At 40.8% G+C, this 121,896-nt stretch overlaps 1 protein-coding gene across 1 annotated transcript; it reads left to right on the top strand.

The window, feature by feature from the left end:
• Positions 1-58,542: 58,542 nt before the first annotated feature.
• Positions 58,543-120,531, top strand: LOC136361954 (PHD finger protein 21B-like). Its single transcript, XM_066320235.1, has 14 exons — positions 58,543-58,554; positions 59,826-60,041; positions 60,301-60,480; positions 82,811-82,903; positions 96,146-96,496; positions 98,782-98,904; positions 103,374-103,425; positions 107,561-107,637; positions 110,418-110,472; positions 113,648-113,670; positions 114,967-115,125; positions 115,815-115,890; positions 116,987-117,090; positions 119,305-120,531. Exons 1-14 carry the CDS (start codon positions 58,543-58,545, stop codon positions 119,527-119,529), a joined length of 1,746 nt encoding a protein of 581 aa, XP_066176332.1. The 3' UTR covers positions 119,530-120,531.
• The last annotated feature ends 1,365 nt before the right edge of the window (positions 120,532-121,896 follow it).

Raw genomic sequence — 121,896 nt, forward strand, 5'->3', positions numbered from 1 at the left:
CTTGGGGTGCCTTCCAGCTGAGGACATTCTATATTACATGATTCTAAGTGGTCCAGTCCAGGATCATCTGTGCCGGAAGTAGCACATTAGTGAGATCCATGCTTTGCTACTCAGCTGGCTGAGACAGCAGAGTTTGCAGAGCTGGGGCAGCTCCAGACAGCAGTGCTGCTCAAAAAAGCATTGCCCAGCAAGAGTTAGGCTTCTCCTAAAGGCTTCCCCTAAAGGCTTCCTTCATCTGGCTTGTGATTCATACTGGTGCTGAAATCCAAGGACTGATGTTCAGCTAGGTTTTGAAAATATTTCTCAGTTCCCGTTGGTATCAGGAGTTGAAATGGATGCCAGGATGCTGACTGGAGAGGAAAGCAGTGGTGTCACTAGAGATACCAAGAGCTATAACTTTCCTTGGGAGGTCAAGAAAAGTTGAGATCACCCAGGAAATTTTATGTAGAATTACTGCTGTTTTCCAGAGACCACAACTCCCAGTATCCCTTGAAGATTTATATCTCTTTGTCTGCTGCTGCCTTTGTATCCAGCTTTTGGTAATTTTTGACATCTGTGTGTGGTCAGCCCGATGACAGTAGTTTGTGATTATTATAGCACCCTTCTCAGCTGCAATAGCCACAAGAGGTTTTCAGTGGTGTATTGTGCAAGTGCAAAAGGAAGTACAGCTTTTGAAGTAGTTGCTGCTTTGAGAAGAAGGCAGGGAGAGAGATGTAAATTGTACCAGCAGGTTAGGCTTAGAGCCATTGGATGGTGGGTGTTTGTGGAGAGGTGATGAAAAATCAGTCAGTGGCTAAAATTCCTGTGGAAGGGCTTCATCATCTCTGCTAAGTAGCCTGTGTTTTCTTACTAAGGAGGGCCTTGGGACAATGGACTGCCTGGTGCTGAGTTTGTGCAGTGTCTCAGTTGAGGTCTCCTAGATACAGTGTGTGGGGCCACGTCCAGGCTCAGGCACAGTTCCCCAGCCCCTCCTTGTCCTGGCGGGACCAAGGTGCTACAGTGGTGGCACAGGGATGCTCATTAGGACAACATCCTTCATAGTATGCTTTAAGTGTTGGTCAGCCCTGAAGTGGCCAGGTAGTTGAACTAGGTGACTGTGAAAGGTTCCTTTCAACAACAACAAAATCTGTAATAAATATTCTATTCTATAGGTGTTGTAGAATAACCCCTTATTCTGTGGGACGCAGAGTAAGAGAAGATGCTGATTTCACATACATCATTACTAGAGGGGTCATGCTCGAATTCTGTGAGCAAAGCTCATGTTAATTTTTTGCTTAAGCATGAAGACAAAGGTGTATTGTATGTATGCATGTGAAAGGTGGGGCTCTCCAGTGATTCAAAGAATACCACAAGCAAAACACTGTAGAGCCAAACACTGTGTCCAACTTCCATTTTCTCGTCAGTAAGTGTGGGCAAATGTCTCTGGCCTCCATGTCCCCATCTGCTGCTGAGGATAGCGGAGCTCTGCTTTCATATGGTAGTGTGCAAATGCTTTGAGATGCTTGCATAGGAAAGGCTTCCATCCAAGTTGTTACAGCATGCTCCACTTTCCCAATAAACATGGGAGATGCCCAGTTTATCACAAGTTTTTGTGGGCACACCTTTTCCGTTGGTAGTCAATTCCATCTCTTATACAAAAGAAGAGAAATAAAGGATGAAGAACATGTTACGACTGGGAATCTATTGATTGAAAGGGGAGCTAGGTCAGAGCACTTATGCTTTTATTAATGATCCTGACAGTTCAGTATGAATGGAGAATGGCTTGTAATTAGGTTTGCAACTGTTATTGATTGTTGTCATTTTCAGTATCGATTATCTTACTGCTTGGGAAAAAAAAAAGTCCAGAGGCTCCTCAGGAATGCTGAGCAGAGCCCCTGGCCTGCCTTTCTGCTTCTACAGGGAAGAGAGAGCTGCTTCTTGTGATGAAATGGAGCCCTGTCAGCTATGTGGGTTGGGCTTTTAGTTCAGTGTTGCTGGCTGTGCTCTCCACCTCCTGCATGGCATCTGAGTTCATTGGCTGTCATTCCAGAGAAGATACACCCATTTCTTTTCTGAACTGCTTCCCAATATAAATTTCTGAGAGACATGGGGCTAAATCCCTATGTCTTAGATGGAGTGCCAAGATTAATGGTTGTTGTTTGTCAGCTGATAACCACTGAAAAGAAAACATATTTGTCACCCCTACAATCAATGCTGTATAAAGCCATGCATATAATGACTTGGAACAAATGAGAGTATCATGATATGAGCTAACAGAACTGAGATACAAAATACACAAATCTCCCTTGAAAAGTCTCTGTGATTTCAACAGCCGGCTGTACGGATCACTCAATGTATCTGTAAGATCAAGGTTGTTTACAAACAGATTGGGGAGCAAAGGAAAGGCGTGTTTTAAAAACAGCAGCAAAGTCCGAGTCACTCTTCAGTTGTGGTGACATGGCTGGTAAAGAAATGTTGTGGGTGGCAGTTTCAGAGAAGAAAACCCGTGTGATTTGTGTTTGCTGAGGTCATTGCACCTCCATCAGCACCCTGGGAAAGAAAAGCTGCTGGGAGCAGTGGCTTTGGAAGTTTAGAGGGCATTCCAGTGACTGGGCAGTATTGTTCCTTTGTCTCCTGCATTCAGAACAAAACAATAAGATTTCTGGAGAAGAAAAAAAATTCCTCAAATGCCTGGGATTTTTTTCAGAGCCTTTTGCAACAAGGGCATTTTGCTGAAGTGTGCTGAGTACTGAATTTTTGCCTAATGGAAGCTTCCTTGAATCCAAGAAGATAAAGTGTGTCCAGTAAATAACAAGAGGGACAAAAGCAAGCTATTTTTTCCCCTTCGTCAACTTCGGCTAGATCTGAAAGGTTTTGGTTTTTCCACCATTTCTGTTTTGATTAGTATGGAGCATCTCATTCCACAGCGGATTTTTTTTTTTTTTTTAAGAACAAAGACCCCCTCTGACCTGGATTTGGATGCATCTGTGACAGCTGACTTCACTGGCTGCCAGCTGAGCATAGTGCATTTAATTGATGAAATAATAATGATGTACCGTGCCTGAACTTGCTTTGACGACCACTTGAAGCAGAAGCCAGAGTAAATCAGGCCAGCGCTGCAGCATCCCAGTGGTCATGGTCCATCCACTGACTTGGTGCATGGAAGAGACCAACTTCCCAATCACATCCCCACAGGCTTGCTTCATTCCCATCTAACACTCTCCTCTCCTTCCTTTAATTAATAGCCAAATTAAAAGAATCTCAAACTCTTCTTTAAAGGGCAATATTTTTATGCATCCTCTTAACTGCCCAGAGCATTAGGATTATTAAAACAGAGTTTTTGTTTTCTGAACTGTCTCAGTGGAGTGACAGGCTAGGGTAGAACTGCTAAATAGATTCCCTGGCAGAGCAATCTATCTGCCCTGGCAGTTCTTTAGTCTGATTACTGGGGCATGTTCCCTCCGGGAGCCCAAACCTGCATGTCCTGAAATTCCAAACTGCATTTTCTTTGGTAACAGAGGCTTCAGCCCTGCAATTTTTACATGGGGAAAATCTCAGCAAGCTTTGTATCAAGACTCAGCCCTTTTTGTTTACATTCATAAATATTAGTGGAACATACCAGTGGTTGGGTTTTGTAGTGGTTTGATGAGGGGAATAGATTTGGAAGGAGTTTTGTATGGCTTAATTAATATTACACATTGGTTTAATGTTGTGAAAGGGGACTGCCTCTAAAGTGCCCCTAGGTGTCCTTTCCCTTGAAAACCGGGGTTTTGTTTTCAGGACCAGCGTGGAAAGAATAAGGATGTGGAAGAAGAAATGGTTTTCAGAGGCCTTTGTTAGAATTTCAGGCTGTTTGTCTTTTGTTTTCTATTCCTTCTTCCCCCCACACCCCTTCTTGCTTTGACATGATAAAATATATCAATTAACTGCAGCAAAGAGATCAAAGCAGTTCTTACTTTGCAAAGAGGAATATTTCTGCTCAAATAGTGTCTTTTAGAGCTGATAATCTCTTTATAAAAGTACTACAATGTATTTTTTTTCTTGTCTTTTAAGAAAATTCCTAACCTCAACTACTGGTGATCATTAAATGAGCAAATTAAGTTCAAGAAAGAGAGTTTTGGGGGTTTTTTTCAACACACGACACTTGGTAAATGGCGTGGAGTAAGACAACTATGTGCATGTATCACTAATAGTTACCATTAATGTTGGGTGTGCAGTTTATTCCAAGCAGACTGGTAGAAGAAGGACTTAAGCAGATGTACTGGAGACCTTTATACTTTATCATGGTGGTCACCTGCTGCAGGAGTTTTTGTAAACTGTAAGGAATCTTGCAGGCATTGTGAGGTGTAGTGTTCCAGGAGCTGATGATCACTTAGAAGCCCATTTGATTTGCTTGAGACTGTTTTGGGATCAATAACCTTGACTTTACAAATTCCGTTCCACAGAATATTATTTTCCCTTACTCATCCCATATGAAAGTATCCCATCCCTCTTAAATGTCAAGGAAATACAGCCATGAGGTTGAGAGATGAGGACTTTGCCGTGAGCTTCAGTTATGCAGTGTTTTGCTGTTAACTGATTTTACCTCCCACCCTAACCAGGGTTTGTGCTTGCACACCTGCAGCTGGAATGCCTTAAATCTCCTGTTCACAATTGCTAATGGAAAATTCTGTTTAAGCAGCAGAGTGTGGGGTGGGAACCAGGACTCTTGGATTCTTCCTGCAGCCTTGTGTGCTTTTCACTGTGGTCATTATCTGATTCGTGGAGAAGGCATTCTCTTAATCTTCAGCCAGAAGTCACATATGGCTTTGACTGCATCATTCTGTTTATTGGCGTTTTTAAAGAAGGATCCCAAGTGCTGAAAGTACTAATTTATATTTCTGAGAGATCAAAGATATGAGAAGGAAAGGGTTCCCTAGAACAGTGTGTCACAGTAGTTAGTATTTTCTGCATTTTCTGCCTCTCAAAACTGAGGTGTGCTGCTCCACCCAGTAGATGTCTTGGTTAAGGCACTCAGGTGGTCGCATCAGCAATTTGGAAGTTGTGACTTGTCTGTGTCACAAATGTGGTAAGCTGTTGGTGTGTTGGCTGTGATGCAGGGGCAAATAAAAGTCCAGCTATGCTCTTGTGAATAACTGTAATAAGTGAATAACTTCTGGGCTTTCAAGGCCTCAAAATCACCTGTCAAAGGTCAGTGCAGATCTTCAGGAGCTCTTCAGAGCCATCAGCAATTATAAATACATACTGGCATGATTTAATGAGCTTTAGCAATTAGGAGTTGGCTTTGTCTTTTTTTTTTTTTTGCAGTTTGCCACACACCCTATGTGACCTCTTCACTGCTTAAGCACTGTTTTCTTTGGACCATAACAGAATGATTCTGGTTTCAATTTTATTAAATTGGGAGTGGCCCTGTTGACAACAGTCATTTTACCCATGCAAACCAAATGTTAGGGAAGAAAATTTGGGTTAGCAATCTCAGAATTCCTTCTTGAGCTAAGTCCTCAAAAATGAGCATGAGTGAGATGTAGGTAGGTGTGGGAATGGGCGGAGCCCCGGCTGCTCTGCCCTGGAGGGAGCTAAGCTGAGGAGTCAAGGAAGAATTTCGCAACTTCACCCAAAGCCCCTAAGACAAAGACAAACCTCCTAGCTACGGCGACCTGTCCGGAGACCCACAAGCCCCCTCGGAATTTTATGTAAATCTGTTACAATTGATTGGTTCTGTACCCTTTTCCTCCCACCCTGGTGTCCCATAAAAACCCCTGGGTTTCCTTTAGTCGGCAGAAGTTCTTCGTCCCTAGATCCCTTTCACTGGTACCATTACAATAAAGTACCACCTGCGGAAATTCTATACGAGACCTCTCTCTGTCTCACTTCGGCCGGCTAAAAGAGAGGCAAACTCACAAGGGCATGAGCTAAGAGCGCTGAGCTGAAATCACTGAGCTGAAAAATCACTGCTCTGCCCGATGCTGAGAAGCCCCTCTGCCAGCTGAGGAGCGCCCTGACCCCCCAAAGAGCTGTTTCTAGCGAGACTTCCTTTGGGGTGGCTGTGGCTCTCTGGGTCCCAAGCGGCGGACCCCATCCACCAGCTGAGATAGGTAGGTATTCCTCATATCATTTGAAAGTGATTGAATGTTTAGAGTCAAGGCTTTTTCTTATATCATGATCTTTTGGAACTGAAGTGTCACTAACTGCCAGGATTGGCATGTCTTCATATGGCTTTAGTGCTGTGTTCCAGTGTCCAGCAGCATTATGACAGGATGTCAGTAACTGGAGATTGATTTGTCAGTGCTTGAACTGAGTGAAATAGAAGCAAATGGTAGGAAGAGTGAGTATTATTGACTCAAAATTGATTTTTTATCGGCCTTGCTATCTTAGACAGTGTATTAGGATGAATGAGGCATTCCCCATAACCACACAGCTTTCAGTTAACAGTATTTGTTTTGCAACTGTAATCTTATATTACAAAGAAATACCTGTGTTCCTCCATTACTTTTAGTTTCATACACATCCTGTAAAAATGGCAGCAGCATCCTAATAGGGACTGAGTCCCATCTGGCATCAAGTCTTGCCCTTCACACAGACTCCCCAGCCTGGTCAGTCTGCCTGCTAGGATGTCCCTTATCACAGCATCTTGCTTATTTATTATTCTCCACTCAGCATTGTGGTTCTCTGAGAGCACAGAATGAAGTCAGAGGATTTTGAGATGCTGCCTCAAGACTGGCTGATTTTCTGTCAAGCTGAGGAATTGAGACAAAAATGTAGGTCAGTTTGACACTCCACTTTTCCCTGGCTTTCAGGCTGTGGTGCAAGTTCAAGCAGCCTTCAGGCCACTGTCCCAGCTGGAAACTGAAAAAGGCACAGACTCTGCCTTCCTGAGTGTATGTATGAGCTGGAACTGTGATGAAGTGCATTTTTCTAAACACAAAATAAGTTAATATTTGGTGGAGATATCACAGGATCACTAACGTTTCCCATGTTTTCAGCTCTGAGAAATCTGTTTTTAAATCAGCTGAAATAGAACTTTCAGGCTTGGAAAAGGAGAGAGTTTGGAAGGGAAAGGCTGGCAGAGTTTTGACAATGGCCTTAGCATGGAGTTGAGCTTTAGCTCTTTCGAAAAAGGATTGGATGGTTGAATAGGTGATAGGGGAGCAGAGGTAATAAGATGGTGCAGGAACGAGCAAGGTATAAACACTCCTCACTGGAGAGGATACTCAGTGCTCAAGGAGGCTCGTGTCTCACCTTCTGATGGTATGAAATTATCTGTCTGGAATGGAGGACCAAAACTAGAAAGCCAGTTTTTGAATTTTCTGTTTAGTCTTCATGCTATATTGTTGAGTAATGGAGAATCAGGGAAAGCAACAAAATGTCTTTAAATCCCTTCTATGGTACCTGAAGTGATTCTTCTCTGCTTTCCTTCGTATTAAGCAAAGGTATGCCTCTCCAATGACTGAACAGGTTCTAAAAATGTACAACCTGTCTTAGAATGCCAGAATGATGACAAAAGTACAGAGAAGCAGATAGGAAAACTTACGTCAGATCGAAGTAACACAGGAGAGAGAAGGGCTTCGGGGTGGGGGGAGGGAAGAAAAGGAAAGCACCTACTAAAATTGTACCTTAAATGTGAAGAAATGATGCTTGTATTTGTGAAGTGACAAGGGATCCATATCCACAAGTTACAATAATGCACTTTTTAAATTGATTTTTTGTGGCAGACCAGCTGAATAAAATTGCGAAGCTGTGCTTCAGTTGTGTAGTAAGTGGTGCATGTGGTGTGAAAGACAAGCTGCAGTGTGATAACAGACTATCTCCTCCATGCACAAAGAGTTCTGTATTCTGATAAACTCAACAGCAGGTGTTGGTAAATATTGGTCCAAGCTACTTGATCATTAGAATTTAATGTGTTGGTTGATCATATTGAGTTTAGTCAGTCTTACTACCGAATTTCTTAGTTTACTTTTGGAGACACTCCTGTGGAATTACAATCCTGTGTTTTATTGGCATGAGTTACTGGGGATTGCAGAATTACTGGGGATTCTGATGGGATATAAGGGCATGAGTGAGAAGTTAGTGTTGGTGAGAATAGAACTAGCTTTTGCTTCTCTCTGGACTTTCAGGGTCAGTTCCAGAAGTGAGCATCTCTAATCTGAGTTTTTGGCAGGACTAGGAACAGAAAAAATTCTGCCGTGATTCATTGATCACCCCAAAGTCATTTGGAGAAATTTTGGCTTGTGTTTGTCATGAGGATGGCTCCCCCATGACTCCCCTCATTCCCCACCCCATTCTGTGGCAGAGCTGCCCGGCTACAAAGGGGCAGCATGACCTCAGGATCAGCTGCTGGAATGAATGAGCAGTGGTGCTGCTGGGGTTCTTGTTGGGCACACCCACAGCACTGCCTTTCATTTTCCAGATATTTGCCCCTTGGTTTTTCCTACTGTAGTTTACAGACATTAACAAGACCTTCTGGTTTGTTTTTTTTTTGTTTTGTTTTAGGTTTTGTTTGTTTGTTTGATTGGTTAGGGGTTTTTTTCTTTTTAGTTTTGTTTTCATTGTAAGGTCTCTAGTTCTTGAAGTGAATTGGTGGAAAACTCACATTTACTTTGGACATGGCTGTATGTGCAGCAAGTGTCCTGTCCTGGGCTGATGGGAACTCAGACATCCTGTTATTGCAATTCCAAGACTTGCCTGGTGAGATACTCCAAGTCGTCCCATTATGTTTTGGATGATATGGTTTAGTAATTTATGGGTTACAGTGGCAGTGATGGGTTGATCACTGGGGACTGGATCCGGGGACTGGATTATCTTAAACATCCCTTCCAACCTTGATGATTCTATGATTCTTTGTTGACAAACAGGGATTAGATTGAGATGAAACCAGTATTTTACTGCTTGTGGTTTAACCCAAGTGTCATACTCAGACCAAAGCCCTTATTTAAAATGCTGGGACTCTGAGGCTTTTATTGCTGGCAGGCATCATGGTTTTATGACAGATCTTACAGTGGTGAATACTTTTCAGATTAAGGCTCAGCTTTTGTCAGCAAACATTACACTTTCATTTTAAACAAAGAGAAGTTTTTAGCTCGTCTAATGGTGGGGAGAAGCTCAAAAATTCAATTCCTTTACAGAAGCCATCCTCTAAGTATTTTGCACACATTTTACAGTTTTCAAGTTTGTTTCTGTTCCTGTGTGTTTGGGAAGGGGCTTGGTCTTGCATTTCTGAATGTTTGGAGCTGCCAGTGTTGCTTTTTATATACCACTGTAAGACTGTAATGTGAGGTTTTCAGGCTTTTAACTCTCAACTAAATCAAAGAGAGGACCAGCACCTTTCAAAATTTGATCTCTGTCTTCATACCAGCTTGTGCTTTCAGAGCCCATGTGATGATTCCTTTGAAAGCAGTGTAAGGGGTAAGATTCTTTTGAAGGGAAAGAAAAGTTTCTCAAATCCCTGAAAGACAATCATCTATATTGTCTATTCTGAAGGCTTCCCTGGAGTGGAAGTAAGTTAGTGAGAAGACATGAACTGAGAACTTTTTATTTTCAAATTACAGTCACAGCCATAGCAGTTTACTGCATCCAGCTTCCTATTTTTGCCTGTGATGTTTGGAGAAACAAACTCATTTTAAGATGTAATTTTCAGAGTACTCTTTGTAGTATCTGCAGTGACTCTGGCTCTGGAAATGCTAGGAAATAATGGAAAGTCAAGGTTAGGCATTCTTTCTGGTGCCAGTTAGGTGGGAACTTTGTCAGCGTTCGTCATGTCCTTGACAAGCTGGTAGTTTTTATTCTAGTGATGGTAAATTGAAACATTATTGAGGGTGAAATTTTTCAATCCTCACTTTCTACTGGTGCTGACTTCTTAAACGCAAAACTATTCATAAGAGTTTGAGAGGGGAGTATCCCATAACAGGTACAGGGGAAAGGCGTTAGAGCAGGGCAGGGGAACAGAGAAACTTCACTCAACCTCCCACAATTTGTGGCTCAGGAGTTTCATGAGCCAGAGGTGGCCTTTTTTTAATGTCTGTACTAGTCCTTAGCACTGCCTTTATTTCAAATTCAAATAATCATTTGCCCACTTGGACTTGAAATAATTTTGGAGCCATATTTACATTGAAGGCCAGGGATAACTCAGAATATATTTCTAAGTGTGAATCACCACAAGTAGCATATGGAGTTCTGCTCAGAAACATGAACCTGTATCTGCTGCCTTCATTATAGTATTACACTTGAGGGGAGAAAGTGAGATGAAGAAATTAAACCCCACAGCCAATTAATGAAACAAAAGGAGTGGACTGTGGATTTACATCCAGATTTTCCAAGGCACTGAATACTCACACTGAAGAGGATGGTTGGATTTTCTAAGCAGCTCAGTGCCCACTCCTGTAGCCTTTTTCAAAATCTGCCTTAGACTCTCAGTGAGGAGTTTCTGAAGGCTTAGCCTGTAGGTTTGTAGGCTGAGGAGCCCTGACAGATACTCAGGAGTCATTTCTTGTGCTCCTTGGCCTCTTCCAGTGAGCCCCATGTTGTGGTGATGAGGATGGGTGGCAGAGTGGGGCAGAGCAGGGGGAGGGAGAAGGCAAATGAAGTAAAGCCTATGTGGATTGACCCACACAGGGCATGGGACCTCTCCCTGGGGGAGGGGGTTACTGCTGCTGCTCTCCCAGCCCCCATGCTTTTCCCAACCAAAGGCACGCTGTTCCTGCTTGGAGACCTGTGCTCTCATCATAGTGGGACTTTTCTTGTTATCTGTCGCTGGAATCTTGGAAGAGCTGGCTGACGCGTTTCAGCTCACCATCCTCAAAGCACACTTTTGCCCAGCTATTTTCACATGTCCTGCACTTCTGTGCAATGTTCATGGGCTTGCTGAGGGATTTTCCAACCGTTTGCAAAGCATGGGTGCCTCTTGGAGGAGTTTGGGGTGACAGAACAGCCAGAGATGCAGTGAATGTCAACATGCACACAGCCCGTGGGCCAGCACCAGGTCAGGTTGGAAATGCAGGCATGGGAAATGTAGAGCAAACCCTTGCTAGATCAGCACTTGACCTACAGATCGCTGGAGTAGCACTTCTATCCAGCCATACAGGTGTGGTGCACATCCTCCTGCCTCTTCCCATGGCCGTGAGCAGATGGATGGAGGAGTGGGGGTTTCCTGAGTCACCCGAGGTGCTCAGGGAGTGGGGCTGGTGCATTGTGATTTACTGCTGCCATAGATCAGCAGCAAATCACTAGCACCAAAGGGGAAGCTGAGATTTGATTCTCTTCCAGCACTGATGCTGAGGAGTATCCACAGTGCTTGGGGCAAAGATCCAGTCTGGCTCTTCATTGTTAGAGCTGGGGTTTCCACATGGATCATTAACACACGCATAAATGCTAACAACAAACCCAGGATTTATAGGGACTCGCATTCAAAGTGCAGGTAAATAAAAATTGATCTCTTAACAGAAAGAAGGCTCTTCAGCTATGGGCACAATCTTATTTTCAAATGGCTACAAATATGAAATTACTCATCTCATTAATTGACTGTTCAGCTTTATGAGGATAAGCATATGGCTACAAAATCTCTTTCTCCCTTATTCTGCAGTACTGCCTGCCCCCTCCCCCCTTTGTGTTTAGACCTGGAAATTCAATGCACCATAAAAACTATTAGAATTCTCTGGTGTTGTGAAGCATAAAATCTTTGTAGTATCAAGCTTGTTATTCCACTATGTCAGTTTAATACAGATTAGAAATACTTTTGGTCTGGTTCAAAAATTTGAGGAGAGAAATTTCTAAATGAAGACCAGAAAAGTTTTTTGTTTGGCACAAATGCCTATGACAGGACCAATGGATTGAAGGGATTGTGGGATGGAAAATAGAGACAACATTTCAGACATATTTTTTTGTTAAGTGTGCCTGTTTTTCAACCAGATCTTTACACATTAATAGATCAGCTAAGTATGATAACTGTGTGCCCTGCAATGACATACACAACACATGGATTTCCAAATGAGTATACGCAAACACATGATTAAAAAAGCAGATTGTTACCCAGATTAATCCAAAAGCAGATTTTTCACTAAACCACTTACAGGAAACAAAAGTGCATTTCATGAAACTTCCTGTATCCACTGTGTAGTTGCGCATGTTGTACTGTTGTCTTGGGGCTGAGCTGCTTCTGGCTGTGCAGGCGGGCAGAGGGGACACTTTTTTGTCTGCTTGCATCTGTGTTTGGAATCTGTGGCTGCAGTCAGTGGGGAGCAATGAGGGGAGCAGAGCACAACCCTAAGCAGGGCAATGAAGGAACAACTGTGCTGCATTTTTCTGCAGGCAGAAATTCCAGCAAGGTAAAGGGTGGAAGAAGCCATCCAGAGGCGTGACCCTACAAAACTGCCTTGGTTCCAAACCACACATGAGCTTCTGTAGCTTTTCATGGGGAGAAGGGCTGAAGTCTTTGTGCTCACCTGCTGATGCTCTGTTCTGACTTTCAGTGGATGCTCACTTGCCTCCCCTTTTCCTGCAAATATTTACTCACCTCCTGGGTGACACCTGGGGAGTCACTTCAATGCCAGTCTTTATACTCCTCTGAGCTGTGTGGTGATTAAGGCAGACTTGGACCCCCAGTTCCCTCTCAGCGTGAGAGGGGATGAGGGAAAGTTGAATACTCAGCCTAGTGATGCCTTTTCTTCTTGATTTCTGACCTTTAAGCGAAAGCTGAGCTGTCCATGGCAGGACAGTAATGAGGTCTCTTGTATTTCAGTAACTGCTGGTATATGGAGAAGCCCCATTTTTCAGGAGGAAGAGGTTTCAATGTGAAGTCTATCTCATCAGGGATTTGAAGTGCACATTTTTGTTCACCTCAAACAGTGATAACAAAAAGCAAAAGATTGTAGAATGATCATTAAAAGGGAGCAATAGCATTCCTGCTTGTTTTCTCCTCTAGAAACAGGGTAAAAATTATCTGTCTTCAGCTGATGAACTCTTGTGTGGTAAAAAAAAAAAGCAGAAATGAATGTCACCAAAATGTTTCTGGTTGGCTCCCCTCTACCTGTGTATGTATTTTATGTAAGTAAGCCAGTGAAGTCAGAGGAGTGGGAATTAACCTTCATTGCCCTGGACTGTCACTGGTATATCAGATTCTCCCAAATCCAAATATTCTGCACCACTAGCTAGCTATTGGGTGCTCCTAGAAGAATAGAGGTGTCTCAATTACCTTACTGGTTCTCTGGAAACTCACTCAGACCTCTCATGCCTCTTCACTGATAGCGAGCATGCAGGAAGGCAGGGAAAAGGAACTGGCCCCTGATGTTCAAAATCTGCACTCTGAGAGTGACATATGACTTGAAGCTGCATGGACATTTTGCCTAGTGATGGGACCCCATATCTTCTGAGGAGTCATAAACACTGATAAATACCAATATTTCTGTCGCTAAATGATATTGTAACTGGAGCTAAATCGCCACCTGCAATGAGTAAATGAAATATTGACTATTTCATTGACTGTTAGATTTAATTCGAAGCAATCATGCAGGAGGTATAATGGCACAGAAGATGAGTGACTATTTAATCTTGTCATCCCTGTTAAGTGTTGAATAATGAGAAAAATATCCACTTGACAGAATAAGGGAGTTGACTTCATCTTAGGTTTCTGTGTCAGGACTTCTACTTCATAAATTTGTAACAAAGCAGTTTGGAACAGCTGTTCTTGCAAGCTTGCCTCCCTGGTAACATGGCAGGATTTGGGTTCTTCAGTAGTCTGTCTACATGACATCCAACCTGACTCTTTAGCAGAAATATTTGTATGAGCTAGCCAAGGGAATTGGTGCTTTTTCAGGAGCCCATGCTCTGCCACAGGACAGCTGTGGCCAGAGGCCAGGTGGAGCTCCCATTAACCATATTGTCTTCTCAATTTTAGCTTAGAAAGTAATAGACCCTGTTGATTTTCCCTGGGATAGCAGGGAAACCTGTTCAGCGGCTCAGATATACACAGAATCTCTTCTTTTCTTCCTTACTTTGGCAGCCCCATTAAAACCCTCACCTCCTTAGCAAAAGTCTTTGTTGTTTCTTGGGAATTGGTCTCTTGTTTAAAAGGAAAAAGCTTAGTTCACATGGAGTTCTGAGCCTTTCATCTTCCAGTGAAATCAGTCACATTTTAGGTGCTCAGCACTATTTAGCATGCAAACAAGTCATGTTCACAATCATTTCCCAGCTTTCGTTCTTTCAGAATTGTTGGATTTCTAAGGGACAGCAAAGGGCATTCTTTTACAAAGAATGCACTTGGTCTTACGCCATGTTTAAAGCCCAGAGATCAGATAAAGTGTTTTTTTAATTTGTTCTGGGGTTTATTTTGATTTTGGCTTTTTTTTTTTAATTGAACTTATTTTTTAAAATCTTATCATCCTTCTATTTGAATGGGTATTTTTGGAGTGCAGAACAGACAAAGGTTCTTGTTTGCACAGTGCTGACATTCTTCTCCCTTGCATTCACATTTCTTCATGAGCTGGATTGTCCCTCAGCACTGCATTCAAACTAGCAGCTCTCTGTTGGTGAATGCCATCATTACTTTGTGTGATGAAGTCTGCTCAAAAGACGGTCAAATTGAAAAAGCATCTGTCATGTACAGGCAAGCACAGAAGGCATTGTTTAAAGGCAAACAGAACCATTTTATGCCTTCTGGGTTTTGAACTTGGCTGCAGTATTTAATTGTTTTCTCCTGCAAGTAAGACTTGCAGTTCTAGGTGGTCAACTCCTGATGTCTCTTTGCAGGCTTCTGTAGCAGTCCAATCTTCAGCTACACAGAAAAGATTGGGACTAATTTAATACAACAAGTGAGGTTCCTGTGCTAAACAACCTATGATCTGGCCTTGAATGTAATTACAGGCAGTCTGCATTGCTATACACCATCCAGAGGGTTTTAAGGCTAAGCCATTAGGTTCACAGTATTTTTGCTATGTGCTCTCAATCCATGAGAAATGACAGTGAAAGTAAAAGGCAGCTGGCTCTTGAGTGGACAGTGACACTGATATTCCTTGGAGTCAACTTGGTTGCCACTAGCCCCAGTTCCTACCTTTATTTCTGGTTTGTTTTTTGCAAAGGAATAGCTGCAGACTGATCTTTCACCTTCTATTTATATAGCCAACAAAGTGACCTGACATGAATAGTTCTCTACTTTGCTCTTTTGAGGGTAGGATCACCTGTGGGTGAGAGAGGTGACAACAAATTTTGTGTTGGTGTTTGCAGTCTGACTGCATCTGCTCACATGTGCCATCCCAACCTCTGTAAGAGACAAGGAGGTTCCTCCAGCCCCACTCCAGCACAGAAGGCTGATTTGTAAAGTTTACTGGTGTCAGACAACGAGGTGCCCACTGGCACCAACATGTCCTCAAGTGGCTGAACCTGCTGGACTAGGCACAAATAGGTTGCTGCAATCAAAGCAGCTATCTTGATCTCATGCTCATGGTGTCCTGCACATGGTGTCTCCCTAACAGGGAGTTCTTCCTTGCAGACACCCAAAGCTGTTTCACACAAGGCTCAGGCCAGGCAGGTCTGGTGCTGTGTTGGCACATTTGTCCAGAGGTCGTGTCTGCATCTGAGCTGCCAATTTTCCTCTTTCCAGTGGCACCAAGTCTGGCCTTCAGGATGGCTTTGGGAAGTGTTTTATAGCTGTGGCCCCATACTCTAGGGATAGCCCTTCATGTGCCACCCTGGCAGCAATTGTGCCTGGTTTAGACAATGTTAAGGACCTCAAATTCAGGCCCTCCACATTCTGTCTAGCTTGAAATTTACACTTTAGGTGGTGGAGAAAGTGACAGTTCACCTGTGCTGGGCACTGGTGAAGCCACACTGCAAATGCTGTGTTCAGGAGCTGGAGAATGTCCAGAGAAGGGAATGGACCTGGGGAAGGGTCTGGAGCACCAGGAGAAGCTAAGGGAGTTGAGGGGCACTCAGCCTAGAGAAAAGAGGTTCGGGGGGACCTTCTGGCTCTCCACAATTCCCTGCCAGGTGGGTTCAGCCAGGTGGGGGTCAGGCTCTGCTCACGGGGAACAAGGGACAGGATGAGAGGAAATGGCCCCAAGCTGTGCCAGGGGAGGTTCAGGTTGGACATCAGGAGGAATTTCTTCGTGAAAAAGCTTGGGCATTGTCAGGGGCTGCCCAGCGAGGTGGTGGAGTCCCCATCCTGGGAGGTGTCCAAGGAATGGCTGGGCATGGCACCAGGCCAGTGCTCTGGTCTGGGTGACAAGGTGGGGATCAGTCAAAGCCTGGACTTGGTGATCTTGGAGGTATTTTCCAACACATATAATTCTGTGATTATGTGATTTTGTGACATGCTGCTAGTTAAAACTGTGAAATATTTAACATTATCTCCTTGTGTCAATTAAACTAATATGTTCATCGTGGAGATACCATGCTGTAAAGTTTGCATGTTCCATTGAGTGCACTGAAATATCCAATGTGGGAATCTCATCCCAGTCTATGCCAAATGAAGTCTGTACTTCTGCTTTCCCTGGCTTTGCTCACTCAGGTGGGTTGTGAAATAAGGAATGTGAATCTGAGATCTTCAAATAACTGTCATGCATGTGATGTGCTTTCTGTAAAGCAGCTCCTGACAAATGTTTAATAAGCCTAGAGAGAAAAAAAAGTTTTAAAAGCCCCAGTAGATAATTTGCTAATTAAATTAATTATGTTTGCAAAGATAGGCATTAGAAATGACAGTTCCAATTGAAATGGAACTTAGTGACGACTGCAGGAATTAAAATAGAAAGACAGAAAGCTCACAAGTGTAGCATATAAATAATTACTTCATGCATCTATGAAAAGATGGATCCCCCTACCCCATATTTAGCAGCTCTAAGTGAACCTTACTCAAACTTTTGAGTTTGACCACAATGTCACAATTCAGATTTTTTCCCACATGATAATCCAGCTTCTGTAGAGAAAATGGTAGCTTGAAAATTGAGTAGCTAAAAAATAGTATGCTAATCATACCTGTGGTAATCTAGAATATGCCTTCCTTGTCTAGGACGGGTAATACCTATGAAACAATGTAAAGCAATTTCAAAAGCAGCCATTCTGAGACTTAGTGATGTCAGGGAATGAAAAGATTTACTGTTAAAACACTTCAGCTACTGCCTGACAAGGAGCAAAGTGTGACCCTGTCAAATCTCTGTTGGCAGTGTGAGTAAGGAGTGTACAGGCCCTGATTTGGAGCAGCAAATTGAAAAGCTTTGAAAGTGTAGATTTCTGCACATTGGTACAAGAGGTTTATTTTTATTGGTCTATTTGTGATCTTGGATTAAAAAAAATCCCCATTTAATGAAAGCAGGGTTGATTTGATTCATGGTCCCTCAGTTAAGTTAACCTGATGATATTTGTTTCATATGTCTTTAATACAGGCCTCAAGGTCCACCACTCAGGTTCAATTTAACATAGAATTTGAGGACTGGAAGTGGACTGACAGTGAATCAGGTTGTGTGCTGGCCTTCTGCATGTGCTGAATTTCACTCCTACCTTATTTATCTGAAGTGCCTTTCAAATCCTTGAGAATTTGTTTGAATACAAACTGAGAAGGCAAACATAGACTGAGGACTTCAGGCGGCAAGTTGAGTGGAAGATATACTCAATGACTGAGTAAAGATTTCAGAATTTTGTCTTGCCCAGAAAAGGGCTTCTGTATGGAAAAAGTATTGACAAACAAAATTACCCATCAGTAAGACTGGTCTTCTCTGGATTACATTGCACCAAATTGTTCAGCAATTCCCAGAGGGAAGATCCACTCCATTTGAGAAACATTCCCTCCAGAAAACGTTCAGGGGTTTTAATTGCCTTAAATGAAATTCACTGTGGCCGCATTATGTTTTAAGATAGCTGATAAATTAATAAATGAGATCAACTAAAAGGAAATGAAAGTGAATATGGAAAAAAGCCCACTAAAAACATGAACTTACTGTACAATTAGAACACAATGAAATACATTTACTATCTTAATTTGCATAAAGTAAGACTGCTGAGTTTTGTCATTAGTCTGAAATACATGGATTGTGGTGAAATATATAGAAGGTGATGACAAACAGTTCAGTCCTTGGGTGCAGCTAGTTTCAAATGGCTGAGAAGCAGGAGAATTTCTGGCAGGATGAGAGAACCTCAGTTCAGAGTGCGTCAGTAGCCCAATGAGCCAAAACTCTGGGTCCTGCTCTTCAGTGAGCAAATTCTCTCTCTTTCAGCCCTGACTGCAGGATAAGGTGAATACACTCTGAACATTGCCTTAGAGACTGAACATCTTCCTAAAAATCACTTTGCTTGATGGTGCTTCCCATACTTTATTGTCTACTGTGAGGAGACCTAAACATTTTGGGTCTTCAGCAGATAAAATCTTTTTTTCAAGCTGAAACACAGTTCAGAAGTATGATTTCCAGAGCAGCTGTGGGTTGCTGGTGCAACCAGTGAACCATGGTTTTGGACCAGTTGCTTGCGAGTTAGAGATAGAGCCCAATCAGAAGTTATTTAGCAGATATAGGAATTCTTTAGTGGGACTGATGTTTGCTCAGATGGTAGAAGGTGAGAATAAGCAATCCCTGCTGACCACGAAATCTTTGAACTTCAGACCCTTTTCTGTCTTGTGACTTCTTAGAAGTATGACTTCGTAGGAGATGAGATTTTCTGTTTCAGTAGGATGGACAGCTGCATGTTTGAGAGGAGCTCTGGAGTGGTACAAGTATTGATCTGCTGGAAGGCAGCAAGGCTCTGCAGGGGGATCTGGGCAGGCTGGATGGATGGGCTGAGGCCAGTGGTCTGAGGTTCAACAAGGCCAAGTGTCAGGTCCTGCCCTTGGGTCACACCAACCCCCTGCAGGTCCAGGCTGGAGGATGAGCAGCTGGAAATCTGGGAAAGGCCTTGGAGGTACTGGTGACAGCATCTGGATGTGAGCCCAGGTGTGCTCAGGTGGATGAGAGGCCAATGGCACCTGGACTGTCCCAGCCATGGTGTGGGCACAGGACCGGGGTAGGGACTGTCCCCCTGTGCTGGGCACTGGTGAGTCCACACCTTGCCCAGTTCTCTCATCACAAGAAGGACCAAAGGGGCTGGAGCATGTCCAGAGAAAGGCAGTGGTTCTGGGGAAGGGTGTAGAGAGCAAATAATGTAAGAACCAGCTTGAAGAGGCTCAGCCTGGAGAAAAGGAGGCTCAGGGGGGACCTTCTGGCTCTCCACAACTCCCTGACAGGAGGGTGCAGCCAGGTGGGAGTCAGGCTCTGCTCCCGGGGAACCAGGGACAGGATGAGAAGAAATGGCCTCAAGCTGTGCCAGAGGAGGCTTAGATTGGATATTAGGAGAAATTTCTTCAGGGAAAGACTTGTCAAGCATTGAACAGGTTGCCCAGGACAGTGGTGGGGCCACCATCCCAGTAGGTACAAATAACTGTGGATGTGGCATTCGGGAACATGGCTTAGTGGTGAAGATAGCAGTGTTTGGTAAACAGTTGGACTCAATGATCTGAGATGTCTTTTCCAACATAATCAATTCTATGATTCTGAGTGGCAGCTGAGACCAGACAGCATTGCACTAAATATACAAAACAATCTGTGAGAAGAGAAGCAGAACCTATAGCCAGCTTTTGAAAAAGCTGAGGGTACATAGCCAACAAATGGAAGACTTCATATTGATAGTCTTCCTTTAAACAGCTCTTTTAGAAATCCTACCTTTATTGATGATAGAGAGTGAAGAGAAAACCATTTGTCTTTGGGGTAAAGGTAGAACTGGCTCTTGGTCCTTTCCAAATGTTTTAAAGCTGAGGTATAACAAGACACTCCTTAAAAATGATGCTTTGTGTGAAATGCTGAAAATGCCAAAGATTATCAAATTCCACAGCAAGCATCCTATTCAGGAAAAACACTGATATATTCCCAGGAGACCTATTCAAGAAGATGAATATTCAGACTCCTTTCAGACATTCCTGGCAGGAAGTAATAACTTTGGACCTACCAGGTTTTAAGATTTTAATTGTAACAATTGAAGCTGTTTTAAGGAAACATGCTTATCTGTAAATGGAAAAACATAAGGATAGAGTGGCTTTGTGGTCTTGGAGCTCTGCAATAAGTTAATAAATAAACCAGGACTCTAATTTAAAATTGTGAACCACATCCTGATTTGGTGTAAATTATGCAATTCTTTTTGAGTGAGTGGAATGACACTGATTAATATAATCTGAAGTCTTGTCTTCCTGTTTCTCAGAGGGAATAGATTTTTTAAAATTCTGTAACTATTCTTTGCATTTTGATAATTGACCAGATATGATCTCAGACAACAAATAAGTGTTTCTTCAAAATTGTGAATAGAACTGCTAGTGTCAAGAAAGTAAATATAAAACCAGTTCACCAGAGAGAGGAAGGAAAAATAGATAATTACAATATTTGATTGTGGTTGTTGCTGTCAGTCTTCTTTCCTTGATAGCAGATAGCTGGAATCAGACATTCTGAAATCATATGACTTTAGATTAATCTTTCTTTTATTATCTTCACACAAGGTATTTTTTTTTTTTTTTTGATGTGTATGACTGCTACAAACTTTTTTGTGTTGGGTTTGTTCTTTGATTGGGATTTTTTTTGTTTGGGTTTTTTTTTGCCATGGAGTTGTATTCTATCTGTGTAATAGTAGAATGGGAATGAAGTGACAGTTGGAGATCTCAAAACGGATGATTTTTGAAGGACAAAAGGTGTTTCCATAAATGTGAGCTCAGAGTGAGCAGAGAGGCTGAGTCCTGAGGCTCAGATCGAACTCTTAGTCATGGTTTGAGAGGTAGTTACTGGAATGTCAGGAGCATACAACTCTAAAATCATGTATACTGAATTGTTCTCATGATAAATGATGCGCCAGGATAGAAATGCAAATAAAGAGATACTTGAAGTACAGTTGCTTGTGGATTAGATATTCACGACTGGCTTCTCGGCTCTGTTACTCTGGAGTAAGATGATAGGACACACAATTCAAATCACCAGCATTGTGCAGGCATGGAGCTGGTGTGTTTGGGGTGGGAGCCAGTGCCCTGTGCTCTTGGGAGGGCTGCCAGCTGCTAAGGTAATCCACGTGCCATAAAACAGTGATCATTTTCAATCCTGTACCCATAAAATGCCTCAATTGTTCCCATTGACTTCAATAGCAGGAGTGTGCTCAGGATACAACAGCAAGAGGCTTGATCTGTGCCTCCACAGGCCTGGCTTAAGCTTGTTTTATGCTTCAAGGTCTGATCCTGCTCTCCCTGTCTGCATTCCCAGTGTCATTACTGCAGCAGCTGCTCTGTGGAAGGGCTGCAGGATGAGCCCCCATCTCCTTCATTCTCCAGCTGCTAATTTTTAAAATTCGCTGGAGGAAAAATAATGTGACTAATTCATTCTGCCTTTTTCCCCTTGCAGTTCTTTAAATGTAAGGTCAGATCTCTGATGAGAATTTCCATTGAGAATTACCCAAGGAAAATTCAGCCCAACAGTTTTTCTCCACTATACGATTCCTCTGAGATGAAACATTAAAAGCAATTAAAATGTTAAAAAAGTTAATAAAGATTACTCTGAAGTGGGAAAAGGAAAGCCATGCTCATTTATGGAAGTGTTCAGAAAGAATTGTTCCTATAGTATCTTCCATTGTGTCCATTAATATTAATGTCATTTAGAGTGGAATTTTGCACCAGTGCATTCTTGGAAAGTTGTTCACTGGGATTTTTTTGTCTTTTACTTCCCTTGATGCATTTTATCTTTCTTCAACCCAGAGGATGTATTCTCAAGCTGGACAGCTCTAGAAAGAATGAAGTGAAGAGGAAAGGGAAGCATAAAGGGGAAAAGGCAGACTGCTGGTTGTGTTGCTGCTGCAGCAGTGGTGGGTGGGAATTTGCTGCCTGGTTATTTCCTCACCAGAACAAGGGCAGGCTGATTCGTTAAGGGCATGCTTTCTTGACCCCCTCATCTTCCTCATGACTGCACATGCATACATATACCTGTAGTATGTACAGGGATTTTCTCCCTCCTTCCACTCTCTCTTTAAGGATGTCTGTAGGATGAGTCAGAGAAAGGAACAGTTGGAAGGTTCTACAGATGGTTTTAGGGAGGGGTCACCGAGGGGGCTGTGTATGTCTCTGCTCACAGAATGGCAGCCTGCAAAGAGATTCACCAAACACATTCTGGCAGATGGACTTCTGCTCCCAATTACCAAGGACAGATGCAACTCTACATGACAAATCCACCAGCATTTGTGGAACAGCATTGTGCTCATAATCAAACAGAAAAGTCTCCTAAATGCCTGTGTCCTCCTTGCCCTCATGAAGATAGAACTCTGAATTTCATCTATGTTGCCTGGAACTTTTTAAAAGACAAATGTGTTTGATGCAAAATTGATGCAAAATGTCAACTGTCCCATAGCAGGGGTTTTGACTGGGCTCTTTAAAGATGCATTTGAACATGGCTTTCCATCCGATTCAGAAGAGCTTATTCTGGAACACTACTGACTGAAATTCTTGCTGAACTTAAACTGTGAAACATCTTAGAGGTAATCAAGGACTGTCTGTGTATATTTTTACAGCCCTGGGTCTAAGTATGGTGCCAGGAAGTGATTTATGGCTTGAACAGGTAAGGCTTTGGGCTCTAAGGAATCTGAGTGTGCACTGCATGTGCAGTTATACCAAACTCATTTGTGTATCCACCAGGTTCTTCTAATAATTGAACTCAGCAAAAGCAGCCCTACCTGCTAATCACATCTTATACTTGCAGTAAAACTGTAGCAGACAGTACCTTAAAATGTGAAAACAGTAGTTCATTCACTTATTGCTAATGGTGGCACTTGTGTTGCAGTCTGTTGTGTATTTAGGATCCACTTGTTATTGTTTTCTTTTTCTTTTATTGAAAGTTGACATTTTCCTACTCATTCAGTAGCCATCAGGAAACTTTTCCAGACTACCTGGGAAGCTCAAGGCCGAGTTGGTTTAAGGAAATTCGCATTTATAGCCTCAAAGTACGAGTTTATTTTGCAAGGAGTAATACCTCTCTTTAATTCTATGTTTGGAAAGCCTTGGAGTAAGACTGAAATTTAGAGAAAGGGTATTTCTTAGATGAAGCAAAATACATATTCTGTGTATTAAATGCTGTGAAAAGAAATGTAAACCTAGTGTAATTCCCAAGTAACTTAAGCAATCATTGTGGCAGTCACAGAGAAGTTTCTGCAGCTTTGATGTTTCACATATGGTTTGCAGGCTGGTCTTCAAAGGAGCTAGAATTAAGCAGCATAAATAAACTGCATTGTCCTTTCTGATGAGGACAGTGCATTTTTGGGTAGGAATCTTTTTAATCCATTCAGCTGCCCTTCCTAGGACACGGTGCTCATAGAGAAGTGAGAGTTTCTCCAAGTTCTCTTGAAAGTTCTTCTTTTGCTTTTCACATCGTTTTGTGTCTTCCTTGTTCTCGGTGATAGCATATCTGTGTTGTACTTCCCTAAGTCTTTCAGATTGTTTCACTTGCTTTGAAGGCTGTTTGGACCAAGACTTGCCTTTGTGTGCTGGTGGGGGCCTATGTGTTCTCCTTGACCAGCCCCTCAAGAGCATGGAATTAATTCTTGTCCTCAGTCAAGTGCAAAAACAATAGTTGTAAAACCAGCAGCAGTGTTTTGTTATTCAGTTCAGTCACTGAAATGCTATGCCTATCTAGAAATAGTCTTGGCCATCACATGAGAATATGATGACAGAAATTAAATGGGGGCCTCCTCAGTGTGACAGTGCACTGAGTGTGTGTGTCCCATTCTGCTGAATTCCGCAGGCCAAATGTAATTTTTTGTTCATAGATCAAAATCCAGGTGGCCACCAATTTCTGTCTATTAGCACAAAGAGAGGAAAGCCAGAGAAGTAAATAACCATGGTACATACCATCGATATTAGAGTTCCTTTCATCCTCAATGTGCTTTGTGATCTTTAAGTAATTAATCAGATCCTTGAAAAGCAGCAAGAGAGCAAGACAGACAGCCACAAACCCTGCAGCTCCTGGGATTAGAGCTGGGAGGTGTGGGGGATGGAGGGAACATCCCCCTGAGGTCCTCTTGGGACCTGTCTTGCACTGGAAGGAATCTTGGAAAAGATACAGTGCTTGAGGGGAGGAAGAGGAGAGGCTGGTTGGAAAGGAGAGAGGGAATGTTGTGACTAATGGGAAGACCTGTTATCTCTAAGACTGTCGTAGAGCTTGTTGAGAAAGCCTTGCATTTTCTGAATATGGCAGTCAAAAAATGTTCCCTCAAGAGAAGTGAGAACCTTGAGCAAGGAACAAGATCCACTTCTCTCTCTGAACCCAGAGACACTGTGTGTGCTCACAGCTCCTGTCTACCTCCGTCCCCAGGACACAGAGCTGTAGTCTGATCTCTCCATGGAAAGACCCATCTGCCCAGACTATTCAGGTGATTTTTACACTTCAGTGGCCTCTGATCATCACTGTTCAGTAACTTGCTGTATATTGTGGAGAAAAAGATACAAAATCAGGTTTTCAGCAATCCCTTCCAGTTTCCTGGTAAGAAATTATTTGAAGGCCTGGGGACAGTGGAGCAGTGTTTCACAGAAATGTCTTCTTACTCATAGACGACATCGTGTTTGCATCCCAGTGACCAAAATAAAATAAAAGAAAAGGGCTTTCTAATCTGGCTATTTTCTGATCTCCTACAGATCAAAGAGCATTTTCCCTCTCTTGAAACTCAGGTCTTACTAAGGGGACTGCCTTCATGTCAGGAAACTTGAGTTCTGCCTTTTGTGTGGGAATTAGCCTTGGAAACTTTAGAATATCATTCAGTTTACACACATCTTCAACCACTACTCAGGTGCCTTTTGCTGGTTGTGGATGATTAGGATGGGAGGGGAGTCATCTCAATCTTTTATCACCACAGAATTTACCAATCTCTAGGTTTTATATTGAAAATAAAGAACTAATTTCTTAGCATGCCTATAGACAAAAGTAAACATTAAATTCTTCAGACACCTAAAAGCCTAAAATGAAAGAGAGGGAAAAAAAAGGTTGCAGATGGAAAGTGAAGGTTTTTGTTGCCATCCATGTTGCAATAGAGGTAAAAATTAGCAATAATCACAATATCCCCAAGATGTTTAAATATATTTACATTTTAACATTTTCACACTATGACTGTAATGCAACAATGACATTTCATCACTAATGGCATAACAGCTGCCTGGGGAAAACTATCATGTAAACAAAACACTGTTTGTTTGCTTTATTGTTGCATGTGTGCTGTTCATTAACAAATGAAAACTTTATTCAAACCAATTACTTCTTTACTTTCTGGGAGCAGTAATACTGACAATTAATGTTGCATTTTGCAGTTTGCACTTGTCTCTGCAGCCTGGCCTACACACAAATAGTACTGGTTGAAATAAATTGGCTTCTAAATCAAATTAATAAACTCATTGCAATCCTGTTGTGCAGACATTCTTTAAACTGAATGAAGCTAACAGGATATTAGCTATTCTTAAACCAGTCTATGTGTTCTCACTTGGAAGTTGCTCCAACTTAACTAAATTCAATTAGAAATCAGTTTAGTTAAATAGATGTCATTTCTCTGTGTGTAGACCAGGCTAACATTCGTCATAAACTACTGAAAGTATCTGTTGATCTAGTCAGCATGCATTGTCACATGTTCATGCTTGTTAGGATGAACCAGGATCAGAGGCAAGAATTCCAGGTGAGAAGTTTCTGTGAGGTAACTGATCAAAAGAGAATAAGCAGGGCATTGACAGGTGTAAATTAGTGTATCACTGGAGTTTTACGGATTTATTCAAGTTGAGGGCATTAGCAAAGGGCTGCTCTAAGTATACTTAAATGCTGATAATGTGGTTCTGTTCTCTGACAGCATGTCTGGCTTCATACAAATCAGGTCTCATAGCCTTACTTTACCATAGCTACAGGTGTGTCTATCCCATCTGAGGGTAAAAAGAACAAGTATAAGAGATCTATGTTTCTTGTGCTTGATTTTGAGTTGTTCGTGCTGGAGGGGAAATGAGTCCTTAGGTCTTCAGAAATTCAATGTTCAAATAAAATCTCATTTTACAAGCAGTCTGGCAGCAATGTTTTACATCATCAACCAGTGAAGAGCAGGGTCAGATATCTATTGTTGAATGTCATCACTCAAGAGTAGAAATTATACAGCAGGATGTAAAAGCCTCCTTTCCAAACCTTCATTTCATAGGAAAATGAATACTTTGCCATACAATTCATAGCATTCTCTGTGGGTTTTTTTTTTTTTTTATTAAAACAGTTATTGACCCTTATTTTATTTGATAGCAAGAAATGTGAATCTGCATGCCAATAGTCTGAAATAAGAAGCCAGTAGTACTTTCCTAATGAAAGTGATGCAATTAATGCAATTGAACGGCCACTTATTTCTGTCACTTAGGAAAACAGTTAACAAATAACTGTGGTTTTTAGTCATTTCATTATGGAGCACGTATTTAGTTATAGCACAAGTGGACCTGGCTGCAAAAATGTGATCAACATTTATGAGTCCAGTCATTCAGACCAAGGAAAGTTCTTAATGGCAGCCAGGAGTTTCTAATGTAAAAAAGAGTAGAGTGTTTGGAATAGTAGTTTCATTAGATCCATGTTTGCTAAGGCTCTTGTCTTTAAGAATGTGTACAGAATCCTGCCTATCATTGGTACCACAGCTGAACTTTACCTTACTTTCTATGTGTTAGGGCCTTGGTTTGTTGTGATACTTGAACAAGGCTTGGATACTATGGATAAAACCCCAGATTTTATAGCACAGCCTTGATTTCAGTGCAAATATGGACCTGATGGGCTTGCCAGAATGTTAAGAGTTAACTTCTAACATCTTACGGCCTTGCTAAAAGCACAACTCATCCTTTTTACATTAGAAACAAAACCCAAAGGAGGCACTTAGACTTTCCTGCAACATTATGCTCTCTTGCAGGAAAACTTGCAGATCCATAGATTCTGTTGTGAGTTTTTCTTGAAAAGCAGCTTGTCATCATATAAGAAAAGTAATGTGTTCTTTTAATGAAAAAGGTGGACAATTAATACATATATTCTCTTTCAGATCTTTTGTCTCTTAATTGGAACAGGGGTTTTTTTTTTCTCTGTTGGGAGGAAAGTCTTTTTAAGAAAGAACTAATTTACCATTAAATGCATTTAATGTCAAGTCTTAATAGAATGAGTACATCATCTAATACAATAATATCTTAGGCTAGTTAGAAAAATTGTTGGAACATGAAGTAAGCATTGATATAGTGAAATCCCAGCAGAGCACATCTAACATGAAAAGCTGACTAATAAATTTCCTAGTTTGGCTAATAATTTTTCAAAGGATTAATACTACAGCTAGTGTGTGGAGTCTTCCACTGTTAGCACCATGAATTATTGGAACTCTGAAAACACATTGTAAATAAGTTATAAATGTGAGTGTGTTCACAAGGATCTTTATGTTTCCTTTCATTACAATGAAAAATTTCATATAATTAAGAACCCGACTTCGACCGCCAAAGAGGAATAATGGTTAAAGGTGGATATGAAAAATGATGCTGAGTGTGTAAACATGGAAACATACTTTGAGATAAATCTTACTTCTAAATCTACCCTGTCAGCCACCATCTGAATTCATATTGCATGAAGAGGATATATCAAATGCTGCATCCATCTCCCTGGAAAGCAGAGAATATAATGTACAAGCAACCCCAAACCTCACTAGCTATTACAATTTCTTCTGAAGGCATGTAGTTCACAGTGTCTTAGGCAAGTGCATTATCTGTCAGGCTTTTTGAATGCCTCATAATAAAAGTGCCAGCTGCCAACAAGCCTCTCCTCCCCCTCCTCAGCACATGGCCTTTATTAGCTGCTAGCTCAGGTTTTATTAAATACTCCAATTTAACCAGCAGAAATTAACATGGCTAAGTTTTGAAAGTCTGACAGTGGGAATCAAAGAGGTCAGCATGTGCTGCTGTGTCTGTAGCTCCAAACATGAAGAATTGAATGTAGCCATGGAGCCTCTCAAAGACAGGACAACGTAGGTACACTTTTTAGGCGGCAAGGAGCAAGTAGGAAAAACAGCTTTAAAATCATGCAACATATTTTACTTTTTAAAATGGCTGTGCAGGTATTGTTTCAGTTGTCATTTTGAACATCTAAAGTGAAAGATCCTCCACTGGTATTGCTTTGCTTATAGCTATTATGGGCAGTAGATTTACATGATCTTATTTTGGCTGAAGAAAACACTCCTTTTGCAAGCTCATTTGTCTTTCCAGTGATGTTAATAGGAGCTGTGTTGTATGCATGTGAATGAGAATGGGACTGTTGTAATTCACACACTTGTATTTCCAACTAGAGTCCAAAATAATGTCTGATTGGGAGTAACAGTAGAAAAATCAGCTTTCACTCATTAGCCTTCCTAACTTAAGGCAGGGAAAGCACGCATATTTAAAGATCCTTTCAGATCTATATGTAAATAAATGTAAACTGTGTAGGAAAGAAGTTGGAGTGAATTTCAGTTTACTTCTCCTGATCCTTTGCCTTAGTTAAGATACATTGGCAGAATTTATCCCACCTGAGATTTATTAAAATTAAAGAATCACAGAATATCCTGAGCTGGCAGTGACCCATCAAAATCACTGAGTCCAGTTCCTGGCGCAGCTCAGGACACCCCGACAACCCCACCCTGTGCCTGAGAGCATTGTCCAAACTCTCCTGGAGCTCTGGCAGCCTTGGGGCGTGACCATTCCCTGGGAGCCTGGTCAGTGCCCTACACCCTCTGGCAAAAGAATCTTTCCTGATAATCCAGCCTAAACCTCCCCTGACCCTCTCCAGCCATTCATTTTACTTGAAGAGTTTTTTAATTCCCAAATCAGAGTCTTTGAGTGAAACAGTCTTGCAAGATTATCCTTAGTTCAATAATGCTTTCTGCTGGATATGAGTTTTCCAGATCCATTTTCTATAATGTATTTTATACAAATTATCTTCTCAGTAGTCTTGGCTGGAAGTAGTAGTTCTTGCCTCTGACACCAACTTTTTCTACTAGATAGGAAAACACGTGTATGTCTCCACAGTGCCAAATCCTGCTTGATCCCAGTAGTTCTCTGTGTCATCCACAGAAGTAACAATCATGGTAATATCTGGGTACTTTATACAGGAAGAGGTGTGATTGGGAATTCTTTGGGATTCTTTGGGATTCTAGGAAGAAATGAGCATCATTAGGACTCAGTTTATTACTGGTGCTTTATGGTAACCAGTGCTTCCACTTCTCCATGAAAAAGAATATAACTAGGTCAATGGCTTTCAGCATGACCTGAGGGGTCTGGGAGAGGTAACAAAAGGCTCAGAAGGTCTGAGGAAGTCATATTATTGCTGTGCTCAATTTTATAGTCCTGATAGTTACAGTTGCATGGAAAAATTTGAGGATGGTACAAACAGGAAAAGCTCTGTTGCTTTGAATTAAGGTTTTAAGAGCATGTAGTGATATTGCAAACACTGTTAGTTAAAAACGGGGCACTTAAAAAAAAGATGTTTCTTTTATACAAAGGGCAGCTTTACACCCCTCTGTAAATGATCAAAGAGATCTCCAAACCCTATTAAAAGACTGTTATGTTGCATTTCAAGCCTCTTTTCATTATCAAAGCAAATTCCATCAAATTTCAGTCCAAAGCTGAATTTTAGGAGCTTCCTGAGAGCCAGGAGGCTCAGTCTTCAGTGAGGTTTCTTAAGTATGAGAGAGGAATTCTCTGAGCCAGTCCAAGTGGCACCTGGGTAAGCGATAGACTTTGCAACAGACTTTACTACACAGAGCCCTGCTGCTTTACTGCCATGCTTTTTGCCTCCAGGCATGTCCCACTGGGTTTTTGTGTGCCTGGGTCCTTGGCACAGGCAGAACAAAGAGTGACATGAACTGGGAAAAGAGAGAAGGAAGAGGAGTGTATCAGGGGAAGACAATGCAGTGTAAATGTTGAACAGCAGTGTCCATGTGACCCCCTAGTAACAATTGGAGGACAAACCCCCAAAAATCCACCTGTCATAAGCAGGCAGCCAAACTGCCAGTGAAAATCAAGCTCATTTGGAAAATGATTTGTTAGTGTTATTTGGGAATAATGATTCAAAACTTCTGTGTACTTCTTCGTGTTCTTTGTGCTCCTTTTGTTTGCTTGAACTGGAATATGTTGTATTATACACCTGCGAAAATAAGTGTTATATCTTACAGACAGAGGAAAGAAATGGGAAGGGGGACAGGAAGGACACCACTAGATATTATTGTTATTATTATTATTACTATTATTACTTAGAAAATAAAAAAATATGGAATTTTATATATTCCCTGTTTATACCAAGAATTTTGAAGGGTAAATTTTCTCCCTCTGATATTTCTTTCCAGATGGGAATAATAAAGTGGTCTGGATCTTGAAGTAACAGTATTGTAATATTGAAGTCACAATATTGCTTTTAGAAAACAAGACCAATAAAACTGAGAAATCCAAGGTCAACCCAAAGAATACCTAAAGGTTTATTTAGTTACAGAGATGCTCAAATAAAGCGTGTCAAAACAGCCTTACCTTATCCCTCCCATTCAGTAATTGTATATTAACAAGGTTCATGAGGACAAATGAAATTTCCCAGACTGATATTTTCCCCTAGGTTTTTCTCCTTCACCAGAGGTCTGTTTTCTAGTCTTCTGAACTGAGCTTTCTTTCTTGGGCTGCAAGATAGGTGTTTTCCTGAAGGCAGCACCCCTGGTTAGTCCAGGATGACGCCCCCAGGCGTGGCTTGTGTAAAGCTGCTTTAGTGACTGTGTGGTTCCAGGGCTGGAAACCACTTCAGCAAGGACTGAGGCAGGGAGTACAAGAGAGAGGCATGTTTTTATTTAGTGTTCCCTGTCCCCAGAGGTGGCTGGGTCACCTTGAGTTCTACAGGTGGGGAGTAGAAGTGGCAGCATTGCTCCTAAGGCATCTGCAGCACAAAGCCACTGCAGAAGCTCTCAGTTCCAGTTCAAGCAGGCCTGTCATCAAAGGACCAGGCATTTCTCTCTTGTTGATAATGGAGGACTTGGCCAGTTCCTTTCCACAAGTTCTCTTCTTTCCTCTTTGAAGGATGATCTCATTGTTATGTGCCCTCTCAAGGCTGCCTTTGATCAGTGCTGTGTACAGTGAGATGCAGGAGTGTGCACTGAGTAGATGTTACACCTGCCACTCGCTGCATCCTTCTGACCTTAATAATGTTGGCACTCCAAATTCACAACCCAGCATTGACAAATTAAAACATTTTTCCCCTTGGCAGGCTGTGTTTTACTCATGTGAAATATAATTTTCTGCTGTTCCTCTTCCCTACTGTAGAGGTTTTTAGCTTTATAGATTTAAAAACTAGTCATGGTGTGTCTTTTTTCAGAGATATGTGGAGATGTAATGAAAGGAGCTTGCCAAGGTAAAAAAGGAGCAAAATTACCTGGCCTATTTGTTTTAGAAAGAATATTAACAATTCACTGAGACAAATTTAGCCATGGATTAACTATGTAATAATATTAAAATTCTCCCTGAAGTTAGACTCTATTGATTCGTGCCAGAATTATATTGCATTTCCCTTACTGCATTTTCATACCATAAGGCTTTACTGTTACAAATTCCAAAAGTATTTTATGCTTTCTGTTCCATATGACTTCATTGTCTGTTGGGTTTGGGAGCACCAAAAAGCTGGTGTGAGTGTCTCTTGAGTGATATGCAGACCTCTCCAAAGGCTGGCAAAGAGCAGGGAGCTCAAGGATGGGGAGAGTGTCTTACTTATTTTAGTGGCACTCTACTCTCTATTTCCTCTCTTCTCTTCTCTTCTCTTCCTCTTCTCTTCTCTTCTCTTCTCTTCTCTTCTCTTCTCTCTCTTCTCTTCTCTTCTCTTCTCTTCTCTTCTCTTCTCTTCTCTTCTCTTTCTCTTCTCTTCTCTTCTCTTCTCTTCTCTTCTCTTCTCTATCTCTCTCTTCTCTTCTCTTCTCTGCTCTTCTCTTGCTCTTCTCTGCTCTCCTTCTCTTCTCTTCTTCCTCTCTTCTCTCCTTCTTCTTCTCTTCTCTCTCTGCTCTTCTCTTCTCTTCTCTTCTCTTCTCTTCTCTTCTCTTCTCTTCTCTTCTCTTCTCTTCTCTTCTCTTCTCTTCTCTTTCTGTCTTTCTCTCTCTTTCTCTTTCTCTTTCTCTCTTTCTGTCTTCCAGCTCAGGTTCCTTGTTGAGTGATTTGAAAATCCCAGTATTTTCATAGAGCTGCCTATTTGAACCCCAAATTAGTTCTCAGGTGTCCCCCACTACTAGAAAGCCTTAAATTTAACTTGAAATATATTATCACCCTACTGAGACCTACTGTTATCCTCCAGTTTTGTTATTCTAGTTTATTAACATTTGAAGGCCTGACAAGAATGCAGTGAGGGAACAGAGGGCCTTTAATGTGATGACTCAGATGCAGACACAGCAGGCAGAGCTTCAGGAGATTAGAAATGGTAATACTTGTAATTAGAAATTCGGCAGCTGAGTAATGTTAGTTAGGAACTCGCAAGCAGAATTTAAGTACTCAGATTAATCTATATGTTGTGAAAAGAATTATGCCAAGCCAAGTGTTTCCCCATCAGGCTATGTGGGATCAGTCCCTTGGATGGATCCTCATTTTGAATTCTAGCAATGAGGACACGGAGTGTGAGGCATCAGTGAGCCAGGTGTAGGTGTGATACTAAATCCAGTGTGTGACTGCTCTCCTCCACAATTGTAAGGGACACAGAACTTACCAACTTTGAGTTTATGGGGGTGCATTTCCACAATCAGCCCATCTTTATAATCCATGATCAAAATGCTGCAGGATTGAAAAAGCACTGGGCTGGACAGAGGTAAGTTTTACAAATGAATACTCATTTTTTCCCAGCAGACTGGTAAATTCCATTACCATTACATAAGTATGTTTTAATTTTCTTCTGTACTGAGTGCATATATTTCCTATCTCCGTCTCCGAGAGAGTTGTGGGCATTGAACACCTTGTTTACTACATCTCTCGTAGGGAATTTGTCATTGTAAAAGGCAGTAAACATCAAATTTTTAAGGCTCACAAAAGCATTTATCTTTTAACTAGCTTTAGAAATAACGAATGCTTACAATTTTTTTTCCCCTGGTTCAGTTCTCCTTCTGCTCTTGGATGTTACTTAGCAAGTAAGGAATCCCCCTACCTTGGTGTGGCTTGCTCTCTGATGGCTTTTTTTCTTCACCTGTATCTGCAATTTCTCTGATTCTGGCAGCATGGCCTTCCTCCACAATATGCTCACACTACACGTACTTCTCAGGCTCATTTTCTGAACTCCAGCTTTTACACTGGCTTGCTTCCTTTCTGGGAAGACAAGACAGGAATAGACAACCCCTGAACCAACTCCTTCAGTCTGCAGATACTGTGCAGCCAAGCTGATTTTCTGAGTCCTGGGCCATACATCACCTACAGACAAACCACTTTGGGTGGAATCATCAAGATGTATTTCTTGCCTGCAGGTTGAAAGACACATAAAAAGTACTGTCAGCACCTACACCAAGGTGCTGTGTGGCAGAGCAATCCCATGACAGAGCTGAGAGTTCTCCATAGCCATCTCCTGCATCATCATGCACAGCAAATGATTCTGTGCATTTTTGCATTTAGAAATCAAGAGCTTCTTAAGTCACAGCAATTTAAAAAGGCTGCTGCACAAGATCACCTCAAAAAACAGCCTTTCTAGAACGTGGGAAATCAGGGGTACCAGTTCAGAAGCAGAACTGAGAAAGGTGGTGGATTTACTTTAATGAGCATTAAAAAGCATCAGTACACCTGTTGGGAATGTCTGGATATACTAGAATGGATTTGAGGCTGCCTCTCAGCTGGAGTGAGATGACTGCCCAAGGTCCCTGGGACCCAGCATTGTTGTGCTTCTATTTCTTTTTTTTTGCATAAAGAATGTGTTTTGCGCTGAAAACTGTACTGGAATAGATCCGGAATGCTGGGTTATATCCTTGTTTCACTTCCACTGTAGATCATTATATTTTTAATGCTATAATTTACATAATTAGAAATATTGATTCCATTACATATGAAGCAATTTAACTGTAAATGTGCCAAGAGGCCAAAAAGTAATCAATCTGTTGTTACCTTGCATGCATGAGTGAATTGTGATCCAGAGTCAGCAGGGTTTTTTTTTTTTCATTCTTTGGTTTGGATCAGTTGCCACTAATTTAGTATTGTCCCCAGCTCATGTACTTTTTTGATTACTTGGTGTCAAAGTGATGCTAAAAGGCATAAAATGAGGGTGTTAAAATAGTCTCTGATAGTGTCATTAAAGGAACACAGCACACTTAAATTGTGAAACAATTTCCAGTTCTAGTGCAGGTTTCTCCAGTGGGAGATCAGATAGTGAGATTTAAGTGTGAGTATAATCTGGGCCCTGGAGCGCAGAGCAAAGTGACATTCTGCATGAGAAAAATTAGAAGTTACATTAATTTTTGTCTAAGTAAGGCTGAAAAGAGAAGTCTTTATATTGCATCATTTGGAAACACACTGTCTCACTAGATGCATGTTTCTGAAACAATTAACTTGAATAATGCACACAGGAAATCTTGTTGGTCTCCAGAGTGAATGAACAGATTCAAGTCCAGAGCTTAAAAAAAATCCACAAGGAATCTTTTAATCAGTGTATCAATTACTGAGTTCTCTGTTTGTACCTCTAGCACAGTGGTGTGATTTTTTTTTCCCTAATAAAGCTTTAGGAAAGTTCCTCAATGACATTTTTATGTAGTATTTGAAAAGAGTGGAAGACTCACCCACTGCAGTTCTTGTCTCCCTGGAGAAAATGCCCAATTAATTCATTCAGGTAGAGGCAAAACTGGAGTGTTTCTTTCAGGAGAACTGAAACTGTAAAAGTAATCTTTAACTATGTTTTGCATTGTAAAAATTTTTTTTTTCCTGCTTAGCTACAATTATGCAGCTGATTTTCAGTTTACTACAGATTTTTAGTAAAACATGTTGTTCTTTCTAAAAATACAGACTTGGAGAAAAACAGAATGTTTGGTCCCACTTGGCTAGGGGTTGGCTTCATGCACAGCTCCTGCTACTTATGTAACTTCTGTGAGAGCTGTTTGAAACTGGTTATATTGTTGGATTCATGGCTCAACAAAGGTTTAGTGTGGACTCATAAATGAGCTCGTGCCTTTTCATGGGGTAAAGCTTAAAATAATGGATGAATGCTGAAAGAGGAAGGCAAAGGCTTGTGTGTGACTGCCCTGACACTGCAGCTGCTTTTGCAAAACTGTTGCACATGAACTTGGTATTTTTCTTGGCATGACATTTGGAGGCTACTTTCCTCCCTTTCTCTCCCCTTTCTGACTACATTTACATGAATGTATGGCCAAGGAGAGATTTAAAAGAGCAGAGGGACACTCTGTTATTCTTTAAAATCAATCCCTTTAGTTAGATACACCAGCAGTAGTATCCAAAGGAAGACCGGGAAGAATAATGACATACTGTATTTCCTATTTTTCTGCCTGTTGTTTTCCTGAATTGGAGTATTCTTATGATTCGAATGTGCGGTCCAGTTTCAAAACACTGTAGAAGATCTGAATTGGAAATAACACATACACTGGGCTCTTTAGAAAAGTGGTAGCTTGGCAGAGAGGGAAGTCAAGAGTTTGTTTATCCTCTACTTTTTTATGATCTTTTAGTGGAGACATACATAGAAATATGAAACTTTTCCTCCATGAGTCTCACTGTTTTATTCCACAGATCCAAATATTGTATTTCTAGAAGAATAAACTAAGGGAAAAAAGTTGTTTTTTGAAGACCAAGTTTTTGTTTGCTTTCAGTTTCCTTTCATATGAATGCTATTTAAAGTGCTTGAGTAAGAAATTAATACCAGAAAATCAGCCAAAGACAAGCTGAGGAAACATTTGTTGAGGAACTGGTGCAGTTATTTCCTAATTACTGAAATGATACTTAACATGTCAAGCTCCATTGTACAAATTGCTTGTAATATAGTAGAATAACAAGTACTTAAAATAATAAAAAAGCAATCCCTATCATAGTACACATCAGTGAAATGGTTAATTTATGGTTCATTTGTTTATACATACATACACCTAAGTATATCAAAATTTGTGTGGTCTTATATATGTGTGTGTAGTTATCTCCTTGATTTCATTTTCGATGTCTGTTACATCTTGTGTACACCTGTGTAAGTAAATGAGGACGTCAATTTAACTTGTCCCAGATAACTGGAGTGGTTACCAGTGTAGACAAATCTTTTGTATCCAGGAGAGATGTTATGAGAAACATGATGCAAACTTTTTTCAAACTTTCCCATGAATTTCTATTCTTTCACATTCTGGAGGCCCTTTTACCTCACAGGTATGTACTGATGTTTGATGCGACTACATCAGCTAAGCACAGCAGATGCTGCCAATTGTAGCACCGTGTGGCTACAGTGATCATCGTGTCCAGGGAGGTACAGCCACAGGCAGAGAAACAAATGAAACAAGTCTGTTTTGTTAAGCACGAGAGTCCATTTTATTTTTCCACCCCACCTCGGAGCTGGGGAGGGAGAAGAAGGTGAAGATAAAGGACACTTGTAGTTTAGTTTGGTCTTGCTGAATTTACTATTTTTCAGTTCCACTCTCTGTCCTCATTCAACGTATTTAGTAATGTGAGATGTTCCTCCTGATGTCTGGCCTTCCTTGCCAAGTTTTCAGAATAAGGACCACAGTTAGAAGTCATAGGATTAATCTCAGGAGATCCACAGTTCCTGTCCAGAGCAGAGACTAGATGATCAAAATTATCCACTCTGCTTTAATTTATTTTGTACTTGTCAGGTTTTTTTTTTTTTTTTTTTTTTTCCCCCTGAAAAGAGAACCTGTCATTTGAACCAAAACCACCTAGTGCTATTTATTAACTGATTTGGCACATGTCATAAAGCCTGGTCTTGTGCAGTGAGACTGACTATTCAGCACTGAAGCTGTTTTCTTTAGAACAGTGCTTGGAGGGTTCCCAACAGAAGCAGTGCAGCCACTTTCCCTGATTTTGTAGTTCCAGGAGCTGATACTGTTTTTGATAAGTGCAAAGCTGAGAAGGAAAATCTAGAACCCCAAATAATATTAAACCAGATATAGTGAGACTTTCACTCCTCCACCCTGATTCCAGCATCCAGATACCTTTTCAGATAAGATGTTGTGAGAGATCTGGTCTGATTCACTGCATTCCAGACCCCCAAATCTGATTTGATGTTCAGAATTTAACAGCTGGACTCAGGCTTCCCAGAGGTCTTTTCCAACCTTACTGATTCTATGATTCTGTGGCATAGGAGCACTTCGGTCCCAGCAATTGTCCCTGGTCACAGAAAAAGATTCCTTCAGTTCTGTCTCCTGAAAGGACAACACTGAATGCTAAAATTCACCAGTATACTCATATAATTCAAGATTATTGATTAATGTAGTCTAGAGCCTTTGAAATGGATATAGTGAGGAGAAAAGAGAGAGCTTGAAAATCATTACCAGTCTGCTGTAAGCAGTCATCATTAACTACTATTAAAACAAAACCAACAAAAAACCCCAAACAAAACAAAATACAGGAGACTTTAATGTGACTTGAAGCTGTCTGACAGGCAGTGCTCATATTTCTTATTGATTTGCATTTATGTGTGAAGTGTATTGTGAGGCAGCCCAGCGCTTTCAAATATTTCATTACAGACCAATCATTAAGACAGAAAGAGCTACATGGATGCCATCAAGGGCACTTACTAAACTTGTGTTTGGGTATGCTTGTGTTAGCAATGGGCTATAAATAAAATAAAATAAAATAAAATAAAATAAAATAAAATACAGGGTCAAACTAGATACTTTCCTGTGCAGTGTCTCCAAGTTCCCTGTTGTGGATGTTATTGTTTTCTTGGAGAGGAATTTTAAAAACTGTTGGGTATTATTTCTGAGCTCTGCTGCAGTTAGCAAAATCCTGTAAAGCATAAAATCTGGCAATATTATATGTCTGTAAACAAAAGGTCATTACTGCCTATATTTTCTTTTATTGTTACAGTTTTGTTCAAACAAACAAGCAAAACCCCCTCAAGTAAATAACTGTACCTCTGTGTTACTCTGAGCTGCTGGTGCAGTGCTATGTGGGTGTCTCATAGCAAAGAGGTGATTTAAACTGAGGGGTTTTTTTAATCACATAATGTAAGAATTTTATAACAGCACTAACACATTATTGTGTGTATTAAGCACTATAAGAAAACTTGGCCCCAGAGTCACTTAGGACTTTGGCATTTCAGATGCCATCAGTATGGATCCAGAACATGGTGTTCTTGGCATAAGCTGACAAACATTACCAAGATAGTCTCCAGAATCACGAGTAGTGGATGAGTATTGATCCTTAGGAGGTGCAAAATTGGCTTCAGTGTGCTTAATTCACCTGAATATTCACATTTATACCCAGTCTTTAACCCTTGTGCCGAGTTCTTCAAACATGGGTGTGGTAATGATGATTCAGAGGAATATGGATGTCTTGTCACTGCTGACAGTAATTGAAGTTCTGGCCTGGTTTGATACACAAATGTTAGAAGCTTGAAAAGCTTGTGAGTCACCAAGAATGAGTAAGGACTGAAATGTGAGCTTTGAACAGCAGCATAAGGTAAAATGGTGCTGGAAAATTTATTTTCATTGCCCAGTTTGAGTTTATAGGATATAAATGGAGCACCCCCAAACCTAGCAGGGACGTTGTATTTCCTACAATGCTTAACTTTCTTTTTAAAGTCCTAGCTGTAGGGATCAAGTGATTGCATAAATTCTCCATTTTAATTTGTACAAATAATTGAATTTCTAGTGATTATTTCTGGAAGTTTGACGACACCACTCCTACGCAATTATTAAAGGAGACACCCCCCCCCAACTTACTGCTTTTATAAAGTCTCATATTTTAAAGTTGTTTCTGTGATTAGTTGGGGATTCAGCATTTGAACACATTACTTTTTTCAATATTATGAATGTAAATGTTAAAAAAGTTTTTTGGGATTTATTGGTTTTTTAGATTTGGTTCATTTGCATTCAGTGAACTGTTCAGAAATATTTGAACAATGACATTACTGGTACTGTTCACAAAGAAGGTTGGACACTGGGCATGTTTGTTAAATCTTGTTATATTTTGAAAAACAATTTGATTTGGGCATCAGAACTGACACCAAAACTGATTGAAATGTGTACAGTGGGAGAGAAAGAGGGGACAAATTCTGTGGACCTTGAAAAGACAAGTAAATTTTGGTTCCCATCCCTCTGGAGAGCCCCAGCTTATTTAAAGGCTGAAGTGAGCTGTGGGACTGCTTAGCTTGTTTTTGACTTCAGAGAGCTGGAAGAAGCGTTGAAGGAGTAGGATTTCTCTGTGTAGCAGTGAGCCATATGGGGAGTTTGTGTAACATCTCCTTGAGGGGAAAAGAATGAAACACAGTTATGATTCTCTGCTTCTTCTTTGGAAAGTCCCTCATTATGGGACTTCTGCTCCTGGAAAAGACTTCATCCTCTGACATGCAGAACCAACCACCTTCGTAATAGCAGATACTCTGTTGCAACACACACACACACACAATGCATGGCTCAGTGCCAGGCTCTAATTTGTTTTTGTCATCTATCTCCTGACTAATGTGACAACCCACACAAGTATTTATTTCCAGAAGGAGGAATGTATAATGAGAGCTGTAGCTCTCCCAAGTTCTGAAAAGCTGTTTAATGAAAAGGAGGGGGAAAGAGCAGCCTCCCACCCTTCCTCCCAAATGACAGGTTTTTCAAAGCCTGAGCACCAAATTCAACAACTTTGAAGTTGGCCTTATACTTTTTTTTTTTTTTTTTTTCTGCCATTTTCTCTCTTCTGTAGCTTCAGAGAAGCTGGTATTTGTTCTTTGTTGGGCTGGGGGTATGTGGGGACTTAAAGTGAGATGTTGCCAGAATGTGAATGGCCGGGAGCTGGGAAGGCGAAAGACTGGATTGCATGCTGCATTGCACATGAATGACACATGCTCCTGCGCACTCAGCCCACTTTGGCTTCCTAAATCTGATTAAAACACAAAAATCCTGGAACAGCGAGGCACCTATCAGAAATTCTGGCCATGTCAGAGGCCCTTGCAAGCCTGGTTACAGCTGCAGGTGAAACTCTTGAGCAATTCAAGTCACAACAGACTGAAGCCTTTAAGGGAGAGGTGAGGAGATTTAACTCTTTGAAGGGCTGGCCAAAGGGAGCAGAGGATTTGCTGTTTCATGGAAGCCTCATCCCAGAGCAGGATACCTTCTCTGGAAGGTCAGCCTTTACCTGAAAATAAGTTATTAGTCTCTGATTAGTTGAATGCCACAGTGGTGTTCTATGAGATGTCAGACTAGGTGAACTGCACCATCCTTTGGAGCCTGGGGATGAATCTCAGTTCCCTTCAACTGTACTGGTGCTGCTCCTGGGTCTTTGCTTGGATGGCAGCTTATTTCATCTCAGCACAGGTCTGTCAGTGCACTGCTGAACCATCACATCTGCAGATTGTGATGTTACAGGTACCTGGTTGAAATGCTTATGTTCTTTCCATTAATTTCCAGTTCATTGTCACCTTAGTAGGTTTGAAAGCAGAACCAGTGATAAAAGAGTTTGCAAAGGTATTTAACCAAAGGTAATTGCATCTTACTGGAAGTTTAACATAGTGCCATAGGTGACCTTCCCTCTGACTCAGGTCTTTATTAGAAATAACAGTTCTTTGAATATAGATTAAGTGTAACTGAAATAGGTTTTATTTACACACCATTAGTTAACATAGCAGGCTAATTTTTATGTGAGGTGATTGTCTCCTAGGAAAATCTCCTGACCTGAATCAAGAAAATTTGGCTTCAGTGCACAAAATCTTGAAGGTAAAATATAAATTTCTGGTGGATTCTCTGGCCCTGCTCATTTTTGGCCTAGTATTGAGCTGGGATCGATAGAGCAAGCACTGAATTTCCTAGGAACACAAAAAGCTAATTTGGCCCAAGACATAATTTGAGGCTGTCAAAAGTGTTCCCTCATACTACCCCAAGCTTAGTGCCCCCTGTGGATATGGAGAAAACCAAAATCATTATCCCTGTCTTTCAGGAAAGGAACATCTGAGTTAGCAGGCAGCTATTCTGTGTATCTGTAAGTGGCTGGAAGCTAAAGCTGGAAATAAGATGAGGATTTTCAAGACTGAAAGACAAGAACCTAGTAAAATAGTAGGTGCTATTACTTAAATTATTACTTAAATTGAGGTTTCACTTTGGTTTCAGAACGGCTTTCAAGAAGAAACTATAAACTTCATGCAAGTATTCCTGAATTAGGTTTTCTGAATGGTGCAACGTGATCCTGTAGTCACATAACCTGAAGTTGCCTTAAAACATTAGACTGTGTGCTGACAGTCATGTCCTGACCATTCTGTGACAGCCAGCAGGATGTGACAGCCCGTGAGATGGAAACCAGTTGTTTGTCCAAAGGAATTTTGCTGTATCCCTGTATAGATTTTCTGATAGACCCGAATTTCTGTGCATGTCTGGCTAAGCAGCTTTGGGCTGGAACTTGATTCACATCCTGTAGCTTGAGGCACTGCTGGAGCTGCCCTCCAGATGTGACAGGCTTCCTCTAGCAGTCATTGCAACTGCTTCTTCAGAGGAGCCTGTCCACAGAAAAGTGGGACCAGGTTTGGAATGCTTGGGCCAGTCTCCAAGGTAAATGTAACTGCTTTTCAGGACAGCAATTCCTTGAGGTGCTAGTGAAGATGTGCAGCCCTCATTTGTTCTTGCCCATGTGTGAAGAAACATAGCAAAAGACCAAGGAAAATACAAATGCTCTTGTAGCATTCTATTGTTGGAAGTCAGGCATTGTGGCAGTCAGTGGTTAAATACATCCGTTTTCTTGCTGATGCTGTGGAAAGTTTATAAATGCCCTTGAAGGGCTTGTCTTTTTCAGAAACAATGTATTTTTCATGGTTGCTTGTGGCTCAGCTGACAAATACCTCTTGATATTTTAATATAACTCAATGTAGAGTGATTGTCCTAAAACTCGCTTACCTTTTTTTCCCTGTATTGTGCTATCAGTTAGTGATATTATCAGCTCCTGTCTTTTCAGTTATTGGCCAGTTGAAATAAACCAGGTATTGTGAGAACTTTTTTTTTTTTACTTCAACATGAAAATGGTTTAAAAGTCACTTAAAAAGTATTTCTGTATGAATTTGCAGGAAATTTTCACTCCTTTTGCCAGCACTTAAAAAGAATCACGAGTGATTTTAAAAAATGGAGATGTCTAATTATAGTTTAGTCACGATGATATGAGGGTAGATTTCTACTGCCATGAGTCAACTTTTGCTTGTTCTTGCACTTTTTGCCAGGACACTGAGTTTGTCCAGGCCATTTTGCTTTTGTCCTGCATAGCTGTAAAAATCCTTGCTGATAAGGTCACTTCCAGGCTTCGTTGCTCAGCATGAGCAGCCTTAACCTTAACAGTATCAGCCCCCTTCCTAGCCAAAACTGCTCTCTTACATTACATTACAGTCTCTCAAGGAAAGGCAGAACTTTCCATGGCAGGAGGACTTCTGTGCAAGGATGTGCCAAAATGACTCTGCGTGTTGCCAGTGTAGCAATGAGAGTATGTATTAGGAGCTGTTTTTAATTTGAAAACAGGAACAACTAGCAGTCTTGGAAAGGGGGAAGGTGAGGCAATGTGTGCCTGCTTTGGGGAATGCTGGCTAGTCAGCAGCCTATCCGTGGGGAGAAGATGGTTGCTGCAGGTGACAGCACATCCTCTTGAGGGATGGCAGGAGATTTTGTCAAATGGCAAGTTATGACCATCCTGACTGCGTCTGTCTGGGTCCTGAACAACTGGAGGGGGATCTCTCTATTTAGATGGACTGTTCCTGAGATCAAGACACAAATTTTCCTGCTTGTGTCATTCAGACTTAACATTCTTAACATGTTTGAAGCCAAATTAAATGCTAACAGCAGCTATTCAGGAGTTCTCTCCGAACATCAAGAGATGTTCAAGGTCTAAGGCATAAAGGCCCAGGATAAGGCAAGGTGAGCCCATTTTTGGTTTAGGAACATAACTCCTGCAGGTCACTCACCACTCCTATCCCACTGTCCTAAAACTGGGATAACTCCCCACTGAGACACTGCAGTTTTATACAAACACACGTTTCAAGATAAAGAACAGTGCACTTGCATGACTAAACATTTCACTGCTTAATTTTCTGGCCTAGAATTCTCCAGATTTCATCACTCAGAAGGGATATTTAATTTATAGGCCAGCATGCCCAATGGCAGTGAAGATAGACTTCCTCAGAGGAGAGTCCACTGATCAGATGGGATGATGTTTCCCTCTATCTCTTTCCATGTAAAGGCACTAGTTGGACCTTCCCAGGGAGACTGTAGGGCCCCCACAAGGTGAATGAGGATTCTCATGCTTTGATCCACTTGAGCTAGTTCTGAAAATTGACATTGGAGAGAATATCATGGAGCTGGTCTGGCTTACTTGTATTTTACCACTATTAAAATTAAAGCAGAGAGAAAGTAGCAGAATCATTTAAATACATTCCATTGGATTTCTTCCTGCTCTTACACCAGTCTGAACCAAGATTAATTCTGCTGAAGCTGATAGGTTTGTGATAGCTGATAGATCTGCTGTAGGGGAGAAGAGTAAAGTTCAGTGAGTAGATAAACTAAAGGAGATGTCTTGGGGGTTAGGATTTTTCCTATTGTTTCTTTCTCTCCTGGAATTTTGTCCCATCTGTTGCTAAGAGACAATAACAACTGGTACTAAAGAGACAAAAGAAATGACCAAGGTGGAGGAAGGGTGCAGCTGGATATTCTCTTATGTGAGGAGTTTTCTCTTTGGAAGGGCAAAAATACTGTGAGATTTTGGCCACAAGGTGAAGGGCTGGGTTCCTCTTGGTCTCTCTCGCTCTTGACGTTGTGGGGGAGACAGAGTGGTTAATGTGGGAAGAATTCACCACTACTGCTGGGTTCCATCTCCTGCACGAGTGAAGCCCTGCTCTTAATAGCAGCCATTGAACTGGGACCTTATTAACACCTTGCCACTAGAAAGGACCCTCGCCGTCTACTCGGGTGCCTCAGGGGAAAACCCAGGACCCTGAGCCCCTCTGAGGGAGCCTCTCCCGGCCGTGCTCAGGAGCCCGGCTGCCGCTGCCCGGCCCCGCCGCTTCTCTGCCACCGCTCCGGGTTTGTCACCTCACGGTAACCCCCCATCCCCTGCCTGCCGGGACACCCGGCTCCTTGCAGCCGCCGCTCAGAGGTCGCTGCCGCAGCCCCCGTCGCCATGCGGAGGGGCCCTGGCCCGGCCGCCCCGGGGCTTGGTGAAGGAAGCGCCTTTTCCATCCCGCCCGCCATTGCCCACGTGCAGAGAGGCGGCCGCGCTCCCGCCACAGCGCCCCCTGCCGCCGCGGGGGACTCACTGCAGCCCTGCCCGGCCGGGGGCCAGCAGCGCCCCTGCAGGCTGTGAGCGGAACTGCACCGCGGGGGAAAGTGCCCGCGGCCGAGAGAGGCTGGGACTGGGTTTGTGTTCTGTGTGTTTGCCTTGTTATACACACACACCGGTAAAGAACTGCTATTCCTTTCCCCACATCTTTGCCTGAAAGCCCCTTAATTTCAAAGTTATAATAATTCAGAGTGAAGGGGGTCACATTTTCCATTCCAAGGGAGATTCCTACCTTCCTTGGCAGAACCTGTATTTCAAACCAAGTAGTTGCTTCTGGCTGTGTAGCCCAGGAGTGCCCTGAGGTGGAGGTGTGCCAGTTACAGATCTGCAGTTACTGAATTCAGCAAATAGGGAACTAGAGAGGCATAAATCTTGGGAGATGAGTAAATACCTCAAAATCTGAAGGCCTGTTTTTATCTCCTTGGCCCGACAGCCATCTTGCTCTAAGACTGGGCACCGCAGCTCCCCTTTATGCCAGCAGCGAGGCTCATCTGGACATGTGCCAGTCTAAAACAGTTGGGTTGAATATAGTTTTCCTCAGACCTAGAGTTGCTTTTGGAACAGCATAACGACTGCACTGCCGGCTCTGAAGCCATGTGTGTCAGCATCAAAAGCCTGTGTTTCCTCCCTTACCATATTCCAGTCACTCCAGATTGGACTTCTCCTGTTTTCTACAGCTTATGCATAGGTGGCACTGCAAGTCCTTATGCTCACAGACTACATGGTAACCAGCAAACTCTCTTAGGAAATTGATCACATGTCTTGGAGCACATCAAAAAACAATAAACCAAATCTCTCAGCTGAGAACATTTGTGCCCTGTTTCAACATATGTACCATCTTCTGTTCATCCACACCATCCCCAGATAAACAATCAACTAATAAACTTCGATCATGTTGTAGAGTGGAAATGCTAATAAGCCCTAAAGTGCAATGATGTTAATGGATGATACTGATAAAATGAGTAGCAGGAGATTCAGTCATGCTCACTGCTAAAATACTTAGGAGCTTTACTTTTGTTCCAGCTTGGAAAAGTTTCCATTTACAGATTGCTCAGCCCATTTATAGACTTAGCTGCAGCTGAATTCAGCAGTCTTTTTCTCTTGCCGTTTTGTCTACCTTCACATTAAGAAAGCATCTCTGATGCTGTAGTTACTTCTTCTTGAAACTTTTAATTAAGAAAACTGAATGCATCTGTTTTTTACCATAGCATTGTATAGCATTGTAAAGCCCAGCCTGCTTTTGGTTTCTGGAAAGAATTCTGTCAAGAAATATGAAATATGCCTTTCTTTCAATATATTGTTTCTCCCTTGCCATCTCTCTTCCTCTGCATTTGACTGATTTATTTTTTTAATAATTTCTGTTGAGTTGCTTTTTTGATGACTCCTATTCCTGTGATTTATTTCTTATTCATTATGTCAGCAAAAGACTGTGAGTAGTGTTGGGTGGGTGGATGTGCCTGCGTGGGGATGTTAGTGTCTATTTAGCTGAGATGTGAACCTGTAGTGCATAAGCTCTTTCGGTGAAGGTTGTTTGTAGGAAGAAATTGTTATTAGAATTATTAAGTATAAAAATATAATAATTTTTGTAATAAAGGGAATTATTTTCCTTGAAATAGCTGTTGAATATACTGAACATATTCCCTGACAAGCTATAAATGCTTTAAGGCAGGTCAGATTTTAGATCTAAATGACTTGACAGAGACCTATAATCTTCTGAGGGTTGAGAGGGTAATTTATTCATTGTGTCCATGCACCCTTTAGCCTCTCTGCTGAGTCTGCATATTATCATTGGCAGCAGTCTGCTGGAAATGAACATGTTTCCATACAGACTGCTTGACACACTACTGGAAAACATGGGTGTTGATTACTACTGGAAGTGCTGTTACTAAACTTATTGTGTTGTGGAATTGCCAAACCTGTGCCTGTTGCTGCCCAACATCATGCAAGCTCTCTCCTGGAATGGCATTTTTCCCTCTTCCTCCCAGGAGCTTCCTTCTACCACTTAGGCCCTGTTGCTTTTGCAGCAAAGTTGTGATCTGAAGTGGGAAATTCATCTGTATTAAAAGCTAGGGTTTTTCCCCTTTGACAGGTTAGCTTTAATTAATAGAGCTACTCGTTTATTGGACAGCTGTCTGAATGCTGGTGCAGTCATGTTAGTCAGTGTGTCACAGGAGGAGGATTAAGAGTTTCATGAGGAGATGGCTTTCCTTAGAAGAGCTGGGAATTCATTTTGGCATACTGTGTACTGTAAAATATGACCTGTTTTCCTCGCCTCCTGGCAAGGGCCATCATTACTAAACCTTATTTTGCTTTTCCACAATTCCTTTTAAAGGCTTTGATCCTTAAGGAAAATATATAAAATAAAATAAAATAAGGGAAAAGCAGGAGTAAAATGATAGAGGGGTGACCATAGTCACAGTATGTACAGAGAAGGTGCATAGAGAGCTACTTTTTCCACACTGGGTGTTGTTAACAGCTCTCGCTCAGCTGGAATCCTCTGCAATGAGCAAACTTGATAGTGTCACTTATTTCTCTCCCATTCTTTTTCTAAACCGTGTCGTTACAGTTCACAAAATTGCAGGCAAGTCTTACTCCAAGTTGGGAGTTACACCACAGATGATTTTGGAACTTGAACAAGGACTTTCTTTTTCATTACTGCTTATGACTTGTCCTGTATTTGAACCTGCTGCATGAACCTACCACCTAATCCTTGCCTTGTGCTCTGAAGGGTGTTCCACTCTTGCAGAAGAAAAGGTTAACTCAAATGGGAATGTAAAAAAGATTGGGTGCACTACAGAGCTGGAGAGCTAGAGCATGACCACCTTGCCATTTTTTGTACTCAATGTCTTGGCAAAATGATTTTATCAGAAGAAAAGCTTTTGGCTGGGATAAATGTTCCAGGCAAAAGATCTAGTTGACTAATGGAGGTTGGTATTGGAGTGCTTGTGATGTTTTGCGCTCAATGGGAAATGTTTATTCTGATTCTGAAATGTAAAAAAGTTAGGGGGAAAGTTTGCTGAAGTTTCTGTTGATTGCTCCTCACCTTTCTTTTGTGTCCTTGAATCCTTTTTGAGGATATACACAGATCAGTGCCACTCTACAGCTCCCTGTAGAGTTCTCATGGCTTAAGTATCCAAGTGTTTGCCACTGCAATAGCAAAAAATTCAACGTACAAACGTCTTTCTTTCTCCTGTCACTGTTCATGGGAGTAGTTTAGAAATTAGTTCAAGTGCAACTGAAGACTAGGGACTAAATTTTGCAGATAATTTCCATTTTATATGTGTATTTAATAGTCATCTCAATCTTGTTGTGTGAAGGCAATGACAAGGTAGTGTGTCATTGCCTTATCCTAAGCCATTGTGCTCCTCTTCTGTTGTTGTTTTGATGTGGGCCTTCATGAGATAGTCTGTTCTATCTCATGCTCTCTTCTACATTCCGTTTTATTTACTGTCATCGGCACAATCTGTGTTATTTATTGCTTGTTACTCTCTCTTTGGCCTCTACAATAATGGTTGTGTACTGTCTTAGTTTCAACGATGCACACAGTCCTTTATTAGCAGCTCTTTTATCTCTTTAATATTCTTTCCCAACACTGTTGCATGCCTTTCTTTCCCTTTAAGCATTGTCTTATCATTTGCATTTCCATTAAGTTAGAGTGAAAGCATATAATTCCCTTGTTTCTTAAATTTACACAGTATTTTCTACATCTGCTAATGTATTTGTACAGTTCAGTCATTCTAAATAGTTTTTTCATGCATTCTCTGAAGTCTCATTAACAGAAATATATTACATGCTGTATCTTCCTCTTATTTTGACTGATCAATTATCTGTATCTAGTCAAGTGGTATTCCTTGGGATTCTCAAACTGTCTAAGTTGGCTTTTGATTTTTCACATGTGTATACTCACACAGCATTTTTTGTCATGGGGGGTGAGGACTAGGGAGGGGAGGTTAATTTTTTTTTTTAATCTGTCTAAACCACCCATGTCCCTAGAGGAACTAGGCCATTATATGCCCCCCAATTAAAAAAAAAAAAAAAAAAAAAAAAAAAAGTAATGTATTGAATGGTGGAAAGGCTTAGAGTTCCCAATTTTTAGTTTCTCCCACTTCTGTAGGAGGTGATACTTGATCAGGCAGTATTCATTCAGCCAGGTTTTGAACATTACCTTGTGTTTTTGGTAAGACAGTATTTGATAACCTACCTCTTTGAACACTGGCTGCTTGAAAGGCAGAAAACCCCTGCAGTGCTGTTGCTGCCTGAGTGCTGTGGCAGCCAGCCTGCCTGCACAGTCAGCCCTCTGGCTGGATAAAGAGAGCAAGATGATCATTCCAGTTATGTATTTTGATGCTCCTCCACATGGTAAATGAAGTGGTGCAACTGAGGGAGAAATTAAATGAGGAGTGAAAGTTCTCTCTCAATAACTGAAGTTTTGTGTTCATGATGTGGAGGTTCAGTTTCCAGCTTTTACTTGATATATCATGTGAATGTGTTTCTGTGACTTCAGTTTTAGCTCCTGCAGCTTCCTTCCACATGTATGCTCAGAGTTCCTACCTCTGGAAGGGCTTCACTGAATCATAGGGATTTCTTTGAATGATGTACAGATGCTCAGACATCCTGGGAAGGGACAGAGAAAATCATTTGGACTGTCATCCTTTATATATTGTGTATGAGGAAGTAGGAAGTCTTGAGATGGAAGTCCATTGTCAACTCATCCTTCTGCATCCTTTACTTCTGCAAACACCTGCACAACCGTTTATCGTCCTCATTCCATAGTCTGTAATAAACAGTTTTATTTTATGATGCAGCAGGAGAATCTCTCTGAGGTTTTCTACTTCAACTATTTTCTCTCCATTGACAGCAGAACGGCAAGAGTGCTGTTGTGAGAAATCTGTCTCTGTATGTCACTTCTGTTGTTCCTTCCAGCTTCTTTGAACACTTTTCTTCCTCAGACCTGTAGCACCTCTCTTTAGAGGTGCAGTTACCTGTTGTGTGTTTCCCATTTCTGGTCATGCATGGGCTTTACTGTTTTTTGCTCTGTAGATTGCTTTTCATGCAACCTGTGGAAAGGAAAATACATGAAATTAAGTTTCTGCCATCCGCATAGTTCTTTTGGTGGCCAAGGCCACATACACCCAGGAAAATGTTCGGACTTGTGAAGTCTCATCTTTTGTCTCCACGAGGTTTCCTTTGGAGGACATAAGAAAATATTTCAGGCAAGATTAGATAAGGACAATAGTTCACTGCCTTTGATTTGACAGCCATAATCCTGTGGGATTAAGATAAAATCATATGATTTAACTTGTCTTTAAAATATAAATAAACAGTGTTTTCAGGATGCTAACAAGCTCATTTTCACAAATACCTCAACAAGGAAAACATGTTATCAAATTGGGAAACTAAGGCAAAGGGATTTATCTAGATCTTGAAAGACAGCTCTGATTCCTCCTCAGTCCTGGTGTGCTTAGCCAGAAGCAGACTCAGAGGCTGGGGTAGAAGGACCCTGCTCTTTGTGCTGCCAAGCCACAGGGTTTTTCCTTAGCAAAATGTGCCAACAGCTGATGGCTTTTGCAAAAAACCTGTTCATAAAGTTGCCTTCATCTTTGTCCGCTGAATAAAGCTCACTCTTCAGGTTCCATGACAAAATCAGCTTCCCTCATATTCTGACACTGCCTTGCCAAAAAGGGTGGGATTCCCCTGGGCTCAGGGGCAGGAGCATGGGGTGACTGTTCCTCTGGCTGCTGCTGCCCTTGGCTCTGTTGGCAGTGGTCCCTGAGGACACAAGAGCCTGGATTTGGAATGAGGAGGTGCCTAGATGTAAGCACTCAGTTGGGCTCTTTTATTTCCCCTCCTGCTTTGTTTTTTGTCACTAAAACTGTACTTGCGAGTGATGGAAAATTGAAAGGTTGCTCCGAGCAGTTTCACATGTACCATGCCTGCACTTGAAAAACTTTTGATCAGTTCAGAGTCATCCTAAAAGCTCGTGCTGTTGGGATGAAATATGTGTATGTAGAATTGCTGCAGAAATATCTACACCAGGTCTGGAAAGAAGGCAGGGATTTTTTTCTTTGCAATTTGTCCAGAATTTCTGATGGGAATACTTTAGCGCTGAAGACCTGCCTTCCCTTGGGGGAAATGCAACCATTTAACTTCTTTCTGCGTATACTGAGGAACTGATGGTTTAATCCCATGGCGAGTCTGTATCTGTTCACAGTTACATTTGTTCTTTTCAGGAGGATTCTGTGTTACCTAGGAAAAAAAAGGGCGGGGAGGGGGGGGAAGGATTTCGCTCGGTTTACTGTACTGTGGGTTCTTCCTGCCACTCCAAAGAAGATGTACATTTCCAAATTTGATTTTAAGCGGGGGTGAAGGAGGGAGAAATCGAAGAAATTATTATCCGGTTGGGGTGGGGGTTGAGTTGGGACTGGCGGGATGAATGGGGGACAGGGAATGTGGATTAGAAGCAGCAGCTTTGGAACTGAATACAATAAAGTACTCTAATTTGTTGTTAGTTTTCCTGATTGCATGCCGTTGAGTCTCTTTTTGCAGTGCTTGGTCATAGGACGCAGTGCCTTTTTAAGCAAAAATGAGAAGCCCCTGAGTTCTAGATACATAGAAAACAAACTTAAATGGCATTTATGGAGAGGAGAAGAAAAGAGGCAGAGTACTGAAACAAAGGGAGGCAGATTATCAGGAAACGTGAGCTTGATGCCATTTAGAAAGGGTCTGGATCCCATGATTTATCTAAAAATGACAAGATGCCACTCTAGAAATGCAAATCTCTGCCCTGCATCTTATAGCTATAATGAATGAGTTTCACACAATGGAAGCATTCAGCTTGTTCTGGGGCACTTACTCAGTCTCTGTATGCTGGCTGCATGTTCCTGGCCTTTAATCACCCTGCCTTTGTTTTCTCAAAACTTAAATTAGAAGTACATTAGTGTTTATGTGGCGTACACCCAGCTTGTTTTTGTGTGTTTGTTTGTAGAGAGTTGGTTTTGTGTTTCACCAACAAATAAGCCATATGAATGCAGTCCTCTTGAATGCATGGGATGAAGCAAATCATGAGAAACTGAAGCTGGCAACAGCAGAAGTGTACATTTTGAGCTGCTAATGGAAAGTAGGGCTCTGGCTTTGGGGCTGTGGGAGATCTCGTGTTACATAGCAGGGAGCTCTGCTCTGACCTGCCAAGAGGAAGCCTGTGTGCTTTCTGCTTTATTCAGAGTGAGATCAAGCCCAAGTTTTCCTCCGTGGTAAGTTGGGGTTTAAAAAAAAGCACGTCAGAGCCTTGCAGACCTGCTCCAGAACAGAGTGCCCCCTGTCTAAAGGCTGTCATTACTGAGGGCTTCAGCGCAGGCTGTGTCTTACTATTAGCAGCTCATTGTGCATTTTAAACTTGGGATTAAGGGAAAGAATAGAGATCCATCCATCAAATAAAATGGGAAACAAAATATTCTTGCTTTGAAGATTTTTTGGGGGAGGAGTTTATCTCACACACATAATATTTAATTTTCTGAATGCATATATGCAGCATGTGTGTGAGTGGGCACACATGTAACTCCGTTGCAAGTTTTAAAAGCTCTGTTTCTGACAGAAAACTGGTCTAATTAATAGGAGTAGCAGACAAAATGCCAGCTTGTAGATTTGTTTCCTCGGCAAAAATCAGCTCCCCCTTCCCTGTTACACTGCTCCTTCTTGATCTGATGTAACAAGAAGAGAGAGTCAGCTGTGAATCAAGCGCCTTGTTCTCATTTCCTTGATCATTGGCATGGTTTGAGAGAGAGAAAGGAGAAGGGATTATTTGTGAGGTTATTAAAAAAAACCCAACCCTAGCTCCCCCTCCTCCTCTCCTTCAAGATGCACAGGCATTACCAGAATGTTCCATGATATCAATCTGACTTTTCTCATTAAATAGCATCCTCTTCCTCCTTACTCCATGTTAGTTAAAAAGTGCTGTTTATACCTCGCTTAAGCAGCTAATTCCAAGCTTTGACCAGTGGATTGCCAGTTAGCAGTACCGTTTAAAACACATTGGTTTTTGCAGTCAGCAAGATGTTTAATGGGTTCAGAAATTGAAGGCTAATTGCACTTGACTGAATATATGTAATTCTAAACCCCGCTGCTGGAGTATTTGCCAGTTTGGAAAATTCTGTCTTCACTCAAATCTGTTAATTCTTTATTGCTGCCCTGTCCTGGAAATCAGCCACATTCAGAGTTTGGTCACTCACACTGACAAGCTGGGGTGGGTTTTTTTTTTTATGCGACTTTAATCATTGTCTGTCGTCACATTTCTGCGCGATGGTTTCGCTTGGAGGATTGAACAAATTTGTTCATGTAACATTCAGGTTGTATGTGATCCCTTGTGAAAAGAAAATGGCATGTTGGTATTCTCATTACGATACCAAGGAGACAAGGAACTTGACTGTCTTTGGAGAATAAGAGAGAAATACAAGGGTAGAATTAGAAGCTGAAAAAGTTTATCTGTTGTATGCTGCAGTATATAAAATTGCTGATGTGTGGAAGAGCTTGTGAATGCTTCTAAACCAGATTTTTAATACCAATAATATTAATGGAAGCCCTTCCTGGAGAATGTGGCAGGTTAGAAAATCAAAAGCCATTTTGCACCTTAATAGAAAGACTGTTTCAGTATTTCCTGGCGTGTGCTTTCCTTCTAATTAATGTCATACACAGAAGGGGTAATCATTCAGCCATCTTTCCAGCTTTAAGAGAGTCAAAGATTAAAAAACAAACAATTACACAATGTAATTAATTGGAGAAGGAATTTTGGGGGGCACGTCTGGGGGTGGCGATGGTGTTGTGCGTTGTTCCCCTCTTCTGTTTCAGGCAGTGTTTGTCATTCTTTGGCAGGAGTGACTAATTTATTGTCTGACTATCCTATCTGGATTCATACAGGGTGGCTTTCAATCCCTCCCCCCGCCAAAACTCTTCTGATGTGCTGTGTATTTGTTTGGGAGGGGAAGAAGGAGGGGGGAAAGGGAGGAGGTTAGATGTTTCTGACCTGCTTTACTGCTTTTCAACTGAAGTAAATTAATGCACACCCTGGCTTCCCCTCTGCTGCGCTGATTGGATCCTTGTGCCGATTAAATATTTCACACTGATAGAGGGACGCTGAAAGCACTCAGCTGGTAATGCACTATGTACATCAGTGATACAATAACTGACTCTCAAGTTAAAGTCAAACAAAACCCCCAGTTTGCTGCAGTTTTGATTAGAATGAGTTTCACTTTGAATTTAAATCCTTGAGCCTGCTGCAGCGATGGCTAATTAACTAAGATCTGATAGAGACAAAGAAATTCATTCTTACTTCTAATGACAGGCAGGCAGGAAGTTTTCAAAAAAAAAAAAAAAAAAAGAGAGAGAGAGAGAAAGAAAGAGAGAAATAGAAAGGGAGAGAAAGAAAAAGAAAAACCAACAGACAAAAGAAGACGTAAAAAAAACCCCCAACCAACTAATGCTGAGATTGTACTTCAGCACACGTAAACCTTCCTGCCCGTGTTTCACACGCATCTTCCTTTGGCTGACAGTCCGCCCCTGGAAAGGTTGTTTCCATCGAGTCCCAGATTTTCTTCAGCTATTTTTAAAATTCTTCTTACAGAAACTAACACTCGAGTTGTACCTAGTCGGTCAGTCTACCTCCTTGTTTATTAATCGTGCTTTTGGAGGCTTCCTTTAGGAAAGGACAGGGGGATGGGCGCAGCGTCCTGGGGAGGAGGGGGAGGAGGAGGAGGAAGGCTGCCTGCCCTCGGGTACCTCACGTCAGCCTGCGCCACGGTGACCTCTCCCCGGGGGTCATTCAAAATACTTCTGTCGAGCAATTTCTTCTCCCTCCCCTCCTTTCTCCCCATCCCTGCCCCCGCCCAAGCTGGGGCGTCGCGGGGAGAGCGTTTGCATCAAACTGACAGGTCATTTACCGAACAATTGGCAGGAGGAACTACCCCAACCTTCTTTAAAATCCTTCTCCTCCACCTCCTTTCCCTCCTTTCCCTCCTTTCCCTCCTTTCCCTCCTTTCCCTCCTTTCCCTCCTTTCCCTCCTTTCCCTCCTCTTCCTCCTCTTCCTCCTTCTCCCCCTCGGTTGCGCGTCTTTACGTGAAACAGCATTTTTGCAAACAGCACGTAAAACCTTCCCATGCCACAGTCCTCATCTTTCTTTGTGTGAGAACCTGCTTTAATGTCTTCTCTTAGGGCACAGGTAACTTGGTGCCCATGGCCTGTATGCAAAAGGAAGCATTTTTTATGGGAGTCCAGGGATAAAATACAGACTACGAAGCCTTTTGCCTCCATAAGCATCCACCAAACTCCTCTGGGTGCTTGTGTGTACACGTGTGCTTGACTGAAGCCCTGCTCATTTCTTTGTTTCAGTGTGTGAAGTTATGAGGATGGTTGGCTATGACTTCAGGTTCAGATCAGGCCGGATCAGCCATGTATATAAGTAGCAGCTTGGAAATATAGGAGAAATACATGGAGATTCATAGGATTGTACCAAAACCCCAAGAAAATGTACTAAAGTGCCAGAGCTGGTGACTACATTTACAATGCTGTTTTGTGTGTTTTCACTCTCTGAATATTAAATATTCTGTTGTTCAAGAGAATTTTCTTCTGACTGTTGGGTAAATGAAGAGAGGCCATGGCTCTCATTGCTGGAGAAGTCTGTTCAGCTGGTTTGCATGCATGGCACTAGTTTGGTGCAGAATGTTATATTATTAATAGACAAAGACAGCATTTTGGTTTGAAAGTGGATTGCCAGTGTTCTGCAAGCTAAATAAACTCTCAGGGTTATGCCAAATGTTTTCTCGTAGCCATGGGGCTGCTAAGGACAAAACCTGATATTGCTCTGTAAACAGTTGCAGTTTTTCACAACCAAACTGCTTTGTCAGAGCATCATTCTGGAAAGATTAATGGACTGAGTTCTCTATCTACAATGTGTAGGTGTTAAAGTATAAATGTGATGGACAGCGAATTTTAGGTCCTTTTTAAACAGACCTCATATTTTATAGGAAAACATGAAGGTTTGCTGAAAGGCGTGTGTCTGTTTTAAATCACTGCTATGGGCAGACAGCAGCCAGGAGCTGAGATTTCCTCCCTTGCAGAGCATGACCATGCTCTTATTTGAGATGCGTGTGTGAAGTAATGCTGACATCAGATCAGTAAGGATTTGAAGATGTGATGTAAACTGCAGCAGAGTGACAATGAAGGAGACAAAGCCTTGCACCAGAAGCAGTGCTGTGTATGTGGAGCCTGTGTGTGTGCATACATGTGCCCCATTGCTCAGTGTGTGGATCACAACGCAACAGCCACCTGCAAATACTTTGCCTTCCCTTTCCTCTTTCCATTGCTTTATTCACTAAACAGATTGATTTGTGTTTTGTGATAGCAGAAGTAGCATTTGAGTAATCAAATTTAAGGCTAAAACTGTTGGACAGCCACCTTCTTACATGCAAATCTTGCTAGAAAAGAGGGGACAGGGAGAAGGTTTACATGCACTAATAAATAGGCAGGCCAGAGTTATTTTGATACATATGGAAAAAAATTAACTCTGCTTTAAATAGTTGAGACCGTGCCACGTACAAGATGTGAAATCATAAACAAGTGGCAGATTTCCAGCACATTGTGGCATGTTTGCGTGTGACCAGCATACATATTTCAAACTCTGGACTGCCTGTGGCATCCTGCAGTGAAAATGAAAGTCGTGTTGCTATTGAAAAGGCGCTGTTTCAAAATTGGTGTATTGTGTGTGCTATTATGCTGTGGATGAGAAGCAGAGACCTGCTTTCCAGCATTTAAAGCCAATATTTTTTTTCTTCTTTTCCTCTCTTTTGGCTCTTCCATTGTATCAGCACATGTTTTCTGCGGCAGTGTCCAAAGCTTGCTTAGTGTCTCATTGTTCATTATTCCAAAAGTATCTGATAATATGTTATGCTGACTGATTCTGAAAATGCAAATTTTCTTTTTAAAAACCAAGATTATTCTTTTAATTAATCTGGCAGAAATAGAATACAGCAGATGTAAGTTTTGTTGAGGATTATTTTAATCTCTTGTATCATAATCTTTGTTTCTGTCAACACTCCTTTACCAACATCTTTTCAGGGTTAAAATGTAAAAATGGCTGTTACAAAGAAAAAAACACAAAGATGAAAATAGCTCAACTCTTAATTAGCACAATTTGATTAAAGGGGCTATTTTAAAAGTTTTGATAGGTACATTTCAGAAAATTAATATGAGACACAGAAGAGATGCTGTTGCTCCTTTTCCCTAAATAGACAGCTTTTCTGTACCTCTATTTTGGAAGCTAATCAAGCACCTGATCCTTTTTTATATACTTCCATATTAAGTTTCTTAAATTTTCAGTTATTTAAATAAACTTAGTATAACATTGTATCTTCAGGAAGTGACAGACGTGGGCCAATTGGTCTTTGCAAGTCTATCCCAAGGACGTAATATTTTCCCTGTATTTACCTAGAAAAGCCACAAAACCTATATTCAAATGAAAGTTTTACAGTTTTACAAGCATTTCATATTTATCACAATTTAGGTAAAGTTGAAACAAGCAGTAATCTGCTTGTTATTTCCTGAGCTCTTTTTGTTGCATACACGTGAATAGATAGGATTATTAGAAAATTATTAGGGTGAGGTTGTTAGGAAAAATGTTAACATGTGTCACATGCAAAGACCCTAAACTGACTCACTGTTAATGCTTGTAGGGAGTTCAAGTGGGTAAAGGGATGGATGGTAGTTTGAGTAGTGAATTCTTTTTGTTTGTGTGCAGAATTTCTGGTTTTGTACTTCTTGGCTAATTTGCTCCTTTGAAACAAGACAAAGAGCAATTAGTTGCTATTGAAGTTAGTCAAGAAAGTCATAATCTACTTCTACTTAATTTACTTGTTCTTTCCACTGAGCTACCAAGGATTGTCTATCATTTGGAGTCAAGAAGTTTTATTTGCTTAGATGTTTTATGTTGCTGAACTGTCTGAGAACAAAGTAAAGCTGTACCGATACCACTAGAATATTACTTACTAGAAATTTAAGTGAAAATGTGAAATCAGAGTAATTACTCAGAGTAAATGAGTGTTTCTGTAAGAAGTTTTTTCATTCAGTAACCCACACATTCATGTCTGAGGACAAACATTAAAAGACACTTCATCAGTACAGTGATCTATCAGGAATAGCAAATGCTCCTTGGGTCACAAAAGAGAATCCCCACCCAATGCTACTGCTGTCAGCAGCAAACCTCTGGTTTTCTTCAGCAGAGTTAGGATTTCCCTCCTGGACTAACTCCAGTGAGGCAATGGATTTCTAGCACTGTAACCAAGTACAGCATTTTCAGACAGTCTGTGAGCTTGTGTTTTTCATAGGACATAAAGCAAAAATATCACAGGGCTGAACTCTTAGTCTGAGAGCTTTATGTCACTGTAGGGGTTAACAAGGTGCTTTGCAAGGAAATACAATGCAGAGCAGGAGAAGTGGTGGTCAGCTCTCCCACATGATGTCCCAATTCTCTTTGGCATCTGCAGCAGCATACCATTGGAGATGAAATCAGTGCAAGGAACAACACCAGTGGAAAACTGTGCTGCAACAAACCAGAAAAGCAGGGGTTTATAGAATTTTTTCATAAGCAACTTTTCCCCTCTACATAAAACACATACCTGACCTTCTTGTCTTTCACTTGAGCACTCTTAAACTGTCAGACTGGTATATTTCTGTTTTGAAGAGAAAGCTCTTTTCTCTTCAAAACTTCTATGACACACAATACCACAGAGAATAAGGAGAATATTGCCTATGCTTCCTTGAGATGATTGTCAGGGTAAAGGAGAATGAAAAGTAAAGACAAAAATGAAGAAAGCTCAAAACAATTTATACAAAGTCACCATTACTAGAGTAATGCAGACATTAGAATCACAGAACCACAGATTCAATAAGGCTGGAAAAGACCTCAAAGATCACTGAGTCCAACCTTTGACCAAAAAGAAGTAATTTCTGTATATTAAAATCTGAAGCAAATATCTCTGGTAAAGCATGCTTTCATATAAACACAAAAACTACAGTTCCCAGAGCAAACATATATTTCCACTAAGCCTTTCCAGTCTTAAAGTGTATGATGGGTTTAAAGGTAAGAAGGGATGTATTTTCCTAGAAGTCACTTAAGTTTTGTGCTATAAGGCTTCTACTTTATGCCTGGTAATAAGGTTTTCAGCCTTGATTCTGGAAAGAGCTAAACATATCTGTAACTTTATACACACACACACTTCTATACACACATCGTATTTTAAACAAACAAAGTTGACAACAAAACTCTTACGAGCTTTAACAGTAGAACAGCAGTTTCCCAAAGGCTGTACATTACATATAATTGCATTGGAGTCCAAGGTTATGGTCAGTAGTGTATAAACATGGGCAGAACTGTTTGCAGGATTAAGTGCCTTTGATGTCAGCTCTAGTAAAAGATGTTTAATAATTAAATGTATCAAAAGAGGCTTGAACCGGCATATTTTTTACACATATACCTAACTTGCCTAAATGGCATTAATAAGAAAAGCTCCCATGATTACTTAAAGCGCAGCAACTTTATAAAAGGGTTTGGTTTTTTTTTTTCCTTTTCTAAAGTGAGCATTTTATGCATACTCTGTTATTTACCATATGCATCTTCACAGTACCAGCAGAAATCTCAAATACAAATCTTGTCAGAGATCTTATAACAAGGTCATAATCAAAGTATTCCTATTATAGATGATGGAATAGCCACTCTGTAGCAATATAAAAGAACAACTGTTAAGAAAAACAGAGAACTGTGTGTTAAAACGGTGCTATGGAGAATAGTTAGCTTGGATGATGATGATGATGATGATGATGATAATAATAATAATAATAATAATAATAATAATAATAATAATAACCACCACTGGAAAAACAGTGGAATTTTGTGAGGAAAAGAAAACTTGAAAGGGAAAGCAGCAAGCCAACTCCAAAGTCAGTCATGGTGAAAGAACACAGGGGAGCAGTGGGCACGTGGAATGGATATTCAGACCAAAGGAAGAGAAAGTTGAAAATACCATTCTTTAAGCCTTTTATTATTAATTGAAGCTGCAGTATTACCTAGACTTATATCACGACCATTTATACTAGGATATTAGTCCGAAGCAAAACCTAAAGGGAAAAAAAAATCCAACCCCAAACCCCAACTTTGGAAGCCCAGAGTGCAACCCACGAGTTCCCGAGCAAAGAGGGGGAACCCAGCCCTTTCTCTGCCAGGAAGAGAACTGCAGACCCTACCAAAAGAAAGGGCAATAACCCCAAATCCGCGCTGCCCGGGGGCCGGGGGGGCCGTGCGCGTCTGCAGCCCCGCGCTGACGATGCCGCTTCTCTCTCCCCCTCTCCCGGCAGAAGCTGGCGGTGCTGCTGGGCAGCGGAGCCGGCGGCGGCGCCAAGCCCGGCGTTGTCCCGGCTCTCCTCCCGGCTCCTGGCGGCGGCAGCCCCGGGCACGGCCGGCCCATCGCCGCGCTGCCGGCCCCGGCGCCCATCGCCATGGTCACGGCCGCCCTGCACGGCGGGATGGGCGCCGAGCCCCCGCGGAGCGCGGCCAGAGTTGTGGGTGCCCAGGTACGGCCGGGAGGGAGGGGTGGGGACATGGAGGGAAGGAGCAGGGAGGGATGGATGCGGCGCTGCGGACGGGTGGCCCCTGGGCGGGGGGCGTGAGGGGGCTCCGGGCTCGGAGGAGATGCCGGGGGAGACCCGTCCCGGAGCCGGCGGGGTGCGGAGCTCGCCCCGCCTGTGCAAGGGAGGGTTCCTGCCCCGGGGCTGGGCCCTCGGGAACCTCGTGTGAGCCTCCGCACCTCCCGTGGCCACCTCTCTGGTTCAGAAGCAGTTCTTAAACCTCCCGAAGTTTTCGTGGCGAAATGCTTGCGGGGTGGAGGAGCTCCTGGCTGTTTCAAGTGCCCGCAGTACGGTGCTGGGACCTGCCCTCGCTGAGGCACAGCGGGGCTGGCGGCTGCGGCCTCCAGGTCCAGACGCATGCACGTGTTTAATGTCGATGATCATGGTAATTAAAATATTAAACAAATGGACTTAGCGAAAGGAGATCAGAAGGGGAAGGGGTGCTGTTCGTTCGCTGCACACCGTGTTTTGTGCAGTCCTTTAACTGAGAAGATTCGACTCCGGTCATGCTGTCTGTCAGGAGACGGAGGTGATGCTGATGAAACTGAAATGTGACAAAGCCTTTCCAAAACTTTGTAAAGAGGGTGTAAGGTATAATTGCTCACATGGAAAACGTGGATTTCTTTTCTGCTTTCTGAACATAGGGGCTGTGTTAGTCTGGGAGTTTTTTGGTACTCTGATTTCCCTTCACCGGCTCAGGATATGAATCTCTAAAAATCAGGAAAGGAGGACCTGGGATGGATAAAGGCAAACTGTACCGGAAGAATTTTTAAAGTCGGGGTTATGTTGGAATGCATGAGGCTTTTTAATACCCAGGAAGCCCCTTCCTAAGCATCATATGGTGCATGACCATCACCTACTGCATCCACTAACATATGGAGAGCGCTTCCAATCACTTTGGAAACCAAATTATCCTGTCACTTTTTTTCTGGAGAGACAGTGTTCTGTTTAGATGTTACACTGAAGTATCTGTCTGGGGAATTGGATTTTGAATATCCATTATGTAATTCATGCTGGGTAATTTCCTTTTTAGAAGGTATTGTTTATGCTTTATTGAAAATATTCTTGACGATATCCTAGTAGATATCTCTTAGAAACCTGGAAAATAACTATATAAATGATAATAATGTGAAAGATAAAAGTTTCAATATTACAATGGTCTATCATTTTGTGAACGATTATCCTATACAGTTACTGTCAGGAGCCATTGGAAAAAAAGAATCAAAGCAGTGAGGGAAGAAGCTTGAAATATAATTTAATGTGTTTAGACCAAGTAGTGAAGCAACAGTCCCAGGTGCTGGAGAGCAGTATGAGTTAGAACATTAGGCTACAAACTTTTCACTTCTTCAGGTGTTGTTGGAGGAAGACTTTCTAACTTGCTGTGATATTGAATCATCCATCCTCCTTGCCATTTATCCTTTCAAAAGGGCAAATGGGTCCCAGTTCCACCTTCCACATCCCCAAACATGCTGGGCTCAGTGGTGTATTGCAGCCTGCTGGAACCAAGCACTGATGCTCCTGCAAGTTTCTATTTTACATGCCCTTAAATCTGAGGCAGCATTTGTCCTGGCATTGCAACTTTTCCTTGCAAGGAGCAGCTTCATTTCAAGCAGAGGTTTGCTGTTGTTGGACCAGCATGGGAATGTTGACCAGCATTTGGGGTTTGCCTTGGTTTTGCTAGAGGAAATGGTCTAGTGTTTTTATTTAAAGATGTCTTCACATTGCAAGTTTTCATCAACTGTAGTTTTGTGATTTAATATCTCTGATTATGTTTGTAATTTATGAAGGAAGAAGCTGAGGAATGGCAAGTTTCTAAACCAGAGGACTGTAGCAATTTTGTCTTTTTCAGAACAGTCAAGCATGGATAGAAACAATAAGAAATACTGAATTGCAGAAATAAAAAATGCAAGCTGACCATTGGTCCTAAACTGTCATCAAGCTTGGTGCTGGATTGCATGTAAATTATCACTTCTCTACCCAAATTAAACTTGTTTTTCAAGATTTATTTTTTTTGGGAATATTAAAAAAGAATCTATTCTTGCTTCATACTCAGTATTCTTGAATGTTCCTGGAGTGTTAATCATGAATCAATAATAGTAACACCTTAGCTACAAGCACTGTAGTGTCAGAGGGAAATTTCATTGCTGACATTTATTAATAAGCATTTACTATGTCCTTTTTTGGGAGGGGGTTCTTTTGTGATGTTGTTAGTGCTCAGTAAAGTTGTTAGTTTTGTTGTGTTTTTTTTCTACAGAAATTGTGTGTAGTCCATAAGATGGAAGATAATAGATCTCTGCAAACTGGGCTAAGATGGCAAGCTGACTGTTGTAAATGAGATTGCTGGTGTAGTGTGGTCTCTCCCTCTGCATCTGCAAAGTGAGGGAAAGGGCAAGGGCATGAAATGTAACGTTACGAGTGTCTGAACATTGGTTTCTGCTTGAAAGTGTTTAGAATATCAGGATGTGTATATGGTCATCATCTCATGGAATATCTAGCAAGAAGAATGAAATGCTGAATGAAACTCAGCAGAAAAAAATGGGACATCAAACATGATCTAAATACAGAACTTTCAAATACAGATAGGATTAAATGTAAGTTTGTCACAAAAATTTCATTTGGACAGCTGCAAGTCAGCGCTTTCATTTTAGGCTGTTGTTCACCCAGCAGGTTTTTAAAGTCATTTTGAAATGTTGACTTAATGGAAACCATGTCTGCATTGGAAAAAGTATCTAGGTAAAGAAGTGCATAACAGATGCTAAAGGATTGTTTAGGTACATATCACATGGTTTATTAGAAGCAGGATATATTGTGAGATTAAAAAGGGTTGAAGTGTGTAAGTGTTGGAAATGGTGAGCTGCAGGAATCAGTGCTGGGTCTACACTGTTTCCTGGCAGCCTTTCAGTGTCAGTCCCATGTGTGAAGACATGATGGATGGAGCTACACTGATGCAAGGGTACAGACAGGGATATCATGAGTGGAGCTCTTGCTCACACTTCAAGGAATGAAGCTTAGAGCTTCATTTGGATGATCTGGAGCAAGTTATATTGGCTAAAGCAGAATTTTATGGCATAAGCTGAGTTTTGCTGGCATATGTTGTATACATGATAGGTGTGCTTTGCTTTTAGAGAATTTCAATTGCTGTTTTGTAGAGAGAATGCCCTGGAGCTACTGGGTAGGCAACAGTATGCCTGTACCTACAACGTACTTATAAGAAGATTTTTATATAAGCCTCTCAAATTTTATTTTTATTGTAGTGATATTTATGTGGTATTTACCTTTTCCTATCCTCACCACCATTTCCTGACTGAAAGCAAAATCTGGGGTTGCTTTGCTGGAGGACAAAGTCCCATCTGCTGTACCGGAAGAATGTACCCAGTAAAGAAAATGCCCCTCTGCTGCCTCCTCATTCTCTTCTAACTAGCAAATTTGTGGGCCAGCAGTCATCCCAGGGTCTAGTTTGGGGAAATCAGAAAGCCTTTGGCTGTTGGAAAGACAGTTGGATCAGGCAGTATTGGGAGCAGAAGCAGAGAGGGGGAACATTGCCGTCGGACCCCTTGGCTGCATTTCAAGATCTGTGCTGAAAGACAAAGGTGCTGGAAAGGCACATCAGCACTGGGCCATGGAGCAGCAGGACACACACACAGACTGTCTGGAGCTCACTGGGATCTCTGTCTCCAGTGAAGCTCTTACAAAGCACCTTAAGCAAGGCCCTGACTCCCTGTCCATCACGACTCCACAAAAAGCACCAAACCTACGTCCTGGCCTTCTCTGTACTTCCCTTCCCACACATGTATTCCCTGGGTCAGCTGGAGAAAATGTGGCAGTTTCCCCATGCACATGTACCTTTGTGTCCCAGGACTTTTCCATACAGATGGGATCTTTCAAAGCGAAATACAGTATCAGGATTTATAGGGCTATAAATTCTTGGCAAGATAGTAAACTGTTGTCCACAAATGCTTCATTAACTCCTCAGCTCACAGAACTACTTGTGTCCCTGTTTAGACTGAGCAGACAACAAGGGTATCCATTTATTTTTTTCAGGAAATGTGGCTTTTATACATGTAGGAGGATGCTCATATATACCTGTTAGTTATCTGTATATTCAATTTACCAGGAAAAAATGCATCCTGGAACTTCAGGAACATACTTTTGCCTACGATGGCCATTTTTCAGAATAATATATTTGTAGAATGATGTATTACCTTTCTCTTCACCATCCTACTTAATGTGCTTCACTGTGCTCTTTGTAAAAGTACTTCCTCCATAACTGGAAACCTGCCTGTGCATATGACTAAGTCTTTTTGGGTTTTATTTATTATTTGTATTGCAGGAGTACTTACAGGTTTTATTTATAGAGGTATTTACCTGTATTGGTTATGTGGCTATATATAGGTTTTTTTTGTTTTTTTTTTTTTTTTTTTCCCTAGAATCCGTGTTACTACAGCGCCTGAAAACATGGCAATAGTTAATTTATCCTCACAATATGGAGTTAGTTATTATTCCATGTTTTACTGTGGGAAAAGCGAGAAATAAAGGATCCACTTATGCTGGTCCCTTTGTGCTTCTCCATAGGAATCTCACAGGGCCTGCCTTAGGCAGGATCCCTGTATTGGCAGCCACAATACTGGCGTTTTTGCAATTTTGAGAATGCCTCAGACATGTCCATGCTGCACATGGCATCCTTGGGAATGACTGTCTAACAGTCTAACAAGTCCTTGGATCCTTCTATGGCCCCCTTTAGCCTTTGCTGTAGCTCTTTGTCCATGTAGATCCATGTGCTGAAATGCAGGTGGAAATTATAACTAGTGGGTACAAGTAAGGACAAAAGATCCAGAGGATCCACGCAAATCTAGGGAAAGGAAAAATAAAGACATTTTTCTATGGATTATGGCAGGCTTGATCATGTTGGCCATCGCCAGAGCACCAGCATCCCACTGGGATCAGAGTCTGTGATTGCTAAAAAATTTTGTTTCTGGGCTCCATGGCTCCTGCTCTTACTGTGTGCTACAACTAGTGTTCAGTGTTCTTTTTCTTCAGATCTGTATTGGTCAGTGATAGCTGATGAATTTCAAGATACTGAAGAGATTTGTTGAGGGCTTACTTGAGCTTTGTTTTATCAGTCACTGTGTTGGTTTCTGGATGTCTGTCCTGGAAGAACAGAGCAATGATTGCCCTGTGTGTGTAATAGTTCCTATTGACTTTCCCTGAATTGTTCTGGATTTTATGGCTTCCTCAAATGTGAAACAGAGGCTGGGTTTCCTGCTGGGGCCTAAATAGGGCTCTGAGCTTTCTGCTTTTGCTGGTCTGTGAGAGCAACATGGCGTGGTAACAGTGTTCTGTTCAAAATAACAAGAGGAGAAAACTCTACAGAATGCCAGTGTTGTGGAGATTTTGGACAGGTAAGTACTGACCGTGCCATCATGGCTACAGTTTCATATAGCACAGTTGTTGTAAACAGAGGAATTCTGAAGTATGGTCCTATTAGAGGGTACCTTCAGGAGATATGTGAAAATATAGAATAGGAGAGGTGACTTGGCCAAATTCAATTAAGAATAATAATAAAGAAAAGCACTCAGCGAGTAGGAACCCCAAGGATTAACCACTCCATTCACCATCCAGTGATCAATTCTTGCCATTTGGGCTTTAATTTTAACTCTACCATTAGAATGTTGTAAAGAGCATGGTAATTTTAGGAAATGGGTTATAGAGTGTGTGTAACAGATTCTGGTTTTATCTGCACCCTCTTAGTTGCAGGTTTATTAAGGGAGGTTCATGAATTTATTCCATATTTGAATATGGGTATCTAAGAGCAGGATTTGGCCTTACTATTCTGATGTGTACAGTATAAAAGCACTTTAAAATTTGTATTTCTTGCTAAATAGCATAAAATTACACCCTTTCAGATTAATTAAACCATTTCTCAATGCTGGTTGCTGTTGATGGTGTATTTAAATGTCAGATTCACAAAAAGCACTTTTGCTTCCTGATGATAAATGGTTTCCTTTTAAATATCCCAGATATATGAATATGGTCAATGCATCTAAAGCGTGTGGATTTCTATTCTGCTCAATCTGCATTTCCACCTGGGTCTACATCAGGGTTCAGACAACCAAAGATTGACTAAAGACTCTCAGGAACAGAATAAAACCTGATTAGGGCCTATATGGTATTCCTTACACAGCCAAAAATTTCCAGTGAAGGCAGGAGAATATTCAGCAGGGAAGGTAAGTAAAAGTGGACTTACACTGGATAAGGAGTGGATAAGTTAAAGTAGACTGTCTGATACTTTGTTGTAAAAATCTAAGAGCAACTTTTCCAGATTTGTTTCTGTGAGAACTGTCAAACAAACACCCTGCTGGAAGAACATTAATGACCAGGGAATAATTGTGAGTCCCAGTTTTTGGAGACCAGACCATGGTTGTTGTCTGCAGCATTTGTGTCACTTGAACATCCCATCTGCAGGTCCATGTGCAGTGGGGGGTGTAGGAATGGATATGCTGCTTAAGTATTTATGGAATTAATTTTCTTCCTGTGAGTGTCTGGGAAGTGTCTCTACTGAGGAACACAAGCACAAGGAACTCAAAACTACTTCAGTTTTGTCAGTGATTCTTGGTCCTGCAGAAGAATGGTGGAGGTGTCAGCACATTTGTATGTCTAGTCCTTACAGCCAGAAGTACTTCATTGTCCTGTCTTTAGAGAACTGAACAGAAAAGACCAGGATGGAGGAGGGAAATGCAATTGCTCCAATTTCATGCCTTTACCTGGGAGCAATTTTAAAGAAAGTTTTAAAATTTATGAGTATAAGAATTTAGAAGTGTGGGCAGCAGAGGAGAAGGGGATTCTGCCCTTCTGCCCTGCTCAGGTGAGACCCCACCTGCAGAGCTGCCTCCAGCCCTGGGACCACAGCATAGGAAAGACTTGGAGCTGTTGGAGCAAGAGGAGGAGGCACCAAGATGATGAGAGGCATGGAGCAGCTCTGATGTGATGAAACCCTGAAATTCAGATTGCTCAGCCTACAGAAGAGAAGCTTTGGGGTGACTTAATTTTCTGAAGGACCCAACAAACAAGGTGAAGACAGAGTTTGGACAAGGATCTGGAGTGACAGGACAGGGGAGAATGGCTTCAAACTGACAGAGGACAAGGTTAGATGGGATACTGGGAAAAAAACCTTTTCCCTGTAAAGGTGCATGGGGCACTGGCCCAGGGTGCCCAGAGAAGCTGTGCCTACCCCATCCCTGGAAGTGTCCAGGGTCAGGTTGGATGGGGCTTGGAGCAACCTGGGATAGTGGAAGGTGTCCCTGCCCATGGCAGGAGGTAGGACGGGATGAGCTTTAAGGTCTTTTCCAACCCAGGCCTCTCTGGAATTCTGTGATTCTATGGCTATATAGGCATTCCCCTTATGGAAGTTTCTGTGATGTTTTTATACATCCTTATATATTACCCATACAAACAAAGTTCTGAGTCCCTTGTTCTAACACTGAGAGTTTTTAGCACATTATTGTTTTGACGTTAATCAGAGTAGCTCCCATGGAGAGCTTTGATTCACTTCAGAAAAGCAAAGAACACTCTAAAATGATAATACACTGTAGCTATTTCATTGTAATTGGAGGCTGTCCGTGCTTCACAGAAATTACCGGACAAGCATTCCTGAAAATGTCAGAGTTTTCAAGTTAGTTCTATTCAAAATGGGGGAACAAGAATGTGAGGGGATGGATAGAAAATTTGAGGGCTGTGATTCACACTTGAAGTGCAGTTTATAGTAGTGAAAGATGAGCAATTTCGGGGCTGAAGAAATCATCTCCTAGGTCTTCTTCAAAATTATAGGATGCATAAACAGGTCTACTTATTCTATATGTGCTGTTACTTTAATAAGAGGCACCACTTTAGGAAATGAAAGTCTTTGGGATATTGCCAAATGTCTTAGCTCCAAGGTGGGGTTTTCTCATTTTCTGCAGGGTTTGTGGGATAGTTGAATAATTTGCAGGAGTCTGTTTGATACCAGACTGCGAACTCTGTGTTTATCTTCTTTCAGTATTCATATTGCAAATACAGGCATGTTAAGATTTCCTGTTGGTGTTCTAACTGTATCAGGATTTGGCAACTGGTCTGCTATTAATCTCACAATGTGTATTTGTGTATATTGAAATTTACTGGAAAACTGTATCAGGAAATCCGGATCTTCTACTACATGTATAAATGTGGAGGGGTTGGTGAGAGAGATGGGAGAGAGAGAGTAGATGCTGTAAACACAGAGTGGTGAGGAATATCCAAGTAGCAAATAAAAATATCTTAGAAGTCATTCCTGACAATAATAAAGGCAGCAATTTTATTTCATCTGTGGATAATAAACTTGTTTCACATTGCAGAATAAGTGGCATTTATGTAATATTAATATTTATTAGTACTTATTGATGTTAGGGTTTAGTTGTTCTCTTTTCCTCACATCACAGCCATTTTATAAAAATTCAAATTTAATTGCTACACAATAAGCAATTAAAAGTGTTTGTGTGAGAGAGAAGAAACTAATCTCTGTGTGGAGATATTCCTATAGAGAAGGACTGACCCTCCCTGACTGGGAATCTGGAGAGTTGTGCTCAAATGATGGAGTTCCGTTTGCACTAGTTAAGGATTTGGCTCTTTGAATGCATATTTCAGCCCACAGGCACTGTTTTGCTGCTCATATGGGAGTGGTTTGCATGGGTTTGCTGCCTTTTAATGGGGTGTTTGTATATCCCTTGCTTTGGCTGTGGGCAGTGCCTCTTGAGGAGTGAGACTGTGCAGTGGCCTTTTTGTGTGACATGTGAAGGATTGCCAACTTGGGGGATAATGTGAGTCAGAAAGTGCCTGATCCAAATTTAACCAACTTTGTTCATCTCTAAATTTAGAGAATAGCTGAATGGCAAGACAGATATATTTCAATTTCCATCAGTGACAAGGACAGAGTGTTGGCGGATGCCTGTTAACAGCTACAGCATGTGTTTTTGATACTCATATATGTGTGTATGGGTGGGAAAGGACCAGTTACTTTTACTTTTCATGAGCCTGTTTCTTCTTTGACTGCTTTTAAATCGCTCTTGGGCTTGATGTTCCTTCCGTGCAGATAATTCTTGGGCAGATGGTACGCTGTGGTCTTGAGTCATGTTTCTGCCCTCTTGAGTAGAAAGGCTTGCATTGGACTTGGATTTTTGTCATTATGAAAACCGAAATATAGACCCTTTTAAAATAAGGCAGGCACCAGGCAAGGTAAGACGAACCAAAATTCTTTCTGTCAATCTTACTATCAGGCTTCAATATCTATAATTTCAGAAAACGGTTTCAAGTTTATCCTCCATTTGAGCATTACTCTGAGTTAACATGTATATAATTCACATGTCTTCAACAGGATTAATCATATCCATGTTCTGTGCAGGGGTCTTAATCTTTTTGACTGTTCTAATTCTTTGGCCAAATATTGCCCTTGGAGATTTGACCAGTGAAAGCAAGACCATGTCCCCACTGCTTTTGTGTAAGGCATTTAGTTAATGGGTATGGCTGCTTGTTTGGGGGGTTTTCTCTGTGAGATCTTTATTATGGACCTCTGTGTAGCCTCTTTTCCCTCTTTTATTTTATTAGGACGCCAGGTCAGTGACTTGTGTCATCAAATTTGCACGTGTAGTGATGGATTGTGATATTACAGACAATCTGATTGTTGCATCCCTCACTGAATCAAACAATGAGACTGGCTGGGTTGCAGATATGTTCATTTTTATTTGCAGGATTGCTGCAATAGCAGTGACTGAATAGGTAATACTAGAATGTGCATGACAGCTTTGATAGGATTTAAGCAATGTTGTGTTTCCTGTAGTTTGCTGAACTGGTAGTGATGATTTAAGGGTCTTACCTTAAAAGTTTACTATCTTTCTGGGTGGAGAATAAACCCACAAGTCAGCATTATTTAATTTAATATAATATTAATTTTTCTTTGAATAATATCTTGGTACACTAAGGTATTTCTTAAAGAAAGATACTGTAGCATAGTAGTAATAAGAATACTGTAGAAATTCGGCAGGGATAATATGATTTTAGAACACTGTATATGGTAATTAGAATTTGCTCTAATGAAACCCCACAACCCCACAAATTTGCTGATTTCACATTTTCTTTAGAGTGAAGCATTACTATATTCGTTTTCTCTCACACTTGTCTTTTCATAATATAAGCCAATCATCTATATTCTGTCGACATGCGTAATTTTTAGCCTTTCCTGTAATATGAGAAACTAGATATTGCATTTGTTGTTATTGCTAGAAAAGGACAACAAGCCCAACCTCCCTAATAAGTATGAAAAGATAAAAAGCTTCAGGTTTCTGCTATATCTGTGTTCTTAAGTGGGTTTCAAAGCCAGTATAAGTGGCCTTGAACCATCACTGTGGTCGCTCAGAATTGTCAAGTCTTGAGGAATATGACTAACTCTCATTCTTCTAGCCTCAATCCAGAAATTGGTTTTGAATTTAGACGTTATTACATTAAACCAGAATTAATTTATATCTCGGTGTATTGTGATGTGTTTACCCTTCAGTAAGGCAGAGTTTATCAGCCTTAATAACAAAGTATTTCCCAGCAAGTTATATGAGCGTTGTCAAATTTGTGAGTTAGGAATATCTCCACTGAAGTCAGGTCTAGAGAAGCTTTATTTGTACCAGAAGAATTAATCTACAAGATATATCACTAGCATGTCTTTCACAATTTTCCTGATGTCAGTACAATAGTCTTGGCAAGCTATTAGTGATTTTTATTGTTGTTATTATTACTATTACATTTTTTTAAAAGGGATGTTTAATAAGAAGAGAACTCCACCCCTTTTTGACGTGTTGATCCTAATTTTTACATCTTTTCAATTTGCATTATGAGGGTGTAGAGAGTACAGAACTTTCATATCTGTATGTAGAAGATAACTGAGTAGCTTTCCTTATCAACATTCAACTTTTTTGACCAATGGCACGGTATAAATAACCCTGTTTGAGTAAGAGCCACTCAGTCTAAAAAAGCATTGGCCATTTCATGCTGTAAGAGTTCTCATTGTAGCTTCCTGGCAATCATTTTGGATTTAGAATATCTTTTTAAGAAAGATGGGGTGAAACTTTTTACAAGGTCATATAGTGACTGGACAGGGGAGAATGGCTTCAAACTGACAGAAGGCAGAGTTGGATGGGATATTGGGAAGGAATTCTTCCCTGTGAGGGTGGTGAGGCACTGGCCCAGGTTGCCCAGAGAAGCTGTGGATGCCCCATCCCTGGAAGTGTCCAGGGTCAGGTTGGATGGAGCAGCCTGGGATAGTGGAAGGTGTTCCTGCCCATGGCAGGGGATGGAATGGGATGATCAATAAGGTCCCTTCCAATCCAAACCATTCTATGATTCCATGATTGTCCGATTTAAAGAAAAAAGAAAAAAAAAGGAGTATAAAAATCTTCTTTCATTTTATCTCTGGGAATGATGTGATTGAAGTCCTGATCTCTTCAATGGTATCCCTATGGATACACACTCAGCCTTTCATTGGGCTAAGACTCATAAAGGTCTGTGGCTCTGCCTCTGTGAAGACTTCATTGTTGTACCATCTGATTTGCCTAGTAGGCAAGCTCAAAGCACGACATATTTTCTCCCTGTGTCTTTTATTTCTAGCAAAAATGATTTAGACCAGCTCTTTGGAAGAACTCCAGTGCTGAAGGGCATCTGGCTGCGTGGAGCTCAAAGATCCTCAGTCTGTGCTCAGTAGCATTCAGGCCTGGGCCCAGGTGAAATCCAGGGATGCCTCTATTCCTACCAGTCATATTCCAAAAAGAAATGCTTGCACCAGGGCATTGTGGGAACTGCTGTGACGTGAACAAGGGTGAACAACAAGGCAACAAGGGCATTAATTAAAATTGTTTGTTCTCTTTTCCCCCAAGTCCTCTCTAAGCCACTGGGCCGCGAAACCACATCATTTCTTCTGCCTAATTCTGACTAATTTAGCAGAAAAGCTTGAAAGAAGAGTCTTCCTCCCAAGTCTGTTCTGTTCTGATAGTTGAATGATTCAGAGCCATGTGTGAGTGTACGATATGAAATCTTCCTGCTCTGGAGTAGGTGGTTGGACTCCCAAGAAACTAGTTGAAGGAAGAGATGGGAAGGAGGAGAGGAAAGCACAGCTGTCGTGGAGTGTGCTTTGAATGAAGTTGGTTAACCACAGGCTGGTCTCCAGGGGCTCAGGGAGGTGAAACCCAGTGGGAATGAAGCAGGTCTCCTCTTTCAGAGCAAAGTACAAACACATGGAATCAGTAGTGCAGCAGCACACATCAATGCAGCATCTCAGGAAGGAAAGGAGATTTTCTACTTACTACTTCTAAAATTTCCTCTCTCTATCATTGAAGGGAAGCACTGGTGCTCACTTTGGTATATTATAACTCTGGAAAAGTATTATGTGTAATATACTGTGGTCTGAAAAGTACGCTTATGAAGTCACATATATAAATATATCTGTATATGTTTATGATTTTATTTATATAAGCATAAATTTACCAAATCCTTTTACTATCTGAACATAAAAGAACTGCCTTTTTATTTGGATTATCAAAGAACCAATTACATTTGTAAAGTGAATACTGTAGAGTTTATTACTCTCCAAAACTAAATATGGCTATTTTCTTTTACTAGTAGAGAGCATTACATAGCAGTATCTGCAATGATTATTCACAACTGCAGTCCTAGAACTGTGCAATACCAAAGTTAGGAATTCAATAGCAATGGTAATTCCACCATATTGTGCTGAAGCAATATTTTCCATTGAGTTTTCTTCAGGGATAAGTAGCCTAATATTGCTGAGCAGTCTGCCTAAAAAGTGTATAGTGCATGCTGATGGGATTTACTGCACATCCAAGTTAACATTTGCTGAGAAAGTTGCTGCTTCCTTTTTTTTATCCTAACAACTATATTAACTGCATAATTTTTAAATCGGTTGCATTTATACACACTTTATATGGAATTCAGGCAAAATTTTCTTGCACTTTCCCCAGGTTCTAGTCTAAAGGAAGTGACTTTCGGTACCAACATCCAGTTAGTATGGCTGAACTGATATAATAGCTTCTTTTGTCAAAAAGGGTTGGAATTGCCATTCCGTTTTCTTTTTGAGTTATATCTTTCTCCACCCCCCTCCTCATTTTCTCTGCCACCTTAGCTAAGAAACATTGCTTTTCCCCTTGTCTTTATTCTGTTGCTTGTTGGATACTTTCCCTAGCAAATTCAGCTTTCTTCTGCTTAGCCAATTGGATTAGCTTAGGTCAGGCCTGACAAAAGGTACTGTCTGGCAGCAAGCAATTTTGTCACCTCAGGTTGTCACTTCCCTCATATTTTCCAGTTCTTCTGAGTTACAGAAGAACACCTAACATTCAGAGCAAAGTTTACAAAAACAGCTCTGAGCCCAGTGGGTGCTGAGGTGGAATCATACGGAATTCTAATTTTTCAGTAGCTGCTGGTAGGCTGCATGGGCCATTTGGATAGGTGAGGATTCCTAAGGGTCATTTCCTCCTTTATTTTTTCATCCCCTTGTCTACCCTTTTCATACTGCAATCTTCATACCCTGCAGCTGTGGTAGGACAGAGGTGCTTTAGTATCTGCTGGGTCTGTTGAAGAATTTCACTCCTGCCTGAGCTCACTTAAGGGAGAGGTGTGAAACTGCTTTGTGTGACACTGTTCATGCATTTTCCCTCTAGTTGGGAATATTTCTGCAAACTGTGAACACAGAACAAGTAATTTGAAAATATTAGTCATTAAAACCACATCAACCTGGAACAGTTGAGTAGTTAAACAGCAAACCTTTTATGAATCATCTGGGCAAGAGTCTATAGGTGTGATCACAGCTGCTGAGTCTTGCTGCAACTCATTGACATTATGCTCATTTGTGCAGGAGGTGGAGACTTAATTAGTTAAATACGGTTTCTGAATAAAGGCTACAAATCACAGAACAAGTATGTGCGTGCTAATGCATTTGGCATACCCAAACTTTATTTTATTTTCTTTTATTTTCTTCTGATTCAGAAATTTAGAGTGTGATCTAATGCCTGTGGAAAAAATCATAATAAAAATATTTATTTAATTATTTGTTTTTTATAGTATATGCAGAAATCATTTATAATCCTTTTGCTTTTAAAAAATGATGCATTTAAAAAACTACTGACCAGTAAATAATATGGTGCAAACTGTGTTTAGGAGCAGGCATTTGGCACAGCTGTCTCCTTGTGTAAATAATCAGCAGGATTTCTGAAACAGGGAAAATTGTGGACTGTATTCATTGTGTTTCCCTTTGCCAGAATACATACCTACAGTGTGTCCAGAGTTTGTATTTTCCAGTGCACCCAGATGGCAATGTGCAAGTGGCAAGAAGTAGAGATAGTGCTCTGAAAATCTTATGGTAAAAGCAGAGATAAATTGGGTGGTGCCCTGAAAAGGCTGAGAGCCACAGGAAAAGCAGAACATTGCTTGCTTCATCTCTGCATATTCTCTTCTGATACCTGCATGAGCTGTGATACCACCTTGGGCTTCCCTGCAAATGAGTGGTGATGAAAGGGATGAATACAAACACCTCAGCAGCAACTAAGAATTTGGTTTTCAAAGCAGGTGTGGAATTTGAGGTGGAACTTTGCCTCCTACTGCTTATGGGTACCCCCATGCAGAGAGCTGTTCCAGGACAAAAGTCCAAGCCATTGTTAATTGGCTATAAGGTGGGTTGTTTTAAATTGTATTTTTGGTGCCCAAAGAAAAGATGGTTTCAAAAATATTGGTATTTTGAAAAGGGAACAGGACATGTATTTCCAATTGTCTACTTCATAACAATCATAAATTGCATATGAAAACATGATTAATGAATTTGGAGTAAAGGGAGAGGATCTGGGGAGAACAAACACTTTTAAAACCTGTAAAATAAACCTTTATGTTTCTATGAAATTCCAGTTAAATTACTGTTTACACAAAATATGTGTCTGAAATAACAGCCTCTTTAGAATACAATTAAATGTGAAACTGATACTTTATTCCATCAGTTGATTGGAAATACCATGCACAGTGATTTCGCCATATTTTTGAAAATGAAGAATGGTTTCCACTGGTTTTTATGCAAGTTGAGTCTAGAAGGAAAGAAATAATATGTACCTGAACATGCCTTTCAGGAGCCTCAAAGTTATGTCCGAAGGCCTGGTGCTTTTATTGGTGGACTCTATGGAAAAATGATAGTGTTCAGATGTTTAGGTGAGCTAGAGGACAGCACTTATCTGGGATTCGTGAGGGAAGGGGCAGCAAGTTTTAGGTCAAATCAATTTGGAGGCTGCATATAGCGCTTGGCACTTATATAAAGCAAGCTCAAGGTTGAATGCAGCATTCAAGTTGTAAAATGGATGTAGAATGGGTAAAAAAACCCCTGCAATTACTTCAGCGATGATCCATTCAGGTTAAGAATTTTCATCTTTGCTGTTGCCATAGCAATCTGTTCCCCTGTCACTACCACATTAAAAATCCATTCTGTAAAACTGTTGTTGCCAATATTGAACACATAACAGACAAAAACATTTTTTTTTAATAGCTCAGGTTCAACATGAAGAAGACCTAGATCATAAAAAGATGCATACATTCTTTAAAAAGAAGAAAATTAGTATTTCCATAATTCATTGCAGGAGCACAATATTTGTGCTGCAGTATTGAGGTCGGTGTAAAATAACTTGCAAATAATCCAGCAATGCAGTGTCAGTTGAGCTCAAATAATTGAACTGTTCAGCTGAGATACAACAAACCCATATGTTCCCGAGTTAAACTCTTATTTTGGTAACGTGCTGTAGAACTGTGTCTCTCTTTAACCTTCTGTTACTGGTTGAATCTGATTTTCTTCAGTGATTGACTGGAGTGATTTTACTTATCCTGGTGTAATTCTGGAATGGGAGAACAGTTATGTCCCCTAACAGCTTTACATCTGTGATGTAATCCTAAACTGCTCATGGACACAAGCTCTGCAATGAGTTTGTACAGATAATGAATTGTAGCAATAAGTCCTTAAGCATTTGTTAGTACATCTAAAGGAGGGGGAAAGCAATTTATAATTCAAAGCAAACATAGCAATGGTTTGACAAATGTATGTACCCAAGCTGAGTAAAATTCAAATATTTTTCAATAGAAATACAATGTCTAGATACATACATATGTGTGTGTGTGTGTTTGTTTTGCGTGTTATTCATTCAGGACTGAAAGGCAGAAGCTTGCTTAAATCACAAATAGTCCTAAGATTTGGAAACTCAGACATTGACTAAATAAGTCATAACATAACAGCTGGAAACTGAATGGATGGCCCTTAGTCTGATCACTGATAACATAGGACTTTGTTTCTGCTGCAGCATCCTTTTATCCTCTGACCATCTCTAGACTTCATCCTTTGAATTCTTATTCTCTGTCCATGCCATACTTCTTTGTTTCACTTTTTATGTCTTCCCCTTGCTACTCTCCCCATACTTCTATCCCTCAGTTGTCTTTGAGAGCCTTTTTCCAGGGATGGTATTGATTTATTGCAGGACAACCACAGCAGGTTCATAGACTATGCTGAGTTGGAAGGGACCCACAAGGATCATTGAATACAACTCCTATTGGTTACTCCTGTAGTTACAATTCAAGGCATTAATAGAAATGATGGCAAAAAATGTCCTTTTTTTTTAACTGCACTTGGCAGTATCTCCTAAATTTTTCATTTTCTTTTGATTGAATGGGAGAAACTGCTTCTTTCTTTTTTTTTTTTTTTTTTTTTTGATGACGCAACTTCCAAAGTCTTTTAATGCAACTCTGTCCTCTTGTTTGGGGGCTTGAGTTGGTTTTCCTATTTTAAATTATTAGTGTTTTCTTAGTGAATAAACTGACCAGTGAAAGGGATGATTTTGTGATTTCATCTGATCCTTTCACCTGTTTTTGAAATTTGAAGTGTGGCTCTTTGGAACGTGCTGCTGGATGACATTTACCCAGTGGAGACTGCAGGTCCCCTCCACAGTGGGCCTTGCTGCATTCCTGTCTGAGAGAATCTGTGGATTGCTCCACCCAAACTGTGTCCCTGACATGCCAGATCCCTGTCTGCCTGTGGAGATGGGGGTTGGGAAGTGTCTTGTGTCCCTGCCACATGTTTTCATTATCCAGTAACTCCGGCAGTGAGGGATGGAGTGGTTGAGATTTCTGTTCCAGTCCAGGGCTGGAGCTTGAGGAACAGTTAGCAAAAGATCATGAGCTCCCTAAATGCTTCTGGATGTAAAGTTTAGTGAATTGGACAGTAGGAAACACTCCTGATGAATTTGTTCTTATTTGAAAAAGCCCAACTGTATAGAGTTTGGTTTAAACACATACTAAGCTGAGGCCAACTGAAACTTGGCTCTTAACTTTCCCCCATCCCTTCACATTGTAGATGTTTCAGGGGGTCACTAGAAAAGCCCAAGTAGCTTTAGACAGAGGAGAGATTCAGAAATATCTTTGACTTTTATGGAGTTTTTTCATTAAAATTCTTAGAGCTGTAAATGTAGAAGTAAGAAACTCATCTTTACAAAAGTGCTGTTATTCAGCACTCATAAAATAATCTTTTAAATTATTATTTCTGGTTTTATCAATAAATTAGTACAAAATGCTTAAAGGCCAAGCATTGCCAGAAAAATGTGTTTTCAGCTTGTTAATCAGAGGTTTGTAAGAATGTGCACCAGCTTCCTCTTTGGATTGTCTTGGTTTAGATAGACAGGTATCTGCCAGGGAAGATTAGAGTCTCCCTTGGAATGGAGAATGTTAGCCTCCTCCCCTTTTCCAAATCATTATAAATATGCAATTAAAAGGCTGTTCAATCAGGCAAAGATTTTGGGAATAGGTATAGTAGTTCTTTACTAGGGATATTAGAAATACAAATGTTGTTGTACAAAAGATTAAGCAAACAAAGAAACCAAACAAGAAATACTAGAAAACCCTGAACAGAGTCAGAAATACAACCTGACACCCTGTTGGTCAGAGTGTTGTAAACTGTCCAAAAGTAAACCCTCCTGGAGTGGCAGATGTGGTCCTGTTGGAAGCAGAGATGGTCCTGTAGGGAAAAGGGTCTCGAGGTGGGTCCAGTCTTCCTTTGGGAGTCCCATGAGAACACTGGATGTCTGGTGACACTTGTGGCTCCTTTTTATCTACATAGAAATGGTTTGGCTCCTCCTCCCTGGATAGAGCATCTCACAATAGGATGATGTAACATGTCATGTAATTGGTGAGCCTTAATGGCCCATTAACAGAAGATATCCCCATGGGGGTAATGAGAGGGTGAGCAGTGATAAGAAACAATGCCCCACCCAGTTTTAACAGCTGACTTGTTATCAAAAAGGCAGCTGCCCCCTCCCTTCTGGAGTTACAAAAGTTAAAGAAAAATAACACCTTCCCAACCGGGTTTCAACAGATAGAATAGAATAAACTTTTTTTTTTTTTTTTTTTTTTTTTTCGGTTGCATAACCCAAGACAAGATAAACTGGAAAAGAAGAAGAAAAAAAGGAAAAGGTATCCATCGATAAAAATGATAGTGTGGAATTACTGAGTGGCTAGTCTTCGATCCACCAGGCCCACTATGGCCTGGACAGTCAGGGCATGAAAACAGGTGTCTCTGCTAACAGGAGGAACAAAAGTTTATTTTTCTGCTTATTGGGGAGGTATCTTGATTAGTCACCTCCTGAAGCCCATGGGCTTGAGCTGAGGGCCCAACTTGAGCTGATGTATCAAGGGGAGTGTGAGCAGGATTTGACATGTCATAGCTTGAGCCATGGGAAATTTGTCCAGTTCTCATTGCGTGGCCAAGGGCATCAGACAAGGACACTTATGTTTTTATTTCCCAGGAGACACCTTAAGTTTTAGCTTTCATGTTTTTCAGATTCTGTGCTGCCTTGGTGTGTAGTTCTGAGCCTCATATTAAGTGTCAGTCAGCTCTCTTCACAGAGAAAACAAATCCTTTTCCAGCTTGAGACCAGGGACAACTGTTACAAGTTTTCAGGCCCCAAAACACAGTGGTAGACTGAAGAGAGAAAACAAGAAGGACAGGACTTCATAATCTGAAGCTGAAATTGTACAATTAAACCCCAATATGCAAATAGAACCAAAACTTAAAAAAGTGTGAGACCTCATGGCCAGCCATCCATTTTGTGACCATTTTGGGTCCATCTTGGGTGTAGCCCTGGCCAGGCTCTTCTCCTGCCCAAGGTGTATCTGTAAAGGCTTTAAAATAAATATTTACTTTATTCTCTTAGCTCTGTCTAGTCTCTGTTCCAGGCCAGCCTTCCCAAGGCATCACAGGCAAGTGGTTTTATCTTCTCATTTATGTACATCTTGAACAAGAACCAAGCAATGTAAATTGTATCCAGAGCCAAACTGGTCAACCACCCATCCTGGCACCTGCACCTCCTTCTTTACAGAGACCACAACTTGGATTCTCTGTTTCATACTTCTCTTCTTTCACTCATTGTCATGGAGACATCCTTGTCTGCCTAAAAATTAGGCCATTTGAATGGAGCTGTCCATGCATGGATGAGATGAGGTTAATCAGTCATATGGATAAGACACTGGAAGTCTAGCTTGCATTTCCACCTACAGCCCTGACCATTATCATTTTACCTCTAAATGTAGATTTATTTTCATCACTACAAGGGAGACAATAATACTGACCTAGGTGAAGTACATGGCAATAACAGATGAAATGTGTTACAGGAGAAGTACAGAGGTCATTGCATTCTTGAATAGCTTGAGCTAGTTATTGCCCAAGCTGAGAAATAGTAACAAAACAATGTAAATAGTGAAAAATAAAATAGATTCTTCGATGTCCTTCTGTCTGAACATACTGTAGTGCTAATATTAACATGAGATTAAAGTTCTCATTTTTTTCCTTGGCTATATGATTTCTATGCTGAGATTGTTTCCTTAATTATTAAGTAGCAGATCCTTACTGTAAAACCATTTGTAAACAGAGGGCTGCGCTTCTGTCACTGAAAATTTCATAACTTAAGAGTGCCACTATTTGGTTTTGTACTTTTGAGTTTCCCATAGAACTGCTACTTCAGGAAAATAAATCTGATTAAAGTTTTGAATGTGCCGGTGACAGAACTGACGGTAGTTCATTTCTCTGCTACTCACAGATGATTCATCCTGACTTTGCCTTCAAATGAAGCTGAGGGAGCAGTACAGAGTAGTTTTGTGGTGTTTCTTGTTTGTTCTCTCTTTCCCATTTCTTTTGTCTCAATCATTCACTGTTTTGAAACTTGAACCAGAATTGGCCCAGCAGTGCACCCAGGGCAGAGTAATTCTGTTCTAGTTGCTTGGATGGTTTTTTATTCCCTGGAGATATTTGAAGTAATACAAGAGAAGAGCTTTGTTGCTCAGACATGAAGTTTTTTGTGCATCTTAACAAGTGACATAACTCCATCTTACTTAACATCTCAGTAATTTGATTCTTATCTTTATAATCAGTTCCCGATTTCATTCAGTGTCAGCACATTGTATTTTAATGGCATCACAGAATCATTAAGGTTGGAAAAGACATCCAAGATCATTAAGTCCAACCTTGGACTGAATACCACCATGCCAACCACCATGAATTTTGTTGTCCAGTTAGAAAATCTTTGCAAATCCTTGTGTATCTGTAGGAATGGGAATATTTGATTGTGTGTATGGCAGGTCAGAGGCAACCAGCCTTTAAAGCACAACTTTCCAGAAAGAAGAACTTTTTGTTTTTAACTTTCTGTAGAGGGTATCTGTACAGCCCAGGAGAAGTAGTGGTGCCCCTGATATTTCCTAGTAAACCTTGGACTGTGTGGTGAAAGAAATCTCATTTATGATAGTAGGAAAATATTGATCTTACTTGTGATAAGATTTCTGTAGCATGAGTTGGAAAGTTCCCTTTGGTATTTGCCCTAAAAAATCTGAATCTGGGCTGAATTGATTACAGTTCATGCTAATATTAAGCAGAAGTTATGATAAGTCTAATAAATGCCCATAGCAGTAGGTGGCAGCTCAATTTCTCCTTCTCCCAAGTCTGCAGTAGTTCATCATATTCTTGCCTGTGTGTGAGGCTGTGATAGGGTAGACAGGGTAATGAAGTTGTTCAGTCAGATCCTTCCCATTGTTTTTAGTCCATGTGTCACCCTATAAGGAAACTGTGGCAGAAATATCCCCTTCTGTTGCTCACCCTGCTGCCAGAACCTTTATTTCTAAAGGAAGGTGTAATTTACTTGTTTTATCATCCATGGATGAAAATGCTGCTCTCTCTGCCCTCTTTCCCTCTTCTCTTGGCTTGAGATAGAATTTTAATGGAGTATATTTTTCCGTGGATAATCCAGGGTACTGGTAACCCATGAGTACTCAAGAAAAATTGTCTTGTATGTTTATAACTGTTCAGCTCTCCTTGTTGTTTTACTCAGGCAAATCTTCTTCAAATGTTAATCTTTGCTGAATATGCAACATCACACCCCCAAATGTCCCTGACAGGAGTAGCAGAGGTAAAAATATAAACGCTGTAGGAGTAGTTTATTAAGAATATTCTGCCTGAATACACTTGTTATTTCTTATCAAACACTGGAGACAGAATGAAATAGACTGTTTTGCCACTCTGGGTGAGGTCTGAGGAGAACATATCAGCATGGATGTGACACAGTTTCACTTTCCTTGAGCTGATTATGTTATACTTTCTTTTCTACTGACAAATTTCATTACCAGATTGGGGTAATAATGGCATATTTTATCTTGCTGGCTGTGATCCAAAACCATGGTTCAGAGCAGAGTTAAACTTAGACGAATTCAGTTGAACCTATATTTTTTCTCCATATTAGCTACTTCTAACAGCCTGATAAGATTTTGTGTTTGGTGACTAAGTGTCTCTTGCTGTTGTAATGACAGTCATCTGCTTGCTTGTATTGCTGTGTCATCCCAACAGTAATAACAAAGTGCTAGATGAACTTTGTCTTAAGAATATGGGCCAGTTAACCAAAGTATGAACTTTTGGTTAGAAGCTGTGGCTTCCCCATCCCTGGAAATGTCCAAGGCCATGCTGGATGGGGGTTGGAGCAACCTGGTCTGGTGGAAAGTGTCCCTGCCCATGTTGGGGGGTAAAATTGGGTGATCTTTAAGGTCCCTTCCAATCCAAGCCATTCCTTGATTCTATTAATTGAAATCAGGGATGAAAGATGCTGAAGGGGAAAAGTTAGGTGTCTTCTTTTCATATATGGCCCAATCATAAATTTATAGCTGTTTATTCCATCCTATCTTAAATAAGCTTTGAATAAATTCGGTATACAACTAAGAAAAGGGTGAGTAACAATAATAAACATGGATAGTAATAGATGCTGTGTTGCCCAAATGGGTTTTATCTTAGCTGAATGTTGTGTGGCAGTGTGCTGTAGTAGATTTATAGGCAGCTTTTAATTTTAATAATTCAGTGTTTACTATTTCCTGAGGCACAGCAAATATCTCTTTGTGACCCTGGCTACCATGAAATGCATCATCGTACCAATGCATGTCACTGTGGTGCATTTCAGATCTCTTTAGAAAACAGTCTGGTGCTTAAAGAGCCTTCAGCCATGGCAGCTGGGAAGGGAAAAAGGGCTGGAAGGGAACTGCTGCCTTGGAGAGATTCTGTCTGGGAAAGCTTTGCAATTGTTTTAAGGTGTTTTCAAATGTTTTTCTTCCAACAGGCTTTGGGAACTATCACTGCAGTGCCCATTAAGGTTCCTCAGGTCAGCTCCTTGCAGAGGTTGGCAGGACAAGGACCAGCAGTGCTACCTCAGGTACAAAATACAGTTTCAAAGAGGGGGTTGTGTCATTTTGTACATATTCTCTGCTCCTGTCTAGTGCCCGGGCCTGGGTGCATCAGCACACTGATTTTGCAGAGTTGTTTTTTTCTTCAGTCCATGAAAAAAAAAAAAATTCTTCTGGGAGTTTACTGATAGCACAATGAAAAGCTATAAAATGTCATGTAGATTCATTGTGGAAGAGCAAAATACATATGGTGGAATATAAATTTATGCTTCAAAGTTGAATCACAAATCACAGAAGTGAAAATCTGCAATTCTGTAATTAAAAGAACTGGTGAAGTGTTAACCTTCCTGTTCAAGGTTTAACCCCATCTTCTGTTTCACTGATTATTTGCCTTGTCTATCCCAGTACAAAGTTCTGGCCCAGCTAACCTAGGTGACAGACCAAGAAAAGATTCTCTGAGTAAGAGTGAAAGGAGAATTGCGCTCACTGGTTTTTAAAATGTTTCAAACTGTCTTTGTTTCTGAACACCCACCACTGTTTCTATAACTATGCACTTTATTCCCCATTTCAACTCTCTTTCTCAAAATTTTTGGATGTCATTTTCAACAAGTGTTTTGCTGCAGTTCTATGGTTTGCTCTTTAAATTAATGATTACTAAGTATGAATATATTTCTCCCACTGTAGCCCTTAGAGCTCTATTTCTCATATATGAACAGTAGAAAAATGCTGAAGTTGATGATATATATTCTTCCTATTGTTCCTTTATTTTTTTCTAATTTATTTTTAGTGGCAGAATGTAGTAGAAGATCTGTGAGCTAAATTTACTTGGAGGAAGAAGTATTTCCAACACAAACTTATTGAATTCTCTCTTTAAATTACATTCTGTGGAAGGCGCAGTTGTGAACATAAAGTGAGGTTATAGTTTTCGTATCAAGTTCAAGACTTTGCTTTTCAGTTGTTCTTAGAACATAATAACATTTTGATTTCTGCCATTTTGGGGTGTGAAAGATGAGCAGATTGCTCCTGAAAATAGATGAGGTTCAAGAGCAGCTGAAAGACCTGTAACAGGGCCTAAATTATCATTTAGGTTGTGTTTCAGCAATGGTGATGGCATTGCAAATGCTGCACTTAAATAAGTACCAATGCTCTATGCTTTTGTTAAATAGAAAAGATTTCATTCAATGCTAGATTCAATTTTGAAGAATTGAAAAAAGTGGAGGAAGCAGATTTCCTCATCTTTTTGAAAGGAACACATCCTTTCTGTCTTGCTGGTGGCAGTATTTTTGTTTGTATTCCACTTTGTTTCACTCCCTTCCTGGTATAGCTTCAATTTCAGAGCTGTTTATGCAATCATACTTAATACTAATGAACTGCCAGAGCTTTTGTGGCTGCCCTGAGCCATAGTTCACTAACCTTTTTATTTAGTGAATATTTCATATAGATAGGATGGGGAATAACTGCCTAGCAATCTCATTTCTGAAAAACTAGAAATTAAGTAGGCAGCTGTATGTCAGACTGTGTTATCAGGGGTGTGTCTTATCCCCTGAGTTTTTTCTGGCTTTTTCACAGGCCTACAACGGGTCAGCTTCTTCAGCAACAGCCTGTCCCATTTACATGTCAGTCCTCCTTTATGCTTCTTCATGGTCCATATGTTCCTCTCCCCCTCCAAGCTCACAGAGAAGTTTAAAATTTCCATATAGTTTCCTAGTGAGGAGCTCCCTCCGTCCATCAAACATCCCTCCTTTGTGCTCAGTGTCTGCAGAGATACCAGGTTTTCATCTACAAGTGGAAAGTTTGGCTTCTAATTAAATAGTCAGATGTCTTGAAAATAGATTTTGATACAGCCATGGATGGAAGTGGTGCAAAGCTCATTCCCCAGGTACAGCTGGATGCAGGTGATCTGGGAGGCCACTGTAACTCTGCAGAACTGTGTCACTGTGAGGGCTGTCCTTGGTGGGAACTTAGGGTGAGTGCATAGTCACCTCTGGTCCAGGAAAACTGGAAATTTCAGATGGAAATATAAAAATTACAGTGGATGTGGATACCGTGCAGATGTTACGGTAAACAAATCATCTCTTTCTTCTTCCTTGTAGTGTTGTGAAAACAAACACCTAATTAAAAATTATTTTGGAAATTAAGAGGTGTATATTATCTTCCAGTAGGAAGGAGCTGGAAATCATGCAGAATTAAATCCTGTCACAGTCCATGTCATCAGCCTTTTCTCATCAGGCTTGGTCACAGACCAGGCTGCCCACTGACCTCCTTTTGTCCCTGTAGGTGACAAGCAAGGCCCCATACCTTGCTCTGAGTTACTGGCACAGTCCTGCCATTCTAGCACTGACATTTGGAGACACAAATTCCCATCTCCCAAACATACCAACAAGTTAAGTCCAGCTGGGTTTGGCATCTGCTAAAACCTTCACTTTGTTTGCCCACGTAGCAGCCAATTGCTGGGACAGCAGAACCATGTTTATCACTCCTTTAGCAAGAATTCAGAGTATTTCACAGGGAATGAAAGCAGTGCTGTGTCCGGACTCGGATTTATCTGTAGCTTAATCTTGTTCTGGAAGGGATGGAACCTTCCCTGATCTCCATCTCTGCCAAGTCTAGTTGTGACAGTGATGAAACCAGAGCAGCAAAGGCTTCTGTGCTCTGGCAGCTGTGTGCATTTACACAAGTGTCCAGGTGTAGCTCGTGCAAGTGCAGTGGCAGATCCAGCTGCACTCACCTAATCTTTTGGGCTGCATATGCTGCTTCTCTGCAGGTCTGCGGAGAGATGGAAGGCCTGAGTGGAGCCCTTTTGGTATTCCTGCGGTTTTAGGAACCTACTTATACGTGAATTATCCTCTGGGAGTAGCTTTCCTCTAAGGTGGACAGATTGCACTTCTGTCTCAGGTGCATGTAGATAACTGGAAAAAATCCAAGTCAGTATCTGCATTCCTGGCAGCACATCAGCTGTTCTCTGGCATTTCTCATTTTGGCGAGTCTCATTATTTCTTTGGGATTTCAGTAATTCCCTTTGGATTTACAGATAGGCATAAATATTACCAGGCTGGCTGGACAGAAAGAGGGGACTCCTCCATTGTGAGGGTCCTCATCATGTCTACAGGGGTTTGATATATTTGACACTTTTGTGCTCCTCATATTGACAGCCTCTTTTGATTTACCCCATGCAGTCAAGCAAAACCATACTACACAAATAAAATGAGGCATTTAACAAGAGTTACGTAAAATAATGAAAACAGCTCCCTCATTTTCCACATTTGTACAGATACTTGTCATTTGTTTTGTTCATTTGAATGGGTTTATGATATGACCCCCTGGGAGCTTTTCCATCTGGGGAATGAAGTTTCAAAAATTTGCACATTCACAAATGGCAGCAAAATTCCATCACTTAGAACCGCTAATTAAGTGGTGAGCAAACAAACATTACTTACAAGTTCTTTGCACAATACAAACAATATTTTTTAGGAATTCATTATTTGCTCAAACAAGCTTCTTCGGCAGACATTTGTTCTTTCTTTTTTTTTTTTTCCAGAATATGAAATTATTTTTGCTTTCATCAAATAAGTGAGTTGTGATGTTTGAGAAGCTAATTCCAGATAGCCTTTCTTTCTCTTCTTACTTTGCTCTTTGAGGTTTCCAACTGAGTGAGATGCTTTGAAACTGCAGATTCTCCACTGCACTCTAGCAAGAAAATCCTAGAGGTCCTCTACTTAAACACTGTGGTACTCCTGAGGGATTCCTCTTCTTTATGGCACCATCTGCTCTAAGGAGGGAGTGGCATTCTGTCAGGTGGAGTTCCGCTTTCCAGCTGCAGAGCAAATATTCTGTCTATTTTGAACTGGTTTACAGACAAATATAAGTTGCACTGTAGCCACCTGGAGGTATATATGAAATGTTATTTTCTGTTCTTCAGCAGGAAGATTTTAAATTACAAGGTAATGATATTAAAATAAGCCTCCTGTTTTGTTGTCAGTAGCTTGGGCCTAGTCCACTCCTCATTCAAATTAATGGAGAGACTGTGACATTCTGAATGGCAGTTAATTCAGATCACAATGCTATTTCCCTGACCTATCTTTCCAGTGCTGGCTGAAGGCATGGTTTGGGATGGTTTTGCTCGTGACACTGCTGCTTAGAGGTTGGAGCTTCTGGAAGATTTCTTGAAAGAAAAACAACTTCTAAAGACAGAAATAAGTTTTGGGATGCTACTGTGTACTGTAGAAGAAATAGATTGGTCCACAGCAAAGTCTCTTTTTGTTTGCATCATGAGTCTAAAAAACCCCATGATTTTTAAGTGTAATGTGTTAACACTGTACATAGCCACTGGAGAGTGGAAAAGCAGTACTAAATGCGAGTCAGTCTTTCAAGAAAATAAGCTCACAGGCATACATATTTATATAAAAAGTTACACAGAATTGTGGAGTGGAGAGACAAGAATACTTTGTTGTTTGATTAAGAAAGGAATAATGGAACTGGGTAAAGTTGTTTTTACAATATCAGGGAGGAAAGGACTTTAATAACCTAAGGGATATTGTGAAACTTTCTGGTATATGACTCTCAGCACTTCCAGGGGAATGTGTTGGAATGCTACTGGAGGAGAAGAGAGAGAATCTAGTTGAAGGTAACTTAATCAGTGTGGTAAGCAACCAAGCAACAGTATTTAATATTCATCGTATGCATGCAGAAAACAAGGAAAATTACTTATTATAAAAGATTTGCAGAGGCCTGGCTGAACATGTAGCCCTTAATAAATGTAGTTATTAATCTGTTTTATTGTATATAAGCTCTTACACTGTGCTTGTCACAGTAATATAAGAAGTGTACTTGAAGCACCTTCTGGTAATGTGTTAGGCACCAAGATGAACATCTGATGTAAGCTATTTCTTCTCTTTTCCTTTGGGAAGAAGCACATACAGCTGAGAATTCTGCTTAGAATTTCTTTTTTATCAATTTGCTTGCTTTTATTGATCATGCTGCTATCAATTGCATGCCACCATAGAAAATTCTGGTGTAGAAATTGATGAGTGTGCTCGTAATTCTTAGAGAAGTATGGGACAGCTGCCTCAGCCTTGTTGTAGGGACTCCTTGCACCAAGGAGGCATGGCCAGCTTGGACTTTCATATTAAGTCTTTACAGGGAGAGCTTTGAAGATTGGAATGGAAATACAGTACTTTGTTGAAAGGTCTGTGGCAGTCTCAGTTCCACACTAGTGTTTGGGTTTGGTAGGTTGCCCTGTGCTGCTGAGAGAGGCAGTGGCTTGCTGCAGCACCTTCAAGGTATTTATTTTATACTGCTGCTGTGCAGCCAAGATAGGTGAAGGTGTGACTAAGGTGGTGCCATAAGAAGATTCCTTGTGGGTGCTAGCATGACAGAGTTTGGCAGTGGCAAGGAATCCAGTCTTCTGCAGTAAGTTTAAGGATAGATGTGTAGGGCAGATCAAGGAGGGCTACACTCAAGATGGACCTTTTCCAAAGGACTTCCCTCTGTTTTCTCTGCCTTTCTATTAGTGTCAGTTTTCAGTTCTTAACAAGAGAATTGATCTGGAGTGGTGCGGAAGGAGAAGCAACCCTAACCCCAACCCTAACTCCAGCTTGTTACTAATGCTTGAGACCTTCAGATCTGAGCAGTGTAGTAAGCACTTTGAAAAGGGCCTCCATAGAAGTCAACTCTCCCTGATAGTCTGCACATAGAATTCTAAAGTATCCATAAAAACCTCGGGAAACATTCAAGCCATTTTTACACCTGGCATGGTATCTTTTTCCCAATTGAAAACTCTTATGTTAACTCCATGTCAAATTCTGCTTTGAGGAGTAGCAGCAAATGAGAGGGTGACAAATTTCCCCTCCCTCCACTGATGCCGTTTGTATCCATGTGAAAGGCCAGTTGTACAAGCTTGCATTAGAACTCTGGGTGAATAACAGGAAGGCTTTCTTTATTTGCATGACTTCAGTAAAGGCTTGAAGGAATTAGCTGTGCTGCTGTCTGTGCTGTCTGACCCTTCATTTTCATCTCCTGGTGTCACAGCGTTTTGTGTGCTTATCTCTTGCTTAGGCTGTTAGCAGACAGAAATTATTTTTGTCCTTACTTTTATTATTATTGTCTTTTTCTTTTCTTTTCTTTTTTTCAGCCTAGTAAATGAGTTGGGTCTGGTTGAATCATCATAATGTGATGTTATTGTTGTCTAGAAGCAGGAAAAGCTCTCAAAGTGATGGACAGTGCAGAGGAGTGATATCCATGGTCTTTAAAGTGACACCAGATTTTGAGTCCAGGGAATGTCAGCTGTGTGGATTAGTTCAGAGCTTGCCTAAGGAAGAATATGGACAGGAGGAAACCAGATAGGTCTTCTCTTATCTGTGCCTAAGGGTTCAAGGACACTTTAAATTGAAGGAAGTTAATCATAGATGAGTATCTGTGAGAGAAGCAAGCTAACTTGTAATGCTGAAAAGAGTGGAAATGGAAGTAAGTTAGTGACTGGTTTGTGTAATCACAGTCTATCTTTTATATTCCCATTGTAATCCTAAACAATAAGGATTATTTTTTTTCCTCAGAGGCACAAAGATAGCTGCATGTTCAAGGACAGAATTGTTGTGCAGAAGGTAAAAAAAATCCTTGTCAACTTCAACTTGTACTTATTTTTTTGAATAGTACTGATTTTTATTTGCTGGTTTAATGGTAGTTTTCCCCCTTTGCAAATGGAAAAGAGACACTTAATGAACCATGAATTCAATAGTGGCAGTGCCAAACCAGAAAATATAGGCAGAACATACACAATCCATTAGCAAAAGTCAGTGAAGTTGCTGTGAAAATGCAGTTTTGTGTTTGTTGGAGTTTGACACTGGCTAGATGCCACACACCCACAAAAAATCATTCGGTCACTTTCCTATGCTATAGTAGGCAGAGGAGGGGGAAAGAAAAACCAAAAGGCTTTTGGTTTGGGGGTGAGATAAGGTTTAGGCGAAAACACTTTAAGGGCAAAACAGGCTCAAAACTTAGAAGGTATAAAGAAAAAATTTATTAACAGAATTAAAAGGGGATAATGAGAACTAAAACCTTTACAACACCTTTTTACTCCCCCACCCTCAGTCCTTCTTTCCTTCCCACTGACAGCACAGGGAGACAAAACATGTGGCTTTTAGTCAGTTCGTCACTTCTAAAAATCTTTCTTCAGTTCTTCTAGGGAGAGGAGTCTCTCCTGTTATGTCATGGGGTCCCTCCCACGGGAGACAGTTCTCTGTGAACTTCTCCAATGTGGTTCTAATTTTCACAAGTAGCAGTCCCACCTGACCTGCTGTAACCTGAGTCACTCCCACAGGCAAAATAGTCTTCCTGAACTACATGGCATGGGTCATTTTAGTTCATGGGGTGTCATTTTTCTAAGGATGAATTGTTCTAGTTTGGGAGCAAGGATCCTCTTTATCTTCTCTCTCTCTGTTCAAGTTTCCCACTAAAATACAGCTTCTCAGCATCCACGTTCTCCAGCATGAGCACCTTTTCTCATGCTGCAGGGGAACCTCTACATCCCCCCATGCACTTCATGAATTGCACTCGCTTTACTTTCTTAAATATGTCATCACAGAGGTGTTGCTATCTATGTTAATTGGCTTCGCAGCATGTCTGTTTTCAGAGCCAGCCTGCAATGGGTTTTGCCAGGCACAGAGGAAGCTTCTAGCAGCTTCCCACAGAAAAATCACTTCTGTGGCTGGCTTCTTCCCTCCTCACCAAAAAATTAAGCCATGCAAAACCAACACAGTGTTCAAAGTATTGATAATGTTTTTAATAACGAACTCCAACCTGACTGCCTCATGCCAACATCCAAACAAAAAGCAGAGCTGGCAGATTCCCACTCAAACATCGCACTCGGCAAAACTTCCATTTCTGTAGTACCAAGCAAAGCTGAAGGAGAAGAAAAACTAAATTAAATTGGGTTTGCCTTCTTAAAAACTGCCCAGGAGTTCTATTAGCTGCGTGTCACCTTTACACTAAAGTTAGCGGTCCATGACTAACAAATGAAATACCAAATGATGGCAGGTACACAGCACCTGGGAGATGCATGATCGAGTGTGTGCAATCTGAACACATGTCAAAATACTGCTGAGTGACTCCTGAGTTGTGTTGGGTGTAAACTGAGAGACCAGGGTTTGTTTTGAGGGGCTTGGTGCAGCTCTGGCCTTGCTGGAGTCTGCTCAAGTTTGCTATTGGTTTTGATCAGATCAAGATTTCTTCCCTGCTCCATCCAGAGTGGCAGGACTGAAAGTGTGGGCTGGAGCAGCTCCTTGGGTTTTGCCCTGCCTTTCACACCATCCTTCTGTAGGTTTACAGGCTAATATTCCAGGGGTATGCTAAGGAGAGGGTTGTTGTATATGAACTTGGGATTCACTGATTCTGGGTCATCTTGCCTGGGCTTTCTGCAATGAAAAATAACTTCTTTTTTGTGTAGCCCCATCAAGGGGAAGGAAGAAAAGAAAGAAATCATCCCTGTGGAAAGAAAAATAAGCTATGTTTATTTCAACATAGTTTATTATGTTCAGGTATTAGATCAGGCTGAAGATAATAGGAGCTTGTCAGGAAAGGAACTAAAAATGAACCAAGCTACAAATACTTGCATTTGAGTGAGTGGAGCAACCTGGATTTAGGGAGTGTCATTGCTGTAAAGTTAAGCAGATTTTTTTTTCCCATTATTTTTACTGATAAAAAAAGAAGAGACAGGGAGTCAGTCCTCAGCTGGCATAAATAGACACAGCTTTACTGAAGTCAATGTGCATCTGTTCATTCTGGTGGAGGATATGATTACCCGATATTGCACTCATTTCATCAACCATTGCTAATGTTTTCTGTGCAATCCTCTAAAGTTTTCAAGAATGAAAGCTCTGGCTGCTACTCCCAGCACTTTGCCTCTGTGACATATGAATTGTGCCAAATCCGTTTAGAGTTTTTGTTTTTAAGCTCTGAGTACAAGGGTGAAGTGAAAATAAAGTGTGAATACTGTTTTTTCTCTGAAAGGCAATGTGATATTGCACTGAGCAGAAAAACTTACTTTCATACAGATCAGCCCTGCTAGTATGAAGGGCTGATGGATGCTGAGCATGATCCAGCTGATATCTGATACAAGGGAAGGGGAGGGCTCTTCAGTGTTGCTGACAAAGCTGCAACAAGATCCAGGGACTGGAAGCTGAATTAGGTAAATTCAAACTTGCAATAAAATGCTAGTCATGAACATAAATATTCCAACAATTTACTGAAGCTCATCATTAAGAAAATACTAAAATAATTTAGTATTTTCTTTTAAAATCAGTCTTCTGTTTCTGGGAGAAATTGTATGGCCAGCCTGTGAGCCTGTGAGCTAGAGGATCACAGTGATCCTTTTTGGGTTTGCAATTGAAGTACACTGTGTTAACTTCCCTTCTTTCCTAGGTGTGAAGGAGAACACGTTTCCCAGAAATGCCCTTAAAAATTCTCGTAACACTTGCAGATCTTCACAGATGTAACTGTTTTAATTAAATCCTGTCCTTTGGGACTACATAGGCTTACCCACAGAGACTGGAGAAACTGTGTGACTTTCTTCCCTTCTCATTTTTCCCCATACTTGTTTGGGTTGGATCTTGAGGACTTCTTTTGTAAGAGATTTTCTTTCTCACTTTGTTTTTCTTTACTACAGGAGGTGAGTGGCTCAACCTGTTGGGATGTACCTCAGGAAGTAGATTGTCCATGATCACATTTTCCTTTGTCAGTGGTGACACACATCAGGCTCTCCCACCTCCACCACTCACCAGTTCATTCACCTCTGCAGTATTCAGCAATTTATGCTCTTGAGACCTTGAATGGTGTTTTTTGTGAAATGGAAGCCTTTGAGCTTCATATAGGGACATCTGGATGGAACTTAATTATATGGGATATACAAGAAGTCATGTTAGTCACAGGAGCTGAATCTTTCCTGACCTGAAACTCTTTAAAATAAATTAGAGGTTGTTGAACAAAAGAGCACTCTGTACATCTCACAGTACTGGGCTCTCTCTTATTTCCATGTCTGAAAAGCAGACAGCCCCCACCTAGGGAATGCTCAGATTTGAGAATATCTCCTTGAAAAACGTGCTCACCTGCAGCTAACTGAGGAGTACCAGTCTGAACATTGCCACAGGAAATGAAATGTTTCTGTTGTTGTGGGTGTTGAGGAAACTCAAGAACAACACAGGTTTACAAAATCATTGCATTCAAGGAGCAGCTCTCCTGCATTTTGAGCCCTGGTAGGTTCACATTCTGTTTTGATAGCTGTCAGAAGTTACATGAAAGATACTTTGGGGAAGAAGGGCTGATCTACAGGAGAATTGTTACTTGCAACACTTGCCAACAGTTGAAGTATTCTTTTGGTAACATACATGCTGTCTCTTTTTCTTTCTCTTTTCTTCTCGTTTACCCAACAATGGTGCCTTTTATTTCTGTAACTCTTTTGACAGGGACTGGTGTAATCCAACCTGTGCTACTCTCAGAAGAAAATTACTTTTTGATACCATGTGTGTGCAGTGCAGTCCATGACCTGCCCTAATTTTATTCTACCTCTTCTTCAGTGATTGCCAGCTTCCAGACTTTTGCTAGGGTCACTGTCCTTTCATCTCCCAGATTTAAGCTATGGTTTTGCCATGAGGGAAAGGAATTTATGCTGCCTTTTTCCTTCTTATTTTTTCTCTTCCTAGCTAACACTATTTATCTTCACAAATAACTGTAGCAGTTTGGGGTTTTAGGTGACACTCTGCCAAAGGTCTTTCATGTAGCTGTTTATTAAATGTTTATGCTTAGTGTTTATTTTCCGAGGGGAACATTCATAGGTATTGGAGCACAAGGGGCTTCTATGTGTGCTTTCTGTTTTGGATTCACACTTGCAGCAATAAATGTTATTTTCACTTTAAATTATTATAACTTTAACTCAGGAGCACCTGTAATGTTTGTTTCTGTAGTCAACCCTTTGTAATGGCAAATAATTGTGGTCTACCAAGGTTAGGTAAACTTGGCAGGGAGTTTACAGAGGCTTAGCCCATGAAAACAGCTATTCCTCTTCTGTATCACACGGTGGCAGAAAGTGCCCAGCATATGTTCTGTGCTGTACCAGTTTGGTAAGTCCTATCAGATAATTTCAGTACGCAGCACTTTATACAGAATGTAGTATTTTGGAAAATTATGTTTGTTTATCTGTGCAGGAAGAGCTTTTTTTACAGTGAAGTAATATATGTTCATCCACAGCTTGTGTATTACGGGTGTGTGTAGGTTTCACTGAGGTATTACATCATGCAGAAGAAAAGATAATTATATAGCTGGAATATATGTAGGCATTTAGTTTTAATTAGGCTTTTGATTAAACACAAAAGTGCAATTAAGAGTGACAGATACAGGAGATCCTGGTAGACTACATGACAGTTTTTGGCTAGAAAAACTCCCGAACTGATGGGTTTAAACCAATGCTTTGTGTACTACTTTTGAAAATAAGATCATTAACTAATCATGGATGTGAAGCTAATTACAGAGTCTTCCCTTAAACTACTTGACCAAGGTGTTTGTCTGGTATCTGAACTAAGCCAGTCAGATAATCATTACACAAGATGATTGCATAAAGAAAATGAGCAAAGAACCCTTCAGTTACTTTCAGGGTGTTTTGACTATATTCAAAGGGAATGCACAGCCTGTGCAGTGTTTTCAGTGGTTCTTCTCAAAGAAAATAACCAGAAAGTAATGGGGAAGTTCTTACGGTTCGTTGGAGTTCTGTGTGGTTTTTCATCATTTCACAGCAGGTCTCTGAGGCTTTCTTGTGTCAGCTGGAGTTGTGAGGTGAACACAGTGGCTTCCTGGCTCTGCATGAGTCTGCAGGACCTTGGGCAAACCTTTCCATCTCCTATGACTCCCATGAAAGGAATGTGAATGTCCCAAGCAGGACTGTGCCTCTGGTACCAGTTTTGCACTGCTTGTGGGTGTTGGGGTCCTATGGGGATGTTTGAGGGACAAGTTACCGAGACACAAAGAGCTTGCAACATGTGTGTTGCTGCATTTAATATTTGCTGTGGGGACAGAAGGGTTCCTTCTTGACATCATCAGGGATGATGGCCAGCCTTGAGAGATGGTTTTCTGCACACCAGTAAAGCCCTGTGTTTTCATTAAATTGCCTACTTACGCTCAAGGTTGAAGTTGGCACCATTTGAAGGGCTCCTGTAGACTCCAGCGTGGTGACACAGGCAGCTGTTTCCCGTATGTGTCAGAACTTGTCATTTTGTCTCACAGTATGGAAGGTGTCAGAAGTGACAAGACTAAATAAGCACGGAGGGAACTGGCTGTTTTATCTGGCTGTGTTAACGAATAAGCTGGGAATGAAGTTAACTCCATGTGAAGCAGTTTAAATTATTTATTTTCAATCCTGGAACTGTACTTAACATGTTGTTAAGGCAGAGCCATGTTGACAGAGTGATGTTAATTACACCTCTGGAAACACATCACAATAGCTGAAAACAATTGATTACAGCTATCATTAATGGCTCTGGGTACAGCTCCAGCTGTTGCAAAGCTGGGCAAACAGTCCTCTTCCATTCATGGAAGTTCCTCTTGCATCCTCCCACAGCTGCAAATTAGCTCTTTGATTTCTGCAACAAAACATTACGTTTGGTGGTTGTGGGTTTCTTGTATCACTCTCCTTATTTTATTTATTTTTTTGTGAACTAAGTGATTGTGTGACTGATCTCCTCTCCATTTGACATGGCATGTCATTAACATGTGGGGATGACCAATTCACCAGTATAAAAGCATACACTTTACTGTCCCTGTAAATACTTTCCCACAACTCCCTTAATTCATAGCAAAATGAATTCCCTTAATTCCCACAACTCTCTTAATTCAGCTCCCTCTTCTTAATTCATAGCAAAAGTGTTGTGTCTTTCAGAACAGGAAATTTTTGCATCTGGGTTTTCCAGTCTTTGCAAAGGCTTTGGCTTACACATCCCTACTGAGAACTGGATGTGACCAGCATTTGTATGGAAGTGTGCTAATCAAAATAAGGATTTGACTTTCTTCTTGTTGTTTAACTGTTCTTAACTGCAGTGAGTTAAGAACTTCAAATTGAGAAGTGCTGGGAATATATCTACGAGTAGGTGAGTGTTTGGCTACCTGCAGTTGCTACATTCTGTTTTTCTAGATGCTCCTGGTCCACGGTTAATGCAATTAGAGATTCTGCTGGGAGAACACCCGTGTGCAGTGTTTGCTCATATGCCCAATAACGCCCGACTCTCTGTTTGCAGGTTAGGCCAAAGACCCTGATTCCAGACAGCCTCCCAATCTCCCCGTGCAGAGACCAACCCTCCAAGCAGCCTCCCACCTTCCAGAAGGCAACCATAGTGAGCATCAAAAACCCCAGCCCCGCCCTCCCGACCGCCAACAACACCGTCAGCCATGTACAGACACAAAACAGCGGCCAGCAACCCAGCGTCGAGCCGGCGGCCCTCTCGTCCCCTCTGAGCGGCGCCGGCGTGGCCTACGCCATCATTTCCACCTCCCCCAGCAATGCAGCCCCCCTCAGCACCAGCGCCGCGGTCTCGGTGGGCAACGACGGCATCAAGGTGCAGCCGCTCCTCATCAGCGCCGACAGCAAGGTGAGATCCTCGGGGGAAACCCGGAATGGTGCTGCAGGTGTGGGTGCAATATTGCCCCGGGAGGGCACAGTGCTGTCAGGGGTTCTCTGCCAAGAAAACAACCAGTGGGAAAACACGCTGTGTGTGTTCTAGTTGGGTTTGGGCAGAAGGCGCTAGACATGACGGCATCTCGTTCGGACTCACATGTTTATTATTTCTTATCTAAGTTATAATCTCATGAGGTGTGGGCTCTGTCTTGCAAGGCAAGAAAATGGCTCCTTCTAACTCGTTTCAAGGACTATTAAACAATAAACAAAACCAATTAAAACTCAACACCTAAGTTATTTTTATTTATAAGCCAATTAAAGACCATTCAATGTCTGCGATGCGGGCTTTCACTAACCAACTAGAGAAAATCACCCAAACCCAAGAAGAAGGAGGATGAAAAAGGTAAAGAAGAAGCAGTCAGGCAATGCCTAAACCCCTCTATATTGTTCCTTATATATATTATTATATTCTATATCTCAAAACCCCGAACTTTAAGTATTTCACCCTGTGGCATTACACACTTTTATACAAACTACACACACACACACTCCCAGTGCTATCACTCAGTTTTGGAAGCTGCCCCTACAGCCTCAGGTCACAGGAAGTACTCTTGTGAGGGTCACTAATTGTCAAAGCAGAAAGTCTGGTATTTCCAGCGTCCAGGATTCCAACAGGAAAATTCCAACAGGGACACATCGAGGCTGGTAGACTTTTATCTGTGTACAAGCCTGTTTTTTACCGGGAACAAAACACATCATTATATAGACTGGCATTAACAGGACCATATGGATTTCTCCTTCCTTAAGCCAATCCTCGCTAATAAAATACCTGAATTCTGTAAAGGCTCAGATTTTCTATGGGCTCCCTCTGCAATGATATGGTGGTACTAGATTTGTTGACTGACCCCAGGGAGTACATAAAATAATCAGAGATTCCTTTCTGCTCTTCCAGGGCAAGGCCAAATGAAATGAGAGTTCAGGGTTTCAGAAGTGACCAGGAGATGAATCAGTAGAAAGAAAAAGTTCAAGCTATGAATTACTCCTTTCATATTTGTACTGCTTTTCAGCATTGGAATGCAAGAACTTCACCACTCTTATACCAGAGACAGGCTGCTAATGTACCCAGAGACATTCGCTGTAATTTACTATTAGGATTCTGCTACTTTTGGTCTTGTTGGCAGCAGTGGGTCTCATACAGCACTAAAATATATATATATAGGATGTAGGATGGCTTTTGAGATAAATAAAAGCAGACATCTCACCCCATTTCTTTGACATAAATTATTTTTCTCTTACTTAAAATGGCTGCTGGTTCAGGAAACCATCCCTTTTTATGCTCTTAAATCTTCTAGAGTGACTGAGTTAACATATTTAACACTTAAATGACATTGATTGAAAATTAGCAATGAAGTAGATGGAAAAGGCCTGTTCAAATCTAATAATCTTTATCTAGAAGGTGATAGTGCTTGGGAAGTCTTTTGGAAGCTTCCACAGTCCATTTAATTATGGGTATGATGTCATATGTGTAGTCCTGTGGGCAGAAATTCATTCCTTTTAATTTAATATCTTCTAGATAATTTGACCTACATTGTGTAAATCTTCATGTGGTAATTCACATATGTGCAGCTGGATATACTACCATAAATGTGTGAATGAGATCTGTGTCCTAATTCCTATGAGTTCTAAACAAGACCTAACTTTAATTTAAAACACGTATAGTTTATTTAGTTTACAGAAAACGACATCTACTGCTTTTAGCATGTAAAGGCTGAGGACTGAAGTCTGATCTCAGTTGCATGAGGAGTACCTTCTTTCCCATCGCCATGTACTTACTCTGAAATTACACTGGAATGAGTGAGATCAAACTGGGTTTGAAAGTTTAGTAATCCCATCTCTTCTATTTGCACACAAAATAAAATCAAAGACCTTAAAATCACTAATACCACAAGTACTAAAGTATGGCTTCTCATCCACCTTCACAACTCCTCTAAATAGAAAGTGTCCTAATTTTCAGAAGCACTGGTCAAGTGACTTAGGCTGCAGCAGGTTTATAACGCACCATTAAGAATTACTTTTTAGAAACTTAAGTATGGATTTAGGACCTTAACCTAGGTATCCTGTTGTTTTATGCTTTTGACTTGTGACTTATATTTTTTATTTCTAGGGTATCCAGTAACCCTTCAAAGAGGACTCAAAGATTTCAGGCAGAAAAATCCAGTTTCATAAAGTGAATTCTCTTATTTGTACATTGTCTTTTAGGTTATCATTATTCAACCCCAGGTCCAAACCCAGACAGAAAGTAAAGTGGAGACAAAGAAACCTCCTGAAGAGTCAGCTCAGGGACTGCCTGCTACCAAAAAGAAAAAGGAGGAAAATCCAGAGGTGATTTTTTTTTAATTTTATTTTTAATAAGTATGCTACAATATGGTGAAGTCATGGGGGCCAAATCTAAACTTTCTTCTGTGTGCACATGCGATTACTTTATTTGTGCTTATCGTTCTGCCAGCTGTTCCTCTCCTCTCAATCTCTGCAATCTGGCTAATTTCCCTGCTCCTGACAAATTTGGTTTGCACCATTCTAAACTTCCACTGTCACAAAATGTAAGACTTGGAGGTCTTGTAATACCTAGAGGTCTTATGATAATCTAGGCACCCCATGGCTGCAGCTGGATTTCTTGTGAAAGGTGTATACAAGCTTAAGATATTTTCTTTTATGTTGTCAAACATGTAGTGTCCGATTTAGAGGCTGCATATGAGGTGGAATTAACATTTCTTTTGTTAGCTGAGCTTTTAACATCTTCTTTGTAATGAATCTTGCAATATTTAGATTGTATTAATAGTTTCCTGCATTTGCTTTGTATGTCTTCCCACATGTACACAGATTCTGGTCTGAAATACATTAAAATCCTTTAAATTGAGCAAGAGAATAGTAAGCAGAGAATGAGACTAAATGAATTTTGTGAATTATACTTTTGATTTAAACTAGAAATATAAACTACAAGTCCTTGTAGAAATGGGGTCTCTCCAACAGACATTTTGGGTTTTGACTGGCTGTGTTCACATTAGATTGGGTGTAATTTTAGGGCAGTTTGAGAAGTTTTACAACTGAATCTACTTCTTTTGTGGAAATGCTCAGCTCCTGTGAAATCTTAAACCTCACTAGTCTAATAAATGGGTAGCACAAAAGCATCCTTGGAGCTGTAGGTTTAAGAGGATTATTACAATATAAACCTATGTTACTTGAGGCATGTGGGAGGCCATTTGTTTAGCATTTTAAGAGGTTCATGTATTTAAAACAGCATTAAGGATAAATATTTTAGCCCAAAGTATCACAGGTCTATGTAGAAGCTCTGCAAAACTACGCTTGGGAAACTTCCCAAGTTTAAAATATGACCCTTACATGAATCTTCATTACCACTGAATGATGGGACTGTTGAGTCCTGTTTTGTTTAGGCAGGTGTTTACAAAAACTTATTTATTTTGTAGTACCTTATGGGGAGAAAGGCCAGTAGGTCCTGCTTAGAAACACAATGCTAGGAAAAAACATCAGTTTTCCTTTGCCTGTAACTTATCCCCATGGAAAAAATATCGGACAAATCATTCCAGAGGGATATAGGAGGAGGCAATTGGACTGGGCACAGTTTTGGTGTGGGATTCAAAAATATAAGATTTTCATTACATTGCTAACTAGAATACCTCGAGGACATTTTCTAGCTGCAGACACTGTTCCTACCTTGTTTACTGCAGGTCTCAAAAACCTTAATTTTCTGAGTGGGGTGCTGATGCTGTGCCCTAAAGTATGACCATTCTTTTCATAGATTTGTTGCACAGCCATAAATAGGTAGGTCTAGAGTTAATTTCTTTTGTTCTTTGAAAGTAAACTTTAGTTGATTATCATGTATTTATGCAATTAGTGTAATTAGAACTAACATCATAATTAGTATAAATACATGTAATGACATAAATAGAACATGTAATTACCAAACAAAATGCTTTTATGAGAATCTTTGTTTTGCTTCATGAAAAGACATACTGTGTATTACAGGGAATTACAAAAGGGAGCTGCTCTTCTGGGGAGAAAATGCCCTGGATGTTGTTTTTGGGGTTTTTTTGGTCATTTGGTTGGGGGCGGAGGAGGGCGGTGGGTTTAATTTTTTTTTTTTTTTTTTTTTTTTTTCCCCGTGAAGAGACCTGACATCACCACAGAAAGAAACAGAATTCTGCCAAAAAAAGTTTTGATCATTTAAGAATTCATATTAGAAAACTATCTGGCAACATTTCTCATTCTAAAATGTTTTTATCTAGAAGAAAAATTACTGCCATCAATGCTGGTTATTTACTTACTGGTGTTCTAATCCTTCCTAAGCACAAGAGAGACACATGGCAATTGTGAACTAAATGCTAATGTTAAGCCTGGATTGAAATTCGGGAGAAAATGAAGTGGTGGTTTTGCAGCTTCCTGTGCAGAGGAGGAACAAGAGACCCTGTGGTATTTGAAAGGAAAGGTTTGCAGTGGAAGTCAGATTTTGAGTTGAATCCAGTGAGATACAGGGGTGTGAAATAGCAAAACCCATAAAAACAAATAGGCTGTTCATATAATATGCTTGTTCAAAAGAATACAGCTTGTACTGGGTTTTTTAAAAGGAACCATCTTTCAAGTCCCTATAAAAGCTTCCTGTGTTTAATCATGAGATAATTGTCTAGTCCACTTGCGATGGCTCTTCATATTTTAAGCAAGTATGCTGTCATTACATTTAGTTACATACTTATTCAAAAAATTTCAGCATCAAGCCAGGAAATTGTTTAGCAAACAATCCGGTACAGAAAAAATTTCAGTTGAGGCATCAAAAAATGTGTGCTTTCCTTACAGTTTAATGTTCAGGTAATGCAGAAATTCTGCACTCCATTGAGAAAACACACACTAACCATTCCAGCTTTCTGATTCTATCCCTAAATTTTGTTATTCCCTTTGTTTATAGTGCTGAGAAGTATCCTGCCACTCTTACTTTTTGATGAGGCTGAGGTGAAGCTTGTCATCCTACTCAATTGACTAATTTTCTTCTCAGATCTGCACAGTGGATCAAATATTCATCTTTTCCTTAAGGTGTGGGGCTCCCACTGTGCCTGGCTGGGGTTTCATTACATAAGGACTGAACATTACTGAAATCAAGGTCTGACATGCAAATGAACACGTGTATGTGATTATCACAGATATGGACTGCAGAAATACAGTGGGAATATATCTAAATTGCCAGTGAGGAAATTCTACACCACCATTTTTTGTTCTGTCTGGAGAGTAGGAATCTCCTGAGGTTGTGGAAAGGAAGTATCCCTGTCTTACGTAGGTGTTAGTTCACCTGTTTGACAAAGGTATTTTTACAGATGCATGAGTGGTAGAGATGTCCAGTCCTGACCCTCTGATTTTGATGAAACCACCCAAGAGCTAGATCTTCTCCCCTACAAGATGAGTATGTTTTTTGCTCCCATAGTTTCACTAAGTGAAAGTCAGAATTGCAAAGGAAATTGTAGTTCTGATGACTTACTAGTTGATTTTGTCCTGAACTGAAATGAAATGTTGAATCATCAGGCTTTTCACAAAACAAGAAGGTCAGACTAGTTTTGACTTGGAAGTGTTGAAACATGTTCTCCTGACACTCTTTGAATGAAACAGAATGTTTTATTTAGCCTTCTACTGCTTAAACACGGTGTTTTAGTTGGACCTAAATGTAAACATTTTATTGAGGTATGATAATTGCATCTCCTTATAGTCTTTGTACACTTCCTCAGACTTGGACTGCGGGCTTTGCTTGCTTGGATTTCCCAAGAGCTTAAATTTCATAGTCAGATTGTCTCTGCTGTGGAATTGAACCTCGTGAAAATGCCCCTTTTTATTCTCCTTTTATGGTAACCTGATCCAACAAGATCCTTCAGCATGGAAGAAAGAGGAGGCCCCCAAAGCCCTACAAAGTACCACAAATGTGACTGAAAACCAAGGACTTCAGTTTGGGCTTGGAACAATGCAACGTGATTTCAGTTTTCATCAAAAACATGCAATAAAAACTTCAGCAAAACCTTTCCACAAGGAAAAATTTTCCAGTGAGAAATCACTGACAGAAAATTTAGAATCTGCTCTAATACTTGTCCTATCACTGCATCAGCATGTTCTGAAGATTTTTTAGTATGAAGATATGTTGTATGCGTATATGGTTTAGAAGAGCTGTGAATAATATTTTAGATCAGATTCCTGGCTGCAAAATGAGTTCACCAGTGTCAGTGAGGCATGCTTATTCACTCCCCATTGAGGAAAAATGTTGGATCAGTAGATTCACAATCCATGCACACAATGTTATTTTTATATCTTGGGAAGAGAAATTTCTGATTTTTTTTCCAATGAGAGGTCTCTTTCAGTATGCTTCTGATGTCTTGTTTAGTGTTGTACAGTTCATACTTGCGTCACTTCATACAGCTTGCTCATATCCAATAAAAGCAGTGCCATGTTCAGAATGCAAAAATAATACAAAATTACTTCATTAAAGAATTGGAGTAACAATACAGCTAGCAATGTGAAATTGAACAGATTGAATTGACTGAATATTGGTCATGTGCTGTGTAAGATGAGCAGTCATCTGGCATTGACTTCAGAAATCTTTGAACTGATGGAGTTTATATAGCAAGGAGAACCAGGCATATCTCAAGCAAATCTTCAGTTGAAGTTCTTTACATTACTGCACATTCAAATATGATACTTTTCTGAAAGACTTTTACTGGGTTTATTCTGAAAATGCTAATTTTACTTACTTTTTTACTATGACTATTATAGTAGAAAATCTAACCCATTTATCTTTTCCTTAGAAAATTGCCTTCATGGTAGCACTAGGACTGGTTACAACAGAACATTTGGAAGGTAAGATAGCATATGTTGATTTACAGTTCAGCTTTTGAGTGAAATCTTTTCCGTTGGCTGCTCTGCCAGACCATGTTACTAAGGATTGTGTTCAGATGGTTTTTGAATATCTCCAGAGAAGGAGATTGCACAGCCTCTCTGGGCAGTCTGTTCAGTGCTCTGCTACCCTTCTGGAAAAGAAGTTCTTCCTCATGTTCAGGAGGAACTTCCTGGGCATCAGTTTCTGCATGTTGCCTCACTGGGCACCATGGAGCACAGCCCAGTCCATGCTCTGACCCCTGCCTGCAGATATTTATATACAACAACAAGATTTCCTCTCAGATTTTCCTTCTCCCATCCTCTGAAGGGCATGAAAACTGAAAAAAAATTAAAAATCAGGTGAAATGTTACCTTTGCACAATTGTGCCTTTCAGTCTCACAGCAGTGGGTGACTTTGACTCAGCTCTGCCTCCAGCCCCATGGCACAGCTCCAGGGGCAGGAGGACTGGCCCTGCAGCCAGCCACCAGCATGCCTGACTCAGGCTGGTGTTTGGACTCACTCAGTCATCAGGGTCCTTTAAAAGATGTGAACAACTGGAGGAAACAGCAAAACAAAAATCCTGCAAAGGCTCTGACCACCAGGTTGATGGATCTGTGAGACCCAAGGATGTTTGCAGATAGGCAGCAAAGTGCCTGCTGCTCCCTCCCACGTGAGATGGACTTCCAGTTTTTGAGTTGATTGTCTGTCATCTCTAGAGCTCCACAGAATAATGTGTAAAGTAGTGGTGAAAATATGGCATTTGTTTTATAAGATTTTACTTACTTAAGACTACTTCTCAAAAAGAATCCCTTCCCTCCATTTCCCCCACTTAGCCAAAAGCTTAACAACTAAACTTCTTATCTAATTCTGTGCTTGCATGAGAGCCTCTAGCATGTCTTCCCAGGCTCCTGAATATGACTTCAAACAAATATTGCACATAATGCAGTATCACATAGTTTTCAGGTCCCTTCTCCAACCTTCCAAAAATAGCTTGCTGAAGTTAGCAGACTTGTATCTTTCTTTGCCTCAGATTTGTTGTTCTGAAATTATAGATGAGAGGAGGAAAGAAGGGCTTGTTTAGCAAATTTGCCAGTGGTGTGAGACAAGTTGGGGTGGCAGAATAGTTTTTATGGACAGAGATGATGCAGGTATTTTTAAGAAATGATCTGATGGTTTTTAGTTACAAGCTCAGCTACAACAGGTTGGTGTGATTCCACCAGGAGAGGAAGTTGGTATCTGTGTCAGCTGACAGCAATTCTTCATCACAAAAAGTGTTAATGGCAATTGATATTTAACACCCATCCTATGGACTACAGTTAGCAAAATGCTTGGGAATTTCCAGTGCACTGAGTTTAAGTTTTATGTGCTTTAGGCTTAGGAGCATGCTTAGCTACTTCACTGTCTCAAGGTATCTGCCATTTTTAGTTTGATTTCTTTTTACTAAGATTTCCAGTTCTTTGCTTTTAAGACAAGTTGTGAATTAGTGAGAAAATACATCTGAATTGCAATGTCTCCTCAGCATATGCAGCAGGTTTCCTGTGGGTTTTGTTGCCACTTTTTAGTGTTTTTCCTCTTTAAATCTGCATTTTAAAAATCCATTTCATGCCCCAGTGACTGAGAATTTGAAAGCAGTTTAAAGAAATCTTAAGCCTTCGTAATTTTTAATCCCTTAATGGTAATGGATTGAAATGGAGATCAAAAAGCTTCAACAGTTTGGGGAGAAGAGTTATAATCCAAAAAGTGCAAATGATGACTGCTTCTTGTTTCCTTTGTGTAAGGAAAACAGGACAACATTGAAGTTATGCAGAAGGACAAATTATGCTTACAACAGAGACAACTTAGTTTTGAATAATTCTGTAACCTTTGATTTTATTGGAATGAATAAATTTCTTGTGAGGATTTATTGCTTACGTTTAAAATGCCAAGCAGTGCTCTGCTCTGTTCTACACCAAGTGTGGAGATGCACATTTTAAACCAAACTGCTACAATACTCAGCATGCAGAATCAATTCTTGAGGACAAATACAGTTTTTATATTCAGACTAGCATTAAATAAATGGTTCCAACCAAGAGCTATTTACTGTGGAAAGGAGAATTGGTGACCACAACTGTCAAAAATGTTCTTATAGCTTCCACATGCTAAAGGTTATTATATTACTGCTCTGTAATGTTTACAGTTATCACTCATTGCTATTTATGTGGGAGCAGTGGTCATTACACAGTTCAGTTTATTTGAAAACTTCTAATAATTTCTCAATTTTACATTTTTAGAATTTAACTCTATCGAGACTGAATCATTAAAAGTTTATTCATTTGGCATCTTTAATTCACAGTGTTACTGTTTTTCTTAATTTTATTCATTAATTTTCTGGTGAAGGGCTGTGATCCACTTCTATATGAATTTCTCTCTCTGCATAGTAGCCTTTTCACCTACCCTCCACATGAGCATTCCCTGCCTGGGAAAAGAACTCTGTTCTGCAGAGCCTGAGTGTGAGGCATCTTTACCAGTAAATGTACACAGATGCTTCCACTGACTACCTGTGTGCAAGGTACAGCTTTCCCTGAAGATAAATTGCCATCATGGGCCTCATAGAATGACTGTGCAGAGTGTTTATGGGTGAAGGCAGCAGCTCGTTGGAGTTTGGCCTCCAACATAAAGCTATCTTCAAATTCATTCACCTTTGTCAAATGTTTGTTCAATGCTTAAAATGGAATATGGAAATGACCAACACTTGAAAAGGGTGCTGGAAACCAGAACTGAGTGCTAGGCATCCAGTTCCCAAGCATCATAAATGCCCTGGAAGCTCAGCTGTATCTTGCTGTTGGATTACAGGTGGGAGGTCTTGCTGTATGCCCTGGAGGCCATTTTCTGGTGCTGAGGGTATTCTGAGATAGAATACCTATTTAGCTCAGACATTGAGGAAAGACACCAGACCTCCTGCACAATCCGATGGTGTCCTGAGTCTCTGTTGGGTGTGCTTCAGGGCCTCTGGGATGAAGAACATGCTCCTGCCAGTTCCTCTCCTTCTGAGATAGAGCAAGACAGAGCAGAGGTATCACCACCACGGGGGCATTTAGACTAACAAGATCCCTCAGCTCAGAGTTTAAACTTTACCTTGCAATATTTGCATAGGAAATATTTTGGAATACATCACAAAATTCATATCATGGGATGGCTCTCCTTGCTGAAGTGTGTCTGGGGTTTATAATCAAAATAATGGGCTCTAAAAGACATGCTTACAATAATGTCAGCATTCTGAACAGATGTCAAGAGCTGGAAAAAGAAATTCCATATGATGTAAATGGAATCCTACCTCAGATCAAAGTAGCACCAAACCTACAGATTTCTGTAGCTGAGTAATCTGCTCCCTCTCTCTGTATTTTTGCTGAGTTGTACACATGGCTGGTGGTTGCTAAACACTCTCCTCATCATGTGCCATCTTCAATAGGTGCCACCCTTTATTGGAAGGGAGTTGTGGAAGTTTAGTGGAAGGGAGAAATGGGCTGCGGTCTAAAGAGCCCATCTGTGTGCTGGTGTTTGCAGTGACACATGCACATATATATGACTCATTTTGCAAGCTCAGGATTATGAGGCTGTGTGCTTCTGGGTGGATAAATCATCACACTCTGGTTAGAACTGAGTCCAGCTGTGCCGTTTCAACTATGCTTTTTCTAGCCTCCATGGAGGAAGAGTAATGTAAATTGAATTTAGAAGGTTCTCTGTGCTTTCATATGATATGAACTAAAGGTTTAATTGCTTTAAATGCTTCCCTTCTGTTAATAGCAGACATAGACAGTAATTTGAAGGCTCTCTGATGATGCTTGCTGAATATGTGTCTGAAGGGATCATAATAAAATTCTTGTAGGGCAGCAGAAGTCTACCTTGAAGGAAGGAAAAAAAATGCCTGTGAATCCCACAAGGAACAGCTTATTAATGTCAAACTTTGAACTGCAGCAAATACCAATGCTGATGCAACCCAATTATTGTTTAGAAGCTGGAACAGAGCACAAAGCTCAGGGGGCTGGGGCTAAGATCATCTTGCTTAACAAGTTATATCTACATTTTTCCCCTGATGAATGAGAAATACACAGTTTATGTTCCTTTCCATGGTTACAGAAATCCAGAGCAAGCGTCAGGAAAGAAAAAGGAGAAGCACAGCAAATCCAGCCTACAGTGGACTCCTGGAAACAGAGGTACTTCTTCATTCACTTTTTTTACCACAATTCTATGTCATATCAATAAAAGGCCTAAGTGTTCCTTACTATAATAGTGTATATTAATGCAGAACCACAGATGCTTGTAAAGAGATACTAATGTAGAAAAGAAAGAAAATATCTCATCTCAGTGGCTATGCAACAGGTTTTCACCCCACAACATCACTTGCGCCAAACCAGAATTCATCTTAGTTTTAATAAAGGCCAAAAGGACTAAATTAATGTGGGACCTAATTACTCTTTTATCTACATAGGCAGTCCCTTTAGATCATAACTGGAGAACAGAAGTGTTGCATTATGTTCAAATGTGCATTGCTATTTCTCTTTTCTTATGTGCCAAATAGTAAATGGAGATATTTGCTTTTTTATAAGTGGCATTCATAAAAGGAGTGTGTTGTTTAAGAATCAGTGTGGTCTGCAGGGAGTATAGAATCTGCATGATAAATATAATAATGAGTTATTAAAAATAAAATGCTCTGGATAATCTCTGTTATCTGTTACATTTACACTGTTGCATTTATAGTAGTATCAGAATTTGGTTGTGCATAATATTGGATTGCAAACTTGGTGTAAATAGGCTTAACTTCTTCTGAATTTTTTTTCTTCCTGTCTAAACTACGATATATGCATTTATTCAGCTAATTAAAATCCCACCTTTAAAGTTTCAGCACAGTTTGGGTTTACTGTCTGAACTTTCTACTGAAATAAAACTCAGTTGCAGCCAGCTCTCCATTTAAGCAAGGCTTCTCTGTGTTCCGAGTTCTCTAAGACTAGAGAAAGTGATTGTTCTTTATTTAAGCACAAGTGATGCAGAATTCCTGGTGTGCCAGTATTTCAGATTTCTGTCTTTGTTGGCAGATAGCAAATAGATGAGGCTAAGCAGAAACCCACCACTGCAGTCAGACTGCTGAGTTGCTTGATTGTTCTTTTTTCGAAAGCATTGGAGATCTTTATGCTCCAGAGCAGCTCTGGGCACTTGAGTTCTTCACAATTTCTCAACTATTTTCTTCAGTGCAAATACTGATGTCCATACATGCAGTATTTAACACAGTAGGAACTTTAGCATTAAATCTGTAGCTTCTTAGACATTTTCATCCTGATTATTAAAATACCTGCGGCAGAGTTTTGTGGCTGTAGCCAGATTGGTGTTTGTGACAGACTCTATCACCTTGGAGTAGTGGTGGAAGAGATGGCCTACATCTGCTGCACCCCTAGTTCATACTTCTCATCACATCTATTCTCAAGAGCATATGCTGAATGCTGAAATGAAGGATGGCATGGAGAAAGAAATGTCTGTGAAAGACTCCTGTGGCTGATCAGCTGTGTCCTCATTAGGAGCTGTCATTAAGTACTGACCATGGGGAATGCCATTCAAGTAAAATGGAGGCAGATGGTTTTTCTCTGATCAATTAGCTGCTCAGACTGATTTGCTAATCAGTGAGTTGAGGTATTTGTGGCATTTCAGGCATTTTGGTGCAGTTCGATTTAGTCTACTGAATGATCTTTAATTCATGATTGTTTAAATTAAAATTGCATATAAATTAGACTTTTTATTTGCCAACACCCCTTGAAATGGCAGGAGCTCAGCATTTGAAGTGGTGATACTAACTTTGATTGCAAAAATGTGATCATGGTCTTATATCTTCACTTGAATGGCGTGCTTTTTCTTTTCAAAGCTTTGTTCTTAAAAAAAAAAAAAATCCAAGATACTATTTTGTTTTCCTATCCTCAGTGGCCTTTTTTTTTTTTTTTTCCATAGGAAAGGGTTACACTTTGGGCTAGTTATTTTTTGAAGAAAGAAACATCTATTCAAAATTCATTAACAGAGTGACAGCCGCCTGTCCATAAGAGAATAGTTTGTTCACCACAGAATAAATAATTTAGTGTGAAAACCCCTCTAATTTTCTTCCAAGCAGAATCTAACAACATGTAATGAAGGAAAATAGTGCTGTTTCCAGTCCTGCTGTATAAGTATTGGATGGCTCAGAGGAGCAATTTGGGGTTGTCCAGACTATTAATGAAGCCTGGCTTGCTATTGACTGCAGCTTGTGCCATCAGACAAGGCTGGCCATGGGCTGTGTTAGATGAGTTAAACTTCTCAGACAGGTTTGCAGTGCTCTCTGCTTGTAAATTTGGTGATCTCAGCAGATTGAAATCACTGCCAGCTCCTCAAGGTCCTGCACATCCACTTCTGAAAGGGAAATACTTTGCTAAGGCCCTCATTGCTTGCAAATACAGTATGCTCCTCTGAAATGTAGGCAGGTGTCACAAAGGTAGCAGTGGTTCTCCTGCAGGTGAGAAATTCATCACCATTTCTATATATGCAAAAGAGAGTAATAATTCTAGGGGACACTTGGACCACTATGCTAAATTTGAAAAATAGAAATTGGCAAATGTGAAACCACTACAGCAAATAAAAATGTCACCTCACAACAACAATTTCCCATTATGGGCATGGTTGGGCTTGGAGTTAATTTTGCTGTAGTCTTACCAGCCCGTGGAACATATCCTGCAACCCCATCAATCACATTCACAATTTCTCTCTTCTTAGTAAAATCTGATGCACAATAAACTGCTCTACAAAAATCTTGTTAGAAAGGTAAATCATGCAACTGTTTGGCTGTGTCAGTGGTCAGTCTCACACAGCCTTGGAGAGCTGGTTAGGTACAAGGTAAGCCCGTGGAGATTGATAATTTGAAATGTAAGAAACAACCAGTGCGCTTTGCAGTGACATGGGGTTGGTTTCTTTTCCCTTGTAGCGGAAACGCCTCGCATCAAATTATTTGAATAACCCCTTGTTCCTTTCAACGAGAGGTAAGCATATTTTTAAATGAATACACTGCTGTTCTGATGACACGTTAAAAATTCATTAGTAGGATTTCATATGAGGTACTGTTAGGATGCCATAGGGCATTAGTTTATGTATGTAACGTCCCTGTATTTTTTAATATGGAGTGAATATAGATTGTGTTTCTGCCAAAACAATGGAAGGATAAGGCTAAAGGTCATAATTGTGTAGAAATGAATCCAAAGCTGCTGCAATCAGTGGAAAATCTGTTCTCTGGCACCTTAAGCACCATGCAGTGAAAAAACTGATTAAAGAAGGTAGTGTTGCCAACCCCAGGTACTTAAAAATATATGTTGAAAAATAATTACTGTTTTAGGCTTTTCATTTGCCTCTTTCTACCAGCTTTAAGAAACTCCTCTCCACCCTCTAGCGCTAGAAATTCCTCACAACTTTTGCTTCAATAACAAGGGCTGAAAACCAGTTTTTCTGATTTCAAGAGGTAGAGCCATAAATCTAGACCTGATGACCTTGAACGTGCTTTCCAGTCTTGTATTTATAAGAAATTCAAATCTGAAACTTAATAGTTAATGTCTTGAGAATTAACAACTCAGAGGAGCCATTTGGGGATACTGATGATTAGCTCATGGGAAGAAGTGCATTTCAGGAAAAAAAATGTGCAACACAGAGAAGATAAAGAGTTGGGACATGTGAGGTGAAACACAGAGAATATAGCTTAATTTGAGTTTAATATAGTTTAATTATAGTTTAGTTTGAGTATAGTTTAATTCTTCAGACAAGACCCATGTAGTGTTTTAAGGAAGAAAGTGAGAAGCTTTTATTTCAGAAGAGGAGACAAAGCCAGTAAAGAAATTTGATTCTGTCCTTGCCTTTGTTTTGCCATTATAGCTTATTCTCTATGAGATGCATTAGAGGTAAGGGAAGAGAGATCTTTTTCAAGTTAAATATTATTTCAGTATTAGGAGCATTTGCAGGAGTAATTGTAATTGAGACATGAAGTTTTGACAGTTTTCCAGTGTTTTCTTGATCTCTCTGTCAATTGTCATGTTTAGTGCTTGAGATTCACCTTTCTGCCTCTGCCTTGACTTCCTGCACCACAGGAGCACCGACTGAAAGGCAGCAGTGCTTCTCTCTGCCTTCAAAACTTCACATGCCAGATACAGACACTTGGCCTGCTTATCATATGCCTGCGATGCATTTGGTCTCAGAGGACAGCAGAGGTTATTACAGCAAACAGCTAAGCTGACATGCCTCTTAGCAGGAAGCCAGGCTCATGTGAGCCCCGCTGGAAAGAATGTTATTCCTGCCTTAGTTTTATCTTCAAAATTAAAATTGTAGTTTATTGTTTGTCTTATCACAGCCCTTGTTTCTCTCATGTAAACACATGTGAGAAATCAGGACAGAGTGGCATTGTTAGCAAGTTGTGCTGCCGGCCCCTTGGTGGGTTTAAGTTAGGGTTTGATATCTCTGGCCTTCCTTTCATGACATGTTTCTCATTTTACTTGCAAGGAATTAGGCAAGTGACAGAGCTCTACTGTTGCAGCTGTCTTGGAGCTTTCTGGAAATCAGCAACCTCTCTCCTTAATCATTAATTCCTCTTTGAGTCCTGTATCTTTGGTTTTTCCGGAATCCAGAATATGTGCTGGAGTCTTGCATATTCTGAGAATGTTGAGATGGACTTCATTAGAGCAAAATTCCCCACCTCTGCAAGGATTTTTTTGGCCCCAGCACTCTTCTGCTGGATGCTGCAAGTGCTGAACAGAAAGCAGGTGCTGTCCCAGATTGCTTGGCTCTGCAGTGGTGCAGTTCTCCATCTTCAGTGCAGAGATGGCTGCCCCTTCCCTTATAAAGTGCTCCTTAAAAAATATTGTCCTCAGTTTTATCTTTCAGCAACCAGAAGAGGCAAGTGGTCATGTTTTAAGAAGTTTAAAACTTTATAGCAAATGTAAGCTGAAAAGACAAATAAACAAACTAGAAAAAATCCTCATGATGTCCAGGAAACAACTGTCATTTCTGGAAACCCAGAAGAGGACAATTCTTGTAAATTTTGATCAAAATGTTAATTAATCAGGATTCATTTATATGAAAATGTCTTCTCTGAAATGAGGTCACATCCCCTGACATGTATAATTTGTACAAAAGATTCATCAATTATCAAGCCTCTGTTTATCTGAACAACATTTATATCCCCTGAGTAACCATGGTGTCATACAGTGGTGGATCTTTGTGTGTGTGATTTTGGATACGAAGCAACAGCTACGTATTTTATAAGTCTGTGATTATTTATGGAACTCGTTGCCAAAAGATACTACAATTCTTGGGAAAAGTAGAGAAAATTATAGAAGAAAAAATCTATCAAAGGCTGTTAAATATAAAAAGCAAGATGCAAGCTCAGGGATAGGTAAGCCCATAGACTCAATAATCCTGATAGGTCCCTACCAACTTAGGATATTCTGTGATTCTATGAAATAAGCAGCAAAAGTTGCGACACACTGTGCAGTTTCCATGAAGCTCTCAAATTTTTCTGGCTTTTTATTTTTGGACTAAAGTGTGTTGCATTCCACAAATTATTTTTTCTTTTTATGGAAGGCTTGGCCTTCTTTCCAGTGAGCACTATTGGTTCTTGTTCATATCAGGTTGTGAATACAATCACTACAGACTCAGTTTATCCAAAGGTCACTGGTGTTCTGGGTGGGAGTAGTTTGATGAGAAGGAGTTGATGATAGGATCAGGCTCACTCCCATAGGAGCTGACCATTTTGTCCAGGAATCAGCTCAACATTTAAATCCATGTTTAATGGAGGCACCCATTAAATGGGTTAAGTGCATTGCTGGTTCAGGGCCAGCCTTTCCAACACCCCACATGCTGAGGTCCTTCAGGAAGGCTTTTTGACTACTGGCATGTGGAGAGGAGCTCTGCATGAAAATTTCTGAAAATTTCAAATACTATGACCTTTCAGCATCAGACCTTTGGACATGGGATTTCTGCCCTGTACATTTTAAAATCTCAAATGCCAATTCCACTGCTTGCTGTTACATTCTTTCCTGCCTGCATTAATTTTGGCAATGTCCTGATCTCCTATGCCACATCTTGGTTAAAATTACTCCCAAAGCTGAGAACTAGCAACCACTGCAGCAATGTATTTTCCACTAATCTGTTTTCTGCCCTTCTTTTATATGCTAGCAAATGAGGATCCATTCTGGAAGGTATGTGTGGCAAAGTTTGTGTATTAGCAGGTATCTTTCTCATCACTGTATTCAGTGCTTGCTTCTGATTATTGTAGTCACTCCCAAGGTACCTAATTGCAGTATTCTCTTCTCCCAGTTAAGTAAATCTTTGATTCCCTAAGCTGGAATTTTAAAGAGATGAACTCTTGGGTTTTCATATGCAAGGCTTCAGTTTAGTCCCTTTGTTGATTCCACTGACTGAGAAATTGCTAGTCAAGATCTATGAGTTAATGAAAGTTTTATAAGAGAAATGAGTAACCATTCTAGTTTGTAAAGATTAAATCTCTTTACATTTGGGTTAAAATTAAGATTCTTTAAGCAGGTAGTTTATAAAGAATAGTATTTTGGAGAGTGATTTTTTGATAGGACTCATTTAGAATTCAAGATACAAGCCTGACTAAAACTGCCATGAAACTTTTTAATTACTATTCCTAAAAATGAAAACATGCTTTTGGAATTAAAAACCATAAAATTACTATTCTGCTTCCTGGAAAGCCAGTAGGAGTTTTTTGTTGTTGTTTTTTGTAATGATTCATGAGGCATGAGAGTTTCAAAATCAGCGTCTCCTTTATTAGAAAGAGTAATTAATGTTGCCACCACATTAGCATAGCAATCTACTACATGACATTGTAACTCTGTTGATGAGTCTTAGGTCATGTTATGTATTGCTTCAGACAAAGCACTAATCAGTCTTGTTGGAGAAAGGTTGTCAGAGCTAGTCTGAGCAGAGAACAATTACTGTCAGAGAGAAAGAGGCCAGAGGAGTTCACGTAAGAGGGTATTTAGCCCAAGGCTGTGGTGCAGCCTCCTGTTTCCCCAGCTGCTCTTTGAGGCAGTGCATGAACCATGGAACTGTGCTTCCTTCCTGTGCTTCCTTCTGCTGTGGGCATGAAGGAGAAGTGATCCCCCCATTAACTCTGATCCAGGACAGAGCCATGCATGGGGATACATGTGTTGTAGGCACACAATGGCAAAGAAAAAAGTGAAATAATTCCTATGTCACAATCTGGCTATATTATTTGACTCTCTCCTGTGTTTCATTAGTTGGGTTTTATGTTTCTGTTTCAATTTATGGAACTTGCTTCTGGCTCATTTGTTGTTTGTATTTGTTGCTATCATGTATCTATTATTTCTGTCTTCTGTGTCTGTCAGGGTCCTTTTGACAATTAGATTTCATGTTTGAAGGAACCTGTCTGCTGCAGTAGAGGCTTTGAATGCTGTGTAGAGGGAAGTTCTCAATGGATTGACTTTACCCAGGGCACCCTTCTCTTGCAGAATGAGATCCATCACGATGAACACTGCACTGCTTGCAAGCGTGGAGCTAACTTGCAGCCCTGTGGCACATGTCCCAGAGCATATCACCTCAACTGCTTGGACCCACCCCTCAAAACTACCCCCAAAGGGCTGTGGGTCTGCCCAAAGTGCCAACAGAAGGTAAGCTCCATGGAGTACAGCATACCAAGAAGGGAAAATGGGAGACACCTCGAATTTGTGTACCCCTAAACAAATCTAACCTATGGTCATATAGCTCAGTGGACTACATTAGATAAAGAAGTACTGAGAGATTTTTAGTGCAGTTTGCAGTATTTATTTCTGGTATTTTTCACTATCCTAGAGTTAGAACATACACAGAGTGCTGTGGCTTGCCTATAATTGCTAAGAAATGTCCTCTTAAAATGTCTCTTCAGTTCCTTCAGCTCCTTTCTTTACAGTAATGCCACCAGCATTTAGCTAGACAAAGAATGTAACTCTTAGAGATGAGGGAGGCAGGTGAGAAGAAGACACTCTTCCCCAGTGGATCTGAAAGGTGTGAGGAGAAAACTTCCTTTTCTTTAAATCACATTTTTCACACTGTGTTCATCACAGTTATGTGAGAAACGCTAAACTGCCAAGTTGCTGAGAGTAATGCTGATTGCACAAGTAAGAAAAAAATTACTAAAACATTAGAGTGTCACTAAAGTGTGGATTCTGTGCCGTAGACTTCCTTGTGCTTAGCCTTGAGGTCACTTTTATGTTCTGAGACAAGGACCCAAGTTCTGGTCCTGCCAAACTGGAAGGCTGGAGCAAACATTAATGTGTCGTTTTGTGGAATCCTAACCATTTATTGTTTCCCGGGCTTATAGGTGTTAAAGAAAGATGACGGTGTGCCATGGACTGGAACTCTGGCTATTGTTCACTCCTATGTTACTCATAAAACAGGTAGGGATTAACTGAGCCATTGACAAGGGATTCCCTGCTCATGATAGGCAATGCCATTTAAGCCCTTAGCTGGAATATCCAAGTAGTGTTATAATGCTGATGGTGTAGGTCATAGGGCCATAAGTGACTGGGGAGAGCAGACTTTTTCTCTCCCCTTCCCCTTGGTCTGCTCCTTTGCTCTCTGTAAGGAAGTTGAGAGTGATCTCTCAGGAACTTCACTCTCTGGGGAAGCTATCATGGAAGTGATGCCTTTCCTGGAACAGGGCTGAAAACAGGATTTTGAGGCAGAGTCATTATGAGGCAGAGTCAGCCCAAGCAGCGCCACGTATTTGGGTCTGTAGCACAATGCCAGACTAGTGTCCCAGACACCGCCAGCTTCTAATTGTTTCAGTGTTACGTGGTATCGCAGCCACTTGAGTCATACACTGTGTGACAGATACGCATTGAGCATTCTACTTTTTAATTCCCTGTTGCACTCTTAAAATAGGCTGGTTTGGGCATTAGATCATATTTGTAAGGACCTTTATAGAGGTCTGGCACAGTTATAACTGTGCTTTTCTGCCAGGATCACTAACTATTGCCATTCCGCGGGGCTGACCTCTTCCTAAATACCATTCACCTCTTTCTTGGAGACCTCCAGGATCACATGTGGTCTAAGGATGAATTTTAATTCACCTTAAAGATGCACTGTACCTTTTGGCTTGTCCTCCTGTGTGCTAACCATTGGCATAGACACATGCATAGAATCCCAGAACCATTTAGGTTGGAAAAGACCTCCAAGTTCATTGAGTCCAACCTGTAACTGACCCCACCTTGTCAACCAGCCCAGAGCACTGAGTGCCATGTCCAGTTGTTCCATGGACACCTCCAGGGATGAGGACTCCATCACCTCCCTGGGCAGCCCCTTCCAATGCCCGAGCACCCTTTCAGTGAAGAAATGCCTGCAAGCAGAAACTCCAGATTTCTTTGGCTGTACCTGCTGACAAAAAGCTAATGAGGCCTTCAACTCACCATGCAAAATACCTGCTTCTGCTTTCTGTCCTCAAGTGCACAGTACATCCTTAACCTCTGCATCCTTAATCTTACTGTTCCACAGTCAAAGAAGAAGAGAAGCGAAAGTTATTAAAGAGAAGCAGTGAGCTGAAGAGTGAGCACAGACAGTTAGAAGAAAAAGATCGACTTCTCAACAGTGCAGTGAAGGTAGGACACCTGATGGAGACACAGAGTCTCCTGAAGAGATGTTTATAAAGAATTTAAGCCCCCCAAAAATTGTATTTTGTGGCTAGAAAATGATTCAAGCTCGCAAGCAATAGATTCTCAAGTGTGAATGTGTTTCTCTCCAAGGAAGTGCATGCACATTTTCTTTATGCACAAAAGCAAGCCAGTCTAGCAGGCTGAGGAGGAGAAATCACTTGAATTCCTGTGGCAAAACACACACAAACAAAACTCCACAAATAGCCATGGCAGCCCATCTTGTAGTTGCATCCATAGCTCTGAGCTCCCCAATGACTTTAAGGCACTTCCATCCTCCAGGTGAAAAGTTTAGTCACAAGTGTGTCCTCTGGTGGTAGCTGCTTGTCCATTAGCTCAAACCTCTTGATATTAAGTAGAAATAACTATCTTTACTGAATATTGTAGCATCTCTCCATGACTGGACAATGGACTACTTTGTCTCTCCAAACTCATTTCAAAGCTAAATGTTGTCTGGAGGTATCTTCCACACATATTGTGCTATGAGGAGCAGTCTCTGGCTGAATGGGCTGAATTCAAAGCCTAATTCCTGCCTTCATGGCTGAAGGAACTACCTGGGGCTACCTCCCTCCTAAGAGGTAGGTGTTAGTTTGCATGGCAGCCTTAATAAATATTTGACACTTCCTTACCCTGGAAAAATCAAAATGACAACTGCAGAAGTAATTGGTCACTGCTTGTTTTACCATTGCAGCTATCCAGAGGAGGCGTGTTGAAATATTTATCACGTAAAACAGAGTGGAAGGAAAAGCAGTAACTTATTAAAAGACATCACTGTATATTCCCTGTAGATGTGTATAGCACTAATGGAACCACACATCTGTGTAATAGGTAGGAGAGTGCAGTGGGCTCAGGAATTTGGGAAAAGCTGTCAGCTATCAGGTGTGTCTCATGGCTATCAAAATCAGTAAGATTTCCATCTAAGCAGAATCAGGTTCTTTCAGTGGGCAGCACTGTCTTATTTAAATGATAATATCAGCCAATGATTGTATTTGTTGGAAATGTATCCACTTGAAAGGAGAAAATAAATGAAAGGTGTCCCAGCACAGAGCAATTTCCTTCTGACATTTTAACAGAGATTTATATGAAAAAGAACACTCTCATACACCCCACAGCTGCAATGGTAAAAACAGAACATAATTTATCTTTCATCTGAAATTTCATCTCTCTTAACCAACCTCTGAGCAGCTCCACACAGCTGCTTTCCAATCAAGTTGATTTTTTAGTAGGCATTTCCCAGTTCCCCAGGACTGGAGAATCCCCAGCCCTGGGCAGTCTGGACCATAGCCAAAGAGTTGCAATCTGCAAACAAGAAATCAGTTTGGTCAGACTTCTGGGCACACTGGGAGAAAGAAAACAGGGTTCAGGTATTAGAGGCTGCTGTCCCCTTTCATCTTGCAGACAGACTCAGGGTGTGGGTCTGTCCCTCACAGAAGAACGCGGTGCTGGATGCAGCAGTCCATGGTTGGGAGTGAAAGGAGAATTACTGAATCTTCCTATCTCTTCTTGGAGAAATGGAGGATTTGGGATGCCTTTGTTTAGCTCCTGCTCTCGTGCCCATTTGCATGGAGGTTTTTATTTCAAGTGATCACAGGGTGCAGTTTGGTCACCCTGAGGGATGAAAGCTTTCTTGTGAGTGCTCTGGTGTAACAGTTGTGTCTTGGAGCAAAGTTTTCTGCCAGGAAAATACTGATATCATGTTCAGTGAGATTAATGTATCTTCACAGTGTCTATTCCCTGAAATGTATGGCACTTACGAAATGCCTCCTGGTGAGGTTCACCCACCAAGCATTTATCAGGGTCCTTTGGTAGGAGTGAGAGACCCAAGTGGTCCCTTCTGTATTTTCAGTAACACAGCTATCGCACATCTCTGTAGAGTGCAGAAGATGCTCCTGCCAGGCTGTCTACAGGATGGAGTCAGAAACATCCTCCAAACACATTTCACCTAGGAAGAATATTGTTCCCTCAGACAGCTGCTGCAATGTGTGCAGCACTGCTGATTACTCCATTTGTTAAGCTCTGGTTTTGCTTTCCCCAAAGGAGAACATACTTCGTTTGAGCAGAACACACACCCAAGGCACCAAAGGATGTTTGGAGAGATGTTTGACACCACTTTGAATGTATTCTCAGCCTTTCCTTCTCTCTCCCCTTCTCTTTATTTGACAGAAATGCTTAGAGCTAAAAACCAGCCTGATGGCCCAGCAGAAAGGGACTCAGTCATCACTGGAACGTCTCAAAACCCTCATTAGACTGATACAAAATGAGCAGATGATTCAGGTTACCATGACGACCACCACCACCACCTCCCTGCTATCCATCCCCTGGATCAAACCCTCTGCTGCCTCTGCTGCCATGCACAAAGCCTTGCAGCCATCACAGGGGAACAACTGACACGAGCCGGCCGTGCCAGGTCCGACGGGGCGGCGAGAAACTTTATGCACGTGAGCAGGGGAGAGATGAAGCTGGAACAAAGGACAGAGGGAGCAATCTCAGTTTTGATACACTCAGAGACTTGCAGACCAGTCAGCCCAGTGTGTAGGTCACTGTGGCAGCAGGTTCCCACAGAGTGGCTTGTGCTGCAGTTTTGTATTTGCCAAGACCTTCAGTGACATGTGACCAGACCTTATGACATTTTGTTTTGTTATGTTGGCCTTAATGTATTTATATGACTGAGGATGAAGAGGAAAAGCATGGCTGATAGGAAGCAGGATAGCCTTTTTTTGGTCCAGACAGGCTTTCTGTTCTAAGGGAAGAGGAGTTAGTGAGGTATTAGAGAAGTAGTTGGGCTGAAAGCTATGTGTGGGGGGGGGAATCAGTGAGATAACCAGAAACTGAGCTACTTAGCACTTGACCTGGATTGTTTTCAGAGGAACAAGTTTGGCCCCATTGATTCAGGTGACCTGGAGATGGGGTCGTTGTGACCAGAACAGCATCACGGACACTCACAGAGCCTTGGAAACAAAAGATTTTTTTTTCCTGTATTATTAGACTTGAGAATTGCAGATATTTAAATAAAGAAACTGTATGAAGTTAGCATTTCTAGTAAAATATTGAAGTATTTTCATGCTGATGCTTCTGTATATGCGTTCTGAAATATTTAAAAAATACGACTGTAAAACTCCTTTTGCAGGTCCTTTTTACTTATTTTGCTATCAGTGTATTTTTCTCATGGAGTTTTGTGCAAGGTTTAGCATTAACCGTAAGAGTGGATATCTTTGACAGTTTGGGTTTCACTTTTTAAAGAGATTATTTTGTGGTTTTCTGTCTTTTTGTTCATTTCGTATTCTTTTTTAAAGAAAAAAGCAAATAAATATTCTGGTTTTTGTTTCTTGTCAGTACAGATAATATGCCAAAAAGATAACCTTACATTTTTGTACTGCATTTTTATTGTTAAAGATAATGTAATATTATTTATTTTTTTGGTTTTGGTTTGGTTTAGTTTGTTTGGGATTTTTTGTTTGGTTGAGGGTTTTTTGTTTGGTTGGGGTTTTTTTTAGAAATATCTGCTGAAATGGTACAGTAAAGGAAAAAAAAAACTGCCTCAAGGGGTTGTTTCTCAAACTGGAGACACAAACTCAAGACTTCTGGGGGAGGGACAGGGCATGGAAAATTAAAAGGGCTTGGGAGGATTTCGGTTTTGGAAACTTGATTCTTTTTTTAACATTTTGTTGGATTTTAGCATATTTGGGAAGTGTTTAGTATTAGCCTGAGAAAATCCCAGTGCACCTGCTTGTTTTACTAGCTGGTCTTCCTGATCCTGCAAGGTCCTGCTGGCCCCCAGGGCCCCGTCTCCTGCAGCTGCCTGGGGAGGTGTGATGGCACCCCGGGTTTCTCAGCTCACACTCCCCAGTGCCACTGTCGCTGTCCTTATGAGTTCTCCATCACTTAGCACAACAGGTACTCATGGAAAGCCACCAGAGCAGGACACAAGGTTAGTCTCACATCAGCATATCATATGGTGCCGAATAGCCTTTTTATGTTTTTTGTTGTTTTGGGTGGGTTGTTTTTTTTTTTTTAATTTAAAAAAATAAACACATGAGGGACTGGCTTTTTCTGTTGCCCATCACTAGGCAGCACATGGTCCCTTCAACCATTTTCACAACTCCGGGAGAAACTGTGCAGTACTATACAAATCTATTTTAATACACAACACTCGATTGAACAAGATTTTTATATTCTTTTATTGATGAACAAAGTGAACTAAGTAAAACACAGTTGTTATACATTGGTTAATGTATGCAATTATGCATTCTGAGTGGCTTGCAATGTAGATGTTTCAGGTTTCATGATTTTTTTCCCTTCTCAGACAAATAAAAAAAAAGAAAGGAAAAGTGTGGAAGGTTTAATATGTGAAGAATTTCTGAAGAACTGTCTTCAACTGTTAAAAGTAGTTATTTTGAAAAGAGGGCTGTCCAGTGGATAGTGTGCATAGAAAAAAAAAAAGTGTTTGTCTTAAATATGCCAATGTAGTTTTACTTCTTTATGATGCATTAAACTTGACTGACAATTTCCTGGCATTGTTGTGGTGGTCTCTGCTGCTGAGGGTCACAGCATGGCCTGCCCAGGGCCTGTTCAGGGACCCCCTCCCTGGCCAGACTCTCTCTGGGGCAGGAGAAGTGACTTGAAGAACAGCGTGTGCTGATTTCTCCACTACTGTGTTCCATTTTCAAATTTGCTGCAAGAATGAGCACAGTACTATCTGCTTGCTTTCTGTCAGGAAGGTGGCCTCTTCTTTGAGGCCACTGTGTCTCCCAGGAA

Source organism: Sylvia atricapilla, chromosome 5 (genome assembly GCF_009819655.1).
Source record: "Sylvia atricapilla isolate bSylAtr1 chromosome 5, bSylAtr1.pri, whole genome shotgun sequence".
Lineage (NCBI taxonomy): Eukaryota > Metazoa > Chordata > Aves > Passeriformes > Sylviidae > Sylvia > Sylvia atricapilla.

Excerpts from the sequence above, each read along its gene's own strand:
- LOC136361954 (XM_066320235.1), top strand. Across the intron at positions 82,904-96,145 it reads GACCAGCAGTGCTACCTCAG|GTTAGGCCAAAGACCCTGAT; the intron begins GTACAAAATACA and ends CTCTGTTTGCAG. Across the intron at positions 98,905-103,373 it reads AAAAGGAGGAAAATCCAGAG|AAAATTGCCTTCATGGTAGC; the intron begins GTGATTTTTTTT and ends TCTTTTCCTTAG.